The 144,179-nt window shown below is 31.7% G+C and overlaps 1 protein-coding gene and 1 non-coding gene across 5 annotated transcripts; both read right to left on the bottom strand.

Moving 5' to 3' along the window:
• Nucleotides 1–31,730: 31,730 nt before the first annotated feature.
• LOC118188290 (uncharacterized) lies at nucleotides 31,731–135,840 on the bottom strand. Of its 4 annotated transcripts, none has more exons than XM_035358704.2 (24): nucleotides 135,181–135,840; nucleotides 112,419–112,459; nucleotides 104,395–104,527; nucleotides 95,262–95,324; nucleotides 94,230–94,307; nucleotides 90,877–90,981; nucleotides 79,679–79,784; nucleotides 72,751–72,795; nucleotides 70,384–70,444; nucleotides 65,068–65,167; nucleotides 64,796–64,860; nucleotides 62,576–62,654; nucleotides 59,416–59,534; nucleotides 56,924–57,016; nucleotides 56,546–56,642; nucleotides 55,304–55,412; nucleotides 53,305–53,342; nucleotides 50,794–50,903; nucleotides 48,115–48,184; nucleotides 46,005–46,060; nucleotides 42,074–42,183; nucleotides 39,310–39,365; nucleotides 35,692–35,727; nucleotides 31,731–33,271 (listed from the first exon to the last, which is right to left on the bottom strand). In XM_035358704.2, exons 2-24 carry the CDS (start codon nucleotides 112,451–112,453, stop codon nucleotides 32,057–32,059), a joined length of 2,979 nt encoding a protein of 992 aa, XP_035214595.1. In that variant the 5' UTR covers nucleotides 112,454–112,459; nucleotides 135,181–135,840; the 3' UTR covers nucleotides 31,731–32,056. The 4 variants fall into 4 exon arrangements, with proteins under 4 accessions (XP_035214595.1, XP_085674967.1, XP_035214593.1 ...); XM_085818841.1 differs by having other exon boundaries at nucleotides 135,197–135,840; XM_035358702.2 differs by lacking the exon at nucleotides 135,181–135,840 and adding an exon at nucleotides 128,218–128,240.
• TRNAT-UGU (transfer RNA threonine (anticodon UGU)) lies at nucleotides 133,920–134,011 on the bottom strand. Its single transcript is given in 2 exon segments — nucleotides 133,920–133,955; nucleotides 133,974–134,011. It is a non-coding gene; the product is annotated as a tRNA-Thr (tRNA).
• Nucleotides 135,841–144,179: the final 8,339 nt, after the last annotated feature.

Genomic DNA, 144,179 nt, shown 5'->3' with positions numbered 1-144,179 from the left:
TTTGCCCCGCAACTGTAATGAGAATGTTTCCTTATTTTACTGTGATGAATTTACTAATAATTATTAACCCTCATTTTAAAACTATACAGCGAAAAGAAACTTATAATGTTGAATTATACGATAGTATTAAAAGATGGATTAAACGATACTAATCATCTTAAAATTATGCTCACTTTCAAAATTTAGTGTGCCTAAATTAGTAGTTTAGTCTTTAGTACATTTAATTAAAAATAAGGTTTCCGTTAAGTGGTATTAAGAATTGAAGAAAAAAATTAAGACGTAGAATAATTCAGTTGTTAGTCATTGGATGAAAGTTTTGTGATTGAAAAATCACGTTTCTCTGCTCAGCCAAAGTTCTTTGGTTCAGCCAAACAGCTGCTGGTATTAAATATTGTTGCAAAGGTAAGGCGAAACTTGCAAGGCTGAAATCATTGCTTGAAAACTGAGAAGATGAACTCGAAATATTGTGATTATTTTCTGGGTTATTTCCCGTAATTTGACGCTCAGGTGAAAGAATTGTCTCATTTCGACATTTTCCATGTTTTTGTAATTGTAAGAATGTCTGGTTTTCTCTTCTTTCCCTGGCTCGGCGATTTTGGAACCAGATTTTCACCTGTGGGGAGAAAGGATTTGCATCAAATAATAATACATTATAAATGTGAACTTCTGAAATTAACATTTGGAAAGTTTTCCATTCATTATCGTTACCCAAAGTTCTGACATCATTTTACATTATATAGTAGCGATAGTTTGTTAAAACTGATTGAGAGCAACCGCATAAATGGTACGGTTAGAGACCAGGCGGTATAGTGGTTAGGGAAACCTACTGCGGTACAAAAGGACCCAGCTTCGAATCCCAGACAAGCCATGGATATTTGTAAATATATAGGGAAGAGGGTGGGAGACCTTTGGACCCATCCCCCCCAGGGTCCATCAAAATTGGGGGCGAAATTGGGTAAAGTTATTATAATTATTTCTGCACTCATCATCATCGAACCTGATAAATAAAGCGTCTGCCACCAGGTTCCACTAAAGTGGACTCGAGCAAGAGCCCTGTGGGCAGCCCTTCCAAACTTTTTTTATTTGAACACCCTTGTCCGTGGTGGCTTGTACCTATCGTTCACTTAAAATAACTGTAAGAAAATTCAAATATAATCATTGGATCGTTGACAATAAAGGAAGATATTGTTAGCTATAAGCCTGTTATAGGAGGTACAGGTCAAGGACTACATAAAGGTATACTTGATTTTCTGAGAGATAATAATGTAGACTTACAGATGCAGAGGCCAGGCCTACGATAATGGTTTAGATATGAAAAGGAAAAGTGAAGGGTTTCAGACGCTGAACATGAAAGTAAATTTAGGATGTTTTATATGCCATAACTGCAGTTAGTGGTTAGTGAGAGTGCATCAAGTTCCATACACTTCTTTCTCTCTCTCTCTCTATTTTTTTTTTTTTAATATATATATATATATATATATATAATTTACAGCTCATCTATTCTTTCTTTTCTGCATCTCCTGAGCGGTGACATTCACTAGAACACATTTAACTGCCTCACTACAAAATCTATATGCGAGATCAGATTAAAGTGCAGAATAGAATGTGTCAAAACCATTAAAAAGGAAACTAAGGAAATTCGAGAAGCTTCTTTATTCACTTTCAGAAATGGCTGAGTCTGATCTTGCAGTGCTATGTGAATCCGAGATCCTTGTTACACAAATAGAAGGTTATGGTTCTCTGTTGATGATAGATGTCTGGTGCGATGTCTTAGGCACGGTAAATGTTGTCAAAAAAACTCTGCAGAATACCTCTGTTGAATTATTTGCTGCAGATTCGCTAATGAGTAGTGCCACTGATTGCTTAAATGATTCTCGTGCAAATGGATAAATACTAGTGTCAGCAAAAGAACTGATTACAGTATTAGATTCAGAGTCTATTTTCAGAAGTAAAAGAATAAGAAAAAGGAAGAGCCTATTTGAATATGAATGCATTGATGAGATCCCAAATGCAAATGATCCAGAAAAAAGATTTTAAAGTCATCTGTTCAACATAATACTGAACAGAGCTATTAATTCTCTGTCAGAGTGATTTGAACACTTACAAAATTTCAATAACATAAGGGGATCTTTTAATAACTGTAAAGATCTGCTGCATAAAGTTAAACTCGGATATTACCATGTCAAAGTATGGAGAATAAGTTAAGGTACTAAGAAAATTAATATTAATGGATTTGATCTTTTGACTGAATTAGGTATGACCAAAGAATTATTTTCTGAAGGTGTAAAGCTTTCAATAGTAGCTTCTACGTTCATATAAAGTACTAAGTTACAAGATGTCATACTAAATCTGTGGGTTTTATTAAAAATAATTCAGACACTAGCTATTACTGTGACCGCTGGCAGATGGAGCATTAGTAAACTAAAGTTTGTACAGCCATACTTAGGGTCATCCGTATCTCAAGATAGAGTGCACTCTTTGGCAATTTTGCCTACAGAAAATTATATTACAAATGTAGAAAGTGTCATGAAAAGATTTGCTGATATAAAGGCTATAAATGTTTTAGGTAGGCTAATGTTTTTATACTGTGTTGTGTACTATAAATACTGGTTGAGAAAAAAATTTAATTATATATTTAAAGAGAACCTCATTTATATGTTTTTGGTTTTATTTCTTATGAAAATTTTTATAGTTATAAAAGTTCAACTTCCCGGAGCGCCAGCAACATTAGACCTGGACCTACTTGCTTGTAAACTCAAAGTAATAAACAAATTCAGGGCTTTTTACCATGATTATAGTTTGATAATGCAATATTTTTTACTATTTGAATCTACTTAAACCTAAATGGGCTCCGATAATCTATTTTTCTTTAAATCGCATGTACTAAATTGTGAACTTCTGGCAATAATAATAATAATAATAATAATAATAATAATAATAATAATTAAAAAGGTCCAGTACCACTTACAATTGTATGTAATTGTCGAACTTTCCGTATCAATATTTGCAAATGATTAATTTGTTTAGCATTTTTCAAAACAAGGGATAATTGTTAGCCTTAAGAAGAATCACAATTTTTATATTTAGATGTCATGCACTTGCAAAATAGACTTTAAAATCGGGTTCAAAGACTCAAGAAGCAGAAACGAGTCTGAAATAAAAAAAAGCTAAGTAGAATGAAATAGCTGAATACAAGAGATATTCATCATGAAAAGTATTTATAAGAGACACAAACAATAACCAAGTACTAGAACAAGAATAATATAAAGAATTTGAAAAAGCTCTTTCACACCACTTGTGTTGTACTTCCAGCTTTTAACAGAGAATTCGCGGATGTTTGAGCAAATACTTTTCAAACAAACAACCGTTTTGATAATCGATGCTCAGATTGTAAAATGTTTCCTTAGTATGCTTTGTCTTCCTAGATGTAATTGGAAATCACGTTCAGTTAGCAATCGGAAGGTCCGTAGTTCGAATCCGGCTAAAGGGATTACTCATTTTGCATGTATCCTACTTCAGTAAATCTAATAACTCTATAAGACAGCTTATTTTTTGCTATATTCATTAACGCAGCTCAGCTGTGATTTTTTTCGCATAAAACTGACTATACCTATGCTGTTACTTCTCTTATTATTCATAATGAAAACAGACACCCCAAAACAATTCTCTTAAATTATTTAATGTTTAAAACTTTTTATATAATTAATGTTAAATATTACTTAATTTTTAAATAATAATTATTTAGATTTAACATTAATTAAATACTTCTTTTAAAATTAAATGTTTAGTATAATGTTAGTTAAATTCTTTAAATAATAAAAAATTATTTAAAAAATTAAATAGTTCTAAAAGATGTAATCGTTTCACAGTAGCAGCGATATTAATGATGTTCATGCATTATGGTGTGAAATGTGCGTCATAAAAGTCAGTATTAAATAACAGCTGCCTAGCCAATTTTATTTACCATACCTTTAAAAATGAAAACGTAGGGAGTAATTATATGAGCTATTAAGTGGAAAATAATTCCTATCTCCATGTTTTCCTTTCTTATCTTTTAAATTCTGGTCAGGACTTATTTAGCCTCTATTGAAACATTTTATCTGATTTCATTCTTCATTTATTTATTCTAAGATTTACATTTTCGTCAATCTTCCTATTTTGTGGCATTACAATGCATCCGCAATAAAATTAACTTTTTTCACCAAGCCCATCGTTTATGCTTCACAAAGATTTCTCGCAATATAGCCAATAAAAAGATATTTCCCGCTTCGCTTCGCTTGGAGTAATTGGTTTAAATGCATGTCTCGCGCACGATTGGATGTATTGTAGAGCAATTTAATGCTTCACCGGTGCTGCCATCTGGGGAGCACAAATAGAAGCACCGGAACAAAGGGTAATTTTCTTACAATGCTTCCCGGGTCAGTGTTGGCCAACAAGAAAGAGGAAGAGAGAGCAACAACAAAAGAGAATCAACAAAGGTAAAGAAGTTTAAAAAAAAAAGGGGAAAAAAATAGATATGTGGTTTTAAATTTGTATCAAACTTTTCAACCTACAATAAATAATGACTATATTAATAACCGAAAAATTAGTATGAAGCTATATTAACAAATGATCAGAACTGCATTAAAACACACTGTGTTCGCTCGGTATAGCATTCTTTCATCAGTGCCCAATGTCTCTTTTCATTTTGTTTCTATCAAGGAAAGATAATTAAAAGCAACTATAAGATGCTCTGAAATATGGGCCTGTGGGCTTATAGACTTAGGCAGTAATAAGGCCCTCCTTCTCTAATGAACAACGAAAATGAAATGATTAAAATTATTAATATATTAATGTAAAATTTTATTCATAAATAGCATAAGTACTATAGACTAGAATTTACCTTTCACATCAAATGCGAGGGGGGGAGATGAAACTGACTTTTCTCTTAAATAATCTTTAAATAACCAAAGCTATACTTAACTCTCAGTTAAGTTTTTGCTTCAACTTTTGTAAACTTTTCATATTTTCATAATTATTACATTTTTCTTCTTTAAGTTCAACAATTCGGCTTGCTTTGAAACCTTTTAAAATATCATATTTGTTTTCTTTCCTGAGTGGCTGGTATAGGTACAAAAACACATCATCCTGTCATTAAAAAAAATAAATAAAAGTAATAACAGCTTATGAAATTCAAATACACTTTTCTACAAAAGCATCGTAGCACCAAGAAGGACTTTTGCGATCGTGACGAAATTTGGTATGCAAAAACATCCTGATCGAACAAGCAAATGTTCAAAGTTTCAAAGCAAATGATCAGGAATTGCGATCATAGCGCGCATTTCTAGTGCGCAATTCGCAAAGTATGAAACCAGTAACAGAGGCGGAAAACTTATCTTTTTTTGTTGCTGCCATTGTAATTCCGTAAAGAAGCAATTAAAGATGCCATTACGACGATATCAAAGACCTTACAGACAACTAAACGACTGAGGGTGGTCGCATTGTAGGGTTGCGTAAAGCTGGGGGGTCATACCGAGCAATAGGCCGCCACCTGCAGCATACAGACACTGCTGTGCAAAGATGTTGGCAGCAATAGTTGCTACAAGGAAATTGCCGGCGGCTCTGGAAGGCCAAAGATCACAAATGCGAGGCAAAATAGGATGATTGTTCGCCAGACCCGAATCGTCCCAACGGTATCATTGTCGACTATTCAACTCACTACAGCCACGTCTATACCTCTCGTGGTACCGTCCACCGTGTCACGGCGCTTGTCTGAGGCGGGGTTACGCTCACAGAGGCCTTTGGCCCCACAACATCGGCGGAGTCATCTGGAGTGGTGTCGCAGCCGATCATCATATCTGCCATCAGAGTGGCATAGTATAGTGTTCAGAGATAATTCCCGCTTCTCTCTTGAAGCAGATGACCACCGCGTTCTTTTCTGGAGAGGACGAGGCCAGCGGTCCCAGCCAGCTTTTGTTTTACAAAGGCATACAGCCATAACCCCTGGTATGATGGTGTGGAGCGCTATTTCTTATGACAGCAGGTCATCTTTAGTCATCCTCCGTACGTCTTTAACAACTCAACGATATGTTGATACCATCCTGAGGACGGTTGCATTACCCTTCGTGACACATTATCCTAGGGCCATTTTCCAACAAGATAATGCCAGGTCACATACCGCTCGCATATCTCTGGACTGTCTCCGTGTGGTTGATACTCTTCCTTGGCCAGCAAGGTAACCAGACCTTTCACCAATCGAGCATGTCTGGGGCATAGTAGGGTGCCAGGTTCGGGCATCACAAAATATCTCAGATCTGAAGCGACAACTGATGAATGCCTGTCAGAATGTGTCGCAGGATGATATTAGGTACCTCTACCACTCCTTGACTCGACGAATTCAAGCATGCATTGCCGCCACGGGTGGTGGTTCGACCAACTACTAATTTGAACACATATTGGGTGATTGTGAGCTGTGAACAGATACTATGACCTTGATTTTTTAATCACTTTATTATCTGTGTATGAGCTATACACATATTCAATTTTATCAGAAACAACCACTTCCTTCATGGTGCTTCGATTTTTTTTTTTTTTTTTTTTTTTTTTTTTTTTTTTTTTTTTTTTGCAAAAGAGTGCAGTTAAAATCATTTTTATAAATTAAAAGTATGCTGTAAGTAGCAATAATGCAGTGCTGTAATGGCAATTTCATGTGAATAATTTCATCTCCTCCCCACAAATTTATAAATTGTTCTAATTCTTAAAAACGTGGAAATGGGCAGGAAAAAATGCAAAATCGAATTTAAAATTAGAATAATTGATAAAGTATATTATTTTGAAATCTTTACTTTTTTAAAGCACTACAGCGAATTGACTTGAGAAATTTATACATCGTTGACAAATATGACATTTATGACATGTATCCATGAGAAATTTATACATCTTTGACAAATATGAAATATCTAAGTACTTAGAAGAGTATATCAAGTGAGACACTGAAATATGTAAGTTCTTTAACAGAACATCAAATATGGGCTGAAGTTCTTGAAATCTGTAAAAAGCTATATAATAATAATATCTGATTACGTTCCTGGCGAGAATATTTAAATTCATTTTACAAAATTATCACAGAAATCATATCATAAAAAATTATATTTAACTTTTTCATAAAAATCATACCTAACTTTATCTTTTTTAATTCCAAAGCTTTCTCTGAGCAGTAATGCTTAAAATGCAAATTCATGTAACTACTACTACTAAATGAATAGAAATTCAAGATAATTTACTTTTACGCAGTTAATAAAATTTAGTTCTACCAAATACATTTATGCCATTTTTATACCATGAAGAAATGAAATTTCTCTCTTTACCTTTTTAGATTTTATATTAAAATGCTTACTATAGTCATTTTAGTATAATAAACAAAAAGTTAGAGAAAGAAAAAAAAAAGGAGAGAGTTTTTTTTATTCTTTTAAATTGAAATTTTAACGGCGAAATGCTGAACTCTATCACAATATGAAAAAAACTAACACAGTTTTATTTTATTTCCTACCCTATAAATGTCTAGAAGTTTTCGCATGACAGCGAATTGCTTCAGACTTAGCAAATCTAATTTTTAAATTTAATGAACATCAGCTTTTTGCAGGAAGAGCTACAGCGGACATTCCCGCCCTCAGAACCAAGTGAAATAAAATACACGAAAATTATATATTTTACTTCAGTCGGATTAATTCAGATCTCATTTTCATGAGCATATCACACAGCAAAAAAATTTCAATGAAAAAATTTTGTTTCAGTAGCTAGCTCCCACTTTATGCTCTTAGAGTTATAGTAGGAAGAAAATACTTAAATAACCAGTCTTTAATCAAAAAAAGAATTTCAGCAAATACATTTGCTGATATGATACTTGCACTGTTAATATTTCAGAATATATGAAAAAGATTATTTTAGAAGCTATAAACCGATTACCATTCTTATTCGTTGAGCAGAAACGGTCTTTTTTATTCCAAAGGGGCTTTGCCCCTGAAGGACTATTGTTTTCGTTTTGCGATTTTGCGTTGAATCACTATAAATGTCTGTTTCACTTTTCAAACTGTTGCCACCAAGTGTTAGAGTCCTGCATTATGTTTGAAGAAATTAAATAATGAAAAATCTGCATAAATGTATTTATATTTCTCACATTGTGATAAACAACGGTACATTCAATCGCATTGTGATAATAGAATAGAATATAAGGTCTTGATGAACAGTCGTAGTGGAATAAAGACTACAATTTAAGAGTTGTGTCCCCTTAAAAAGGGAATATTATGGATGCTGGACTGTAAATTTTTAAAAGAGATTCTTTGAAACCATGAAATAAATAAAGTAAGGTTTCAAAATTGTTTCACAAAATCATATTCCCCAGGACGAAACAAACAAATACGAAAAGGCTTAACAAGTGTGTACAAAACAACCAATTCTGCCTCACTGACAGGCTGCTACAGCTTTAATGGAAGTCCTAAGTTACTTTAGCATCAGTGTACTCTCAGAATGAGATTTTGATAGCTATAACGTTCTATAAAAGAAATACCTCAGTATCTTTAAATTATACTATTAAACTCTGTTGTTATTGAGCCAGAAAGTTTAATAATTTCATTTAAACAGGAACTAAAAAGACTATGCTTGTTTACAAACACTAGTACACATTTTAAAATTAATGAATTGAAAATATTTTATGGGGCAGAGAAATGCATTAATATATAATTCAAAATCAGCAAAACTGAAATTTAGATTGGCTTTGGTAAAACTTTATGCACTTCGATAGAAACTATCATGAAGTCCATCCAAGTAGTAAACTTTTAAGCCTAGTTTAAACCGAAAGTTTTTTTTCCTGAATTGCCGAAAGTTTACTGCGAAGAGTAAACTTTCGGTAGATTTCATCACGCACAGTACTTTTATCTCTTAAAAAAAGTGGGACTATGTAAGCTTACCTCAAATGCATAAATATTTTCTCCGAAATAGCGCAAATCTAACGTCGAATTTTGAATAATATTGAATTTAATTATTTATTTCATTTATTATTCCCTCTTCTTCAAAGAATAAAAATTTTTCCACTGGTTTCTGCACGCATAATATTTTTATGGACTGAGAAAAAGAGGATAACATGCAAGCTCGCCTGAAATGGATAGAAGTTTTATATAAAAAAACGCTAATCTAATTTGAATTTATTCTAATATTGAAATAATGTTTCATTAGTTATTCTCTTTCGCCCTCTAAAATAGAGAGTAAGTAATTGTGATTTGCTAGCTATTGCAGAAAACTCACATATAATATTTGTTACATGATAACACTAATAGTTGTTTTCTATTTGAAAGTTGATTTTTGCACTAAAATTCAAGAAAACCTGCTCTTTGAAGTATAGATATGTTTTGAAATTTATTTTATATTGAATTTTAAGTCTGAGGCTTAAGATTAAATGACGCCGTCGATCAACAGTGAGTTCTCACAGAGAGATAAATAAATAAGTAAATTAAACATATTTCAGTATCAGTATTATCTGTATGACAAAATATTCACGTTAAATAATCAATACACTAGCTACTGAAATATTTGCGCTGTAATATTTTGCAAATTTACATTTAATATTAATAATAAAAATAAATTCAAAATTTTATTTGAAAATTATTTGAAATTTATTTAAATTTATGTTAGTATTTTAATGTTGAGAATTTTAATTGTAAAGATATGGAAGGTATGGCCTCTTCCTACCTCTCCTTTGGACTTTCAAAGAATTTTGGATTATAATTAAGTAATAACTGCGAAAACCTTTTCTTACTTTTGCTTTACATAGTAAAAAGAATACGATTTTTTTCTCATATTGCTAAGAAATATATAATAGTTATTTGAATTTCTTAAAATAGCTAAGGATTCTCAATCCTTAAGAATGGCTTGAATAAACAAACTAAGAAATAACCATATAAATAGTTATGAATTAAACATTTTATAAAAAGTAATTAATTCTGTTAAAAATGTTTATTGTACGTGAATTTATTTTGAAGCTTTCTGTATAAAAGTGATTATTTTCGAATCCTTCTATTTGCCATTTGATCACAAAATGGGGCATTAACTATTATTAATAATCTACTATTTATTATAATAAGTTCTTATAAAAAATTCTTTCTTGTAATTTAAAAACAAAGAAAAATAAAAAAAGGGATTTTATATAAGTAGCGTCCAAGAAGAAATTATTAATAAAAATTACCCTTGCTTCTGCTATGTCCAAAATCCTTGACAATGATCTGACCTCTTCCTGATTGAGATACTTAGTCTGGCAAAATTTTGCTTCTAATACGGAAACTTGATAGCTCGGGAAAGGAATTCTTGGATTTTTCGAAGTATATTTCTTCCTTGCTTCGTTTTTACCTTTCAGAAATCAAAAACATATATATATATATATATACTTGACAACTTGATATTCATTTGTTATATAAGTCTAGTGTTAACTCAAGGATATCCTGTAAAGGTTTGACAAGGACAATTTCAGGAATTTCTTGATAATTTCCATTTGTTTTGGATTTCCTAAAATAATACCTAACCCAATAGTGGCCAAGCGTTAAAATCATTGAACAACAGTTGCTGGTTCTGAGTTCAAATTCAGCGAACTATAGATTGGCTATATAACTACATGTTTTCAAGTTTTACCCCATAGGTACTTGGATATGAGCCGTTTCAATAAAAACCATCTATGAAGGCATTTCTGTCCTAACACCAATAGCCCTCGTAGGAGTTAAAACGATCCAAATGTTAAAAAGAAATTTCGAAAACAATAAGGCTAGGTTAAATTAATTGAGTAAGATAAAGCAGGTAAAGGTCGAGAGCTGTCCGTCCATCGATAGGGATGCCTTCTTATAGAAGCTTTTAAGGGAAACTGGATTATATCCATATGTTACACAGGAGGAAAATAACAAAAATTCCTATGCTGCCAATCCTTTCGCTGAGAACCCGAGCTGAGTCTGGGTCAAACTGCCAGTATTCAGCGACTTTACCACTCGGCCACTAATGGTCCCCAAACTAATGAAACAACTGAAATTTCAAAAGTGAAGAACATTGATAAATTCCTTACAGCATTATAGAGCATAATTTAAATTTGTTGTTCTGTACCAGGGATGGCCAACCTGAAGCACTCCGCGTGTGGCACTGCGGAGTTTTAACAGTGGCATGCGAAGAATTATTGAAAAATTAAAATATTTGAAAAAATAATGATATCATGTTAAACTTTAGTTGGAATAATAAAGGGTTATTTCACCCTTCTCACTTCTTGTTTTCTATCTCACGAACTCAAGCGATTATTCGCTTACTAGTTCTTAGGATTCTTCACTTTTAACTGCAACTTAGAAATACACAGTGGAGAAACCTACAAGTATAACATACTTTACCTATATTATAAACTATTACTTTTATTCTGAAACCATCTTATACTGTTTTCTAAAACTAGTATAACATCGTTTTACAACCAAATGGTTGGCAAATTTATAATAATTAAATTATTTGTGTAATTCTATCTTAGATATATTAATTAAGTTAAACCTGTTAATGAAATGAAAACCTTAAATAATGTTCAAACTATCAAAATTAAGAAAAATACATTTCAAGAAATATGTTAAAATACATAGAAAAGTACATTCCATGAGATATGTTAAAATGTATAGAAAAGTCTCTGGTTTGATTCCCGGCAAGGGCGTTGCTTATCTTTCATGCTTTCAAAAAAATCCTAATGTCTCTAGAGTATAACTGATGAAAATAATAATTCAAGCAATGGTGCACATTTTAGTCAAAATAAGACAAAGAATTTTATCTAAATAACTTCAAGGTTGTATATAGATGCTATTTGCAAAAATAAAATCTAAATCTTCATATAATCCCATAATTTAAACATAAGCAAAAACTTATAATTAGTGAACTGTCCATTATGCTTGAGTTAAAATTATCAGTAACATGGAAGAAGAAATGAAGTGAGTAAATTTTCGATTATTTGCTAATCTATGGAAACTAATAAAACATGTCTAAACCTCTTCATATTTTAGAATCGGCAATTACTAACGATTCTCATCGTATCTAAAAAAAGAGTTATTTATTATATATCAGAAGTAAAACCACTGGTTTTAGCAAAAAATCTGAAATAAAAAATCCTTTTCGTACTGTGATACCATTGTTGTGTAAATGTGTGTTTTATTCTACTCACACTTGTGCTTGGTTTTAAAGTCATATTACTCGCGGCCCAATAGCGGCCGAAGTCCCTAAGTTCGGTTCGGAAATTCGAATTCCCGTAAACGGGCTGACTGCATGAGTGTTTTCTTGGTCTTCCCCATGTGTAATATATATACAATCCAAATTCGCTTAGAAAGTCTTCCACGAAGACATCCCTTGCCTTCGGCAGATAGTCCTCAAGTGCTTTTCCGTAATTAAATAAACCAAACCAAACCATATTAATCACAATCTCAAGTAACATGATAGCGCAATATGAATCAAGCACATAAGGATTGCCATTGTATTGTGATGCGTAACTTTATATTAATCCCCAACCACATTACATTAATAAAATAAATTAATTAATTAATACGTTAAATTACATTAATAGCCGTATTCTCACGGTAGCTAAAGTGTTGATGTATATTGTCTGTATACGGTGTATTTAATTATGGCAAAGCACACTAGGGCTATCTGCCTAAGGGGAGGATGCCTTCGTGGAGGACTTTCTAAGGGAAACTGGCTTGTATACACGTTACACATGGGGAAAACCACGAAAACGCCCATGCAGCCAGCCCGTTCGCGGGATTTGAACCTCGGACCGAACTACCAGTGTTCAGCGACTTTACCGCTCGGCCGCTGGTGGGCCCATATGTCTGTATATATAATTATAGTTAGGTATAAGCTATTATGATTCGCAAATTAATTTCGACTGCATTATGTAAATAAGAACACTTATTTAAACTTAAATTTCTTAGAATTTTTTCTTTAAGTTGAATATCATTTCTTTTAATTTGAAAATAACTCACCTGTATTTGGAGTTCGCCGTTTTGTACTTCTGTTGCTGATGCAGGTCCATTTTGCAGGACGATTTCTGATACAAATATCCGACATTTTCTTCTTAGCACCACAGTTGTCAGTATTATTAATATGTTTTCGCTTTAAAATTGAGTCGATAGAAAAGTCTGAATATTGGTTAAAATTCATTTTCCATTCTGACATTTTTTTAATATTTTAAATTTCGAAATGGGTAGAATAAAGAGGCATCTGCGAAAATTTCTTTGCTCTGATGTTTAACGATTAAGAAATGCTTTTGTTCAACTGAGAATGGACAGTTTCTCTTCCAAAACTATCCCGTCTGTAATGCTGCTTTCACTTTTTTAAAAGGTAATGATTTGATTTAAGAGACTACCAGGCAAAACAGAGCTGTAGTTTTTATTTTTTGATTTTACAAACTATAAGACTAGAATACACTTTGTCATTATTCTTCTTTTTGTCAAAAATAAATTCATCAAAATTTAAAAATAAAGTAGTCCATAACTACCTAGAAAAAAATTGCTGCAACTATTTAGGAAAATGATATATTTGCTTCAATAGATTCACATTAATATCCAGAATTCGAAATATGTAAAAAATATTAAAGGTTTCTTTAACAAAATTTCAGTTTTCGTTTTAGCTTACTGAAAAAGAAATTATTTATAAATTTATTTCCTTTAACTTATTCTTACGAAATTTTATTCTCAAACATTTGTAACTCAATTCATTGTACCCCTCAGGAGGTTATAGTAAAAGACAGAGTAGTCTATGAAAATATAGTGAGAAAACAGGTTGATGTAATTGTTAGAAATAATTATTACTGAAAATCTCGCAACAGCATTAACGTATAAACTTCTCAGTTTCTGATTATAATTTTTGCATTTTCTTATCAACTACACCTAAAAACAATTATTTAAATGTAATTTATACACACACACATATATATCAATTATTATACTTCATTAAATTTCTTAAACAGTTTGTTTGATGAAAACAAACTGTTAAATAACAAGTCCTTCTAAATTCAGATATAAGTAATTTTTTTTCTTATAAGTTAGTTTCTAAATGCAAAATATTTCTTTCAAATATTACAAAGATTTCAAAATTAATTAAATTAATTTTTGATTTAGGTATGACTTGTTATTTTTTTAAATAGAATATCCGAGAATATTATACCTTACATAAGATCATAACCTGAATTTTTTTCCCTCAATTTTTCATATATTATTTGATGCTTCTCTTCAAACACAGCAGTGAAGTCTTCTTCAGAAATTAAACATCATTTGAATCATTCCATTCATAAAATTTATCTTTTAGAAAATCACGACTTATTTATTTTTAGTAACACATTATTTCTTTGCACTCCGCTATAAGTTCATAATTTCTTTACATCTATCCAATCAACTTTCACTGACTGTTTCACAGGAAAACATCTTCATCACCATCAGATAGTCGTCCAGAAGTTAGCAGTTGCAAATTACAGTGTGGATGATGTCCCGTTAATTTCAAATGCCTTTTATAACAACTTCTTAATTAATATTTTAAACAATATTTTATGTTCTTGGCATGAATAAAACACATTCAATGCAAGTCCGAATGAGCGTTGAAATCTTTCACTAGCAACGAAAATTTTATGGTTATGCACTCTAAAAGCAGGTGGTTTGAAGAAGGATGTAATCTGAAACACTCATCAGACCCCTTGCAAGGGGATAGGTTCAGTGATTATGAAGACAGAATGTGACGTCACCAGTGATGGGGAGTTTGGGGTCTTCGGGGAATTTAAAGTAATGAACAGAATAATTTGCGCATGAATAGTTAAGTATCGTGCATTCTTTTTGTGAAGTATGTTGTAACTGATGTGGTATATATATAAATAATTATTGCAAATTGTGTATTATTACTTTGATAGAGGAAACGGGGATGCTAGTTCCCTAAGCACACATTTTAATTTTTTTCTCTTATAAAATTATATTAAAAAATATTATGGCTCTTCCTCATAGTATCTGATATTTCTTATCATAAATAAATAAATATATTTCAATAAATTTAAACCTTCACTCTTGTAGAGAAGGGGATCATATACCATTATGTCACCGTTCGCGATACTTCTGACTAGCCAAAAATCTAAAGAAGTTAGATATACGAATTTCATTGCTTATGTATAATTATTTAATAAATAGTGCTTAAAATAAACAGTGATCAAATCTGAGTTAAAATAAGACGCCGAATAAAGATTATTGGATGTGTTAAGGAATTAATTTTGTGGTGTAGAATTGTTATTATTTTACAGTGCTTAGTGAAAAATTAATTCTCAAATATGAACATTAAAATTTCACTATTCACTATAAATTAATATATTATATTAACTAAGCCAGGTAAAATAAAACATAACAATTCTACACAACAATTCGCAGGACTAGTTTCGAAGGTTTAAACATAGAATCTTCCTCTTCTGCTGCAGAGTATTAGATGATGAAGGAGAAGACTGCGCTTAAGCCTAACAATGAGAGAAAGGAAGTCAAGCTACTGGACCTATCTATTGATGTAAAATGAAAACAACTGTGAAATAATTTCTTTAAAGTTCATTTACGATTCAAATTTACGAATATTATGCTGATTGTCGTAGCTTTAAAATTTCCACTAAGCAGTGATTAGTTAAGAAGAATGCAATCAAACTAAATAAAATAATCAGTGAAACTTAATAAGTAATAATAATAACTTAATAATAATATTAATAAGAACTTATAGCTATTTTTATTATCATTTCATATACATAATTTTTGACATCATTCTGCTGACATAATTTATTAGAAAATAAAATTTTTCTTTCTATTTGACCTAAATAATGACCAACTTTCCTTTCCGTGAAAAATCTGATAATGAAATTATTTATATTCGAGAATTCCGTTAAAATGCATCAGTTATATTCAGTCATATTAAACTTCCATCAGTTATATTTCATATTCCATTTAAATCTAACTTAAGCATGAAGTTAAATCTATATTATTATACTAGCTTCAGTTCATGTAAGTTTTACTGTAATATAATAAAAACGAAGTAATTATGCCTTTATAATATGAAACTCCTTCTTAAGGATGCTTGATATTTTCACGATCCCTGAGCCAACAGCCAGGTCAGAAAATAGGGATTCTAATTCTCATAACCCTTTATTCTTAGAAGACTGGGATCAGATTGGGATATATTCATTTTGTGTTATTTAAAAAAATTATTTTATACAGCAAATAAACAAAGCTAATTTACTGTTTTTAAGTTAATTTAAGTAGTGTAAAGTTAATTTAAGTTCTATCAGAGGAATGAAAATCTATATCCTAAAATATTTTTTTTTCCTAATGGTGGTCCCTCAGCCGACTTAGCCACAACTAAGGCCAGAAGTGGTGGTCACTTTATTGTTGAGGAACCTAATAGAAGTGGGCCACCTTTGCCTCCTATGAAAGAGAATGGACAGTTACAACCATGCCTTCTCCGGGATTCGAATCCGGGTCCTTTGGTATCGCAGTCGTCTTCCCTAAACACTATACCGTCTGGGCGGCGTCTCTTAAAATATTTCGAGATTAAATTTCTTAACTTAAAATTATGCCATATATATTTATACTAAGAAAGCTGAATTTCCCAAATTTAACAAATTACTTCTCATGCTAGAGCAGAAGGATTGAAATGAATATATTTTGCTAGATTTTGCGATAAAGAGTAACTTTCAAACTTTACTAATTGATTTATGAATATTTTTTCTTCAGGGATAAAAAATACTTTGTAATCAATGTATTGAAACCGATCCTTCTTCTTCAGAGCTTCTTCCCCCCTTTTTTTTGTTGTTGTTGTTGTTATAAATAAATAATTGCGTATAGTTTAATATTAGTCACATGTTAAATAGTGTTTCTCTTTAAGCATAATATAATTAAACTTGATTTTTAATCTTAATAACATAAGATCTGCTTAACAAAACTTCACATGCGTTACATAAAATAGGAATAGTGAGTAACTTTATGAACTGTGTTCGTGAGCTGATGTTTAGTTTATTTTATTCAAAGGGATAGAAGGTTTCAGGTTTAGCTGATTACGGCAAAGCACACTAGGGCTATCTGCCTAAGGGGAGGGTTGCCTTCGTAAAGAACTTTCTAGGGAAAACTGGCTCGTATACTCGTTACACATGGGAAAAACCACGAAAACGCCCATGCAGCCAGTCTGTTCACCTAGAATCGAACCCAAATCAAAATTACCACTGTTCAGCGATTTACCCCTGGTGAGCCTCAACTGACCAAAAAATAATAGCTTTGTAATTTGTAGTAATTCTCTATGATTCTAGGATTACATCATTTTTTAATTGTGTGTTTAAGGAATTTAATTTTAAGAATTTTTATTAAGGTATTTGAATTATTGCCTAACAGGCTGTTTTTAAATATATTTCGCAACTAACTTCAGTCCATATTTGTATATGTGTGTCTGTTAATTCTTTATAGGAAATGTGTACAGTTTTAAGATTTGGTTTCTATATTAGCGATATACTGCTGGGAAAATTAACAATTGAAAATATTAATATTTAATTTTGCAATGTAGCCAAAAACTAGTTTTCAAACATACATTTTTACTTTTACAAAAGTATCTGTGAAAACTTCAAAGAGCTACAACAGGCTTAAATTAACATACTTCACTTGTTGTATTGTTTAAATTAATGACTTCAGTTTAATTTTATGGAGACTTTTTTCATCGTGGTTTTTGCTCCTTTGTAAACTAGTAATCTATTCCTCAATTTGGAATTACTCAATTAGGTCTTTAGGACAGTATCATACTGTTGATTAATGTTTTAGACTTTCACCATTTGATCATCTTAATTACAACAAAAGAGAAGGAGCATACATTAATTTCCAATTATTCATATGCAGATTATCTGTTTTGAAAATTATTCTTACATCGTCTCCTAAAAGAATTCATTCGGAAGATGAAAAACTTGTGATTTCCTGAAAAAAATTCTCGATTTTGGTGCAATGAATTTAACTGCAGAGACGTAGAATGAAATTAAATGTCATGATACGAAATGCTGAAAAACGAATTCTTGTTATCATATGAATAAAACAGAAGCTTCTGTCGGTAAACAGACAATAACATCAAGTCTTGTTCAAATTTACTTCTGATCATAAAGAGTTTGAAATTATAAGTGAAGGGAACACAGAAGTACGCATGTAGAAAGCTGGAACGATGAAAACTGAATGATGTCCAAGGCTTTGTTGATGCTATTATTCAAGAGGTACAGAAGAGCCAGTAATAAGATAATAACATCTAGCTTCATCTGATCTTCAAGAGATTGAAATTATAAGTGAAGGAAACACAGAGGTATGCATAAAGTAAGCAGAATATTGTTGATGCAAGATTTTATCAAACCAAGACATTGTTGATGCAATGATTGAAAAGAAGCTGGTAAAACTGCGAAAAAAGGCTTATGAAGATAGTCAAATAATGAGAACGGCCATGGTAGACACTGGAATTAGTAGAGAGAATGCTAGACAGATACATAACAGAATAAAAAGAACTTAAATTTAAGATATCATAGTTGTATACTATTTTGCCTGATCTGGGAAATTATCAAGAATGGATATCAAAAAAGGAAAGTAACATACTTCTCTTAAAAGAAAGTCTAAATTATGTTTGAGTTTTTCTATTGTTTTGATTGAAACATACGTTATATGTACTTCATTTAAAACTCCCGCAGAATTCATTTTTTACGGAAAGCTGGGCGTTCATACGGAATACGAAGAATTCACTTTTTACGGAATAATTTTGGCCATCCGTGTGCTCCAGTTATCCTTGCGCATTCTTTAATTAATTAACACGGACAACCAGAAATTGAAAATATTCATATATAATTCCTTATTCCTCTTAAAGGCATTTCGATGGCAAACTAATCTAACTTTATACCTTGGACGATGCCACTGAAGCTACATCTGGCCATCATATTCGCTGATTGGATTTGCCACTTTATCCACATCAACGATTCTAATTATAATTTCATAAATACATGGAGTTAGTTTTCCGCAGTTCTTCTGTTGTTGCTGTGACTTATCTCACTTGTATGACAGTAACATTCGAATAAGCCCACGAAATTAATTCATCGTGGCAAAGATAGTGCAAGATTGCGCCTTTCGTTGACAAGAGCCTTGAGGACCGTATGGGTGACAATACCACTTTGCTCAATTCCGCCCCCAATTTTGATGAGCAGTATCCCGGGGTGACGGATCTGAGGTCTCCCACCCCTCTTCCCCTACCATCGGCCTCTCCAGAGAACTTTCGGCTGACCGTCTATTTAGAGTGCCCCTATGCTGCACAGACATTACACATTTACAAGCATAAAGGCCTTCTTCGGAATTCGAGCCCACGCCCTTCGTTACGGCAGTCTGCGTCGCTAACCACTGTCCCGATTGGGCGGCACGATTCTTCTTCCGCAACTTCTTCCTTAAGGTGAAATCAATGGACTGATATTCTAGATAACACTCTGTTACTCCTTATCTTTATGCTGAGATTCTATAAGAATCTACTACATTAACTTTTTTAAGATTAGGATCAAATAATGAAAAGCAGCCGGGACGAAGTAGGTAGCCAAGAGGAACAAGATATGTACACTGTGATGCATAGTCAAATATTGTCGATTCTATCTATCAGAGTTTCGAAGCTAAAGTCGGTTTACATGATACATTAAGTTAGGGATGGTCAAAGTTGACCTTAGTAGGAGACACACATTACAATCCAGATATATTTAAAAGCCCAAACTAGATTTTCCAAGAGCCGCAACTAGATACGTATAATTAACGTAGTTATTTATATAAATAATTTTTGCTCCTTCTGCCCTGCATTCAGGAAATTGTGTTCTTACAGTATAAAAATTTTAATATTTGGTATTATGTACTGCGCATTCTTTTCCTGACGTCTTGTTTATTTAATCGAATACGGCACGGCTGACGTGGGCTACAAATTTCAAAATTTTCACACTAATGAAATCACTGTAGTGTTGTTAATTTTTGCTGGTTTTGAAGCTCCTTATTCCCTTTGTTTGTGTAAATATGAATCAGCTTTCCTTAAAAAGTTCTCCACAGAAACATCCCTCCTGTTGGAAAGATAGGTCTCGCATGTTTTACGATCATGAGATAAGCCAAACATTTGTACCGCCCACTTATCCTCTGTACTCAACCTAGCCTCACGAGTTTTCAATGTTCACAGTGAAAATAATAATCTCAATCAGGAAAGCTACGATTTTTAAAACTGATACTTTAGCTATTTGTTTTAGATTTTGTAGTAAGATTTTTAACAACAGCATCGGATATTTTGAAATTGTTAATAATTTAGAAAGAAATATTTAGTTTTAAGTCAAAATGAGCAGTTTCATGTATTACTATGTAGCGACGGACTGGAGACGGGAAAAATGTGTAATTCCCTGACCAGAACTCAAACTTGGACCTCTCGAATACATGCCGATGTGTTACCATTACACCACGAAGGCATGCTAGAAGGAGGGAGAAAATACCTTATATACTTTATTTACTTATATACTTATACCCTCTTTTAAAGGACGACTGAAGATTAGGGAGACAAGTCGCCAAATTCTGGTGGTGGCAAATTATCTTCCTCCACCTTTCAGTTCGGGCGCCACATGGAAAGTCATTAGATTATTTTGAAACAGGAAATGTGAAAATGAGCAATGCCCTTGCCAAGACTCGATCTCGAATAAGCGCTGAGAGTGCTACCGTTACAGCACGAAGGCATGCTAGGAGGAGGGAGAAAGTACCTTATAACTATTTCTTCAAATAGTTATACCGAAGAGCTATTGGTTTAATTTGAGCTTGGGACGAATTATACAAAAATGCAATATATATATATATATATATGATTTTTAAATTCAAATTTTATTACTTATTCAAATTTTAAGTGAGCCTGCTTTTCTAAATATGTTTCTGAATATGTTGAATGAATTATGAATTGGACATCAAAATTTATATTAAAACATCTTTTCTTTCTCTTATTATCACATAATGTTTTAATTCCTTGTTCTACTCGTATGTTATTCCGTATGTAGTTAGTCGCCTAGCTTGTAGGATCACAGTCAGTCTTAATAACCCAAGAAAAATCAGTCTTCTCACTCCACATTCAGTCTAATGCAGACAATATTGTTAATAATACTCTAGAAAAAAATATTTTAAAAATTTCAATGAAAGTCTGCTAAAAAATGGCTGATGTCATGAGGTTCATCCAGTATCATTATCGAAGAAAATGTTCCATACAAGGATATGCAAATCATATGTGACGTATTTTTACTATTATATGCGTTGAAATACGTCATTTTACAGTGACAATCTCCGAAAGTGATCAAGTTTCTAGTATATAGGGCACTACCCAAATGCCTAACTTCGCTGTCAAACTAAAGTAATATATGTATGTGGGTTCTTTAGTTTCGAAATCACAATTCATACTCAAACAACACACATTTAATAAAACATTAATACATCTATAAGATCGTTCATCTATTAATACAGCATCTATAACACCGTTTATCTATTAATACTATATCTGTATCATCTTACATCTCCTCTCATAAAACAAAGTGGCGAGAGTTCTATTAATTTCAGTTGTGCAGTCAACAGCTAAAATTCAGACAGCGCGCGAGGAAAAATATTAAGCTATGGATTTAAAATCCCACATTCGGCCTTCCTGCTATGCGTCGACCTCGACGACATTATTCTACTCTTAACATCATAAATCATTGGTCATCTTACATCATCGTCGTCTTCAGTAAAAGAACCATCATCAAGAATAAGCCTAAACCTGAAAAGAAATACCAAGGGAGAGGGGAAGATTGTGTGTGCTAAGGACAGTATTGAAAGGAAACATCCTAATTGTCCTTCATCTTTTCAACTATAACATCGTCAACAGTCCCTTCTATTTTTCAGAAAATTTCATCTAAATCGAAAAATATCTTCAATCTTTAAAATTTTCGAAAACTTCATTTCATCTTAAAAATAACAGTAACTGAAATAAAAGCTATTATTAGGTGAAAAATCATAGTTCGGTTATCAGTCGTATCACCTCCAGGTTTAAATGTCATAATCAGTATTATTTTATACATCTTCTTCTGCTTGGGTCCATTGTTTTACGTATTCAGCGCATGTAGTTGTTTCTGTGGGTCCTTCATGATCTCCTCCTTTTACAACATAATAGGAGTCATTATTCTTTATTTTGACAATCTTAGACGAGCCTAAATACTTTGATTTTAACTTAAGGTTTGGTCCTAATTGCGTTCTTTTGATTGCTACTAAATCATCAATTTTATAACATTTTGGAGAACGTCTTCGAAGGTTATATGCTTTCTTATTTTCTTCCTGTACCTTAAATATTTGTTTCTTCGCATCTTTTCGGAGCTCTTCTCGGTAAGTTTCAAAACTGTTATCAATTTCTGCGTCAATTATTTCTTTAATGTTTTCTTTTCCAGAATTATAATCAGTATCTGCTTGAAAATTAGAAGTATTCTGTTTGCTTACTCCAGATATAAAATTAACAGCTAATATTGCTTTAGAAAATCTTGTTTTTGGGACTGAAGGTTCTTCACGGGAGGATTTATGCCTCTTATATGGCCTTGTCTTAGGTTTAGTTGATTCGTAAGTTGAAGTTCCCTTAGATGATGTTGGAAAACCAGCAGCATCTCACAGGTCTCCGTAATATTCCCAATCATCGGCATTAAGAATTTCTTGTAGCTGACGAAATTTTTCATCAGTGATACATATTTTTCTTTTCAATTCTGCTTGTTTAACAAATAATCTCTTCTCCATAATTTTTCTCGTGCGATCCTTTTCAAAAGGTAGCTTTTCTTGCATTTTCAGGTTAACATGTTGAACTTCTTTTTCTTTCTCAGACAGGATTTTATCTTTGATTCTCATGTGAAATTTTGCAGCTTGTACTTCATTCTTTGCTTCTGATAGTTGTTTCTGTAATATTTCTACAGTCTCTTCTGATATGGAAACTTTTCTTTCCAAAGATCTAACGTTGTTCAGGAGCATCCAAATCCATTTGTAAAATAGCTTTTTCCTGCTTAAGTTGCTCTTTACCTATAATTGGTAAACGTCTGGGTCTCAAAGAAATAAGTTGGTCATGTTTTAAAGTACTAAGCATTTCAATATTAGTAGACTTTCCTTTGGCTTGTCTTCCTTTAAGATTTTCAGATATACCAGGATCTAGTTCTTCAGCTAGAAGTTTCTCTTGCTGTTTACTCTTTCTTACTGTTGATATTTCTATTTCACCAGCATTATATTCAATTAGTTTCTCAGATTCTGAATTCTTTCTTTTTCTAGAACTCTTTGGCTTTGAAGTGGGTTTTTTGGAATCATTAATTTTTCTATTACTCTCTTTGATTTCCTGAACTTTCCTAGGTGGATTTTTTTCTTCTTCCTTTAGAAATCGAATTCTTCTGTTCCTCTACATTTTTCAATTTTCCTTTTCCATGTTTAGCAGCAATTTTTTCTTTCCGAGACTCCTCTTCCTTTAATTCATCTTCAACTACATCTGTTTCTTTTGCATGGTTCTCAGTTTTATTAGCAATATATCTTTGAATTAAGTGTTTAACTTCCGACCTATATGCTTTTTTAATATCCGAACAATTATCTAATCTATTTTCTTGATCAACACTTATATACATTAAATTCGATTCATTTTCGTCTTCCTTTTCATTTTCTGCTACTTTCATAGATATGCCGTTCTTGTTTATAATAATTTCCATTTGCGAAAGCAATTCATTTCCAATAACAGCATTTTCTTTCATTGTTCCTTGAGGCACAATATAAATATTTGATTTAATTTCGCAGTCATCAATTCGTATGGAACCTTTAAAATAACCAATAGGTTTTACTTTATTACTACCAAAGCCTACCAGAATCAAATCGGAAGAATTAATACTAGATGAACCAATTACTTTATAAATATTTTCCGATACTATATTTATATCACTTCCTGTATCAATCAGAGCTTTTACTTCTACATTATCTATCGATACAGCTTTATGCATATCATTTAACTGCTTCTTTACAAATATATGATTCACTCTGGCAAGTTCTTTCATATGTGTCTTATTTTTTATACATTCTGTGGCTACGTGACCAAATAAATTACAACGAAAGCATTTTTTTCCCTTGCTCTTATTTTTGCAGAAATTCTCCGCGTGACCAAGATCTCCGCAGTTATAGCAACGAATATTTGTTTTTATTTTAGTTTCAAAATGGTCGCTTCTGGTTTTAGAATTAGGCTTAACGGATTTGTTCTGATCATTATCTAATTTAATTTTTTCATATATCTTAAGTTTTTCCTGAAATTCTGCCAAAGTTTTACAACCATAAATAATAGCTTTATTAAATGTAGAATCATTTATACCATTAATAACATATTCCATTAAAGCGGCGTTTTCAATATTACCTATAGAACACATATTTTTAATTACCAAAAAAAAAATTCATACAGCGATTCTTTTTCCTGCATTTTACGTTTTGATAATAATTCATGTAACTGAGCAGAGTTATACTGAACACCATATTCATTTACTAATAAAACCTTAACTGCATTCCACGAATTAATTTTCGTTTCACTTTCAATAAATAATTTTGCTTTGCCAGTTAAAGATGTTTTGGCGAATATCAGTTTCTGTAAATCAATTAGTTTTAACAAATTAGATACATCCTCAAAGTTTTCAATGAATTTGTCAACCGAATTATACGGATTACCATCAAATTTAGAAATCAAGCTTTCAATATCATTAAAATTTATACACGCATTTGAAAACTGTGAAAACGGAAATTGAACTGACGACTTACTAATATTTTGTTTTACCTCATGATCTTCATAAATAACAGCAAAAGAACAGTCGTTGAAAATTCGAGCAGTTGATACATCGATTTCACTATTAACAGAAGTATTCCTTCTTTCATCCAATATTGCTTCATATTCCTCTATTTGTTGTTTGTAATTTAATCCTGATTCTGACACCAATTTTGTGGGTTCTTTAGTTTCGAAATCACAATCCATACTTAAACAAACACATTTAATAAAACATTAATACATCTATAAGATCGTTCATCTATTAATACAGCATCTATAACACCGTTTATCTATTAATACAAGATCTATATCATCTTACATCTATTAACACAGCATCTATAACACCGTTTATTTATTAATACAAGATCTATATCAACTTACATCTATTAATACGACAACTATCATATATAATCTTACATCTATTAATACTATATCTATATCATCTTACATCTCCTCTCATAAAACAAAGTGGCGAGAGTTCTATCAATTTCACTCGTGCAGTCAACAGCTAAAATTTAGACAGCGCGCGAGGAAAAATATTAAGCTATGGATTTAAAATCCCACATACATGAGACATCCTCATACATGAGACAAATCGATAAGTTGCATTTCCAATTCTAGCTACAGCAACAAAAACTACTTCAAGTCAAATTAAATTCAAATACTTCTGAATTAATAATTTTATCTTTCTTCTGCATGAATATCGGTACTGATAAATGTAATAGTTCCCTCTAAAAAGATCATTCCGTAACGCGACCGAAAACATTTAACGTACCTTGTGACGACCATCGAAACGCCGTAATTTCGCATCAATTTAACGTTTATTTCACAAATTAAGAAACATAACTAAAAAAACTATTTAAGAAAAAAAAACAGATTTTTGTATCTGAAACAAGAATTTTGACTATTTTCGTGGGGCATTTCCAGCCATAAGAACAAATGAGCGAGCATTTTGAATTAATTTCATAAAATTTTATTTTAAATAATCAGTTATGTTATTATTTTTAGCTTTTCTGTATTTCTGCTTTCGTCATCTTCTAAAAGAATTTAAATTAATTTAAAATATAAATATACTTTTAGGTTCAAAGTTTATCAAAGAGCAACCGGCAGTATAAGCTATTCGTTTCTCTATTTTAGATCTCTTTTTGTGGTTGTTTAGATATCTGTCTTTTTGTCAGGTCGCAGCACAAGGCCTGTCCATGGAAAGAGGATACCTCAGTATAGCCTCTGTAACATTATAAATAAATTTCGTATTAGATGAAAACATATCGTATGTTTTCGATAATAACTCATTCCGCCAGTTTTTATCGTAGGTCAAGAAAGTCACATAATGAAGAGAAGCAGGAGAGTATGAAAGAACTTGGATTTTAGCTATTAATAGAAGAAAATACTATCAGAGTTAGTAGGCTTTCAAGGCGGGTAGGAGAAGACATTCTCGAAACCATACAGTATGTAAGGAGTAGCCGAAAACGGGGAAATGTTAGGAAGAAATTTTGTAGAATAACTTACTACTAAAGGAGTTAATAATTGTGAAAACTAATGTAGAACTATATGGATGGCGCCGGAACGTCTCCAGACGTTACTCATTATTAGCATTATCATTAATTTCCTTAAGCATTTGCAAGAAAATATGGAACTTATCTATATTATACTGTTACAAGTTTTAAGTGATGGTATATATTTGTTAAGAATGGCAGTTATAACATCAAATTCATCTTCACTAATTGCTGAGTGAATGATGTTCGTAAGTTTAAACACCTTATTCGCTTATTCGGAAATACCTGTATTACTTTTAGCACTAGCTGCTTGTAAAATGTTATTGGTTTTACTTTTTACTATTTTTCTCGTGTAAGTTAAAGAAGTGCTTCATTAAGCAGCAATGGCCGAGCTTGCACTGGTAGTTTAATACTTTTAGGAGCTTGGGGGTTTTAGCAAAATTACTTTTGAGATTTATGCATTTTTTGGTTGGTTTATATGCGGGAAATTTATGGTGACCCTGGTACGAAGCACGGTAATATTCCTTTCAATTTTTGCTACTTGTAGCTTGCAGAAATGTTTTGCTTGTCTAATTCCTTGAGAGCAGTCAACGAGAGTCAAAGTTTAGGCTAGGTTTACGAATAATCTATCCTGGCGACCTTAAACTGGCGGCCCGAGGGTCTTATGCAGATCCCAGTGCAACTTCACATGACTTGAAAATGTGTTTCCCATAAATTAATTAAAATATAATGACAGTAGTTTGAAGAAAAAGTTTAGTATATTAATGACTTGGAGTCTAATTTCAGATTATTTTCATTACCATTGAAATTGAAAGTGAGTAACGTTCCAGAAAATCTACAAATAGGGCTTACACTTAAATAGGCTTGTGATAAAAATTTTATTTAAAATTTGAAGATACACATCTGATTGACTTTTATTCGTACGTTTATTACGAACCTTCAGTTACGAATTTTTGCTCTAACGATAATCGCTGTGTTTGGGACTACATTCAGATGTGAACAGTTTTTAAAGAAAGCCAGGTGTTGTAACTGAAAGTAGTTGTAAGAAATAAAGAAATATGTAACTACTTACTAATAAGTACTTTTTCTGTATACGTTGAAGAAACTTTAATAAATGAAGGGAAAAAAATCTGAAAGCTCTCAGATTTTATATTAAGCCCAAAGGGGTCTTTTTTAACGTTTTGTGTGTTACCTTTATTTATTAAATATCATGTTCTTCACACTTTAACCATACAACTCAATTCAACAGCAGTATCATAAAATAATTTAAAAAGAACATATCTTTAGAATTTCAGACACATAGTCTCTCGCGCTGCCGATAAAAATGTTTTTATTTTTTTCCCCCGTACAGTGCTGCCATTTCTCGCTTTGAAGTCGCTAGTTTTTTAATAAAAAATTTTTTCAAGTTTTAAAATATGAAACAAATAATAAAACAAATTCCAAATTTCAAATTAGGTCTTCCATATGCCCATATTCGTGTGGAGGACTACGATATTCAAAATTTGATGTTTCTAGGTACTGTTGTTTTTTCACAGTGCGAGAAACATACATACAGTCATGCAAAATCTTCATTCTTTAATTTATTAAGAATGAAGATTTTGCAATTTATTAAGAATGACTATTTAAATGTAATGCAGGGTTTTAATATTTGGTGGCAACAATTTGAAAAGGTAAACGCCGGTTACAGTGAACCAACGAAAAATGCCAGAACGAAATAATTAGCCCTTCTGGGCAAATTGAATCTTCGGACTAAAATTAGTTTGTCGTTATTTATTCTCAGCCTTTGTTGCACTTAGAAAGGTCTCGTAATTTGCTTGATTTTAGTTTAATAAGTTATTTATTAGTTAATTCAACATATTAGAATTATTTGAAATAAATGTCAGTCAGGAAGTTTAATATTCAGCTGTCAGTACTTTTCAAATACAAAGCGTAATTAACAAACGTTTCTGCAGGTACTAACCTTTAGAGTTCAAACAGAAACTGAATTGGAATTTTTTCCTTTGCATTATTATTATTATTACGGTTTATGTATATTTATTCATTAAAATTTGAAATTTAGTCACAAAAACTAATTCTGTTTAAAAAAATAAAAAAATTATTATTAAATTATGCATTTTGCATGCACAATCTAACAATAACTTTTTTATTTTTAATAATGCGTGAAGTTTTTTATTATTTAACAACGCATGCAGTTTGATACCCCTGTTGTATACTACATTCAACTTAAACTGTATAACATTTGATTTTTCTTAAATATCATAAACTGGAATCAGACACTAGTTAGACTGACATCGAATTATCGCTAAGTCTAAAAGTTAACGATAGAGTCCTAAGAAGGTTTTAAAACAAACCTTTTCATTAAGTAAGTACTTGAACATAAATGCACGTATCGTGCTTACAACTCAGCCACCCACTTCTGGTGAGGTAACTTTGATTGTTGTTTAACAGTGAAATGTAAAATTTAAATTAAAGAAAGCTAGTAGCGAAGGCTACACAAATGCATTTAACGCGAATTTGGTTCATAAACCTTACCAGTGTAGATATTCAATTACTATAATGAAGGGCTGAAGATTAAAACAAATCTTATCTGAGCTAGCAGGAACCTAGTAACATGGTTTCAAGAGGCAAAACACATTCTTAATTAAACTCTCGAAACCTTTCTTTAAATATTCTCTCTTTCTACTTCATTCCCTTTCTGGTAGGGAAACGGAAACGAAGAACATAAAATAAGTGAAAAATAATAGTAATACCCTGCAACTGGCTGCGTTGAAAGCTATTATTTCTACCCCGCACGTTAGCGGAGTTTTTTTCTTTTTGTGAAACTGCCAGAGTGATTTGTTAGTAAACACTTTTATTAAAACTTTTACCTTGGTTTTCTCCCTTCTAGCTAGAAGTCAGATGCGATGGAAACCGTCCAATAATTTCCTACGTTTACTAAGATTTATACTGTAATTAACTTTTCATAGCTTACTTTACAATTCACAGGCATTTGATGGGAAACATATATAAGTATACAATTTTTTTAATATTCCTGTATAGTTTAATACTTTTTTTATCTTTTTTTAGGGGGGGGTAACGATTTAAATTTTTACATTTTTCAAGAATGTTTTTAATCAAGGTAAGTTTAGAGAAGAGATATATATATCAAGAATCAACACAGATGAACACTAAAAGTGGAAGACTCAGTTCTCTCCTGGGAAAAAAAGTATAACACTCAGAACCACTACTAAGACATATCCAGCGATTCGGATGTTTCCTGAAATTCCTACAGTCGCATTCTGTCTGATGAATGTTTATATTAGACATCAATAAAACTAATCGGTCTAAAATTTTTACGTAGTTAAATTACTTAACGAATTTTAAAATTTAGATTACAAAAATACGAAAAGTGAAAAATGCGCGAAGGTTCAAGTTTTCGAATATTGAATCTTTTTTAAGATTTGTGGAATTAGAAGGAATAAAAAATGATGCTGTAAATATAAAATCAGCATCATATACAACAACATATAAATATTAACTTTTCTTTTGTTTTATGTTGTCAAAATCTTAATGCTGTAATCTTAAATTCAAATTGACCGCGGGGAACATACAAGATCTGAAAAAAAATCTGACGGGCCAGAATGTTTTTAACAAAATTTTAAAAATTATTATTGACAAAATAAAAAAATTATTTTAAATAAATTTTAAATTTTACTTAAGAAGTATTTTTCAAAACATGCATAAGCAATAGTAAATATATTGCAAAAGAAAAAGTTCAAATTTATAGTTATTTTCTATCTGAAATCTCAAGTTTGGTACAGAAAGACATTTTTGTTGGCTACACTTTGTAATTCAAATGCATTCCCAGCTATATATAAAATTTTTAGACTGCCATTTATTAAAAATAATTCTAATATGTTTAATTAATCATTAAATAACGTGTTTAATTTAAATTCTGAAAATTTTCTTAACATTTGAGAGAAAGTTTAACAGGTAGAACAAAACTTGAGAATAAATAATAACAACATAGTCTCTTTCTCTTATTTATTAAATTTTTCTTCGATGTAATATAAAAATACATATGTTTGTAAATAATTATAAACTTCTTTTATTTATTACTGCAGCTTGACACATGATGGCGTTTCGATTTTGATGAAGTTTGTCAGCTTGAAAAGAAATTGCTAGAAATTATCTTCATCACGAATTGTAGATGCTCTTCGGTCAATGTTTTTTTTTTTTTTTTTTTTTGGATTAATTTTCAAATTTGAAAAATAGCTATTTGCATATAAATGTATTCCCGAACAAAGAAATCATTCTTAGTGCAAAAAATTAGTAATTGAACTTATTGATTTTTTAACAAGTAGGAATAAAAGTTAAAATCTGTATTTTTAAATCAAAAGTTTATATTACACTTTATATTAAATGTGAGAAATCTACGAGCTTATATTCAACATAAAGGTTAGATTTGAAATCTTATGGTTATTATCTTATGGTAATCAAATTATGAATGATCTTAATATTCTGCATTCTTATCCTAACATGCAAAGTACGTAGGGCGTTTCAAATCTTTTAGCACTTCCTTCTTCATATATGTAGTATTTTGCTGCAGTTTGTAAAAAAAGCTGCTAGTAAATTCGCTAATAACTTTTGAAAATTTCAGAAATAAATAATAAACTTTTTTTTTCTGAAAATCTAACACTTACTTCTGCATTATTTCGCTTCTAATTGACAGGACTTTTGGAACTCTCCGCAAATTGTGTGTCATATAACTTCATGAATTTTTGATGAGATGCACCAAAGTGTTAAAAATAAAGATGCAAAATTATTTGTAGGAATGATTTATAATATGCATAACCAACAGCTATAATTATAGAAATTTTGGTAGTAGCTATATAAAAATCTTCATTTAAAATAAAATATGGATATTTAAAAAATAAACGTATAGACCTGTGACAAAGTGCAAATGTGGAGCATGAAATTGAAAAGAAAAATTCTCAAGTTAATAGCTCTTAATTTATGTTTTAAATGTGCTTGTACATAAAACAGTCATGAGTCAGCTTTAAAATCAAAAGAGTTTTTAAAATGATTTAAATACTTAAAATTACTATTCATAGCACAGTTAGAATAAACTACAAATTAATATTCTGGATTCCGATGCAAAGAATTAAAATAATTCCATCCATGTGCCCAAGTGGTGTAAGAATCAGCATATCCAGCTAGTATTTCGAAAGCGTGGGGTAGATTTTTCAAGATTCATAATAACAAAACTTCACGACTTCATGCTATGAATTGAAATATTTGTCGTTTTCATCCTCGTTTTAGTTTTGATGTTTCTCACGAGAAAGTTTAGTTAAACCTTTTAAGATTACAGCATTAACGCATTATGACAGAATGAAATAAAACTAAAAATGCACAATAATAGTATTTGTACTTTTTACTTTATTTTAAGATTACTGTAATTAAAATGTCGACGTTAGACATCAGTTATATCACAACGGCAAAAACAAGTGTTCCTCTTCCTATCTGAGGCTTCATGTAACTTTCCCTTGTGTGCATTCTGGATTTACTCATCATTTACTTTTGACAACAGCATTTCATTGTGCGCTTCCTATTCCATTTCTCTTTGGGCTTTAGGGTTTAATTCTACCTTCAACAACGAATATAGCAGACACAAATTTTCCATATCCTTGTTCATTCATTGCGTTTTAGCTGGAATCTGAGTCTTCATCGTTATCTCCGTCAGATTCCCAGTTCCAGCTATTTCTTCTCGAATTAGAATCATCTGAGAAGCAGCTACTTATGGAGCCCATCTTAAGGAAGTTGATACCATCTCCTGATTCAAAAGCATTTAAAGTCATTTCATCAAGGGTAGAATAAAAGTTTTTGACTGCTAAAGAGTTTGAAGGTTTATTATTACCTTCTTGGTCTAACCCATCGAATGAAAAATTAACTGCATTTTGCCTTCTTGTAAGTTTCTGTTCCACAGAATTGTTGTTATAGACAGAATCTTGTCCTATATATTTCGCCACTGAAGACGGGTTGCCATATTTAGACATTGAAGATTCTGATGTAGGACGCTGCTGATTGCTGAAACTAGGTTCTTCAGTGATATCTTCAATGTCTTCCTCAGGTTCTTCCGGAATGGTATGAACAGAAAGATCTACTGGATCGTTTAAAAACAACTCGTCGCTAAAATTAGTTGTTAGCGATATTCGTTCAGTATTGCTGAACATAAGGCTGTGATCTATCATAGTTTCACTTGAAAAACTGTAATCCAAGGAAGGATTTATGCTCAAAACATTTTGAGAAAATATTCTCAAACTACCTTCAGACTGGTTGCCATTCGTTTCCAAACAATGTCTGTCTTCAGAAATATCTGAATTTGTGAAAGCGGGAGATTGTTTCTGCGTGTGACTTATATGGAACTTTTGCGAAAATTCGTTATCTTGAGAGGACAGAGAAGACTGTCTTTGGCAAGATTTAGAATTCTGTGCCTTCTCAAAAGACACATTGGAGATTTTAGAAGTTTTGATGAAATTGTCATCTTTGAAAACATATTTTTGAACAGATTCCAAATCGTTTTCGGTGTTAAGTGATCCAGCTTCTGAAGCTGGTCTTGTAATTTTAACATCAGGTACAATTCGCCGTTCAGAATTCATAGTCTCATTTGCAGAATTATCTGAAGTATCTCTCGTCACATTTCTTCCTTCGTCTTGAGAAAACTGCTTTACAACTTTGTTATTAGGTCGCAGATGCTTAACTGAACTAATATCTGATTCATCTGCTGGCATTTCTTCTTGAATTCTTGACGGGTTTGGGCAATGGACGGAGACAAGTAGTTGCTCTAGTTCTTGTATCCGCCTCTTTGAATCTTCTACTTCTTTCTCCTTTTCACACAATCTTGCTTGGAGAACTTCACACTTTGAAAAATATTAAAACAATTTAGTAAATTATCTCAACAGAAAATAAACTATTCAGAAATAAGAAAAGTATGCTTAGAATATGCAACTTAACAATAAAATATTGTTTGTTCTATTTTGGGGTTAATATAAGATCAGTGAATAAATTAAAGAGACACAACATTATATTAAATTCGTACATAACTCAATTTTCATGCCTAGTATTATTTCAAAATTGCTGAGTAGAAATGAAATGTCATGAGCTGATTCCATATAAGACTGAAGGGAAAACTAACAATAGACTTAAGTCCGGAATTAACATTATTTTTAACAAAAGAGAAGTTTTAGTATGTTTGAATCTTCTTTGAAAACTAGACTAGAAGATACAGTTTCGAATGGTATAGAGGAAAACAAGAAATAATTTTCATGTAGCGCAAATATATATATTGTTCTGAATTGATATGTTCTGAAATTTTAGCTTGGAATGTCGTTTCTGTGGGAACATTATCTTCCTTAAACAAAATTTGTTGATATAACTGTAGGTTCTGGTTTTCGTATAAATGCGTTGCAGCAAGATTTGCAGAATTTAGTCAGTGTATATAAAACATTTTTATCATAGGATGTCATTCATAGATAACGCCTTTAAAGGGAGTGCGTGATTTGGCATATTCAGTGGAGAAATTGGCTAATATATTGTCGAAAGACTATTGTAAAATATGTATATTATATAATTCTAAAAATAAACATTTGATATGTATACGACTAAGGTTTTTTTTAATATTTTTGGCATCTTTTTATTTAATCTCTTATTTTTTTAACTTTTAAAATTCAATCAAATATTTTGCTTGCCATCGTATCGAACTGCATTACTCTGTATATCAATAAGGCAGAATTTCTCTTAGGTTAATAATGGTAGAAAAGCAGAAGAGAAATAAATAATAATTTTAAAATAAAACAGAAAAATTTTAACATTTTTAAGCTATTTAATTTTTAGCATCATATCATAATTTCTTTAAAAATTCGTATGGTACTTAAAACTTTATAACATTACTTCTCTGAAAGTTTAACTGTAAATCCTTGAAACAGCGTATACAACTTATTGCTTAAATGTCAGGGATTAATTTCTAAAGTTAGAAGTGCCGGAGCCCTTCGGAAGACCGTTAGGAAAAAGGAACAAGAATTAATAAATAAATAAAATAACTAAAAGGAAAAAATTCTGAAAGGTTTCAGATTTTTAATTGCGTCCAAAGGGCAGTTTTTTTAACATCCTGTCTGTTACCTTTATTTATTAAATATCACGTTCTTCGCACTTAAACCATAAAATTCAGTTCAGCAATATCACAAAATAGTTTTAAACTGAGCATATCCTTTAGAATTTTTGATACAGAGTCTCCCGCGCTGGAGATAAAAATGTTTTTTCTCTACAACGTTGCCATTGCTCGCTTTGAAATTCGTGAGTTTGTTAATCAAAAATTCGTTCAAGTTTTACAAAATATGAAATCGATAATAAAACAAATTCCAAATTTCAAATTTGGGCTTCCACATGCCCATATTCGCAGTAGGATTAAGTCATTCAAAATTCGATGGCTTTATGTACCGTTATTTTATCACAATGCGAGAAATATACATACATTTATGCAGATTTTCCATTATTTAATTTCTTCAAATATAATGCAGGAGTCTAACATTTGGTGACAACAGTTTGAAAAGTGAAACGGACATTTATAGTGAACCAACGCAAAATCTCAAAACGAAGGCAGTAGTCCTTCAGGGACAAAGCTCTTTGGACTAATAAAATAAATAATAATTAAAAATTAAATAATTAATTATTAAAATAATTAAATCATTACTAAAAAATTAAATAATTAAAACTTAATAGCATGTAAAGAGATAAAATTAAATAAGCGATTTTTAATATAATTTGGTTACTAAAAATAAAATGTTTGAGATCAGGTTTCAACAGAAATTGTTTTCTAATTACATAAAACGAGTGTCGGAACCCTCTTATTTAGAGCTCCGGTGCGCTCTGGCAAAAATTATGATTTGTCCTAAAAACTAAGAAGTACCGGAACGGAGCCCACAAGTGTCTCGAAAATAAAACATCAGATAAGATACACCATAACAGATACGATAATAAATAACAAGTCAGTATCAGTTATGTAAAGATATATAGCGTCAGATGCGGTAAATTAATAAAGCACTCTAACTTTTTCTAGCTTTTATACTACTCGATATACTTTTATAGCTTTTATACAAGTCTAAAGATACTTTTAGACGTACGGCCAATCTAAAATTAGAAGTTTAAGGTAATTTTCGCATTTTTATATCGGTCATGTTAATATTAATAATTATATACATATGATGTAAATGAAAAACTCCATTTACGTCATAGTGAAGGGTAAAAAGTTTGAAATATAAAAGGATGAAAATAACTTTCTTACTCTAGCTATAAGTTGCCATACTGTTCTCCCTGGAACCTGAAAATAAAATAAAATTGATTATAATGAAAATGGCAAAACTCTCAAATATTTCATAGCAAAAGTTTACATTTTTAAGGAGTAATTAAATTACAGTTTAGTGATAGCGCATTAAGAATTAAAAAATCTAAGAAGTTTAAAGTCTTTTTTTTATGTTAACATAGATATTACGAAGATTGCTATTTATACTTCTGGCCTAATAACGAAAAAACAAATGTTTATGATCGAAATTCGTTTTATTCTTTTTCAAAATATTTCCATGAAGATCAATACACTTTTGCCATGCGTTTGAACCAATTTTTGAAGCACTTTTTTCCACTCCGATGAAGGTAACTCCAATCTATAGGTTTTGAATACATCAACCGCTTCTTCGGGTGTCGTTAATCACTGACCACGTAATTTATTTTTAATGTCCAGGAATAAAAAAATGTTATTGGGTGCCAAATCAGGACTTTGAGGCGAATGAATCATCAATTCGACGTTTTGGCCTATCAAAAATTCCTTTGCTTAAGCCGATGCGCGAAAGCTAGCATTGTCATGATGAATAACGATTCGCCTCTTCATCTGCTTTTTTTTCGAATTTCTCCTATGACTTCTGGCAAACAAACGGTCGTGTACCATTTGGAATTGACCGTCCTGCGTTGCTCTAACGCAATTGTCTCCACGTGATAGGTAATGACGAAATATTAGGCAACCATTTGCTTCGATGTGCTTCTTCCGCGAACAACTTTTGTTGGATTTGGCTTCTCTTGGAAGACCCGTACAGTCAACTGCTGTTTTGTTTCGGGCTCACGTGAATAGATCTATTATTCGTCATCTGTGTTGATGTTATACACAGCCTTTGATGCATCTTGAACGTATTTTTGCAACATTTCCTTGCACCAATTAACATGAGTCTTCTTTTGAGCGTTTGTTAGATTATGCGGTATCCAGCTCGAACAAATCTTTTTTACGGCCGATGTTCATGTAACATCTTATTGATGTATATTATACTAATGCCCAAAGATACCTCAATCTCACGGTATGCCACATGATGACTTTGCTTTATCAGTTCAGGCAGAACATCAATATTTTCTGGTTCAACATCCGATTTTGGACGACCTTTACGGAATTCATCCTGGAGCGAACGTCGACGACGATTGAATTCGTTATACCAGTTTTCTACAGTACTGTGAGATGGTACTTTGTCGCTGTATGAAGAATTAAGTTCATCGAAGCACTCTTGTCTTGATATCCATGTCGAATGTTATGAAAAATAATCGCACGAAAATGTTGAGGGATCAGTTTCATTTTTTGCCCTAGGTAAGTTCTTCAATTTACTGTTTACAAGACAAATTATGCTAAAATGGCGAAACGTTCAGAAGACGTTAAGGTTAAAAACATGAAACTTTGGATTCGAATCGTCTGCAGTCGCCTAGCAACACTTCAAAATTTCTGTCAATAAAGTCACCAATAAAATTAATTGCGACAACATACCTATATTTGCGTACATTTTTCAAAGTATTCATGATAATGTCATTTTCATTCACATTCAATATATGCTGATTACAAATATTATAAATTTCCCAAAATTAAAGAAATTTCTGGAGAAAGTATGTTCATATAACTACATATTTTGACGAAAAAAATCAGAAGTGTGAATAGACTTCTGTTTCATAATTCTTCCGTAAATAGCTGCTTTCTATTTAAATGGGTAAATCAGTTCAGTGGATAAATTTACGAATACTACATAGCGTTTGATGTTCTTTGGTAGAATAAACTGGTAACCAAACTCCTAACACAGTTGAAACGAGTTATCCTTCGCCTGAAAATAGTGACAAAGACTTAAGAAGATTACAAAATAACTTTTTTATTAAATTAGAACTTTGAACATAAATTGCACATCTGGTGCTTACAGATCAACCAGCACTTGTTCCGATGTAAATTAAAGTAACAGTTAAATTCAAATTTAAAACTTTGTAGCCAAAGGCTACACAGTTGGATTAATTTGAAGTTGCTCAAAACTTCTCACAGACGTAACAGTTTAAAATATAAACAAAATTAAATAATACAGTCTTTGTAGAGCTATCAGAAACCAAGTAACGTGGTCTTGAAAGGCAGAAACATGCTCTGACTTGGAATCCAAAACCCTCAATTTAAATATTATGAAACCTTGTTTAACCATTATAAAACCATTAAATATTATTAAACCTGATTTATATTCTTGTAGGGAAACGGAAAAAAATGACAATAAAGATTTGAATCATGATAACTGGTTAAATAACATAATGGAACGTTACAAATATTTTGAAGCATAATATTCGTACTGTTTCATAAACAGTTAATAACAAAATTAATCTGTATATGGGGCATGTATTATTGTGGAAATCACGTAGATTATTGTAAATTATAATTGTTGTATAAATAATTGATTTCCATTATTGTTATTGTATAATAATGGAAATAATTATTATTGTGTAAACCTGTCTGCCATACATGAAAAATCATGTATGGCAGAGGTGCATGATCTGAGACCTTGGAATGTTATTAGACACAGACCTTTGAATGCTTCTAGACAGCGGTACTGCACATCTGTATACAAGACTTGGAAGACCAAGCCCCCTGGTTTATATCTAAATTTGTATATCGAGATACACACAGCTCGAGACGAACTTGGCAATAACCGTATAGTCTGCCGCTCTCGAACGGACCACCGCATAAACGATCGTTCTAGTCAATATGAAAGCAGATAATTCCCCCCCCCCGATCAGTAGCTCGCCACGAACAGACACCGCGAGAGACTAGCCGTAGGAATAGGATAAACTAACTCAAATCTTTCATTCTGCATCAAGATGTACGGAGGAATGGTATTTGAGAACCTGAAACTCATGGGTCATCAACTTCTTACAAGGATTTACAAATCAACAGTTTCGACAATACAATTACAATGGTCCATGTATTAATTCGCTAATCATCATATTCTCGGCTAGGAAGCCAATATAGAGACAGAAACTTATTTAATACACTTTAAAAAAACTGAGTTAAAACTGCGAAACAAAGAAAACAGGAAATTTGGACAAATAGGTTCATAAAAAATAAGTGTTACTACATTAGCAGTATCTAGAAAGCAAGCATTTAATGAGTTAGTAATGCTTTAGAAAACACCGTCAAATAATATCAATATTAAATAAGTAAAATAATAAAACGTTTAATTATCAAAAACATATAAAAATGAAGGAAAAAATTCATGATTAGTCATGATATGAAAGAAAATGTTTGTGAATTCCGTTTTAAGGCGATATGTAGGAGTAACATGAAAAATGTAAATTACCGTTATATTTCAAAAAGGTGATGCTACTTATATTTTATCATATTTAATGATCGTTTAAAATAAACTTAAATCTTCAAGTCACGTTTTAAAGGAGAATAAACACGCTTAAACAACATTTCATTAACAATTGTGTTGTTTTCCTTACAGCATTTTTTAGAAAATTACCTGCGTTACTTATTACACGTAGTGCCACACGAAGCATTTTGAATAAATTAGCAAATTTTCAAAGAGCAATAATAAAAATTTTGCTAGGAAATAAAACATATGCTCACTTTATTGGCGTTTTTCAATTCTTCGATCATGGCTTTTATTTCTGATACATCATGACCTGCAAAAGTAAGACATATTAAATAATTCGTGGTTTAGGCCTCACACTATGAAATATAACAATTTATTAAATTTTCTAAAACTTATTTCTAATTAAACAAAAGCTACATATATATTATATCACATTAATGAAAGGAACGTATCTTCTTTGTAACAGACTTAAACGTTTTGAAAGGAGATGTGTTAAGCAGTGATTAAGACTCGTAAACAATACTACGTATACTAGAAGAAGACTTTATTTTAACAGCAGAAACTATGAAAAGACAAAATTAAACGTACAGATAACTGTTAATACAAAGATTATTGATTAATTAGAACTATATAAATACCAGCTAATATTGCTCAAATATCGAAATGCAGGTGTTTTTAAGGATTCTTAAATCCTTAAAATTTAAAATTATATCACATATCCCCACCCAATACATACACATTTCCATTTAATTTGCCTGCTTCTGAATTTAGTACGATATTTATGACAGCTTAGTTGACGTTTTAGGATGAGAATAATAGGAAACTCTAGCACCTAAAATACAATAAAAGAAATACTCTAAATGTATAATCTTAAACGAAATAGAAGATGAATTTATAAACTATATTTTCCTCTTTTCGCGTAATATGCTTTATTATTTAATATCGTTTCTTCCTTAATTCGAACTAGATGTGAAATTTATATCCTACATCAATTGCCTATTCAAGACGGAAACATTTAGTTGGGTCCTATATTACTCTAATGATTTCAAAAGGGAAATTTATCGCATTATTATAATTATAATTTTAAAAATTTAAAAAGTATGTTATTTTCATGCTTAGATCAACAAAATTAAACATATTCTAAATCAAGTGTCGGGAATCTTTTTTGGCTGCAGGTCAAAATCAGCCAAGATCCGTGTATTAAGAAGACGTTTCGCGTCAGTGGTGTTTTTAATTTCAAACAATTTTTTACTTTCCTATATGAAGTAAAGGAAATATTGCAATCGCGAAAACTTTCAGGTATTATATTTCAACGAAAATATCCATTTCAGCCTCTCTAGAAACCATTTGAAGGATGTTTTTGTGTGATATCTGTACGTACAAGCTGATTAAATGACTATTTTTGCCAAAAAGGATTGTAAATTGGATTTAAAATGCATTCAGAAGAGAATTTTTTCTTGAAGTATGTATACATCTCCCATAACTCAAGAACGAGTATTCGTGGAGCGTTGAAATTTTGTATATGGGACTGCTATAACATGTAATTGTGCACCTTCCTTTTTCGTTGCAGTCAGATGAACCAATCGCATGTATATATATATATATATATATATATACATGCGATATATATATATATATATATATACCCACTCTGTTACCCGGCTCGGTGAGCTTAGTTTTTTTTCATTCTTATATGTTTGTAAATTGTGCATTTCTTGCTTTAAAACTGATAAAATTATGTGTTTTTTATGTTACGATTAAGGTTTTTATGCCTTTAGTTAATCTGCATGCAATAGCTGTAGAATTATCAACAATTTAAAAGTTTAAGCAGCGAGTTAAGCCTAACAAACCGCCATTTGTTTACAGTCGAAACTCAGTAGAAAAGTGATGAATTAAATCAGTCTCTGCACCTTCAGTATCTTTTTGTCGAGTGGAATCAAAAATAAACTTTCAGTTTTGTGCACCGTAAAATCTGCTTTCTTGCCCGCTGACATAATTGCTCGTTTTTGCGTAGAAACTAATTTTAATAGTAAGAATTGTTTTAAATTGTTAGTATTGGGTTGTTTACTTATTTCTGTAAGCCTCGGGGCATACCTCATACAACACGAAGAGTTTCGCATTTACTTTCTAAAAAAAAATTCGGCTGTGAAGATCATACTTCAAGGAGAATGTAAAGTAATTTCTTCCTCCTTCCCATGTCCCTATGGGATGTAACTGGAAGCACGTCGCAGGCACGGTATTCGAATCCCGATGACGGCATTGTACATTTTTTCACGTCACTTGCACCAAAATAAATCTAATGGCTCTACAAATCAGGATTTCTCATACTAGTGATCATAAATATACTGTATTTACTCGCTCATTTCCCCCTTTTTTTACTAATTTTATCGTACGAAAATTAAAAGAGGAAAATTATGCTAATAATTTAATTTCCAGTGGATGCGTCTAAAGTAAATGAAAAGTATTCATGAATAACTACCGGTAATTATCACAATATTGTTTATTTAAAAGAGACCACCATTTTAATAAAAACACATACTAGTATTAACCTTACAGTATCTAATAAGATATCTTCATTTTTATTTCCCTATACGTCGAGTCACGCTCGCTCTAATTGTTGTCCACTGCTACTCCCTAAGGCTCTAATCAAAACTGCTGCTGGAAGTGTTATCTACTGCAATTTGCAGGATCATTACCATTGTAACCATTGTCCAAGTCTTTGTTAAAGTTCAGTCTGTCCTATCTCGTGCAATAATTTTCAGAACCATCAGCAGCATTAACATATCTTCGTTTTCTTATCTCAAAATTCACCAAGCAAATCAGTTAGTAAGACAAAAACAACATTACGTGGAAGAATCTATTCTAAAATTTAGGAAAGTTCGCTTTCTGAACGCCTTAAGGAAAGGTGAGATTACGTGAATATTAAAAAAATTTTCAAAACCTTGAGCTGAAAATTGAGAGGGGGAAACGCGAGTAGAAATGGTATTTACTTATTTAAATTAAATAAAAGCCGCTTACCTCTGTTTTCTTCTTTAGCTATTCCGCTATCCAGTGAAGAATAATCTTGTGAACTTCGAAGCAACGTATCCACGCTGAATGCTCTTTGGGCTTGTAAATTTGTTTTCATTCTAAAATAAAATTTAAAAAAATAATAAATAAAAAACCTGTAATCAGGAAATAGAAATTTAATCAGCTATAAGAAACAAATTTGCCTTAAAATAACCTTGCTATTAATAATTCTACCTATGCGTTACAGAACAGCTATATTAGTGTAAAAATCGAATTAATGTTACCGTGCTTGTAAACTGAAAATGCAAAGAAATAACTTACTTCTTAAAATATAAATTTGTGCCCCTTTATCTAGTAACAATTTCTGTACCGTGAGTACATCTTAATAAAAATGTTGGTGTTAAGAAAGCGGTGTGTGTAACATATTAAAATTAAATACACATTTATATAAAATGAAAGCAAGTTATAGAACCATCGCCAGAAAGTAACTAAACAGAAAGTAACTGACATCTGCCGTATGGCACCACATAGTAACTAACAGCTAGAAAGTAACTGACATACGGCCGTCTAGCCAGAGAGCAACTGATATATGGCCGTCTAGCCAGAGAGCCACTGACATCTGCCGTATGTCACCATTGCAACTTGACGCTTTCGGTCGTAACACATGTGGGGGGTTACAAGTATGAACAAGCGATAACACTCTGATTTTATAATATACATGGACTTATTTTTAACTTTCGAATCTTTCTACAGCAACGGCCAAGACGTTCAAGTGATACTGAATGACCATTTTATGCGTATTTTAATATTATATATCCTGAAAAGAAATGAATGAATTTGCATCAATTTGGAAACTAACAGTGATAATAGTTCGGCAATTTAGAAAATAAATTTAATTCCTGGAGTGATCTAAACAATGACAGTAGAGTTATAATTCAGCCCAGATAAAAAAAAGATTGTTACTAGTGAAATATTCAAATGACGAGGAAAGCGAAATAGAAAGAGAAAATGTTGGTAAGTCTGATAAAGACTGCATTTTAATAGATGACCATGAAGATGAACAATGATCTAAACGTTTTCCATTGAAAATCCACAAACTGAAATTCTAAAAATGTTCATATGCCGTTTTGTTAATTTTTTTTTTTTTGACGAAAGTTTTATTAAAAATTGTCACTCAAACAGATTTATTATACTAATAAAAATTAGAAGCAATGATTCATACAGATCATTCTCATGAAATTTGCAAAATATAGTATACGAGTGAATGGGCATTCCTTTTGAGTAGCTCTGAATAATGGTGTAATCTTTCTCACAAGTATAGAAAGCTACATGTCTAAGAATTTTACATGCGGGTTTCCATTTTTTTCTTCTGATGAATCTGATCTAAGAACAGCGCATTTTGCGAATATTTTTCTTGCGAAATAATTTCACTGATGACCTTTCACGTAAGCACCAATCCATTTTATTGACAAAATGCAACATACTAACTTTCGAGAAGGAGTAAATGTATTATATTTAATTTCTTTGATTTAATGATGTACACTTCACATTTCAGGTATTCAAAAATGGTCGAAAAGAATATTCGGCTTTATTCATAGCGAATTTAATTTTTTTTTAAAAATACTGTGATATGGGCAATAGGCATTATGCACTGTCATTTTCAGTATACCAAATTCTGTAGGTAGAAAGGTGCTCACTTCCCCCTCCAAAAAATAACTTGTTAGCTGATATCTAACACAGAGTGTGTATCAGCTAACAAGTTATTTTTTGGAGGTAAATTAACGTGTAAAATGTATTGAGCATTTTTAAATACTCGATCTGTTTTTTTTTTTTTTTTTTTTTTTTTTTTTACCATAAGTCTACATTACGATTTTCATGACAAAGGAGTTTTTCATAAAATTTCCAGGAGTATTGATTTCCATTCCTCTTCGACTACTTTCCAGAGTCTCTCAATCGTGGTGAGTTAGAAAAACCTCTTTTTAAGAGACCGGACGCACAATAGACCATATACGAAACGTCAGAGGACTTCTTAGAAATACATTGAAAAGGTGTATATGTAATATATGTTATCAGTCTCTATTGTTTTGAGGAATATAATGGTACTTTTCGAAGTATGACTTGTCGTTCTGTCTTGATGAAATTACATTCTTTGGAAGTCATTGGGATAAAGATATGGAATTTCTTCTGTAAATATCGGAAGTGAAACTCTCTTTTTATCGTAAGTCGAGTTGATAATTATATTTTTTCCGATTCCTTTTTATTTTTAATTTCCCATTGTAAGAAACTACTGCTATAATCCTAAACCCTCTTATTGAAACTTCATTTTCATTAATGGTGCCAGGTCTGTACATTTTGTTCCTTCATTTCTCATAATAAATAGACCTTTTTTGCTGCAGTCATTTAGATAAACTAATGCTTCATCAAAGGTCACAGTGTATTTCTATTTATCTCCTGTTTTCATACAGAGTTCTACAAATTGCTCCTCGTTGAGCCACGTGCTTCGGTAAAAGCTGGTGGATATTATATGTTTAACTTGTTTTAAATTGTAGATTTTGGTTTATTATTTTATTTATTGTTACTACAAATGTATTTGAAGACTTTACATTTCTGCACTGCCGGATTTTCTCTTGTTACCAACGATTTAACTTTAGAAACATTAGAAACAATACATGTTTTATAAATATTAATCTGTAGTCTTCTTTGCATGTTGAAGTAATAGCTGACGAATTTCCCTTTCCGATTAATGTTTGCTTATTTTATACTTCGAAATTTTAAGATCATGCATTTCACAACGTTTTGGAATTACGAAATAAGAATATTTCTCTTTGGAAAGAGCAAAAACATATCCTTCACTCCACAGCTTGTTTACATATGACATTTCAAAAGAAAATTAAATTTAAATGTAGTAGAGTTCATTTCTCATATCAAATAAAAAGCTATTGCCATAAATCTTTATTGTGAAAACTTTTTTAATTCTTTACCGAAATCGTTCTTAAAATGTGTCAACATCCCACCGCCTCAATAATGTGACATCACATCGTTAAGTTAACAATTAAATGCTACATATTGAGAAAATCGACTGAATGTCATAAGATAAAACATACTTTACGATTATACTAGATATTATTAAATATCATACAATCGCGGTTATGTCTTGTCTTGCTGACAGCTGTGTCTCTGTGTGTGTTATTTTTAATTGATCAATAATATAAGTTAAGAAAATTCGGTTTTAATAATGAAGTTAAAAATGAACAGAATATTACTACCCCAAAGGGACAATTTGCCGAAAAGGGCTATTAATTTTGTTTTGGCATTTTGCGTCGTCCGTTATCATGAATTTCACAACGAGGTAACAAAAGGTAATGAATTTATATATTTGCGTTTTCCTTTTCAAATTGGTGCCACCAAATATTAAAACCCTGCATTATATTTAAAGAAATTGAATAATGAAGAATCTGCAAAAATGTATGTATGTTTCTTGCATTATAAAAAAAACAACGGCACCTAGAGACATCAAATTCTTGAATAACGTAATCCTTCACTCGACTATGGGCGTGTGGAAGCCCAAATTCCCAAAAGTCTAAATTAAGAATTTGGAGTTTGTTTTATTATCGATTTCATATTTTGTAAGACTTTAATAAATTTTTGATTAATAAACTAAACGATTTCAAAACGAGCAATGGCAACACTGTACAGAAAAAAAAAAAAAAAAATTATCTCCAGCGCGCAAGACTGTCTATCCAGAAATTGTAAAGATGTGCTCTTTTTAAATATTTTCTGATACTACTGTTGGATTCAATTTTATTGTTTAAGTGTAAAGAACATGATATTTAATAAATAAAAATAACACACAAAACGTTAAAAAACGCCCCTTTTGGGCGTAATATAAAATCTTCAGATTTATTTTTAATTGAATAATTTCAAAGTAATGGAGAATTACCTTCTCTTAGCTTGTGCTTCTAAAATGGACTTAGCTTCAGGGTATTCAACTAAAGCCTAAAACATGAAATGGAATATTTTATCTTTTACCAATATAAGAAATTTTTAAAACTTTTAACAGTACATAAAGATTTCTGCAAGAACATTTTCCTAAATTAATTTCATGAATCTTAAAAGCAAAACATTTAAGTATTTCAAGAAATATTAATTATTTCCTTGAATAACGTTTTTATGAACCATAAAATTATTTTATTAAATTATCATTCTCCATTTCAAAATAGGATGGGCATTTTAGAATAAAATAATAAAAAAAATTCTCTGTCGGACAGGCATGATTTTTCAGAAGTATTCCTTGGCTTTATAAATTCCTGATAAGTGGATGGTGATTAGATTAACTGACGAAAAATTAATCAAATTAAAAACTTGTTGATCAATTAGATTTGAAGTTTGCATTCTTTCCATGATTCGCTCTTTTTTAAAAAACCAGTGCTTGAATACGTTAATTTATAAAGTCTTGTATGCTTGGCTACCATAAAATGTATTGGTTGTTTGGTGAATCATCACCAAGTCCTTAAATGCTAAAACCCAGAAGAAGGGTGTACAGAACTCGCGCTTACAAAAGCTAAAACTTTTGGCTTGATTCAAAAGGTAATGAATAACTGAAAGTAAGTTAAATACAGCCTAACGGCTTCACAGGTTAAATATTTCCAATGCTGGCTCTAACTGCAAAGTCTGCGTAAACAAACTTAATAGTAAGAATAGCTCAACGCTATAGAATTCTAATCTTTGGAGAATCAAAGCGTAGCCTTCAAGCAGGCATAATTTGAATAACGCGCACTACTCAATTTACATTGTGGTAAGAAAGTGTGAATTGAAAGTAAGAACGACAGGAAAGCTGCTTAAAGTAACTGTTAAGTAAATTAAATAAATTCTCACAAATTCTTTTAAAATACGTTTCACATAGACGGGGAGATTAAAAATTTTTAAATCGTTTACATTTCTAAGTTAATGGCGAATACAATTTTCAATCTCCAATGTGACTAAGTTTAAATGATGTAATTCCAGTGTTTCCAAAGTTTTGAGAAAAAGGTTAAAATGCAGTTCTACGTGCTTAAATTATGCTCAGTATGCTGTTACGATGACAATAATTTAAAGGTAATAATCGTCACTGAATGTAAAAGAAATTAAATAAATATCCACTTTTGCACTACATTTTATTTCTTATGTTTACTAGTGATTCCAAGAAAAATGACAAACGCATAAAGAAAGCTCGAGAAATTTTTTGAGTTCTATGCATGGACCAATAATGAAGAATAAATTTACCTTTCAGCATTTCCTACGTGATAATTAATTAAATGCATTTTATACTGCACACGCAAGCCGTTTAATTTATAAGCATATATGTAGAAATCCTGTTGAAGCAATATTGGATTGTTCTCCATGTCACAAGCACACAGTCTCCATTTGTTACAAACTAGTATAAATTCTCGTAAAGATTTCAAAAATGTATAAGCATAAAAATGGGGTATAAAAGGAAAATAAACTCATAAGTTTACTAATTATATTGTATATTTACTGATTATTGTATGTTTACTGATTATTGTACACACAGTAAGTTTATTGATTATTGTATGACTCCTTGATCTAGAAAAGAAAGAAAGAGCTGAAATATTTTCATGCAAAACAAATTCCTACTGGGGGGGGGGGAATCTTTTTCCTTGCAAGCTACATTCTGCAACACTGTAATTGTATTTCTTTGATTTTTATAATTTTTTTTAATCTCTACAGACTTTGAACTACCAAATGTTAAGCATGCGAAGGTAAAATCAGAAAAAAACGGAAAAGAAAAGTTTTGATAAACACCAAATTGCAATAAAATTAGAAAATCTGCTTTTGCATGAAAGAAAATAAACATTATGTACAAAAATTAAAACAATATTTTTTAATTTTCGTAAACTATACGATTTTTAATTACAGTTTACATGTACAGATTCAACGGACTGGTTCTGTAACTCTGAAATTCAGTTATTTAGAACAGTTTGTAACTTTTAATGTCCATAAATGTATATCCAGTTAAATCATCAAGAAAGGTTGACAATTAATATACTTACTGCCATTAAGTCTCTTCTGGAGAGGCACAGAAGCTCTGAATATCCAATAGATCTAACGTCTGCCGTCCGCCTTTTGGATAAAGCAATATTGTATGAATAACAAGGCAGTTTTCCATGATTTTTATTAATGCAATTTATGACTTTTATTTAGGATTTTTATAATTCTCTGTATCTTTTTAAAAGGAATTTGATGGTAATATTTTTCTTTGTTTATTTTCTTAGACATAGAGAGATAGGTTCGCAGTGCTCTTAATGGTATTCAACATGTGTCAAATTTTAAAATGTCAACTTGTTAAATAAAGCGAGTGAGAATTATTTGCCGCTCCTCGCAAAATATAAATACTAAATTTTTAATTAAGTTTATACCGTATTATTAATGCTGAATAGTTTCTATTGTAACACGATTAGAAGTAAGCCGGTGAATAAAAAAAAATGTTTTAATTTTCGAAATATTATTACATGAATTTCAACTACAGCAAAGCTATTTTAATAATGTTTACCTCACTAATGAATGGGTAGATAAGAATATTATAATTTTTCCTGGGTTTGAGCAAAGTTGAATCTGGTATCAAAACTAGCATTAACGAAGAGTTTCCAATATTCTCTCTCTGCGTTAACTGCAAACAAGGTTCCTTCAACAAGTACAGTATAGGATCAGCTTCCTGCATGTATATGTAATCAGAAGTCAACGATATCTGCAATTTGATTTGTATTATTATGAAAGTAACCTTTTATATTTTAGAAGCACATAATTCGTCTGAACAAATCAAGCTAACCATACGTTATGTTCGGAGGTAAATGCGTTTTCATTCCATTTATTTATTATTATTAGGTGTGTTCCTAAAACTTAACTCAATTCTTAGAATTTAATTTTGACAGTGCCTGCATTACTAATTTGGCTGGCAGCCAATTTAACACATACCATTAATGACATAGTTCAAAGCAATTTTTTCTCTTTCTGCATGGTAAATCTTATTACAAAGGTGATGCGTTTAGATGTGGGTAGGTAACATTTTAAGCGGCTGCTCAAACAATTGTAGGCACAGCCGGGCGTTGTTGACTAACGAAAGAGACAAAAGTGCTCATGTGTGTGAAGCGCATAAATGGGAAGATCTCATTTTCGATAATTCAAGTTTTTAGACTTTTTCCAAATTCACACGATGGTTTTTAAACTGAGCAGAAATAGGGTTATAAAGATCCCTAATTTTTAATGAAAGCATAAGAATTATAACTAAAGTTTGATTACAAAAACATTCTTTTCTATTTGTTTCTCTCTTGAATGTTTTTCATTTCTTACAATGATTTCGAAGTTAAAGAATATGAATTTCCCATTTTAGAAACATCTTGTAAATTCTGTTTTGTGCAGTTCTCTATATTTCCTTCATTGTATATACTTACCAAATAGTCCCATGAAATAATTTTTAGAAATAGTTACAACACATACATAATATTTTATGAAAGTTATTATTAATTAATTCATAAAACTTTATTTAGTTTTGCTTTCATAGCAACATATTAACGTGTATTTGTTCATTTTCATGCAGGTTTTAATATCATTCAAACTTCTATACGCTTCATCTTAATTTTTATGTCTACTCTTTTTGAAATATCAAATGAAAAAGCATAGCGTCTTAAAACAATTTATAGGTCCGTTAATTATATCCGTAGTCTAACGGGTAGAAAAACGTTAATTTTACGCTAGCGCGTTTTTCTACCCGGCAAATACAAAAATGCAGTCCTAAATTGCTTCTAAAGATGAGAGACCTGTATTTAAAAGTCAACAGAATTTTGCTTAATTCATTCCATGTAAGAATGCTTCTTTTGTGTGCTTATTTTTAAATAGATTTACAGTCTTTTACCTGGTAATTATTTTGATTTTCAAAATGAAGAAGAAAAACTTTACGTTGTTTATTAATCCATTAAAATGTATAATATGTGGAATTATGAATATAAGAAGAACCAAACAGATTCTTGTTTAGCGAGATCAAAAATAGTTAGCAATTATTGTCAATTATTTACGTTTATTATAAGGGTAAATACAAGATTCTGTTCCAATATGTGTTTGTTGACGATAGTGACGCTCTTATAGTGGCGCTACATTTTTATTGCATGTTTTCATTTCTTACTTGGTAAGAAATACAACCCCTATTTATTTTACATTTTTGACACTTAGAAGATAACATATATTTTTGCAGCAAAGAATTCAGAATAAGTATTTAATCATTAGAGGCACTTCATATTTCTAGCTCCTAAAAATGTATGACGTCGCATACAATATCTATGCCAATCTAAAGTGGCACTGAGTCAAAGAAATATTGGTATCTTTGCGATGAAATTAGGTACACTGCAAAACGTATAATTGCAATAGAAATTTATCCATACATGTTGCTTTTATTCTTATAGAATTAATCATGCACACAATATATGCGCGTAAAAATTACACTGAGCCACTAGTGCAAAGACGAAAAACAGTTACATCACAGGCTTAATTATTCTGCAGCATCAATTTGCATTACGAAGGAGCAGACAGAATCTTAAAGTTTAATTTTATCTAATGTTTAGTTCATTAATTTATCAAAATAATATTCAGAAAACTGGATTCCTATGTAGAATGTCTATATTCTACATAGGAATCCAGTTTTCTGAATATTACAAAAAATAAAATATTTCTGCAAGTACCTATTTTGCACGCCATCTAATCTCAGCAAACTTATTTCTCCGAAGTAATTTCCTTCAGTTAAAACGGCAACAACCATATCTTTATTGTTGGCAGGATTTGGTACGATTACCTATAAAATAATAGCAAAAAATATCGTAGAATTTTACAAATTTACACATTATTCTTAAACATTACACAAAAGGCATCATAATATAAATAACTTTATTAACTCGAATTTATTTTGTCTTTTATAAACCATAGCATGAAATATTTTTGTAAGAAAATAATTGCATTAAATTGTAATAACTTGCAGATTATATAGCTTGTTATTTACATTAAAATATTATAAATTTATTTAAACATTTCTGTTTCTTTTCTTTATTCGCTTGCTGCCCTAGAGAAATTAGCCATAGTATCCGCAGCAATAGAGGAGTGAGTGATTGGAAACTTGACACTTTCCCTTGACTTTCTTAAGCATACCCAGACCTCTCGAGATCAGAAAGTGAAATAAGTGATAATTCCCCCCCCCCTTTTAAAATTCAGTTAGTAAAGACTCGACATGAAGTTTGGTAAAATTTCTTAACTCATTTTGGTACACCTAGCTTTCCTTAATTATTTTTAAAGTCCTGTTAACAACATTTTCATTTGAACTGTTAGATGAATCATTCTATACTATTATGTTTCGACACACAGTCATAGTCATAACTATTCAATAAATATTTGCTTGATTTTAAAGATAACTGCTTATTGTTAGGCCTGTGATATTAATGCCAAAGACATAATATTCTCATATGTAATAAAACAGAGGCTGGTAAAACGCTAACTAAAACTAAGCCCTGATTAGTTATGCTTAAAAGCTAAATCTCATTAGTCATATCTACTGAAACTTTCTATTGAAGGTAAGAAAAATATGAAAATAAATAAAAGCATGCACTGAAATTCCTAAGAAAATTTATGCTAATTATCTTGAGTAATATCGCAGTAAAAATGCAATACGATTATTTTAAAGTGCATCTTCGTGTGTGAGAGACAGACTTGCAGTTGTTCGAAGAAAATCGTACGGAGCATTAACCTCATAAAAAAATAAAGTCTTCAGCGATGGAAAGTTAAAAAGTCTACGGTGCCATTAGTGAAATGTGATATAGCACGAAGCTTTTTGTGTGTGCTCAGAAGCTTAAATCAGATCCGAATATCCTATTATCTACGTCTGAAACTTAATAAACATCATTGAGAGAGAAGAATAAGTAAATCAAGACTTCATTAATGGGATTGTGCATTTCTATGTTACCTTTTCCCTTACCATCCAAGCATATATTGTACTGATGAATAAACATGCAGTAGCTAGACGTACGAAAACAAAGCGAATGAATATGTAAGTTGGTACTATGGTCAACGGTTCAATGCATTTCGCATCATTTTTTTTAAGATTTGTTGATCCTACTGTATCATGCGTAAGCTACGTTTCTCATGAGCCATTGCATTGTCTTTGTAACATATTTCAGTGCAGATAATGTTTTTCCTTTTGAGGAAGAAGAGTATATTTAATCACGTTTTCTCAGAGGGAAGGCCTAGCATACAAACTACATCTCATTATACTAGAAAAGTATTTTAACAAACATTCTAAAATATCACTTATGAGAAAAGTAAATAAAAATATCAGTCTTAACAAAAATAATAATATAAATCTTAATAACATTAAATAATATTTTTACTCTTTTAAAAAAATTAAATATTAATATCAATCTTTAAATGACTTTTATTTATAAACTGATGATAAATATGGTATCAGTGGGTATTGTGGCAGTGAAATTATAACAGAAAATAATTTTCTTACAATCTGCTGTTCAGGCGTATGATCCTTAATTTATGCAACGTTCATCAAAACTTCCTACTTAAATTAATTTAGGTACAGAAATTAATAAGGTAATCAATATCCTAAGTCCTTTGATTTAACCAATACACATTATTATTTGTTTTAGAACACAGTTTAAAGCATTTTATAAATATGCTTGTAAGTCATTTTTCTAAGTGAACTTCTGACTTTCTGACTTCTTAAATTAAATTGATTACACAGCAAATGTTTTCGAATAAACTATAGCGTTAAATAGTAAAGTTATTTTAATTTCACACTCCAAAACCATATTAAATTTGAAAACTATTAACGCACCTCCTTTTAAAGTAAAATTATCCGTAACGAGGAGAGCTTAATTGATGATTATCTTTATACAAAGTATTTTCTAAAATTAAACGAAACTCCTGTACCTAAAATCATGTCGGAAATACTCATTAAAAGCCATGATTAGGAAGCTACTAATCTGGACGATATCAGACACAAATTAGTTTGACCCTGGTATAGGAAATTATACAGTGCTAGATAGTTTAGTGTACTTAACCTCTTCTTCATTTGAAATTCTGAGATTCGGTAATTTCACTAATTACCCTTGAACTTAGAATCATATGAAGTCTATATCAATTAGCAAGCATTAAACAGTATGCAATAAGCGTTGGGAGAGAGAATAATGAAATCCTACCTCTACTTTGCCGTGGTTGATGATAAACATTTCGCGACCTAAAAGACAAAATTTGTGCATTTATTTTGAGTAACTTTAGATTGAATATATTTCATGGCAAGTATAACATTCTAAGATAATATTAAATTTATTAATATCGTAATTATTAAACATCTTATTAAATTTTATTTAATTTTTTAGTAATTTTTATTTAATTTATCTTACTACATTTGAAAATCTTGCAGCATAAAAGAAATCTCTTTAAACGGTTTTATTTTAAAATTTTTGAAAAAATACACGTATGAGATAAAGTCTTTATTTTGAAATTTATTACACAAACGAGAAATTTGTATACTTAACAGGGCTTAATTTCTAAGATTAGAAGTACCGGAGCCCTATGGAAGACTGTCAGCAAAGAGGAACAAGAGTAAATAAATAAATAAAATGACTAATAAACGCATTAATAATTTTAAAATTAAATAGTTAATTACTATCAAATTAATTAATAGCCATTTAATTAATTTTTATAACTTGTTATTTAATTAATAATTATTATATAATTAATTATAATTTAATTGATAATTATTAGATAATTAATTATTATTTATTGAAATAATTAAATATTGAAGTAATTAAATAAAACTTAAAGAAATAAATTGAAATTTAATAAGCGATTTTTAATATAATTTTATTGTTAAAATGAAATTTTCGAGATAAAATTTTTACTTCTTATTCAGGGCTTCGGTGCGTTCCGGCTAGAATTATGATTTATTACAAAAACTAAGAAGCACCGGAGCCGAGATCTGGTGGGCTCCGGCCCAATTTATGCTCTGATCGTAGAGGGGGGCGGAAGTTCTTTTATCATCACAAAAATTAAATATACTTGAAATATAGCTGATGAAAATTCCAGGGCGAAACGGAATGAGTGTATTAGTGGGTGGAAACAAAAAATGAGTGCAATCTTCGGGAGAGAGAGAACATTTTCTTTGACTGAGGCTCTCTGCTGATATAATTATAGCCATCAATCAGATATGTCAGGGGTAAAATGAGTCCTGAATCTGACTCCTCAGGATGAATTTAAAGTTGCTGGTTACGCTTTCCCCACCCCCATTAGTGGATACCGCGGGAAGACGACGTATAGGACGTGCTTGAGCAGTTTATCTCAGTATTTCACTCTTATTGTACTTGCTGTCTCTTAACGCACATTGGCATGGTAAGAAATTTAAGCGTTCCTAAATAAACTTCCCCAAATTTATTGCCCTTCTTAAATGTGAGTGAGGGGACTTTACTTGAACGTCGCATGTTCTCATGAGTTCGTATTTCTAGGGAAATAGAGTATTGCAAAGTCTGCTTATTGTTAAACTAAAACGTTAGGAATTCTAATTTTTTCCCTTTAAATTGTGGTTCAGATTTATAAAAAGAAGTACCGGAGTTCATCTTATTTAGAGCTCGGTGCGCTCCGGCTAAAATTGTAATTTATCTTAAAAATTGAGAAGTACCGGAGCCGGGCTCCAGTGGGCTCCGGTGCAATTTAAGCTATGATACTTAATGATGTATGAATTCAATCACAAAGGGAAAAACATGTAATATGGACAATACCAATACTGATTATGTAAGTAATTTTTGCCAACTTATTATTCAAAGAGCGGAAGTTGTGTAATAATTGCGCATTAATTCAATATTGAATATAAGAGAGAATCTCAATCAGATTTACGAATTCATCACGGCCAAGAGGAACGCAGGCCCTTGTGTACATTTTAAAGGTAGTACTGTGGCATTACCTAGTTCCGCCCCAATTTGAACGGAGGATACCCGGGAGATGAAATCCAAAGGTCTTGAACCCCTCGAGGGAACTTCTTGATTGACGTTATTTTAAATACCCCATGCTAAAAAGGCAATATACAAACTCCACTGGAATTTGAACCAATCCCAATAATATGGTACTCGATACCACTAACCGCCTCACTAACAAAGATGACATGGAGTGAATTAGATACATTTTAAGATACAAATCATTTACCTGTTTCTCCTACTCGGCAGACATAATCACCAGGAGAGAACACTTGAGATCGAAGTTTCAACACAAGTTCACACAGAAATCCAGTTTCACATTGCTCAAATATCTTAATCTGCAAGATATTATAAAATATATCCGTTGATAAGCTTCATTCTGCATGCAATTTATGTAATTAATTATTAAAAAATTGTGATGAAACTTTTCCATCTTAGTTCTTATTAGATACTGTGTTAGTTACATTGACATATAAATGGAAAATTTCCTTAAAGGGAAGCACGTTGCATTTATAATTTGTCTATCAGAGAAGAGAGGAATAAAAATAAATGAATTATTATAAAATTAAAATTTTATTATTTTAAAATGCTTCTTAATAAAAAATAACTTTTACAAGAATAAAAAACATAGAATTGAACTTTTTGGAGGGGAGCGAGGGACTAAAGAAATGGAAAAAATATTTGACTCTTTTTTTTTTTTTTTTTTTTTTTTTTTTTCAAATCATTTAATGGAAAAACTTAAATTTAATTTTCGCCTTATTTAACGTAGTATTGCACACAATGCCTATGCGTTTTTCACTATTGTTAAAAAAATCTCAGCATGCAAAGATGTAAAGTATATTTTTATATGTTTTATTTCCTGTTCTTATAAAATTACTGTGGAAACCATTTCTAACTTCACATTCATCTTGGGGTTTATGTGCACTATCTATAAACTGGTGGTAGGTACTTTCTGTTCATTCGTTTCAAAAGCGTATCCTTTCATTGATCTGTAAACATTTTAATTTAAATACCTATATTTAATAAGATAGATTTGTAATAAATATAGAGGATTCATTTTTAATATATAGGATATTTATATTATTAATAACATTTGTAAAAGATGTACATTTATTCAGAGATGTCAAACATCTTACATTTCGCCAAGAAAGTAAACTGTACTTAAGAATTTATCTTTTAAGGCTGTTATATCTATATATATATATATATATAGATATATATAATTTCATTTAGTTTAACAAATAAATTTTCTATAAATAATTTGTCATTTAAATGATACATACAAATCGTAATATGTTTCGACAAGGGTTCGCAAATATAAAATCCTTTGCGGTGGAAGGAGAATTTTCAAATATACTGGCTCGGTGTTTCATTGCTTATATTATTTGTCATTTATTTCTTACCGTATGATAAAGCCATAAAAATGTATTTAATTATCAATTTTTTTGTCTTGAAAAGTGAAAAATCATACTTTCTTAAGGCTATCGAGATGAACGTGCACAGCAACTTCTGCTCGTAGTCTTTCAGGCAGCATATTTAGCAATCGAGACTCATCAGTTGCTTTTGTCCTAAAAGTTAAAATAATGTAAAATTTCGTCATTCAACATACTGTAGTTAATTTAATTTCACTGTACCTAATTTCTCACTTTATCTAAAATAACATCTAAGTAAGTTGGATATGTAAGCAGGTTTGGAACACATGCAAGAATGTCCCAATTTTTTTTTTTTTTTTTTTTTTTTTTTTTTTTTTTTTTTTTTTAAGGGGGAAAAAAGGCAACATTTAGTATAAGAAGCAACTAATTTTGCTTAGTCTAAACTTACATTTGAATCAGCATTAGGACATACATACCTAGACCATGTATATTCCGCCCATTTTTTAATTTTCAATTGTAAAGAAGCAGGTACTTTCTTGTGTGTTAAATACATTTGTATATGATCCATTCTGAAAAATGAGGAAACTGTTGAAAATAGCTCTATTTTGTTTAATATAAAATAAAAGTTTTTATTTTTTACATATTTAATCATTTTTGAAAACCTTTCAGCTCATTTTAATAACTTTCTTTATTGTACCACTCAAACTTTCAGAAATAACTAACAAATTTTATGTGACACAGTATGTAAACTTTTGATCTTTCATGCTTCAAAATTATTACTTACTACGTTACATCAATTTTTAATTGTTTTACTGGGATTAAAGATATATCTAACTTGATAGTTATCCCTGTAATTAGTATTATATTTATAATTATTTACACTCTTTAAATGAAACGCATATGAAAATATTTTCAGCACTGAACTCTTCCTGTCAATGTCAATAAGGTTTCCAGAATCGAAAATCAGTGATGGTTTAGGGGCTCCGAACACCGGTAGTTGCGGAGGCCCTTAAACTCGAGGGGAGCCCATCAAGACAATTTCGCATTAGATAATTTTTTAAACTTTAATTATAAGCTATTTCTCCTGCTTTCTTAGCATGCCTTCGTGGTCTGGGGTCTGCACGCTGGGCGCGTATTCCAGAGGCCCGTGTTTCGATTTCCGGCGAAGGCGTTGATCATTTTTCATCTCTCCGGCTCGAAATAACCTAATGGCTCTACATTGGTGCCCGAACTAAAAAGGGTGGTGGATGATGAATCTCCACACCCAGGATTTGGCGACTGGGTCCTCCAAACCTCAGTCGCCCTTTAAAAGGGGGGTCATATATACCCCGCCTTCTGAGCGTGCCTTCGTAGTGTGGTGATCTGCACGATGGGCGAGTATTCCAGAGGTCCACGGTTGGATTCCCTGGGAAGTCGTTGCTCATTATTCATCTTTCCTGCTTCCTAAAAAATAACCTAATGTCTCTACATACTGAAAATCTGAGTACAAAGTTTAATAATTAATCCAACCCTGACAAAAATCATCACTATTCGAAAAATCTTTTTCACTTTATGTCTAGCAGCGCTGTAAACCATGAAGTATACTAAAGAGCCAAGAGTTTTCTTTTTTCATTACTAGCCAATGGTTCAAAGAGCGCTTATGCCAATGGTTAGAGAAATTTTAAAATTCTCGAAATATGTTGAAAACGGAATCCTTTCCCATTGTCATCAAAATATTGACGTGTATACTCTTTTAGTTTTAAACAGAAATTTTTAGAAACCAGATTTTGTCCTTAAGCATTTTTTTCTATTCAATTGTTTTTTCTCGATAATACTCACATTTCATTGCGTAATTTCCAAAATTCCTCTAATAGAAACGATGGGTTATATTCTATTATTTCTAATAAATCCAATATTCTCAGGTTAGATTGAACGCAAAGACGGATTTAGAAGCATTTTCCCATAGACAGAGTTTGCAGATGAATTAGTGTGTATCTACGAACAGTTAGTGTTAGTGTGCATCTACGAACAGTTGTTTTTGTATGTAGAATATGTTGCAATACATAAATTGAGTTTCGGACAGGAAAAGCCATATATCATAATTTATGGGACCATATATATTTGTTCATTCTTAATTTCTAGTTATGTAGTTTTTGTCTGTGTGGCATCTTTGTTCAATGTAGATCGAATCCATGATATTAATCAATATGTAAAGAGAAAATATAAGATAGATTTGCAAAAAAGCGTCATGATAGTGAATGAAATTAAATAAATATTCAAAGGAAATGCTATAGGATAGAATGATTATAAGTAAATCATTTAATGAAACGGATGTGCCCAAGCTTTTGCCAACGACAGGCGTAATCTTGTCTTCCCACGATGAATTTCGTGGCATTACTCTGATATCAGACAAGCAAGATCAGTCACAACAACACACAATATAAGTTATTCCTCTTTCCCATGTTTCTTTAACTGCTTTCGAATTATCTGTGATTTTGCGTTAAAAATGGACCCGGCATTACTCCGGTTAATCGAGAGACAATTCTATATATGTTTTTAAAGAGGAAGTTAAAATTATCCCACTTGTTAATTATTTGTAAAATTATTCCAATTTTAGACACTCATTCTTCTTGAAACTAACCTCTTAAAACGGTGAACGTGTCCCCGGCAATACCCTTATTAATCCGGAGTCAAAAGGAATAAATAGGAAATTAAAATTATCAATTTTAGGTCTGTTATTGATAAAACAGAAATACTACGAGAGGCAGATTTAACATTGCTTGAAAAAAAATTTATGAATTATTAGCAAAATTATTCCAGTTTTATACAACTATTCTTACTATGCTAAACCTAGACCTGTTGTTCTTCATTTCTCAACCATATTTATTTTATATATCTGTAAAACACTAATTGTTTTCTTAAAATAGAGAAACTTTTGTATTTAGATTTTTTATTTGCTAGGAATTTCATATAATCAAATAATACTCACCGAGCTTGAAATTCTTGGCGATTAGCATTCATACTTGATATAACATCACCAACATTTCCCATTACAGTAGCAAACACAAAAACTCCGGTTAAAAATATGACACCAGTAAAGATGTACTCCTAAGTCAAATAAGGTTAACGTTACATTCATTCTCACTCCCTAATAACAAATTAAATGCAAAATGATTTAACAAATGTAAAAGACAATTTCTTAAATTACATTACGTAAGAAATCGATGTTCTGTGTGGCTGTACTTTAAGTGCAGAAAAATAAATCCCTTCACCAGTCTTGGGGCATTATGTAATTTCACTGCATTACAGTGGTAGGATATAGAATTTAGTAATGATCGTACAGAAAAAAATGAAATTATTTGAGCAAGAAACGACTAGTTCATAAAATGTAAAACATTCAAAGACCTTTTTTTTGCTAAATTAATGCTTTTAGCTATAAATGTAAAATATTTATTAAGTAACCTTGAATAAAACTAACTACATTTAGACTTATGCTACAGAAATAGAAGTTTCTGAAAAATTGTTAGAGATTTTTTTGACTGAGATAGATAGTCCATAATCGAGAGATAAAATTCTAATTAGATTTAACATCGAAATAATGAAAGGCATAAACTAGAAATTAATGCTTTTATTTTAACATCAATGATCAGGTTACATAAAAATACACACATAATCATGAGTTCCACTGCCCTGTCGAAGAAACTGCGGAGCCCACAAAACCGATGGATTTAAAGTTATTTATCTCCTTATTTGAATACTATAAAGCCCATGAGGTTTATCTGATTAAAGAGTGGATATCTTATAAAATGTGATATAAATATAAAATGCGAAGAGTTTTGTAAATGAAACTGGCTAGAAAGTGAATACCACACGATCCACATGGGTATAGAAATGTATTTACGATTGGGGGGGGGGTTATTCCGCCACATGTCTACTACGACAATGGGGATTTGAAAGCAAAGGTTTCGACCGCAATATTTAACAATTTGGACTTACACAGTAACTCATAGGTTCACGCAAGTTTCGATGTAAAATAACAATTTCCATGAATTTTGAACAATTATTGCTTTAGTATATTATGATCCTCTCCAAGAACTATGAACTATTGCACACTTTTCTTTAAACTAATTATTTCTACCAATTCTGAATCTAAGGAGAATTTGTGAAGTCACGCAAGTAGTAATCCCTAGGATCCTCGCGTTCTACTTCAAACAATTAATTAAAAACTAGTTAACGTATCTACTGTGTTAAGATTGGAAGCCTACAAAGTTCAAGTGAGGTACTCTCTTCACTTCAAGATCCAGCCATTGTTCTTAATTAAGATTTTTAATATCTATTTTTGACATTAATAGCACTTACACAGTTCTTCTAATTTTTAATCTTTAAAGTTCAAAAGCCCCTTGTAGATATACAGTAAATTACTCTCAAAAAACAATTATTATAAAAAATTTATTGTTCTTAGCTTGGTTTGGTTTATTTAATTATGGCAAAGCACTGGTTTGGTTTCTGTGAAAGTTTCGAGGGCTATCTGCCTAAGGAAGGGTTGCCTTTGTGAAGAATGATATACACGTTACGCATAGGAAAAACCACGAAAGCGCCATGTATCCAGCCCATTTACCGGAATTTAAGCCCCCCGGACACCAGTGTTCAGCAAGTTAACCGCTCAGTAGCTGTGGGTCATTATTGCTCCTGAAATTTTTGGCTTTCCAATAAATAATATGCTAGTAAAGTAATAAACATTGAGGGTTTTCCAAGAAAAATGAAGCTCCTACTAATTAGTATTTGAAAAGCAACCCGTTAATGTCTGAAAAGAGGGCAGTTTTAAGTCCAGAAAACTTCCTATCAGGATATACTGTATTTCCTCGCGCATTCCTTCCCTTGTTTTGCTAATTTTATCATCCCAAAATCGAGAGGAGAATATTATTAATACATTTTTCGGCAACCAATGTGTAGTTTGCAAATGAAAGAAAAATTAATTCTTATCTTGGCAATTTCCAGCTCTTAGTTGTATACTAGCTCTTCAAATCTAGTCTAGCTCTGTCAAATAAGCAATGGCTTTACTGTGCTTTAAATACTTAGAATAAGAATGGGGGATTTTGTTACAAAAAATCTCAGAAGACAAATTAATTGTTGGATTAAGATTAACAGTATATATCTATATGTATATGTTTTGTATAGTTTCATGGATTCTATACGTATAGTTTCATGGATTCTATACGTATAGTTTCATGGAGAGTTCTACTCTCAAACAACGCTATAGTAATAAAAATAAGACATCAGTTTTTTTAATAGTTATTTTTGTTAATTGTTTCAGCAGAAAGATTTCTTGTTTCAGTAGTTCTTTAAACTTATCTAAATCATCTGACAAATTCAAAACAACTATTCATTTTGTGGTTAGTTTTATAAAAGAATAGTACAATAATATCTTTATATATCAATAATCACCAAGTTTTTACTATGAAGCATGAAAATAAATTTGCGATAATTCAGTGGCAAGATAATTTAGTCGTTATTATCAGAACAACGTTTCTCTTTAAAGGGCACGCTTGCATTTCCTATCTCGCATTTAAATTTTCTTTTAACAATAAATGACCTTATACACGGACTTTATTATAAACAACAGTTAAAATGTGTGCTTTGATCTTGAAGTCAGTGTTATCTTTAGAGTCTTTTAAATGTTTGTTCAACATACGATGGTACAACAGATGGTGTCAGATAGTCTTGTGTATACAAGTACTACATCTCTTAGCAGACGTTAGTAGAGACACATTATGATATGGAATTTTCTGTAATAAGCTAAAATTATATGAATTATGGATTCAGACATATAGTGAACATTTACTAACCAACCACTTATATTTCCAGACGAATTTGGTCTTGTGTATCGCTGATTATTTTATATAGTTAATGTTCAGTGCGAGTTCAACGTATTTGTTCTTGGAAAAATTGGTCATATCCAGAAATGATCAAAATGAAAAAGCTCAGCACAATTAAAACAAATGATATACATGAAGCAAATCGAATCAAAAATACTAAACGAATTATTAAAAAAAATTAAAAACCTTGGTTTTAGCTATTATATTTAACAAGGCGAAAGAACAATTGAATAGTTGCAATCATAAAACTGGTGATTGCAAATGAAATATTACCACATCAGTTTCAGGTGAATTGGTGTTACCAATAGTCGTGAGCGTCATCGCTGACCAATATAAGCATATTATGTATTTCCTGAAAAGAAAGCTATTTTACTGAAATGAATAGCAAAATCGCAAAAGTTATTACAAGATAAATTTTGATAATTACCAAAAACGTGCACTCTTTTTTCTAACAATGGGTTGATTAGCCGACAAGTATTCTGAATTAATATTTACTAATTAACTCATAATACTTAATTTTGACTAATTTTAATTAATAATTTTAAAGCATTATTTAATGGCAATGATACTGAAATTATGCACACCGATGATAAGTGTTCTAAAGAACTTTCAACTCTATTTATTAAATGTTTGACTAGAATACAAAAAAAGTTCTATATTTAATACTCTGAAAAGATCTCCTTATTTTTCTTGATAAATCGCCCGATATACATATAAGCTAAAAGATTTATGAAACACTCTTAATGTTCACATTAAAAGGGTGTAAGGTACTTTACCATTTCTTATCGCGCGTCTTGGTGGTGTAACTGGAAGCCTGCCCGGTTGGAAATTCAGAAGTCTTGAGCTAGAATCTTGGCGAGCGCATCATATATTTTATATGTTTTCCGACTTCCAAAATTCTAGATGCTTCTACAATGGTGCCCGAACTAAAAGATGATGAATGCTAGTTCGTCACCATCTGAGTTTGGCGACTAGATTCTGACCTCCGCAATTTTCTTCCTCCTCACTGCGGTGTCGTCGGAAGCACGTCTGGATGGAAATCAGGAGATCCGGATCTAGAATCCGGTGTGTGCGTTGCACGGAATTAAGCAATGGCCTTTAGGTCGAAGTTTGACGCAATGCATCAGTACTCAGGGTCTTCAACTAGACTCCAATCACTTAAGAATTTCATTTAAATGACATTTAATTTCTTGGTTTGGTTTCTGTGATTATAGGAAAGCCTCGAGGGCTATCTGCCTAAGAGGAGGGATGCCTTCGGGGAGGGCTTTCTAAGGGAAACTGATTTGTATGCACGTTACACATGGGCAAACCAGGAAAAACGCCCATGCAGCCAACCCGTTCGCGGAATTCGAACCTCGGACCGAACTACCAGTGTTCAGAGACTTTACCACTCGGCAGTAGGTGGGTCTTTCTTGTAAACTTCTTGTCTTAATTTCTTGTAAACTTCAGAGATCATAACATACCTCCACCGAAATTTGTTGTTATTGTGACTTGTCTCTCTTGTCAGACAGTAACATCAGAGCAAGTCCACGAAATTCATCGTGAAAAAGAGTGGAAGATTGTGCCTGTCGTTGGCAAGAGCCCTGAGCACTATACGGGTGACAGTACTACTTTGCTTAGTTCCGCCCCCAAGTATAATAGAGAGCACCCGTTGGGACGGGTCTGAGGGACTTTCACTCCCTCCTTCCCTACCACCTCTCGAGAAGGCTTTAGGCTCGTCAGATATTTAAAATGTCTCCATGCAGCACAGACACTATACATTTACAAACATCCATACCTTCTCCGGGATTCGAACACAGGCCCTTTAGTACGGCAGTCAGCATCGCTAAATACTATTCCGGCTGGGCGGCCCGAAATTTATTTTCAGGTCAAAGTAGTTCTGGTAATACTTTCAAGCATTTTTTATATTCAAATCAGATAGTTATATTGGTAAATAAGATATGGCTGCTGTCTCATTCTATATACACCACTTAGGTAAAAGTTGACAAGCTTAATGCTATGATAGAAAACAATTTAATATTCTGAAAAATAACTGAATAACATCTAAGTACTGAAAAATTCATTTAGGAAATCTTTTCTTATGAAGACCAAATAAGAGATCACATAGAACTTTCGCAAGACTAAGCAACAAATAAATTCAATGATTAACTTTGAATAAAATCCAGCCCTAAAGAAATTGTAAGCATATACATTTAGAAAATATTTTTTCTAGATGTATACTATGCTTGTAAACATCAATCAAATTGTATGTAAACAACATGAATTTGTATGTAAACAACATGAATTTGTATGTAAACATCAATTAAAATGTAAATACGTGAAACTTATTTCCTTTTCTGAAAGCAGAAAATGCATTAATTAAATTGACTATTACTTCCCTGATACTTATTTCAGACGAAACAAAAAGTTTCAAAATTGATTTCAGAGGAATTATAATTTCGTTCACATTATTTCGAACATTTTAAAATAAACATGAAAATATTTTAATAATACCTTGAAAATCTTTGTTGATCTGTTGCATTGGTGTACACCCAGGCATTACTTCCCAATCCTTCATACTACGATAAAAGAGAAGTAATAACCATTATAATTAACCAGCTGAAACTTAGTATACAAAACTTTCCCAATAAATCTTCAAAAATATTTTGCCATTTTAATATCATGCTATACTTAAGAATTAAGGTTGTAACATTCTGCTTATGTTTTCTCTTCTGATGGGAAATCCATCTTTTATTTTTAACAACTACACTTGAAGAAATACTTACCTCGGATAGAAGGTAATAGAGGCACGCAATCCAGTGTATAATAATTGCTAAATTTAAAAACAGTCGTAACACCCGTATGAGATGTGGATTGCTTGTAAAGCTAAAATGTAAAACAAAAAAAACATTAAAAATCTCTGGAACTTTTAGGCTTTCCTATGAATAAATTTCTGAAAAATAATATTATTTGAAATACTCAGTGTATACATTTGAAAACAAGAATAAAGTGCATAATATCTAAAAAACGTATTATTTAGATGGTGAGAGATCGTAAAACTCAATAGCGAAAATCTAATAGACATTAAATATAAAGATTTCGATTTAAGTCAGAAGTTGGCTTTTGCAAGAATTGTATGAGATACTATTGTATGTAGTTTCTGTGAAATTTCCCGACTAGTACTCATGCATTATTGCTTATGAAATCCCAATAATTTAAATTCAGTCTTGTTATTTCAACAATAACCATGGGGAAAATAATTTTTGATTGTGCAGTAGAGTTATAATTCGCTTCCGTTAACCAATATGTCTGAAAAGGCTTGATTACCTAAAAAGTCTTGATACAAATACCTATAGTATCTTAATACAATCGCTTGCCGTATCTACTACCTTCCGCCAAACTATTGGAAGGCATCGTACGCCATCAGCTATTGCTGATGTTCCACAACGACTGCCCTAAAGCATCGACATTTTTTGCTCTGCTGTACTAATAAATTCCTTGCACTTATTTTTTTTTTTTTTTTTTTTTTTTTTTTTTTTTTTTCTTCCATTTTGGCAAAGAGATCACAGCCACATGTACTTATATCCGATCAGTATGACGAATATTTCAATGTTTTCCATTGCCATCGTCGCTGGAGATCCATCGTCGCATATAACAACGCTCACTTTATGTTACCTCGTATTATCATAGAAGTTAAAACAACTCGTCACCAACAAGAACCATCGCTTTCTTCTGGTTAGTGCTGGAGGAGATGTGTCAAGTGACGAATACATTACCCTCCGTGACACTTGCGCGTTGTTCAAACGGGAGCATTGCAGCGCTAGCGATGGAAGATACTGAAATTACCGCCACATGTATTCCATATAAATCCGTGACTGTGATCTCTTTTCAAAACAAAGAACACAGCGATGGATCCATTGTAATGGAGAGGATAACTCAGATCAATTACAATACAGAGAAAGCTATCTATGCTTTGAGGCAGTTGCAGTGGAGCATCAATAGCACTGAACGCTTTGGATGGTGTATTGTGCCTTCCAGTAATTTTTCAGAAAATGGTAGACATGGCAGGCAGTTTTGAAGATTAATAGTTTGTAACTATAGTATATAAAATTTTTCAGAACTATCAGCGTGTTGCCACTATTTTATATCGAACCTTTGCATACCCGTTAAGAAGGCAGTTAACTAATCCATTAAAGTTTGCAGCTAGTTATTCCGTTAACAGTTAGAAAGCAGCTATTAATTGCGTATATTGTATTTATTGAACTATTTTTGGAAGTTTATTTTTGACTTCCACGTAACGATAAAAAATAAAATTCCTTATTTTCATTAGAAGAAAATTTTCTGGGTATTTATGTTACACATAGCTCTTCACTGCTTATTTAATGTTAATGTTAGTACTTAAATGAATATTTAATAATTTGCTTACTGATACTGAGTTATGAGATTTTCTAATATTTCTTTATGATAAACTTTCATGATCCTTCGTAGTCGTGCAGTACCATCCTTAAATTTAACAAAAAGATTTAATGCTTAGTCATATTTTATTAAAAATGAAATAAAAATATTAAAAATAAATAATCACTGTATGACTATAGTGATAATTTATTTCACATTTGTGTTTGCTGTATGACTAAAAACGAGATTTGCTCATAAGCTAAGGGGAAAAAACTGCGAATGCATTGAAAATGTATTCTTTTAAAGCAATAGGCGTTTTAAGCATTTTTCTCAGATTAATCTGAATAATGTCGCTTTCATACCATACTCAATCGATCCTGAATTTTATCAGTTAAAATGCTTTATAACATTATCATCGTCTACAATAACCCACTTGGCTGCCTTTTCTAAGAGCTTTTCGGCAACTCCAAACATTCAGTTGTGAGCGTTGTGGCAATTCTAGAAGGTATTATGAGTTATATTATTGGCGATATATGACTGTCAATCAAAATCACTAATTAAAATTTAAATTAAGCATTGAATATAAAATAGTCAAAAATCCTATTCCAAAAATGTGAGAGATTGATATTTTCTGAGTAGTTTTAGCTAAGGGAAAAACTGAAGAATAGCTATGAGGTCAGCAATGAAAAATGATTGGAGATTTATCAATTTATATTTTCTGATGTGATATTTTTCTTTAATTCGAAGGGCCCACCAGCGGCCGAGCGGTAAAGGCGCTGAACACTGGTAGTTCGGTCCGAGGTTCGAATCCCGCGAACGGGCTGGCTGCATGGGCGTTTTCGTGGTTTCCCCCATGTGTAACGTGTATACGAGCCAGTTTCCCTTAGAAAGTCCTCCACGAAGGCATCCCTCCCCTTAGGCAGATAGCCCTCGTGTGCTTTGCCATAATTAAATACACACACTCTTTAATTCGAAACTCTTTTTGACTGATAGAAATGAAACTATACTGGAAGGAATACAATGACTTCATCAAAAATTTATATTAAACGTGAATGAGAATCTTTACGAAACAGTGCGTGGTTTGTTTTCCAATAGATTGATGTAGTCTTAGGATACAATGGATTATGATGTTTCACTCTGCTTTTCAGACATCATACCTAGTCAGTTCTAAGCTACATCCATGTTGCACTAGATGGTAGCATTAATGTCACGAATAGAAAAGCCATTTTTATACAGTTGATCTAAAACGCTGAGCGCATTGTTTATATATAGTAAAAGTAAGTAGTCTTCTTTAAAACGTTTGCATAAATCAGTATCAGTTCTGCATACATTTGTAGCTGCTATTGTAAGAAACAAATCAAATAAGATAGCTTTTCCGACAATGATAATTTTAATCCTGTGACACATTTTAGTTGCCGGAAAATTTATATTCACCCTTGCGTCTGCACAGTGCTGAAGAAATGAAAAGTCCAACTCTATTTAATCTCACGCGGTAGAAGACTACCTATTTCCCAGCCGAAGTAGTATTTAATATATTTCTTCTGCTAGACATTCACTGCAGTACTTCATTCGCCAACACTACTTTTTCTCCCGATAGACATCATTCACCTTACTCCTACTCTGGACTTAATTAATTCTCTAAATATTATCTGCGCCTTCTGAAATGCTATTTACAGATTAAGCTACATATATTTATTAGTCTTGGTTAGAGCTTCGGCCCAGGAACCCATGCTTCGAGGCCTGCGGCCACCTAACAGATTCTTTGCGAGACACTTCCATTCGAGTAGAAAACAACTTTCCCTGACCTATCATTAGACTGAGGATCGTGAACGACCAGTAATAACGCAACTACTTCTGCATTGACTGCAAATGTTTCAGATTCGCTCAACCACATTACGGGATCAAGGCTACAGTTTACAGCTCTAATACTTAAGTTTTTTCAATACCTGTGATGTGTTAGGCTTTTCCCTTACCGCCTTACAAGTCTCGTGTCAGGCAAAAAAGTCTATTGTTGTGCACCCTGTTCGGTATATACCTGCAAAAGCTATTTACTTGGTAATCACGGCATATAGAGGAAGTTGGAGAGGCAAGATTGAGTGCCCTTCTCATGTGCCTATCCGTGTGTGTTTTGCCCTGATATCGTCCTGACGTAGCTATCCGCTAAGTAATCCTCGTGATTCTCTCCAGCGTGGTGCGGCGAAGTGATGCATGGAATCTTAACATGGAATGTAAAAGTCGAAGGAGAATTGAAATCTAACAGAGTGTGATGAAACGTCAAGTATACCCACAGCAGTTAACATTGTCAAATTATTCAGCTTATGCTTATGCTTTTTCTCACAAGGTATACGTTCACATGTTCATCTATTTTATTAATTTCAAGGAAAGCACCAATTAAAAACATTTTATTTCACTTACATCCCGTATGTTTCTTTAGCTAGATAACACGCATTCTACAACACAGACAATTCTCAACACTTCTAAAAACCATAAAATTAATATAAATGAATAAAACTTAAACTTTTAAAGGTTCTATAGAAGCAAGCCTATAAAAAAGCGTTCTTCATAGTCCAAGAAGTGAAACAATAGACATTCAGTATTCGTATGCTCCAAAGTTATCTAAGGTGTTCTAAATTAAAATGTTGCTGGCCGTAGACACGTATTAGTAAAAACAGATATATATGCTAAATTTTTAATCCTAATTTAAGAAAAGCACTTTTTAAATCAGGTAAACATTAAAGCAGACTGATATCAAGTTTCAACGGACAGAAATGCTAAAATTAAAAAGTTTTAGTCTCATGGAATTGAGTTTTTAAAAGATCTCTGAACTCCATTCTTTTTTCATCAGCTGAAAGTGGTTGAAATAATTATCAGATCTTATTTTGCATATTACTTACTCACCCACCCAAACAAAAAAACATCTTTAGAATCGATTAAATAAGGAACATGTTAACTAATTGTAATTTTATTCGGCGGCAGGCAGCAGAAAATTATGCATTCCCTGATATTTTTTTTATAGTTGTCATGCAACTAATCTTAGTCTCAAAGTTACCTTAATTTATTCATTTTTAAATCTAAAACTATGTGTCACCAACCACTCGAGAAACATAAGTCGTCGAATCATTTAGAAATATCTTATACATTTCTCATTTTGCATCGTTTCTGTAAATATAAATTCTCCGAATATTCCTGATGAGACAAAGTTTATCACAATAATTCAAATGCTTCACATAGCGTAGCTCATTAAATTTCAATACGGATCCCATATGTTCTATATGCAAACGTCGGACAGAAATTTTAAATCCAGAAATGTAATTACTAGCATACTCGGGTACTTAAATATATTTATTGTTCTTGATCATTTTTTTAACCAATGGCTGATTCCCAGCTGACTTCGGCTTGGCCACTACTAAGGCTAGAAATGGTGGTCACTTTATTAAGAAAGCACCTAATAGGTGGGCCACCTTTGCCTCCTATGAAAGGGTGGAAAGTTACAACCATGCCTTCTCCGGGATTCGAACACGGGCCCTTTAGTATCGCAGTCGGCTTCCCTAACCACTATACCGTCTGGGCGGCTCTTGATCAAATTTATGACCTGAAAGTTCTGATATAATTCACATATTAGTGTTTTAATATTGAATGAGTTCACATTTTTTAAGCTTAATAGAAATATATATAGCTTTAACGCATTGAGCGAAAAAAATTCTTACCTTTCTGCTAAATCATAAAACTTGTAAAGAATATGAAACTTCAACAATCTTGTCAGACGAGCTGAAAAGAATTAAAATCATTGTAATCTTTCGAATAGTTCATCTATAAAGGAAAGAAAGTCTTTTAATTAATCGAAGTAAGGCATTACAATAAATAATTCAATATAAGCCATTTGGTAAATTTAATTAATTAATCCGTTTTTCATAAATCAGATTTAACTATTTTAATCCCCAAAATTAAAAATGACTAAATGATTTATGCATTATTTTATACAAAATAACGGCTAAATAATACTCAAATGCTGATTTTACAGCAATTATGATTTTTTTATTATTTCATATTTTAATTCAGAAAAATTTCAGACATTCTTAACATGATGCATAGAACATTCTATATTATTACTAGAATAAATATATATATAAAAGCTTTCCCTTCATTAAATGAAATTTTTTATTCATTTGTTAATTCAATACATTCTATTACGCAGACGGCAACTCGATAGTAAATAAAGTAAATCGTAAAATTTCTTTATTCATTTCGCCCAGTGACACCTGCCAGTTCGTATGGGTGATAAACGTCTGATAGCGTAACATAGCGTACCAATCCAAAATTTTGCAAAACTCAGCCACAAACGAAAACGCTCTCTAGTATCTGAGTGGGTTATTTGTTTTAAATTATTTGAATCATTTATTGATTGAACAATGGACTGACTGCAGCCGACATGAAATACTTTACGACAGTCATCGCCATATCGTCGATCGCGAGCTCCTAGTAACTCGCGGATACATTTTCGGTAGATCGCGCTAACGCTCCGGTTGACTAAAATCTTGATTCCTCCATTGAGCTGACAACTGCTTGTTTCTCCTGCCCAACTGCCATTGTCAGCCTCATCTCATAGTTGATTGTATATACGCGTGAAGTTTGCATGCTATGTTTTTCGTGTGTATATTAGACATTTGGTAACTTGGATAGTTTGATTTACACATCGGTACCAAGCTAAGTCTGTTCTAAAGATGGCATATTCAAGCAAAAAGCTTTATCAACTTCATTCGGAATGGTAAACCGATTACTTTTTTACCCAGGTAAAATGTGTGTGGTTACTGCGCTATGCAAGTGTATCAGTTAGAAAAAAGTAGTGAATTCAAAAAACGCTTCCAAGATTTCAAAGAATTTCAATTTTTTGTCAAAGTGCCTTTTATAGAGATTAATGCTGAAGAGTTTTGTACTTGTGTTATGGAGAATTTTGATTTCCGAGAAAGTAATGCTGCAGTGGAGTTGGTACTGATTGATTTTCAAGATGATATATCTGTAAAATCGCTTTCTTCAGGCCCTGAAAATATTTGGCCTCTTGTTCCTTAAGAAAGATACTCAAATTTTGGTCCAGGTTTGAACGCGAAGACAATATTTAGCTCTACATATCTGTGTTAGATTCCTTTTTCCAGTATGAAATTTAAAATTAAGTACAAAAACAGACTAACTGATGAACATTTCGACAACTGCATTCGAGTGGCAGCCATTATCTACTACCCCAACACTAAAAACTTGTTGATGACAAAAAAGAGTTCCATCCTTCTGATTAAAGTTAATAAGTCTGATAAAAAGATCTGTCATTACATTTTTATTTATTAGTAACTTCACTTCAGTTTCTTTCCTATGCACAATTCAATTTCAGTTTCTTTTTGTTATATACAGTTTAATTAAAATTGATTTAATATTTACTATAAATGTAAGTTTATAGGCAATAAACACATGTAAGATTTCTGTAAAAAATTGGTACTTCTTTTGGATGGTAGGATTTAAAAATGGTATAGATGCTTCATACGTTTGGCGACCACTGCTTTAAAATATATTCCTGTTACAAATAAACTGCCGAACTACAAATAAGAAAAAAAGAAAACGGTGACCCTCCTCCCAAAAAACCGCTAATGAAGAAATTTATTTGATCAAATATCGTCAGAGAGAAAAAAGAAAATCGAAAGGGTCCTTACAGAAAATGAAAAAATTTCTAATATTTTAATGAACCACTTTTATGTAATTAAAAATAAATATAACTTACAATATACCTAATCGATAATCATAAATATTTGAAATGTTATTGTAAATACATATTTCTAATGCCATATAGTACGCATCTCAGCAGAGAGATCTTTTTTTAATTTATTTTATTTTAAGCTTATTTATTATTTTTTAATTATCTGCTTTACTCATTCGACACTTAGCATAGCCGGACAAATACATAAATAAATTAATACTTATGTAATAAATCACTTTAGCAGATTGACTAACCTAAATATTTTCACTTTATCTCTAAATAACGAAACGAAAAATTCAGGAAAAATAAAGTAATTGAACTAAATTATTCTTACCAGCACCAGCTGTGCATAAAAAATATTTACAACAGCCTACTGCGTCTGAAAAAAAAAATGAATGAATGAGAAAGACAAGTAATACTTTACTTTTTAATTTCAAAATTATCTTATATATTTTTTCGATTTATAAACACTTAATAAAATAAAACCCATTACACAATTTAGAACTTTTTTCATGTTTAGAAAATTTTAGTATTTTTATCTCTTGCAGTTTTTTTAGCTTTGCATAGAATATCGCATTTAGGAAATGATTAAAGATGAGATAAGAAAGAAATCTAAATATGCACAAATTTGCAAACAAACATCACTGTTTTACAATTTAGTATTGCATAAATGTTGTTATTTCTAAAAGAGAAAAACTTACGGAAATAAAATGCATTACGAATTGGGTCCATATAAAGGTTTTATTATTGTTGTTTTCGTTTTTAAAAAGCTTTTAAGATTTTTTAATTTGTTAACTGTAACTTCAGTAAGTTACGAGATTAGTAGCAAATAGTATTTTGAATGATAAAACAAATAAAATGCGAAGAGACAAGTCATTGTAAAATGATAAGAAATGCAATCCCTTCTTATTTCTGATGCTTCAAAAGTTCAATACGTAATAAATTCTTCAAATCTGACATAGTTGATGATATTGCGTCATGCCAGAGGGAAATAAAATGCATTCCCATAACAATAATAGCTATGAGTCATAAAGCAGAAAACAACTGGATAGTAAGAACTGACAAAATGGCGTAAATATACTAATCTTTAAGAATTTTGCCTCAATTCATTAATAAATAATATTGAATGTACAGAGTTGGCGCCAAAGTCGGTGCAGCCGCGCCGGACAGCTGAATATTTTTAATTTTGAGAAGCTTCGAGCAGAAATGGTAAAACTTTTAGAATTTAAGAGAGGCTTTGGGCACCAGAATTTAGGGGTGATAAAGAATTTAGGATTTAGAGAAAGACTGGACAGAAGAATTTACGCCCCACCAGATTGCTCCGAGCGGTAAAGTCCTGTGAATGTATCTAGCCATTATCATAGCAGCCGTGGATGATGCTAATATTTAAATTTTAGGAACATATATTGTATGGTATTTTTCCTTCCTTACGTCGTGCATTCGTGGTGTAAGTGGAAACGCTTCCGGTTACCAATCGGAAGGTTCAGAGCTCGAATTCTGGCTAGGGCATTGTTTTCTCTTTCCTTATCTCAAAAATTCTAAATAACTTTATAAATGGCGTCCAAACTAAAATGGTTGGGACGATAGGCCTTCACCAGCACGATTTGGCTATTGGGTCTCCTCCTTCCCATTCGCTTCTAAGTGGGGCAGGATGTAAGATTTTTCTCCCTCCTTATTATCTTGTTGATGTATTGGAAATTAGGTCCGGCTGGCAATCGGGAAGTTCGAATCCCAACGAAGGCATTGCACATTTATCCATCATCCATGCTCCAAATAAATCCCCAATAGTGTCTACAGTATAATGTTACAAACTGCTATATAGTTGACTGGTAGTGTAATAATTAACAAATTATAAGATAACATTTATATACATTAATTCGAAATTATTTGAAAATTTGTGTACTCCTTTTTATTTTCTATCTCTTTAATTCATTATTAGTGAACAAATATGTGTGTGTGTGTGTGTGTGTGTGATGATGGCAAAGCCTCGAGGGCTATCTGCCTAAGAGGAGGGATGCCTTCGTGGAGGACTTTTTAAGGAAAACTGGTTCGTATACACGTTACACATGGGGAAAACCACGAAAACGCCCATGCAGCCAGCCCGTTCGCGGGATTCAAACCTCGGACCGAACTACCAGTGTTCAGCAATTTTACCGCTCGGCCGCTGGTGGGCAGTGAACAAATATGAATCAACTTGTAAAGTATTTTCTCCATTTTCACCGGAAGCCTTCGTGGCGGAATTGGAAACACGACGACTAGCTGTCAAAAAGTCCGGAGTTAGAATATTGGCGGAAACAATGCACATTTCTTCTGTGTCTTGCTTTGAAAAAGTAAAAGACTTCACAGTGTGCTCGAACTAAAATATAATGCAAGATTAATTTTTAGATTAATTTCTTTCAATGTTATTCTATTTAATTTTCGGTGTTAGCTAAGATTTTTCTTTTTAAGAAATTTTCAAAAAGTTTTTACAGTATTATTATTACTAAGAATAGTTTATGTCTAAGAAAGCGCATCGTCATTTCTTGCTTTTATTCCCAATGCAATCCTTTCCAAATGTTATTACCGTCTTCTTTGTGACAAAATGCTGGGAATTTTCATTTAGTTCACTGTAGATTCCATCAGCCTTTTTCATTCTCTCTCTCTTTCTTACATTGTCTTTCATTTTCTAAAACTTACGTCTCCGGAATAAAGTTTAAGTAAAATCCAATTTAGGGAAATATAGAATTAAAAGCAGAAAGGAATCGTATTACTGTGTTATAGAAAACAATGTAATATTTCAAAGATTTTTCTGCTTCTTAGATTAGATTACCGGTGAGCATTTAGGAAGGCAGGAAATTAATTACTACTTCTTTACTCTTAAATCGCATCTCAACACAGGAGCTGCAGTGTAAAAAAAATCAAAAATTTGACTCCCCATACTAAAATGACTTCCAAGTATTACTTGTATATATTAAATATTATTGTAAAAATGTATTTTTAGACAAATAAAACTAAAAGTTATATTACATTGGAAATTTTTGTTTAGAAATCGTAACTCAAATGCTAATTATTGTAACGATACCTTATTACAAAAATATATTAGGCATTAATTTAAGGGATTACATAAAAAACTTACTCCATTCATAATGCACAACATACCTTGCATTAGTTCTATTTTTTCGTTTAATGAATGAGAATGATACTTAAAACTAAAGTCAATTTCTACGAAATAAAGAGAAATACCTAACATTATAACCATTCTCACCTTTGAGTTAATTTCGTTATTTAAGGTTGTTTCTTCATTTCCTTTAACCCTTTGTTACATCACGCTCACTCTAGTAGACAAAAGTTTAAATTTGTTTATTCTTCTGTAAATGCCTTAACAGATTCCATTCCTGTGTTTATTCATTTTATATTATTAGAACTTTCAGCTGTCGATCATATATGGCTGTATAGTATCACTAAGTAAGGCAATGCTATTTGGAAAATGGCTGCTACTTTTGTTTCTAAGTTAGTGCAATTTCTCATAGTAAACATTATATAATATTGCTTACATTTTTATACTGCCATTTCTTATTCGTAATTAGTAATTTTAGGCATTTTATTTTAAATGTCAGTTTGAGAAAATTGCGGAGTGGGTAGATAAAGATCTACCGAAAAGAGTGAATTGAAACCCAAATGTACTGCTTATCAAGCCAAAGCACCACTGGAAATGTTTATGTTTGTCAAGGAATTTCTAGAACATTTGACATTTGAATCCAATAGGTACAGGTTATAAAATCGTAGCAAAATGAATTCAATCACAATCGACGAAATGAAGGTATTTTGGGGGATCTGTATGTACATGTCAGTTGTAGATTTACCATTTAGAAGATGGTAATGTTCACTGCAAACAAGGCAGGAAATGATTTCAAAAGCAATGACCGTAAATTCGTTGGGAAGAGATTTGTATGCACGTACGTAAATGCATGCTGTTCACTGTAGTGAACAAACTGCAGCAATTATTTAAAACGAAATTTGAATAAAATTAATTTTTTTTATTATTACTAAGGTTAATTTAAGTAGAAAAAATATAAGCATTTTCGTTTAACTTCTCTAGGTTATTTGTATGCAAAAAGGGTTAATTTTACTTCTTAGATAATGGATTTTTTGTTGCTGCAGACGTTTAACCAATGTGATTTGATCTTGTCTTAGTGTATATTTAATGCTTCAACGCTACTAGAGTGCGATAAAAAAATAAATGCTTAATGTAACACCAGTATGGTGAGCAAAGTTGTCTAGCAAGTAATATAATTTATTTAGTGCCAAGCGACTAGTTTGACAAAAACCTTTCATATGCGCAACGGCTAAATAAAAACAGATGTGTGTGTGTGATTATGGCAAGGCCTTGAGGGCTATCTGCTTAAGGGGAGGGATGCCTTCGTGGAGAACTTTCTAAGGGAAACTGGCTCGTATACACGTTACACATGGGGAAAACCACGAAAACGCCCATGCAGCCAGCCCGTTCACGGGATTCGAACCTCGGACCGAACTACCAGTGTTCAGCGACTTTACCGCTCCGCCCCTGGTAGGCCCTAAATAAAAACAGAATAGAAGCGAAATAAAGATCTTTACCATGTAGAATTATAATGAATTTGCTGGCGTCTGAAAGCAAGCTCAGCCATTGTGTCTTAATCTGCTAAACTATTATTAACTATTACTATTATTATGCTAAACTAAATATTGGCATTCTTTAAAGAAAGTACTATCAAGACGATAAAGCACCTAACATAGCTTTCTTTCATTGGCCACCACTGCCCATTCTCTTCGTTTTCATGATAGGAAACATATTAAGGAGAAATTATAGATTATTTTGCGGTTTCATAAAATTAGCAGTCTTAGTTTTAGACCATGTAGGTGGTAATCATACCATAAACTTGTTTTGAGAGAATCGATGAAAGGCGCATGAGCAAATCAAAAATATAGAAATACCTAGTAAAATAATACGTAAACTGGAAAACACCTTTTTACTTGAAAATGTAATTTAGGCCTTATTATTTATATTTATTGCGTGCTAAGAAACTTGTGAAAGTTATAGGAAGAGACAACCGTTGCGTACCGATCTACATTAGCGTAGATTAAAATATTCATTAAAGAAATAGAAATAAAGTCATTGTACAGTGTTATAATTAGGAAAAGATAGCTTCAAAATAACTTCTGAATTGAACAGTAAGAGTTCAAACACTGTCAATACGAAAACAATGGGAAGACAATTCCACAAGCAAAGATAAAATGATTAAACTTTCCAACCCTTATTCCAACCTGTGACCATGAGTTACGTGCTTTTTATCTGGAGTGCCTTTTGCCAATAATGAAGTACGACAGAAAATTGACATGGCATTCTACATACCATAACATTGCGTTGCAAGGTTACATCATAATCAAAGTTTGTAGCATTTTCAATGATCAAGTCCATTCTTTGTGCCTTTTCCTGCAGAAAAAGTAGTAGTAGCTCCTGCAGTGTGCACTGTTTTCCTGTAGGAAAACACCCATTTATTACGGTTTTAAGTTCAAGCATCTTACATTGCCTAATGGATCGTATTATAATTCCATGATATTATAAGCATTCTGATACGATAACCATCCCTCATGCCTCCCCTCCATGCTCTGAAGGAAAATGTCCGAACTCATTATACATATCTGACATCTTTATAAGAACCTGGGCAACTTTTGCAGAGAAAATAGTATATCTTTCGTTATCCAATACTTTTAAGATTTATAGTTGCATATTCAGAAGAATTTCTAAACGGTTTTAAATACATAAAGCAAGAAATTAATTCTCGTACGCAATGTTTTCTTTTTTTTTTTTTTTTTTTTTTTCAATCCTTGCAGAAAGAATGAAATCATACTGGCTGATACGTTTTGAGCCCATCTTCAGTTTGCGCCAGTCTTACGAATCTGGGAATGTTAATTGCGAAAAACGAAACTTTATTTTATGAAACATCGAGTTTTCTTCTCTAAGTTTTGTATTAAATTACTTTAATTTCACTTACGTGTTCATATACACAAAGATATATATCTATACCTTTTTAATAAATCATGAGTGGAATAAATTTCAAAATGTGAAACTGTTTTTGGAAGATTCATGTACGTTTTGTACGTTTTCAGTCAATGAAATTTAACAGTTCAAACATAATAAATACCCCTATTAGGCTTAATGTTACTGCATTCACTAGCATGCTGTTAGCAATAAACTAACAGACTTTTACAATCACTATTTCTAGCTATGCACTATTGTTTTATATCTTTCCTCTTAGAACAAACAAGGAAAGACAGATTTATTCCCGCGTTTAGTTGCTTTGATACTTCATAGAAATGTCACTGTTTTTTACTAATCGATTGATCAAAGCACAAAAGATGCATTGTATGGACTCATGACTTTTCAGCTGTTTAAATTTGGCACCTTATAAATTGTTGCTCCGGAGTATTCATCAAAGTAATTACCCATGCCATTCTTACCATATTACAACACAGAACTGTTGTAGTGATGCACTGCAGGGCTTAAAACAAGGTAGGGGCATGGAACTGATTATCACTTTGATGTACTTATTATGGTAAGCGCACACATAGAGTACCCGAACCAGCAAATTTCGTACTTTTATCTATCAAATGATATTTGACTGTTTGAGAAATGACAATTTTGCATGCAAGTAAAATTTTCTTTCTTTTTAATAAAGTTGCATTTCTATAGACAGATTGAAAAAATGAGATTGCGAGATAAAGCTCTCAGTAAAAATACACTTTCTCCGAAACAATTACTTAATCTATCAGAATGATAAATTATAGATACCCATTCGTAATATTTTCTTCCATATTAAAATAATGAATTTAGTAAATGCATTATTGGAATAACGTGTAATCTAAATTTTGACCTTTTCTTTTTTTCCAACAAGTTATTTATCCTAGAGACTGCAACCAATTAAACAGAGAAGTTACAGTATGAAAACACACGCAATATAAGGCAGAAACTCAGCTTGGTAGTTATCAAAAATATATCTGTAGATAGTTTTCAGTTTCCTTGTTAAGAAAATTGAGAGAAGTCATTTGAACCTACAGGTTTAACGATTTACTGGCATATATTTCACTCGTGACACGGAGCCATTTTATTGAATTAAGGAAATCATTTATTAGCATGTCATTCGATAGGTTTTTATTTACATATCATTATTCAATAAAATCTTACATAATTATCAAATATCCGCAACTTTAAACAGTAATAAATGTAAGAAAAGAATGTTTCTTACCTGGAAGAAGAGACAGAATCATTTGACTAGGAAGTACAGAAATTACGTCTTGTACGAAATATGTTTGGCTCACGTAATATTGGCGAATTTTACAGGGGTCAAACACCTAGATTCAAATTTAAAATAATGTTGATATATATTTTGATTTTTTATGGCTTCTTTTTTTAGTAAATGAATAGAAATGAATTATGAAACACCGGAAAAAAAATTGTGATTTTAAACTTCCTAATTAAATCTTTTTGATATTTTCAGAAACAGAATAGATAAAAATACTGGGTAGTTGTTCAACAAGTTGTTTCAAACTTTTTCAATAGCTTTCAGCAAATAATTTTGACACAAAATGTTGTAAAAACGGTTTAATAATATTCCATAAGTTAGAAATGTAAATTTTTTAAGTTAATACATTATGAAGAACTAGAAATGTAAATTCTAAGTTTATATATGATGAAGAATTAGTCATAAGGCACACGACTGAAGATCTGTATTTCACGTTCCTTCATGCATGCGAAAATCTTGTGAACAAACCCGAATACAGGATTACTCATAATTCTGCGAAACATTTTAAAAATTCACAATAAATAAACTGCGCAAGCAGTGTCAAACTTCATTACGCTAAAATATACGTAAATTCATTAAGTTTTTTTTTAAACCCAAGAAAGCCTATTAGCGTAGAAATATGATTTTATGCTAAATCACCACAAATGCTCCGTTTCAGTTTTTATTCGAATCTGTTGCCTTTCGGTAAAATGTAAGATATTTGTCTTTTATTTTGAATCTGTCTGTTATGCTTAACAAATTAAGCTATTTGAAAGCAATAGATGCAGTTCTAAAGAATATTCGTTTCTTACATTTTATTGTATTGATTCATATAACAAAAAGTGCTTTCAATTTATAATCTGCCTAATTAAAAATCTCAATATTTTCATAGAATGACGTTATATATTTTTTATTATTAATTTCATATTTTTAAAACTGTAATGAATTTTTGATTAACAAACTTAACTATTTGAAAGCGGACAGCGTCAGCACTGTGCGGAATAAAACCTTTTTGTCTCAAACACGCCTGAATGTCTATCGGAAATTCTAAAGATATGCTGTTTTTAAATATATTGTTATTTTGTTAGTAAACTGAATATTGAGTGTCATAAGTGAAAATAACGTGATATTAAACAAATAAAGTTAACACACAAAATGTTAATAATGAAAAGACAAAAAACGTTTTGTAAGACGTCTTACTATGAAAACTAAATATTGATATCATAAAGTGAGAGAAGCCTGGAAAAAAATGGGAAATGTATATGCCAACACTTAACACTGCATCAGGAATTGTAAACATATGCTGCTTTTAAAACTTTTGTAATTTTGCTGTTCCACTGTATACGGCGTATGCAAGTGCGAAGAAAATGATGCTGAATAATAAAAACTAAAAAGAAAGGAAATGTGTTAACAGGAGTGAATGCAACAGTAGATTAGAAGACTGCGAGCTCAGCGAGAGCGTAAAAAACCTTAACAAGTAAAACCTTGACAAAACCCCTTAACAAAAACCTTGTAGAGACATTAGGTATTTCGGAAGCAGGCAAGATGAAAAATTAGCAAATACCTTCGCCGGGAATCAAACCACGGCCCTCTAGAATACTGGCCCAGCGTGCTAAACCACTACACCACGAAGGCGCGCTATGAAGGCGGGAAAAATACCTTATATACTCCTCCTTTTAAAAGGCGACTTTGGTTTTCAGGGGCCCAATCGCCAAATCCTGGGTGAGGAGAATCATCATCCAACATTCTTTTAGTTCGGGCGCCACTGTACAGACATTAGAATTTTTTGAAAGCAGGTGTCATGAAAAATTAGCAACGCCTTCGCCGGGAATCGAGCCGCGGACCTCTCAATTACGCGCTGAGCGTGCAGACAACTACACCAGGAAGGCGGGAGAAATACCTTATAACCATAACAAACTTTCTGGATGACCATTAAAATCTGAAACCTTTCAGATTTTTTAAGTCTTTTTTAAAAATAATTCACAAATATTTAATACGTCTACCGTTGCTGAAACGGTATACAATTATTCATCATTGAATAATTCTCATGGACACAAATCAAAGCTGAGTAATAGCATAGTTGTATGAAATTACTTATGACAACTCTTTCAACAAAATAATTTTTGGGCTCACTACGGCAGAGGCAACAGAGACCAACCCTAACTCAATTCAGATAATAACTCATTATTACAAGAAATTTTATTTGCGAGGGTATCTCAATCAAAATTTGCCATAAAGATGGATAGGACGTGCAACGTGAAGAACGATGAAGTCATGCGTTATTACGATGGGCATCCTTGTCTTCATGTTTTAATGCTATGATTTTTTATTTTGTCGTGGTCGTCGTAGAGATTTCTTATAGAGAAAGTCGATATCGTTGTGCAGCCACTCATATCCTCTCTTGTTAATCTTCACGATCTTCACAACCGTATATTTCTTTGATGGTGTTATCTCATGGTATATAAGTATAAATTCATGTTTAACTCTCTAATATTATTTTTAATCTTATTAAAGGAAGCAAGAAAGTACTATATTTTATGGTAAATGTACTAGACATTAAAGATTTGTAAAAAGGGTTAGTTCTAGAACTAAAGTGCTAAAAGTCAGTCCTCCTGGATAGCATGCTATTCTTAAGCGAAGTCGATGAAAAAACAAAACTTCTAGTAATGCTTAACTGAGCATACGAAATTGTAACGGTATGTACTAGAAAATTAATAAACCATATTTAAATCTTAAAAATCTTAATTATTATATATGGTAGACATAATATGATATATAACAAAAAGCATATGCTTTTGAAATATTAACACACTGAGCACTCTAAATTGCATTTTGTAGTATTTTAACAGCAAACAATTTTTCTCGCAAACATCTTATGCAAAATATAAATCAATTACTTTAAGCTTTTAAAATAAATTATACCTCCATGCAAAATCTTCTCAGTTCAATGCTAATAATACAAATTTACCAATGTGCGTGCAGATGATATTTATTTGAGCCTAAACGACCACTCAGAGTCTAATAGACGCATTCAGGAGACAGGTGTATTGACTTTATTGCGTCATTTGGGTCGAGCATCTTTTTGTAGGATGAGTTATCTCAAGAAATCGCGACGACCAAACAGCAAGAAAGTAAACAACAAAATTCATAAGGATAGCTAATAGATGCGTAAATCAAAAGCAAGCATGCAGCTCGCACATGAAATATGATAATGCGTTTATGCTCTAGTCTTGTAGTTGCCGAATTTTGTAAAGCATTGTTTAAGTACTCAGAGTTCTCCAAGAACTTAATACACATAGCATTAGATTCGAATTATATTTTACCTGGCGAAATAAAAATGTATCGTATTTTGTCCACGTACAGCTCAACAACAAAACATCACAGAAATTATTACACACCTCTTATCTGTGAGTTAATATTGCATCGAAGTCCTTAGAATAAATACTAGATAGAAGCTATATTATTTGTGTTTATTTACATATTTTTATATTGTACTTTTACTGAAATCATTACATTGGGGTATAATTTTCTTTTTATCTGCTAAATCTGCAATAGCCATTACAAAAAAAATTCTGCATTCTTTTTAATTCCTCTGTTAATTGTTTTACCTTTTTTGTGCTTATTATCCCTCATTTTTACGAAATATTTTGCCTTAAATGGCAACCCAAACTCAACATATTGCAACATAAAAAATTTTCATGTTTTTTCGTTCATGTGTTTTCTTAATGAAACAGTTCATGGTTTTTCTCCAACTGGGATATTTTTTAAATATTCTGCAATCATACTCCGTTATAGATAAAAATTGGGTCTAGAGGCAAGAAAAATTTACTTTGCAACTGAAACAATTTATCTGTCGTTTGCTTTATTTAAGTTAAAATTTCGCTCAACTTATTTACTCCATTCGCCTTACTATCCTCAATTAGTGTCCCAAGCTACAGATAACTATAAGCTCTCCTTTGTCCCATTCACGAGTATTCATAGCCAGTTTATTTGATTATAGCAAAGAAAGCGAGGGCTATCTGTCTATGAGTATTCGTGAGTATTCGTGGCATTGTTCTGATGGCTATAAGCCCACCAGCGGCCGAGCGGTAAAGACGCTGAACACTGGTAGTTCGGTCCGGGGTTCGAATCCCGCGAACGGGCTGGCTGCATGGGCGTTTTCGTGGTTTTCCCCATGTGTAACGTGTATACGAGCCAGTTTCCCTTAGAAAGTCCTCCACGAAAGGCATCCCTCCCCTTAGGCAGATAGCCCTAGTGTGCTTTGCCATAATTAAATACTACACCACATCTGATGGCTATATGCTTGGGCATGCGGTAAAAAAATAATAATTTTATCTATTTGGTTACTAGAACTTATATGGGTTTGGAATTGAACGAATAATTCTTCGCCCTTGAGAGAAATATTTAGCTAAATAATTTCATAATTTTTCTTTTTATTTCTTTTTTTATTATTATTTTCATTTCTTTTTAAATTTAATTGTTAAAAACATTGTTTTTTGTAGATTTTCCTTTTCTCGTTAATATTGCTTTCGTTTAAATTTACTTGGTAGTTTTTATTTTTAATACTTATCAAATTGTCTGTCTCAGCTTCTATTCTTCAATGTTTACGTTTAATTATTTTTGCTTGTTTTATATAATTCCTTGTGTTGTTTAATTTTTTAATTAACAACGCAGTTGCAATATTAACTGTAACATCATGAGGTATTTCTGCATCCTGCCTTAAATTTAAGCAATATATTTAAGCAACCTCACGATTTTAAGTTTTATTAACAGTCAAAATTCAGAGGAACACTTCTGCTTACCCTTTGATTCATGTCGCATAATATTCACTCAAAGTATTAAATCGGGCACAAGAAAGTTTAGAAGCTGGAGAAGATATACGACTCTGCGTAGCTTTAACGGATGAAGAGCTGGTTTGCTGTTCTTAATTGCTAGTCTCGATCTACTTAATATTTATCGGTGGCCACATTAACTCCTGTCGATGATCTAAAATAGCGGCTTTTCAGTAATAAATTTGTTAAGGGCAAATCAGGTGTCTTTTAGCGAGGGTTTGATTTTATGTTAGTACACTAAAAAGCAAGTCACCTGTTTCTTACCAGTTACTGTCTATAAATAATTCAAAACATAATAAAATTAATTCTCCATGTTTTCTCTTTAGTTGTAACCCACCAGTAGTTAAATAAAGTGTGTATAATTTCACTCGGTGCTTGGTTAAATTGCTTGTAATCACAACAGTAATTCAACGACATGTAGAATATTCCTTTTAACAAACTACGTTTAGAAGAATTTAGTTTTAATAACAGTTTAAATATAAGCATTACAAAAAAAATGGATTTCCTTCCTGCTTATTTACATAATTACTCAGGAACGTTGGCTTAGATTCACACATTTGTGGCGATTTTGCAAAGATTCATATATAAACAATCTTAGAACAAATATGTTCAAGCTGATAGCCCTTTTGTTGAACTATTATGTTATATCTTGATTTCCAAGATAAAAGTCCTTTTCTTAAAACATCAAGGTTGATTTTTTTTCCACTCCTTCTTCACAATCTTCCAGAATCCATCATATATTTTGGGATGCCGCTTATAAAGGGCTTGTTTTAATAGTCTAAATGCACAGTAATCTAAAGGAGACACATCAGGGAACTTGAGTTGGATGCATTTAAACGGAATAGCTTCAATTCCGGTTTCATTTCCCATTTTTTCAAAACATAGAGCAGTAGATTTAGAGATAGGGCTTGGAGCCTCATCCTGATGGAATTTAACACGGTGAATATTGTTTGGATAAAGAGATAGAATTTCTTCTTTAAAAATAGGTGTTAAAACATATTTCGGATAGTAATCCGAATAAATTTTGAGATTTTTTTCTACTTTCCTTATTTTAAGTTTTCTGTCATAAGAGAATCCAGTAATAACTATAAAACCTTTAGAAAAACTTTCCTTGTTTTCTCTAAACCCAAATATTACGTCTTTTTCTTCTCTTTTTCGGTAATAAATCGATCTTTTTCTATTGCAGTCATATCAGTTGGCAATATCATATCATAACATATCAAGCCTCATCAATTGTAATTAGATACGTATTTCCATTTTTCATCTGCCAAATAATTTTCATACAGCAATTTGCACATGATTTTACGCTAAGAAACATGTTTCGGCGTTAGGCGGTGAACATCATTTATTTTTATTTATTTTATTTCATTAGCTTTAAGTCAGATTTTATAATTTTGTTCACAGTTCCTATAAAGATATTTAAAGATTTTGCGCTAGTTTTTTCGGGTGTTGGATTTTCCTTTAAAACATGAGATGCGACTTTAGATTTAATAACAGCTGTACGTACCTTTGTTGGGTATGTATTTTTTGCCTTTTTCCCAGTCCGATGCAAACTCTGACCTTTCTTTCTTTTCATATTAATTATGTCACTGAGATCGTAATTATGTTTCTACTCTTCATAGTAGTGTAGAAATATTAAAACCTTACTTTTCACATATTTTTTAATAATTGAATATTATTTAAGTATTTCTCTTCGGACAGAGCAGAAATACAGTCTTCCATCCATTGTTTATTTTTCAGAGACATTTTAAAGAAAAGAAAAATTTTAATGCTGCATTCGATAATTAAATCTTATTCCAATTTGACTCCAGTCACGTTTATATTTTAAAATTAATATTTAAATTCAAGGAGAAAATCAAAAATCGTTACAAAAATGTTTAAACTTCTCTTACGTATATTATTGGTTTTATTTCTGTGAAAGATTGTGTTTTCCATATTTGTGCCTTTAACATTTCAGTTTGTCAAGACTATTCATAAAAAAATTAAGTTCAAAGTGCAATATCATTCATACTAAAATATTTTAATGCTATACAAAAATAAAACGTTTGAATTATTCTATCATGTTTGTTCCACGCAAATGTTTCCAAATGATTTTTTTTATCCATCTTCATTGATAGAGAAACTAGTTATGTTAGAGAATATGTTAAGTATGTTAAAAAAATCTGGGTTAAGGAACTATGCACATGTAATGTTCAATTATGGATTCTTAGAAAATTAAAAAAGAATTAAGTTCAAAGTGCAATATCATTCATACTAAAATATTTTAATGCTATACAAAAATAAAACGTTTGAATTATTCTATCATGTTTGTTCCACGCAAATGTTTCCAAATGATTTTTTTTTATCCATCTTCATTGATAGAGAAACTAGTTATGTTAGAGAATATGTTAAGTATGTTAAAAAAATCTGGGTTAAGGAACTATGCACATGTAATGTTCAATTATGGATTCTTAGAAAATTAAAAAAGAATCTTGCAAAACCTTCACAGAAAACACAGACTGTTTGCAACAATAGAAATTCCACCACCTTTACACTCTTCAAAAAAAAAAAAAAAAAAAAAAAACATTAGATTGCGAAAGCACTAATCAATATCAACTAAATCATAAATCCTATCAAACTCTTTTTTTTTTTTTTACTTTGAAGACATGATTTGTTTTTCCTTTTAATTCCTGTACCTATGTTAAAAGGAAATTCATGCTGTTTTTGCCTGTCCGTCTTACCGGAAATTCGTAAATAAGCTTCTAAGCTTGAAAAATTTTGACATGCGTATTGCTGTAATATTATACGTGAAATTTTATTTACAAATGAAATTTTATTTACAAATTCTTATACTTGAAAATTTCTGCCTCACATTCTATACAAGTAGGACATTCAAAATTAAATTCTGATTACATAGTATCTCAAAAAGAGGTACGTAATTGGATTTATTTATTTTTCTAAACAGTTATTTTATGTTTAATACCTTTATTGTCAATTCTTCCTTTCCGTTTTCCTGAAAGAATGCAAAATTTAGTTCGCGTGTATTCGAATGAGATAGAAAGAGATAGTATTTAAAGGAAGGTTTTAGATTGTTGAATCAGAGCGCGTTCCGTCTGCTGAAGGCCACGTTACTAATTAAATCTCTTCGATAGCTGTCTGTCTGTGGCGTTGTGCTATTCTTGCCATCAGTGCTTGCCACGTTGACTTAGGTTTGAGCTTACTTCCGTGTATTCATTCTGTGTAGTCTTTGGCTAACTTGCCACTTAATTTTGTTCCAATTTGAATTCATTACTTTTGAGTTGCGCCATAAACACTGGCTGGATTTGTACACACAAGACTTCCCTTCTGTTAAATTTCTGAGTTTTAATAAAAGGATCTTTTACAATTCTCTGTCTTCGCAATGAACATAGCGATAAGTCGCTTAACTTCAGCTTGAATCTCAAATTAGTTTTGGCTTCACAAGAAGGTCAGACTCTACAATATAAAATAATAGTCTCATATAATTATAATTTATTTTATAATTATTTATTAATAAATACGTATATTTATTTATTATTATTTTCTTATTACAGTATTTCCTTCCTTTTTCTCCCTCTTTTCTCTCCAGCTATATATACGTAGGTTTCAATAAATTGCAGATAGTTCAAAATTCTTACTTTTAAACTCAAAATTTGAAACTGGTCTATAAGACCAGCTGCAGTATAGCATCAAGTCCTACTTTAAAATTATGGAACTAATAATTAGCAATTAGTATTTCATAATACTTTCTGCTTCTGGCTGACTGGTGTAAAATAAAATTTCAGTCAGCGACAGACATTTAAAAGTAATCTAAGTCATTAAATACACTGCTAGCCATTATATTGCAACTCCATAATAGAATGCAAATACAAAAAAGATATTTTTTGTTCGTAAACAGTATGGCATGAAGATAAAATGATTACATTTGTAAGCAGTTTGGGCGTTTACAGAGGTGCGAAGAAACTAGTAGAAACAGCCGCCACTCTTGGCATCTAAAACGGCCCTTACGTGATTAGACATGGAGTCGAACTGGATGGCAGAAACGGGCAACTCATTCCATGCTGCTTCAAGTCTAGGTCACACTTCATCAACCGTATTAGCTGGAGAGAGGCGGCGGGCCAGTCTCTCAGCAACCTATGACCAAATGTTTTGAATGGGTGACAGATCTGGAGACCGTGAAGGCCAGGGCAGCGATCAAATATCCTGTATATCAAGGAAGTTCAGAACATGGCGTGCAACATGTGGTCTTACAATATCTTGTTGGAAAATGGCGTTTCGCAGGCCTCGAAGATAGGGCACAACCACTGGACGTAAGATGTCAGAAATGTACCGATCTGCGTTCAAATTACCGTCGATCCGAATTAGAGATGTGCGTATCATGCACCCAATAGCTGCCCAAACCTTTGCACCAAGTGCAGTGCAGGGCCTCTATCCCGATATCGAATGCAAGCAGGTGACGTGCGCTCTCCTCGGAGTCTCCAAACACGTATACAGCCATCAGAATACTGCACAAGAATGCTACACGAAGACGACGTTGGGCCACTTCTATATCCACGTCTGTCATTCGGCGCACCAGAGTCGCCGTCTCTTTCTATGCTACATTGTCAAGGGAAGCCGAAGTAATGGTCATCGTGTTGATAGTCCACGCGACTGCAAAGGCCAACTCACCGTACGAGCGGATACTAGGCGTGCTGCAGACATGCCCATTTCCTGACTAATGATCCGTGATATGGTTGTAAGGTTTTGCAGGGCTGACCTCACGATATTTCTGTCCTTTCTGGCGTTAGTCATAGGAGGGCGTTGAGATCCTGCATGTCGTTCAATATGACCCTCAGCAACCCATTGATTCCATATTCGCATGACAGTAGTTGGATGTTGACCAGTCCGACGGGCGATATCACGGAATGATAATCCACACTCTCGATAGGCAACGATCCTGCCTCTATCGCATTTCGACACTTGCTAGTAAGCATTTCTTTTTATTATTCGAGACATAACACGATAATCTGAACAAACTCCGACCTTACAAAGCGCTTTCCGAATGAGAAATCCACTATATAACTTTTCTTTTATGCAGTGCTTCAGATGTCGTTCTCCCTCCTGCGTCGTCTAAATGGGGTGAAATACTAATCATTTTCATATCCCAACCTCTTCTTCCTTTCATATGAATTTGACATTCATCAGATCATTCCTTTCTGGTGTTGCGATTTTAATGGCCAGCAGTGTAGTTTCTCAAATATCATAAAATTCGAAATTAAAAGTATTCAATATCTTTTACTTAGAACACAATGAATATTTAATAAGATTTCTTGACGCATCGGAATCATATAAAAAATTTTAATGTTATTCCACAGACCCCACTCCAGTTGTTAAAATTGTTCTTTCAAAATTCTCCAATTCGTTTGGAAATGCTTTGAAGTCGAAAATGCATATATAGCTAGGATAAATATTTAGGCTTCCTTCTTTGATCCTGTATGATATTCATTAATCTAATTGGAAAGTATTTTAAGCAAACAATATAAAAATTTTAAGGCTTTCAAAAACGAAGTGTTCATTTTATAAATAGGATTTACACTTATATAGGTTTTAGAAAAACTGAAAAAAAGAAGTCATATTTATAAAGTGCATAGTTTAATTTAACTAATTGTTAAAATTCTGAAAAACGTTGTCCTCCACCCGAATATGTGCACCTGGGAGACCGAATTTTGAATTTCGAATTTTATGTTTCCCATTTTGTGAATGTATATCTTTAATGAATTTTTGATTAACAAACTCCCCGATTTGAAAGCTAGCAGTGGCAACGCTAATAAAATATTTTTGCCTCCAGTGCACGAGATTGTCTGTCACATATTCTAAAGAGATGATGTCTTTAAATACTTTATGAATTTTCTGTGAAGTACGTAAGTGCGAAGAACGTAATATCTAATAAACAAAGGTAACACACAAAACGTTAGTAATGAAAAGTTACACTAAAAAAAAAAAAAAAAAAAGAGTTTTGCAAGCCATCTTACTAAGAAAACTCAATATTGATATGATTAACTGAGAAAAGACCGAAAAAAAATAGAAAAACATATGCCAACACCCCTAATATTTCAACGGAAATATTAAACTTATGCAGCTATGTTGTTTTTAAATTTTTTGCTGTTGAGTTGCATATGCCGTAAGTGCGAAAAAAATTGTGCTTAATAATAAAGTTAGCAGGACTGAGTGCAACAGCAGACTTCTAGACTGCAGTAGACTAGTAGCTTTTTTTTTTAATTTTATAATATATAATTAGTGAGTAACCATGGAAGTTTTCTGAAGCAAGAAAAACAAAAATAGATTAATACTTACAGGAATTCCATCCTGTAAATAGGCAGTGCGTAATTGCATTAATATATCGAGCAGATAGATCAAGTCGCTCAGCATATCGACGTAAGTTAAATAAAATGGTCCATTCTGTAAAAGAGTACAGATTTTAAAAATTATATTTTGTGTTCATTTATTTCCCCAAACTAAAATTTACAATAAAATAAATTAGCAATATATTTTCGAAGAATTATATTTTCATAAATTACACAAATTAAACTTTTTTTTTTCTTTTGGACTTAATTTTTGTTTTCCGCTTCAATTTGATATTTGTTTCATCTGTAAAGAAAATAAAAAGTAGGGAAATTAAACTGACAATTACCTTTCACAATCACTCTAGAACTGTTCAGGAGTCGTTTCATCTGCTTGCTTGGTGTTTTTTGGCTATTTAGTAATTTACTAAAAAATTTCTATTATTTTTGTGAGTGAACTGGAGCAATCAAAAACGCACCTAATAGAATAACATATAGATGACACCTTTCTGATAAGATGTATGGGTGTTTTTATTGTCCATTAGGTTTATTTTCAATTTGCTCCTTCCTTTTACTTTTGAAAAAATACTTCCCTTTTGGCAAGGTGGTGGGGTTACAGCTGGGCCAGTGATGGGTAGAGGTTCGAATCCTGTAAAAGGCATAGGTGTTTGTTATGTGTCTTTGCGGCATGAGAGCAGTTAAAATACTGAAGAGCCGAAAGTCCTCTCGAGAAGTAGTTTTACTTTTCATTTCGATTGTAAAACTTTTCGAACATTTTTATTTCATTTGTACAACTTTATAATGAATCATACATATGTTCAGGTAATTTTAATAGCATTTTTAATGGTTACTGTTCATCAGTCGAATTTGACTTTTATATTTCAAGCTTCTAAGTTAGTTGATTTGCATGTTTATATTATTAAATATATATACATATATATTCACAAATTTGCCGCCCAGACGGTTTAGTGGTTAGGGGAGCCTATTTCGGTACCCATTTTTCCCTTATAAAATTTAAGAAAGTGGATGTTGATGGTCCCAGTGAAAGCACTGTGTCCGCTCCTCAAGCTGGTTTAATGAAACTTTGATCGTCACGTGTTTACCCGAGACATAAAAGAAGATAAAATTTGAATCTAATTTTTCTGGTATGTTAAAGAAAAATTCGTCTTCAGTCATTCTTATTGCGCTAAAATTTACTGTATACTGTTCATCTATTTACCAAACTGCTTGTTATTTTTGCCATTTCATCTCTTTTTACAGAATACTTCCTTCTGAAACAGCAGAGTGAAATGGTACCATAAAACTTTCATTCAAGTTTTTGGAGACTGTGCAATATATTTTCATGGTGAATGATTACCAGTTACAATGCATATTAGTTTCGTAATATCTGCCTGACATCATTTGAGTGAGTACGAACATGGAAGCAGCAGGTAGATGCTTCAAACTGGGGAAAGATGTAGCTAAAAATTTTGATAGCAATGTACATCTCAAACATTTCGTGATTGAAGAAAACTGCTCAACTCGTAGGAATAGCTCATTGTATATATACTTGGCAGTGGTCGTGCAAGCATGTAAAAGTTACAGAAAGAGCACAACAGTAAAAGATGATCAATATGTTTCTCCTTAAGCGGAAAGAACCCAGAACGCTACATTTGCATGTAAAATATAAAAAATATGATGGCTTTGCTCTTCTTCTCATTCTACAGGCAACTTCTAATTAATTTTCCGCAATTTCAGGATCATCCCCCTAGACCAGTACTATCGAGAATATTTTGGCATGTTACGTAATCGCTGCTATTAAATGTACAGTTCGCGCCATTTTTGATCAGATTGCTTTTCTTCGCCTGCCGCTTTTCCCCGCTGTCATTCTTTGTTTGAGTAGTATGGCGGAGTAAATTTAAAGTTAATCGTATTTAGTCTAAATTACTATCGCATATACAATCTTAGAGAATCTAAAAGAATAATCCCATTTTCCCCGTATGATCTGCCATGTTAAGTGAATAAAGGTAAGGAGTTTTAAAAAATGAAATCTTTCGGTGTAATCATTTCTGCTGTAAGCCACTCAGTCATGTCCGGATTTTGATGCCAAGCTTCATCATTTCCAATGGCGATCTATAGCAAATATCACATGCATATATAACTTCACATGCTGCAAGTTCTATACGGCCGCCCGGACGGTATAGTGCTTAGAGGAGCCTACTGCGATACCGAAGGGCCCGGGTTTGAATCCCAAAGAAGGTATGGCTGTAACTGTCCGTCCCTTCATGAGAGGTAACGGTGACCCACCTATTAAACGCTTCCACAATAAAGTGGCCCCCACTTCCGGCCTAAGTAGTGACCAAGTCGTCTAAATGCTCACCAATGGGAAAAAAGTACTACAGGCACCTACATATGTGCTGGTACCTTGACCCGAAATTCTTCGTTCGATTATGTTGGATGTTATGCGCAGAAACTAGTTATATGCATTTGCTATCATTGCGATATCCATAAGCCAGATTATAACAGTATAGGAACATCTTCATAGAGCCATAAAAAATTGTCCATGCTGATGGTTCTCAGATGAATCTTGGTTCAGAGTTAATAGAAATTCTGGGCATGAAATGATATAGCCAGAAAGAAATATGTTGACGCCAATGATACATCTAGGAAATTTATCACTATGGTCGGTATGTATTGTTATGATTACTGAAAGGATTCATAACGTTTTTAACACAGAGCAATGAATTCGCGACATTAAGTACATGTACGGCAATGTTTGCCCACACAGATGGTAATATTTGCGACTTGGGAAGAATGAGAAACTAGCCTCACAACGTGGCCTGAAAATTCTATGGTCTTAAATCCCATCAAATTTGCTTAGAAACTCTCAGCAGACATGCAGCACACAGGACATTTTCGCCTCAAACTGGGCAGAAATGTAAAGTAGAAGAATGGCAAAATACACTGATATTCCTCGTAACAGTCTTAATGGCCAGCATATAAAAACCGACGAGAGCTTTAGATGCAAATCGGAAAGCTCAGATTGCATATATTGATTTTCATTTTTAATGGATATTGCATTTTCTGCGATTGATCTATGATAATAATTTTTTTCTCATTTTCCTTCGTCCGGGGACTTAATCAAGTTGATTTAATAAATAAATCATGAATCTCTACTTTTACTATTGACATGTTTCGTTTCTTGAAATTATGCTTATCATTAATTATGTCACAAAATTACGTACCTTGTTCTTTAGTATTGTAATAAGAAAAAAATGAATACAACAGTTTGGCGGTAACCATGCTACATGGAAGATACAAATCACATGGCACACTTTATTAGTTATGTATTTTGCATTATAACTAGTATATAATCTGAATTCTAACCTCTTGCCGTATTTCTGGAAATGCTATGCGAAGTGCAACCATCCATGAGTTGTAGAGAGTCGCTAATGCAACTGCTGCCTATAATGAAAAAATAATAATAATAATAATAATAACTAAAATTGAATTGAGATTGCCATCATATATTTCCTGTATTATATATTTAAATACAATTTCTTAAAATTTCAAAAAATAAAGCATTTTCTTAATACTTTAAATAGTAACATATTTGCTTATTAAATAATACACTGAATATTAGTATTTAATAATAGTGATTATTCTCACAGAATATAACAGTAATTTTTATCGAGAAAGAACGCAAAATACAAAAATAAATAAATAACTGTTTTTAATGCTAGACAGAATATCTTTTGCATATAATTTAATGGACGAAACTATGTCATGTTACACTGGGGGAGGAAAGTCACGACAAACCTATATATATCTTTTAGAAATATTCTCTAAAATTTGTTACCTATTTTAATAATCCTATTTTATATAAATGTAGGAACGGAACAAACTGAATAAGGTTATGTTAAAAACGTCACCTAAATGAGCGCTCGGACAGACGAGAGATGTACCATAGTGAGGACAGACATATGAAAATGTTTTGACGATTATTCTTTTTACTTTTCTTTTCATTCTAATGTAAATAAATAAATCCTAGTTCAGCAATAACTTGACGAGTCGTAGTAGTGATTATAGTGATGCTTGTTCATCATCAACATTTGATGATGAACAAGCATCACTTTATATTTTTGATGCTTGTTCATCATCAAAAATATAAAGAAAACATTTTGGTACATATGTCCTCCATATCCCTGCATTTATATAGCATATACGGAAATAATCAAATAACTTCATCAAAATACTGAGTGACTTGATTTTATTCTGTCAAAAATTATGGAAAATTTCTCAAGTTCTTGGTATTTAGAATGCCGTACTTTAAATGACTTATTTTAAAAAAATGCATGCCCGTCTCAAAATCCAAAATTAAGCAGTAAGGCAAATAATAATTAAGTTATAATTACTTACTGTCCAATAAAAAACAAGACTGCTGTCTGGATCAAAGATGAATCGAGGAATGGTCCGGCCATTCTGAAAAACAGACCAAAGCGAATAAATGAATAAAGGAAATATTTTTCATTTTCCCATAAAGCTTTCTTGATACATAATCAAACACTCATAAAGAGTCTTTATAAAAAAATACAATTTTGTATTAAAATAGCCTTGATCTAAATTTTATGTATCTTGATATCACACATCACCTTTAAGTACTGCTTTGATATCACACACATCACCTTTAAGTACTGCTATGACAGTACTTAAAGGTTATGTGTGATATCAAAACAGTACTTAAAGGTGATGTGTGATATTTAGAACTATAATCAAACACTACTTTTATTTATAACTATGCTACTGTTATTTTTGTTATTTATATCGCTTCTGTGACTAAGTCACACGGTAGGGTGAAATTGTACTTATCGCTGACTATGAATCTCGACTTGGACTGTTTCATAATAGTGAGTGCCATAAAGGTGCCAGCTCTAAATTTAGCTAAATTTAGCAAATCCGAGTGTCCTAGAATATTATTTTGTCTTATCTTACTATAGTATCTTAGAACAGTATTGTGACAGAGTTATGTGCACATATACTGAGTATTATTGTTGGACACAAGGCAAAAATACATAAAAACTCAAAATATCTGTATTAAAAATTGAAAGACATAGAAAAACATAAAAAACCAAATACAGTTAAAACATTTTTTTTTAAACAATTAAAATTACAGTTTCTACGCAAAAACAAGTAATTCGTCCAGCGGGCAAGAAGGCAGATTTTTCGGTGCACAAAACTGAAAGTTTACTTTGGTCCCACTCTGCAAAAAGACATTGAAGGTGGAAAAACTGAATGCACTATTCTACTGAGCTGCCTTTGAGTTTCAAATGTAAACAAATGACGGTTCTTTAGGCTTAACTCGCCACTTAGACTTTTAAATTGCTGATAATTCTACAGCTATTGCAAGGCAGAACAACTAAAGGCATAAAAACCTGAACCGAAGCATAAAAACCACATAATTCAATAACTTTTAAAGCAAAAAAATTTACCTACATATGAGAATAATTAAGCCAGGGAAAAGAGTGGGAATACATATATATATATATATATGATTGGTGCAGCTGATTGCATCGAAAACGGGAGGCTTCAGCTACATTTTATGGCAGTTCCATGTACAAAATTTCAACGTTCTACGGCTACCCGTGAGCTACGCGAGATACATACATATATACTACATACAGACGTTAAGAAAAAACTTTTTTGAATCCATTTTAAATCCATTATACAATCCTTTCTTGCCAAAACAGTCCTTTATTCTGTCCGTACGTATGTCAAGCAAAAACATCATTCAAATGGTTTCAAGAACGGTTGAAATGGATATTTTCTTTAAAATATGATAGCCGAAATTTCTCGTGATTACGATACTTCCTTTACTTCGTACAAGGAAGTAAAAAGAAGAAATTTTGGGGTACAGGGAAGACCAGATAATTAATGTTAGACCTGGTTGAAAGAAGACCAGATATGTCATCAGAGATGATTATTATGGGGAGAGGGGGAAAGATTTCTGAGTTAAGTAAATAATTTCTAAGCCTAGAAAATGGGAAACCTGATTGGCTGTAAATTACATTTACTTTGCGCTCAGATTGAGTTGACAGCTAACAAAGAAACATAAGTATAAAGATAAGCGAGTAATAATTTAAGCTGCAGAGCGGATCTCATTATTATCGAAGAGCGGCTAAACATTTCGTAGCTGAAAGGATTCTAAATAGTAATGTTTCTCAATAGATTACGGTTTAAATACGCTTTCTTTTTTAGTGCTTCGTATTAGATATATATATATGTTGTTTTACAAAACTAATTAAGCTTAGAAAAATAAAAAAGTGAACTGTTAAGTAATTTATTACGATAAAGCAGGCGAGATGCAATAAATTGTAAGCAACAATAAGTAATTGAAGTTTATATCAACCAAGAAAGATTAAATGTATTCCGACGTTTAAAATAAACTCTCCTTTTCAGTAAAATCTTTAAGAAAGCCTGGAATCATTTTACACATATATTATATTTTATTTCTTATTATCTATCTGAGTTACTATCTTTTAAGGTCAAGAGCTCTCTGTCCCGATTTTTTTCAAAGAATTTATGTTTTCTGAAAAAACATATATTAACATTATATAACATTATATTAACATATTAGGTATTTCTCCCGCCTTCGTGGTGTCCCCTAAAAACCCTAGTCGCCCTTTAAAAGGGGGAGTATATAAGGTATTTCTCACACCTTTTTGGCGTGCCTTCGTGGTGTGGTGGTTTGCACACTGGGCCGGTATTCCACAGTTCTGGGTCCGCAGTTAGATTCCCGGTGAAGGCGTTTGCTAATTTTTCATCTTGCCTGCTTTCGAAATACCTAATGTATCTACAAGGTTTTGCTTGTTAATGTTTTTTACGCTCTCGTTGAGCTCGTAGCCGCCGAAAGCTTTGTTAATTTTTCATCTTTCCTGCTTCCAAAAAATACCTAATGTTTCTGCAAACTCTTATTTATCTTTATGTATCACGAAAATTCTGAAATCATCAATGTAATACTGCTTGGAGAACCAAACATATGATCTGTGTGGGATGGTTTAATTCTTCGAGCCAATGGGCGAAAAGCATATGAGAGTGTTATGTGTAAAGCGGCACTGACGTACAGGATGTCGTTACGTTTGGCTGAGTTTGGTCTTCTAAACGATAATATACATAGTGTCTCTCTACCTGGTTTTTCTCGAGAGCGGAATAATACCATACCTTTCGCTTATTGATCAAGATGTGTTAAATATTTTTTTTTTTCTAAAATGCTGAATTAAGAAAGTTATTCCTTGCCACACCATTAAATTTGATTCTTATCCAGTTGGATCTCTTGTTAGGGATCATATAGAAATGAATACATTTACAATATATAAATTAATAATTTTGCACATCTTAAAAACAAAATCTGAAAACTTTCAGATTTTACTTTAAGCTCAAAAGCTTAAAGTTGAAATAAAGTTTTGTGTGTTACCTTTATTTATTAAATATCATGTTCTTCGCTCTTAAACCATAAAATTCATTTTAACAGCAGTGTCACTAAATATTTAAAAAGAGCATGTCTTCAGAATTTTTAATACACAGTTTCGCGCCCTGAAGATAAAAATGTTTTTTATTATTACTATTATTTCCTGTACTGTGTTGCCATTGCTCGCTTTGAAATCAGGGAGTTTGTTAATCAAAAATTTGTTAAAAATTTACAAAGTGTAAAATAAATAATAAAACAAATTCTAAATACAAAATTCGGGTGCCCATGTTTAGGTGGAAGATTATGTTGTTTAAAATTTGATGACTCTTAAGTACCGTCGCTTTTTCACAATGCGAGAAACACACATACATTATTTAATTTCTTTAAATATAATACTGAGCGACAATATTTGGTGACGACAATTTGAAAGGTGATTCAGACTTTCAAAGTGATTCAACGTAAAAGGCTGTTTTGAGACTAATATCCCTTCTGAGCTCACACCCATTTAGACTAATAAAATCTGAAAGATCACAAAATATATACAGTGTCTCACAAAAGTGATGGGACACTTGTGCTTTACGAAAGGAAACTGTAGTAAAATGAATTAAAAAAATATGTAAAAATTTTTTGTGGGTGTGTTTCATACTTAAATTTAGTAACAATAATTACATAACATACATTTTCTCAAAATATTAAAATAGTAATTTAATAAAAATACAATTGTTTAGAACGGAGCAAAAAATGGCTCACATAAGTGATGGTACACTCACTTTTCCATCAAATATTTATCCAAAAATTTTACTTCTTAAAATGTTTTAATATTTTGTTGGATTTCCTTTTACTTTTAAAACGTGATTTAATCTTCTTGGGATGTATTCGACTAATTTTTTTGTGATTTCTGGAGTGATTTTACCCCATTCTTCCTGAAGCAATGATTTTAATTGTTGTTTTGAAGAAATGGTGTGTTTGCGAATTCTTGATTCCAATTCTTGCCAAATATTCTCTATGGGATTTAAGTCTGGAGATTGTGGTGGTGTTTTTATTATTTCAGGATAGTTATACAGCAGCCAGAGTCTAACGTTCAAAGCAGTGTGCTTGGGATCATTGTCCTGGTAGAATTTAAAATCGTTATGAAGGGTCACTTTTCGTGCTGAAGATTTCAAATTTTGATTTAAAATGTCAATATACTTGTACTGATCCATTATACTGTCAATAAAAGCAAGATTGCCAACTCCAGAGGACGACATACACCCCCATACCATAACTCCTCCTCCATCATGTTTTACTGTTGGCACCAAGTTCTGTTTGCGAAATTCTTTCCTGGGTTTTCTCTACACCAAGAATCTACCGTCAGAACCAAATATATTAAATTTACTCTCATCAGCAAATATAACTTCATTCCAGTAATCAGAGTTCTTATTTATGTTGGATTTTGCGAAAGCCAGTCTGAGTTTTCTATTCTTTTCACTTACGAAGAATTTTTTCGTGGCTGCTCTACCGTGATATCCAGCGGATCGAATTACTCTTCTAATAGTCTCAGGATTAACAATTATTCCATATAATGCTTGTAAATCAGCAGCAACTTTAGGAGCACTCATTCTTCGATTTTCTTTAATATTTTGAACAATAATTCCCTTTATTCCATTGGATAGTTTTGATGGTCGACCAGGTCTTCTTTTATCCTGAATCATATGATTCTTTTTATATCGTTTAATGATATTGAAAACTGTTGAATGACTCATGTTAACTGTTTCAGCAGTTTCTCTGATAGATTTTTCACGTTCAATATGCAAATTAATAACTAATTTTCGAATTTCAGGCAAAGTTTCTTTTCGTTTAGCATTCATGGCTGCGCAGAGCTAAAAAACACAAAATTTCCAAAACAAACTGGAGAGAAAGACTGCAGACGATTTTATAAATTATTGCCAATTGCTTTTGAGTAAAAATAAAAACCCAAAAAATTTTTTCATTGTAGTACGTAGTAGTGTCTAATGGTGTCCCATCACTTATGTGAGCCATTTTTTGCTCCGTTCTAAACAATTGTATTTTTATTAAATTATTATTTTAATATTTTGAGAAAATGTATGTTATGTAATAATTGTTACTAAGTTTAAGTATGAAACACACCCACAAAAAATTTTTACATGTTTTTTTAATTTATTTTATTACAGTTTCCTTTTGTAAAGCACAAGTGTCCCATCACTTTTGTGAGACACTGTAAAAGCAGCGTATCTTTAGAATTTCCGATAGACAGGCTCGCACGCTGGAGATAAAAATGTTTTTTTCTGTATAGTATTACCATTGCTCGTTTTGAAATCGTTGAATTCATTAATCAAAAGTCCTTTAAAGTTTTACAAAATATGAAATAGATAATGAAACAAATTCCAAATTCGGGCTTCCAGGTGGCCAGGTTCGGGTGGAGGAGTGCGTTATTTAAAATTAGATGACTCTAGGTACCGTTGTTTCTTCACAATGCTAGACGCATACATATATTCATACAGATTCTTCATTCTTTGATTTCTTTGAATATAATACAGGGAGATAATCAACAATTTGAAAAGTGATTCAGCGCTTTCAGTGATTCAACGCAAAATGCCGTAATCAGAGTGATAGCCCTTTTGGGCTGAAGCTCCTTTGGGCTAAAAAAAAGGAAAAAAGAATTGCTGTAATCATTTCATGCAATTACTTCGGTCATTCGTGCTCGAGCATGAATATTATTTTGATGTATAACTAAAAAAACTACAATATTTTCCATTAACTTGACTTAGAGAGTAACCTCAATAAAAATATATTAGAACGAATTACAGAATTTTCATTATTGTCCAGCATTCGTTTTCGACATATTGAATTTGAAACAATAAAAATTAAAATCTATATGAGTAACCGAAAATTTATTGCAAGGATTCTATGGGAAATTAATAACAAAAATTGTACTTTTTAAAGATAATAACGGCAATGCACTCGAAGATTTTCTCCCTCGAAAAAGCTGCTTTGAGGAAAGTTTTCTAAATTAACTCTATCCACAGTTCGTATGAGAAAACTAGGAAAGTTCAAGGCAACCATATCATTTCACAGCTCAAATTAAAGTCGAGGATATCAGCGATTTGCTCTATATCTAAATGATTCAATTTAGATATAGATCAATTCTTTACTACAATGCAGGTAGGTTTGAAAAATTATCAATGATTTTGATAATTTTTCAAACCTACCTACATTATAGTAAAGACGTTTTGTACTTTATCCCGAATGTTCTATCCTTCAAATTTAAATTTTTCTCAGACATCATCTCCATACAAAGAAGTGAATACCCACATTTTGTATGACATCCAGTGTCTGGGTCTACGAAATTGCAGTTGTGCTTAACTTAATATATCCTGCAACATTCAAATTCTCTGTTTTGTATCCTTCCCAGAAATTAGAACACATTGTAATACCTTCTGCGACATTTTTTTTTTAATCGTGCGACAAGTAAAGTTTTAACTGAGCGATTCAGAACGACTACAAGAAAATATTCTTTTGCTTCTCTGTATAAGCCTCCCCCAAACTCGCTGTTTAGAAATAATAAGCTGTCCAAACGGTACAGTGGTTAGTGACTCTGACGGACGTACTGATGGGCAGGGTTAGAATCCTGGAGAAGGCATGGATATTCGTAAGTGTGTAATGTCTGTGTGACAAGGGGGCACTCAACATACACGGTAAGTCAAAAGTCGTCTCGAGTGGTTGGTTGTAGGGGAAGAGTCCTTCGGACCGCCTTATTATGTGTTCTGCACAGTTAGTGCTGTGTATACCTATATAAGCTTTGGTAAAATTCTGAATACCACCCACTCGTACCTGTACCTGTGCACGTCCAAATTTACCCCTTCTTCTCGTAAAAAGATTTTCGCAAACCTTTACTTTTCTGTCATTTCCACTACTTCATATCTACTTAACAAGGCATGGGCTCAAGCCTTCCGCATATAATTGTTCCAATCGACGACTATATCGTGGAAATTTTTATTCGCACATTACAGAACTCAACTGAGGTCAGTTCATGGCACTAGGACACCAAGAGTAAGTAAATTTTACAAATGTGAGGAAGTTAGACGCGATCCTTTAAACCAAGTGTGAGATTACCTTTTTTTTTCTTAGCAAGATCTAAGGCTACAAAACCATTTTGATGAATCGTAACTGGTAAAACACAGCATCATTACATGATAAATTTTTATAAAATCTTAGCCCTATGAAGAATTCCTTTATCCTGATCGAATTTCACTGCCTCCCCCTCATTTTTTGGTAACTCCCAAATCGTGATTTTTTTTTCCTATAAAAAGCTGCTTTTAGTCAAATAATCTGTATGAAGAAAGTCCTCAATCAAATTATGTTTTGCTCAGTTCTAAAAACGTTTGCAAACCATAACTCGTAAATATTTGGCTCAGTTTCACTCATAAAATCAGGATGGCTCAGCTGATCACATTATTGTTAACTTTTACCCGTTATCGCTCATTTTAGCAATGTTTTCTTGTGACGGCCGTATAACGGAAGCGTACAAATAATACATTTTATACTAAGTAATATATAGTATTTACATAATATTTGTAATTGTGTTACATTTATATTCAACTTCAGATCTCATTCTCCTTTCAGTTCTGAAATTGTTATTTTTAAAATAATATACAATACACTTTCTGCTGTTAACTTCATAACTGAACACTAACCTCTGATGCATTCAAAGGATTGTAGCACAGCTTTAGTAACTTACTGATTGAATATAAATAAAAGTAGCTTCGGTTAAGTTCCAAATCCTAACAGCAAATGTTAACCACTTATCCACAGAAAATGTTTTACCAAGCAAAGCCTTTTCTCGATCAAAATATCACTGTTTTGTAGTAAATAATTAAACTTTCAACAAGCTGTTAAAAAATCTTTAACGAATCTGCATTCTAGTTTTCGACACATACTACCTTTGAAGACAAAAATGTATGTATTGCTTCCAAAAGTCTAAATCATTACATCAAATCGCTTCTACTCATAAATGACGAAGTGGAAAATTAGTTCTCCGAACATTAATAGTACGTCTTGGGGTTTGTTATCAGTGATTAAACAGTTACAAGTATTCTTCCTGAGTACATCTGAGATGCTCTTCTTTAGAAAATGCCCCATGAAAGAATTATTAATAATGCAAAAAATACTCGAATGCTTTTTATAATAAACAATCTACCTGATCTAACTTTGAATCAATTCTTTGTTCTACACATGGGCAATTTATTAAATTTATTATAAAATTTTGTCTACTCCGATTTCGAGACACATTCGTGAAGTATTTTTAATATTTCTTCTGATTATTCACTTTAACTTTATTTCAGGCATTTTTCGTTACTAGTTCTAAATTATTGTTATTAGTTTCTCATTCCTTTTCCTTTTAAATTGGTGTGAAGTATCATGTAATATACCCAGCTAATAATGCTAATGCTTTGCAAAATATGATATCAAATAAAAGTGCCTCCATCGAAAGCGTACAAAATTTAATGAACATTCTTATAACTGAACTTCCTGTATTGTATGAACAAAGACACTTAAAAGCAACAATTTATTGATGAAATAGGTAATGTTATCATTTTTTACAAACACAGATTAAAGTATCTTCATGAGCTACTTAAATTAATTTTTTGCTTAATTAATTTTTAATTATCATTCTGAATTTGTCTCATGGTAAGCATTCAAATATTATTTTTAATTTATTTGCTGAAGTTACCTTTAACATTCCTGTATTTTTAATAAATTCTAGGCAGAAGTGAATGCAAGAATATTACGTCTTATCAAGCGCAGAGGAATATTGAGTACAATTTTTAACTTAATTTATCTTTAGAAAATAGCATCTGATCATTTAATGTCGAACAAAATATATTCAAAAAGTTAAAAATAAATTCTTACCTTAACGAATGGGCTGTTTTAAAATGGAAAGATAAGCTTCAAGTGCAGAGAAATTACTATTTGTTACCTTCTTAGCATTTAAAACTTGCTTTCTGCAATGAGCTCAAACGTTTCAGCAACTTAAGTTTATCTAGTTATAAAACAGAAATTGTTAGAAATTTCTCTAACGATATTTACCTGATCTGTACTTGGAAGAGCAGTAGAGGTCTGCCATCGAGATGACTTAGACGGACTATTCGGTTGATTATTCTGTGATGAAGAGGAACTGTTGTTATTCGCATCATTCTCGGGATTATTTGAATGCCCATTACTGTAAAGAATAAAATATTATATGCTTCTTCTATTTAAATAAAGAAGATGTCAGTATCTTTTCAGTGTCTGTGTTTTTCATAGTGTGTTTGTCTTTTGTAAAAATCTACAGTTTTATTTCGATTCTGACGAAATTTTGCACACTTGTCTTTTAAAACAAGAGGAAGATCACTATCTACATAAGATTTAGAAAACCACCCCACGCTCAGACCATTTATATTAGAACACTCATATTACAACATTGGGCTCATAACTCTCGTCTTTGGCTAACGTTCTAGCAGTGTATGCCGCTATAAGCGGGATACATACTAAGCAAGGAATTAGTACATGTTTTTTTACAAAAATTAAATATTAATATTTTTACAATGTTTCAATTTTGAATTCAGGTCACCTAAGGTTCACGTCGGCATTGTTATGTTCTCGTTAATATTTACCATTAGATGATTCCGTTTTCATTTACTCTTTAGAAAGTGTAGAACTTTTCAGAACAGCGTAGAATCTTTAAAGCAGAATATAAGTGAACTCCTTTTTACTGTTTTTGTGAGTATTCCGAAAACGGTGATGAAATCGGCCAAAAGTGAATGATGAATTTTGAAAGGCTCATTCCGAAAAACGACAGATTTGATAACGAAGCAGACATTAGTTCTTACAAAAACCGTTACAATATCCCGTATTAGTTCCACAGTTTCATTCGGGATAGACAAAGTTTTGCGCACTTCATCTTGAACCCAAATGGCAGGAAAATCCCTTTCTACCTGATAATTCGAAAGAACTATTTCCATCGCCGTAAATGAAGCCCCATCTTCGTCACTCTTCGTAAAGCCCGGGTGACATGTGGTACTTGTATATATATAAGTAAAAGTATATTATTAAAGGGTTTGTGTATATGACATTGTATATGTTAACAGCTTTATCTTAAATTTCTTTTTTTAAACTGAAATAAAGATGCTCAGGAAAAAAATAAAGCCAGAATGGGTCCTTTTTCCCTAAATCGCGTATGATGATTATGCTCTTAAAAAAACTTAGGTTGTAGTTTTATTTTTACTGTACGTTACTAAAAGGCAATTAAATCTAATTGTTTAAAAATTATATCTGAAAATCAGAGATATAATGTTTGAATATTTGCTTCAAATGCTATAGCTATTATTTCATAGCATAAGGTATTTTCTCTCTCCTTTCCGAGTGCCTTCGTGGTGTAATTAGAAGCATACTCGACGCGTATTCGAGAGGTTCAGTATTCGAGTCCCGTCGTAGACATTGCACATTTTTCACGTCTCTTCTGCTCCAAAAAATCCTATTGAAGAAGCTTTTAGACTGGAAAAACACTGAACTTTTATTTTGCATAACAGTGTTATTATTGTTAACTTTATTGTATTAAACAGGTCTTTTATTCTGACGGTTATTAATATTTATTAAACGAATTGCATTCAGTCATGTTTTCTAGAAAATATTCAAATGCGTTATATTCTTTACTTAACATTTGTTGAACTGCAAAATTATCACTTGAGCTTTCATAATAGTACCTGGCCTACTAAATGTAATCAGAATTAAATACATGGCACTCAGACTTCAATTCTTAACTCTGTTATTAGAAAGAACACAGGCAGAAAAGATCGATAGCTAAGATAAAATAATTCAGCAAGTTTGGTGTTACTAATCTTCCAGCATGAGAAAATGTATCAAATATTTATTTTAATGTAAAATATTAAAATAATTTCGTCAAATTATAAAGTTTGGGGAAATTAGGTTAGAATGGAAAAGCTCTCCGATAGCAGTTCCTTTATGGTTTCTAGAAAAGAAATTTATCATTTTGGGAAATGAAGAACCTTTCACACGAAATTAGTTTCTTTCTTTGAAAACTCACCAGTAGCTATGCTCTGAGAGTTAGATGTTCGATCTCTTTCATGATCAAACCTTCTCTTCGGGAAATGATAATTTTCTGATATTCACAAATGTTAGAAATAGTAGGCTGCAAAACTTTGAATGCGGCTTTATGATTCGTATAGCAGTTTGATTATTATTGTATTAAGGAAGCTGGTTTATATCGTAATACCCCCTCTCTTTTTCTTAAGAAAGTAGAATTATAATGCATTTTTCACTGCTGATAAGATTTAATTAGTCATCAAAAGAAAGAATTTAAAGTATTTATAGTACAGATTTCACAGTATTCTCTGCATAATCAAAGTCAACAAACCTTCACACTTCCTAAATATTTGAATATTATAATTTGTAAATGATTACGCTGATAGACCTGGCATTCATTTCTTTCAAATCCTTCTTCTGTAAAATGCCTTTAATTTGCGATTTTAGTTTAGAATTTTCTGTATTCCTTATATGCATTTCATTTAGAAGGATGAAATTAAATTACCTTTTTTACACGATTTTTCTGAAGAAATAAAATCTTTATCATTTTTAAAATATTTTAATTAAATTTCATGCATATCACATTTTGAGCTTGAGAATGATACATTTTAAAAACTGAACTATGTTAAGCAATGCCTAAGATGCTTAATTGAGTCCATCAATTCGGTATTTCGGATTTCGGAATAATTCATTGTTAACACTCGAAGCAAGAAACGGTTTCTAATAAGATAAGTAAAGAACACTGACTCTATGATTAAGCTCTTCATTTGGTTCAAAAAGTCAGTTAATAGAGAAATAACATTGCATTTTAAAATTTATTTTCGAATTGTTATAGAATTTTCCCAAAAATGGAAATAAAAGACATATTCTACATTCCTTCTTTATTATTTTCTACGGTTATCATTAGCAATGTTTTTATTTGTTTGATCTTTACTATAACTTTCCGTTAATCCTTTCTGTTTCCCTCATCAGAATGTAACTGAATTAGATAGTATTTAAACTGAAGTTTTGGGACTTTAGGCAGAACGTGTTTCTGGCCTTCGCGTACACTCTAAGTTTAATTCCTGCTAGCTCAATAGTTGTAATTTTCAGCTTTGCGTTATTTGCAGCCGACAAATTGATATTGACGCTCGGGTAGAATTATTGAGCCGGTTTCGAGGAATATTTAAATTGTGTAGTCTTTGACTACTGCTACAAATTAAACTTAAATTTTACTCTTTTTGTTTAGTTCATTCACCACGAGTTGTGATTGATACTGTTAACACAAGTAAGTGCATGTATGTTCTAATTTCTGTTTAATAAAAAAGATTATCATAACTTATAGTTACTTCAGATCTAGCTATAATTCACTTCCCATCTGATGGGCTTATTAGTTCTAGATGAAGTAAAATCTCATGATTTTGATTATTTTACATATTCTAAAATGTTCTTTATTATTATTTTATTTAGGAAACTGAAAGAATACAGTTTTAGAAGTGAATATTTAATTATAACTTCAAAAAAGGAGTGAAAAAATACTTTCGAGCTTTAATTTTCAAACTATTTGGGTTCAAAAAAGCTTTACAGGAAAATAATGGAATAGATAAACGTTATATAACAATTTTTAATATAAAATGCACCATAAATTCAGAGAGCATTTATTTAAGCATTCCCGTATTCACCAATGCTAGTAGTGCTTCTAGCATTGATAAGATTAAAAAATGCGGTTCCATAAAATGCAGTCCTATGAAACCACTTTTTTTTTTTTTTTTTTTTTTTTGTGAAGGCAAATCCATCCATTCCATACAAAGAAAACAGCAGATAACAACATTTGTCTTAATGGTTTTTCAAGCTAGATTACGTTTTCCTTTAATGAAAATTCCGAGAGATTTTGCTAGATGACATACTGATGCAATATGGCATTTAGAACTCCTATAAGATGATACTGGGGATCCAGTAACAGTGAAAATTCCCTCTTTTGAATTCTTTTTTTTTTTTAATAAAAGCATACGTTTGACATCAATAAATTTAATCTGCAAAAGACCTTCAGTTAAAATATTTAATATTCTTCAAGGAGAGGCTTCGAAAAATTTGAATTTAAAAAAAAAAAAAAAAAAAAAAAAAACGAGAAGATTCCAATTTTCGCGATTCGCGGGATTGGACAACTCTAATACTCACGAAGAAGTTGAAGTAATTCATGATCATATTCAAAGTGCTGTTTTTCAAATACATTTATATTTAAGCATAAAATTTAATTTATAATCAACATTAAATAAAAATTATTAATATACTAAAGTTAACTTAACTTTCTAATTTTATGAAAGCTCTTCTGGAGTGTTTTCAACATTAATGACACTCCACTGAAAAATTTCTTACAAAACAGGAAAATTCTTAATTATTTATGGAAATCTTTTATGTTTCTGTCTTATAGAGATTATTTTATTTCCCAATGAACATTTTTATTACAAAATCAAATTTTATTCGATTTAAACCATCGTGGAACATAAATACTTGTAAATCAGCTCCCGAATAGATATCTTATTCACCACGTTTTTCAGGGAAAATTTTGAGAAAAATTATTTAATTTGCAAAACATGCATTTATCTCCGAGTAATCAGAAAATTAAGCCAAAATCGTTTTTGGAAAGGTTAGTCATTATTGATTTCTGAATACAATAATAGAATGTTACTTTTCGTCGCCATTTTTGTTAAATGAATTTTAAATAATTTTAATAATTTAGCTAGGAACATCTGAAAAATATCTATCATATTTTTTAAAACCTGGAAGAATAAAACATTCTTTAAAAACTGTAAATTAAACTCGTCGGCACAAATAGCCCTTAGAAAGTGACTTGATATCTGCTTTCTAGACCGTCAGCTCCGGGGTGCTTGTGTATTTTAGTCTGGACAAGTGGTGAGCTTGTCGCAGGTCTCCCTGTGTTTAGCCCCCAAGCGAACTTGGTACTCCTTTTATTCACCCACTCCAGAGATGAAAGACTGAGTTAACCTTGCCCAGCCCGGGGATCGAGCCCGGGACCTGAGGTGCTGCTGTGCGACGCGCTAGCCACTGCGCCACCGGGCCTTTAAAACATTCTTTAGAGAAGTTTAAAAAAAATCTCAACAGCGATGTTGTTTTACATTATCAAAAAGAAAATATTTAAATAAATAAATTTTAAATTAGCTTAGTACATTAGGGAAATATTTAGAAAAACTTTATTTTCAATAATCGAGAAGTTTCATGCAGCATATAATCATTGTTAAAAAAATTATTCACAATGCTTCATTGAAAATGGTATAATTTCATTCAGCTAAGCCGTTAATTTATGCATTTTTCAGTATCTTATACATCGTTTCTCTACAGTACTTCTTTATTTTTCTATGCATTCTTACAAGATGGTGATAGCTCATCCATGTTGTAAAGTTTTACGGTTTGTGCAGAAAAAGTATAGGAAACAGGAAAATAAAAACAATAAAATTTCATTTTCGGCAATAAGCTTTCATTAACTGAATGCAGCTTTTCCTAATTTAATATGTTAAAATAATTTAACTACATAGGTTCTATACTGTCTTATTTGTTTATTTATTATAACCAAGAGAATATTTGTAAACTCTTAATATGAATTCTCTGGATCACAACATTTCCATATTTATAATTCGAAAAATAATAAAACATGAATGAAAGTTAATTTTAGATGTAGGAACTGTTGTAGGTAATGTAATGTAATGTAATACACGAGTGTGCTACAACCTTCCTGGCCGATAATAATCGGCTTCATGGTTAGGGCAACACACCCAACACAGACAAACAAAACTACAATTAAAAGATTTTTGTGTTTATTATAGGTAACTTATTTAACAAAATATTATAAAAGTATTTTAATCCAGATTTTCGTACATAAGGTGAGTAAAAAAGAATCCTTCTGTTATAAATGATTACATTAAACAACGTAACGGACACATATTTATTTACCTATGATAGATCAATTTAACCATCCATGTTTCTTAAGCAAAGACCAAAAGCACTGTTTAAAAGACCAAAAGCACTGCATATATGTTCTGCGTTAGATCCTTTTGTGACATGACCAGTCCAAAGACACAGATGAAAATACGTTTCTCAACTGGTCCCGAATTCACTCTACCTCATTCTTTAAGAATTTACTAAATATGCTAAAAATATTGCTTTTGTGCAGTTATTGCCATCATGCCATCTAACACTGATTATTTATTTATTTATTGCGTGCTTTGCTACTTAACAAATAACACAGAAAGGAAGGGACGCCCAATTGAAAACTTTTTAAGGCAAACTGGTTCGCATCCACATTAACTTAAAAATCACGAAAAAAATCACGAAAACACCCATGCAGCTAGACCATTCGGTAGGATTCGAAACCCGGACCAGTGTTCAACGGCTTTTACTGCTCAGCCGCTGGTGTGCATCCAACACTGATGAACATTAAATACTCATTATCCATACTATCGCGTCGATCGTATCCCATATGTTTCAGACAATTAGGATGGAAATGGCCTATAGACTGGCTATACGTTTCTTGGCAAAAAAACTCATACACAGATATAAAATACATATATATGCAATGCAATATATATACAGAAAAATTTATATGCAAAAAATAGACAAAAAATATATATATATCACATACGTAATATGTGACAAAAAACGTTTGGGCGTTTGAAGTTTAAACTGATGTGTCACAAATAAATATTTGTCAATTCAATTATTTGTTATAATAATTTGCAACAAAGATTAACTCCTTTTGACTTATCTTGTAGTTCCCCCATTTATGTTTATTTTATTGAATTATAAATTGTTAAGTCTCCTTTCCTGTTCTTGTAATTAATTTGTAATAATCCTGTAATAAATTAAATTTTTCATATTAAAATCATTGTCATGATGTGGATCATTAAGCATTATCAAATCCCATATAATATTAGTAAATGAAATCTGTTTAATGCTCTTCACGTCAAGCTTAAAAACAAAAAAATTACACGGTAGTTATCTAAATATTTGTTTAGTGTTTCGAGCTCTTTAGATTTTGGTTAAAGAGGGTTTTTTTTTTTTTTTTTTTTTAATTTCTTTGGGAAAAAAATGCTTGCTGTTAAATTTATAATAGTTGAAATAAAGGTTTCATTTTTTTTTTTTTTTTTTCTGAATTTCAATTTTGACTTTTTTGTTGCTCCTATAATCGTTTTTGATTTTATTTTTGAAAAATTATAGACTTTTATAAGCCTTGGAGTTGTGTTGAAGTTTTTGTTGCCTTTGAAAAAGTCCGAAAGGATAATGAATTGTTCAAGGATGTCTTGAAAAGGATTTCTTGACTCAGTCTCTCTTTCGAATTAGGATTGATTTCCAAAATTCAAATTTTAATATCATAATCTGGCTGAAGAGTTTTAGTTTTGCAGTTTAGTAAGTATTAACATTTCTATTATTGTTAATTTTCTGATTAAGGCTCTTGATTATTAATTCTTAAATTTAGAAAAATGTTTATTTCGCCAATGTATTTTAAATCTCAAGTATTGCATGTTATGGATCAGAGAGTCTATTCTGTATTGGCTAATAAGTTGAGAGCTATCTCATTATTAGACAGACCAATCAGTCAGAGATTTTCCAATAAATGAGATTAACGTGTTTGATACCGAGCGACTGGATAACAGCTTCAAGGATATTGTCTCAATACTGTGTATCACCAATCGCAATGGTGAAAAGGTAGGAAATACTAACCAAAAATTGCATCCCCCCGAAAAAAAAAAAAAAAAATTCGCAGTTACCGATATGAGCCTAATTTCAGATTTGGTAAGTGAAGAAGTGTTGAACTTATTAACAGACTAATGAAAAATGCAATGTGGGCTAAATGCTGCAAATATCGCAAGAATAAATTAAAATAAAATATAATAAAAATAGTAAACAATAACTTCTAATAAACCGGTAGCTATAAGCTGCTGCGATTAAGTGTTAAAATTTGATTAAGCAGTAAAAGTTATATTCATATACAGCAAGTGGAAAATAAACGAAAATCATTCAGATAAGTTATTTACCTTGTGATATGTGAAGACATTTTGCAGTTCTTCATTTAACCCTATACAAAGCAGAATAACAATAATTAGAATTTATGCTACATAAAATAAAAATTACCTGCACTTAAAACTAAAGTACTAATGATAGTCTTGCAGAAAAATTCACATGGAATTGAATCCGAATTTTAGAATTACCAATATCTTCAACGAAATCTTTCCGAAATTTTTGGCATGTAAGTTTCCTTATGTAACGTTGCTATGCCATACACTTATTACCTTTTCCATAAATATTTCCATTACACGAAACGTAAGCGTTTTAATTCATCTTTCCAAGTGGCCTTCAAAATGGTCATATATCACAGTACAGCCATCTTTACCATACTTAACATATCTTTCATCTTAACTACAGGTCTTTAATGAAAAGACAGGTTTAAGAACAGCAAATACATTTCTTAATAATTTATATCTTTATTTCAGTTTTTAATAATTTTCCTAAATGATATAACTTATAGCACACAGAAATGATATACACTGGCGAAATAAATTAAGAGAATTTGCATATTTTATAGAATTGCATGAAAAGAACTGAACTGAAGGAAAAACCACTGCTTCTAGATAAAAATGCAAATCTTGTACGGCAAATACGTAAGCGTACACGTGTGTGTAGGCCGAACCAGCAGAAAACGCTGTGGGGGAGGGCAACTGCAGCTCGCAACCCCCTCCGAGAACAATCCAGGAACTGAAAACAGCGTTGCTGAATGAGTGAAACCAATTGCCATAAGCACTGATAAACTGCCTTAATTTCCAGTATGACATCGCGCTGCGAGGCCTGTTTGGCTGTAAGAGGGGACCACACCCCCTATTAACCCATTTCTTTTGTGTCCTCTGCAACCGCTGTTTCAGACCTTCAGACTCCCATGAGTGCTACACAAAAACATGTGTGTCTATTATAACTGTTGAATGTTTATTTCGCTTGTATTATATCAACCTATGTTCACACCAAATTTTATTAAAATCTGTCCAGTAGTTCGGGAGATCGTAGATCAAAATGAAAATTCTCTTAATTTCTTACACCAGTGTATTTTCTAATAATCCAATTGATAATTTTTATGATCGTTGCACCTTATTATAATTAGGGCATCTTTTTATGACTGAGAAATTGCAGCGATAGTTTTCGCGAATTTTAGGTTTTCTGTGACATCACGAGCATCAGAAGTTTTGATAAATGCCGAATTAATCCGCAAATTGCAGATTTTTTCTATAATTATTTGGTTTTTGTTATAACTGATAGATTACTTTATATTTAAATAAGTTTTATATCACTTACGTTACGTCACGTTGCAAAAATACCTTGCAAAGTAATTCTACTTCAAAAGACGCATCAAAACAAGTTTTGAATTAGCTACAGTTTTGCTGGATTTCTGGACACGAAAAAGTGGTTTTACAAAATTATATAAAGTTATCCTCCGTTGCTTGTCAATAAATAATTCAGTGACGATTGATTCTTTTCTTGCGAGTGGACTATCTAATAAAACAAAAACTGATGTTGGACACCATATAACTTCCTTATACGGTCTATTAAATTATACACATTTTTGCAGCATTTCATTTAAACTTATTTCGTTGAATTTCATTAGAGATATATTTCTCATTCAATTAATTCAGTTCTCATTTCGTAGCAAGACCAAAATACATTAATCTCAAAGCATTCATAAGAAATTGTAAAATAAAAAAAAATCAGATACTGTTAAAAAAAAGTTTACAAAATAATTTTTAGAATTAAAATTAGCGTTTCTAGGCCGAAACAAGCTACTCAGGCAACAAGCATAAAGGCAAAATTCATGGTGCACAAAAATTAACTTCTGGCCTCACTGAACAAAAGGATACTTAAGTTGGTGCACCAACTGACTTAATCGACTATTCTACTTTTAAACGTAAACAAATGGCGACTACGTTAGGGTTAGTGCCACTTAAACAGCTTCCAAATTGTTGATAATTCTACTACTATTGCATGCAGATTAAGTAAAGGCATAAAACCCCTAACCTTAATATAAGACCAACATTATCCAATTATTTTTAAAACAGCAACTGCACAATTTACTAACATATAAAAATGAAAAACTGAGCTCACTGAGCCCGGTAACTGAGGGGTTATACATGTATATATATATATATATATATATAAGTAGTAAAATCAAAAGAGAGACCTAGTAGGTTTTTGTGTCGTCATTTTTATTTTAGCAAAGTTTTTATTCTTCGATTTAATAGGGCTTACCCTTAAAATTATGTATTTTTATGACTAATAGCTTTCAAGCTGTTTATTTTAGTTGCGCATTTGCCAGCCCAGACTATAGCAGTATAGGTTTTTCTTTCATCCGTTTCAAGTTTTTCTTGTTATCTATTTTGTTCTTTAAGTTCAATTTTAATTTAAACTTACAGGCACGTCGGGAAAAGAGGCAAAGCTATTGAGACCTAGCTAGAATAAGATAATTTAAATTAATAATTTTATCAATGACTTACCGCTTTCAGGCTCAATTGTTTCGTTTGACGAAACGTGCCTATGGTATTAGCTAAATTGGATATTTCTTACACTTTTCCCTAGATAAGTCTCTGTGAAACCTCGAATTGAGCTAACTGACCATGTATTGCAATTATTTGTGTATAATTTCTTTGTCTTTAAAATGTTTTTGATTGTTTGCGAACAAAATATGATGTTTTTCAGGTTTTAAAAATTTTTTTTAGTCTTTACAAATTTACAATTTAGTTTCTGTAGTTTATATTATTTAGTAGTTATTACAGAAGGTTTTTTTGCGTAAAATTTAACTGCTTTAATATTGTATTATTGTTCATACTTGGTGTTACTTGTTTACTTTGGAATAACAGTATCAAATGAACTTTAAAGCATTAGCAAATTTTAACTTTCTTCTTCTTTGCAAATATATAGATAGATAGATAGATAGATAGATACGTTTATTTCTGTCGATTGCAACCAAAAAGGGCGGTGCACAACTATATATTATAGCAGTCCCATATACCCATATACGTAATTTCAACGTTTCAACGTTCTGTGGCTACTCGTTTGAGTTATGCGAGATACATACATACGTACGTACGTACAGACGTCAATCGATTTTACAATCCATTTTGGAAAAAAGAATCCTTTATTCTGTCTGTATGAACAGATGTCATGCCAAAAAAAAAAAACATTCAAATGCATGCGAAAGTGGTCAAAATGTATATTTTCGTTAGAATATGACACCAGAAATTTTTCGCGATTACAATACTTCCTCTATTTTGTAAAAGAAGTAAAAAGAAAACACCTAATTTATCTTGATCAATTGGGTGGGTAATCTGTTTCTAAAAAAAGGCCCTAAATATGTTTCCGAGCTTGATTGGTTTAAAAATGTAAATTTCAATTGAAAAGTGTGTAATATGATGACTATTTAATAATGTACTAGTTAAGATAAAATAACACGCTGAACAAGTATTAATTTAGAAGTCAAACAACAAAAATCAGCATTATTTGCAAATATAACGCTTATTTTTGTTATCTGACTTCTAAATTAGTAACGTACTAGTTATTAGTGTTATTGCTTTATTCTTCGCAGATATCCCCCCTCCGAAATGTCATATATTTTCAATCAGAAAAATTTTGCAAAATCCGTGCCTCGGATGCTTCGAAAATTTTCACAAATTATCACGTGAACATCCTGCAAATTCTATACCTTTCTACGATAAAATTACTACTTTGATTATGATTAATGAAAGTTTTTCTTAGATCATCTGTAATATAGTATATCGGCATAAAACTGTGTGAAATTTTCATGTAAATTAGAAATAAAAAGACAAAACTGCCACAAATGTATGATATTTTTATAATATAGATGTCATGTCACCTGCTTAAAAATTTCTCTCCTCTGCCGATTACATATTAACATGAAAGCTACATAATGTTTAATTTTCATATCATATCTTAATTACCTTCATGAAAGCTACATGTTTTTGTTAATTCTGAAGTCGCGAATTTGATGCTGATTGTGAACGATACAGATTATGAGGCACTAGCATAACAGTACTTCGAAAAAGATGTTTCGTAATACCCAATATCACTAGAGGAAAAAATACATGGAATTTTTACCGATTGCTAAACTTCACGAATCTGTGCCCACCATGATCCATTTTACTTTCCCAGACTCTACTATTAGGCATCTAAAGGAAAGATATTATTGTAAGAAATCGAGGACATGAAAAAATTGTAATGCAAAAGGCAATGATGAAATTAGAAATGTTGCCTATTCGACTTTATTCTAAATTACCAAATTTACGCAGCGCCTCATTAACTTGCGCAAAGGAACTTAGTAACATGCGTTTAGTATCTTGTGCATCACTTATAGCACACGATCAATGTTTATTTATTTTACTAAAAACTAAGTAAAAGCTATCACTGACCAAGTAGGAAAAGCTTCTGAAAAATTGGTAATTTATCTCGGATTCAAATTCCAGGGAAATGCATGGGCACTTTAGTACTTTTTCCCATGTGCAATCTGAATACCAGCCTAATTTCTCTTAAAAAGGCCCTCCAAAATATATACCTTTAAATGACTAAGTGAAGTGAAGGAAACTAAGTAAATTTCCGGAAGTTACCGACCTTTCAGATTTTTATTTATTTTTTATTTATTTTACTTTTTTTTACACAGCAGAAATCAATAGATTCAAATTCAGATTTTATATTACGTCCAGAGCGGCGTTTTTAACGTTTTGTGTGTTACCTTATTAAATATGATGTTCTTCGCATTTAAACCACAAAATTCAATTCAACAGCAATAACACAAAATATTTAAAAGAGCATGTCTTTAGAATTTCTAATAAGACACAGTCTCGCGTGCTAGAGGGTTTTTTTTTTCCACGGTGTTGCCGTTGCTCGCTTTGAAATCTTTGAGTTTGTTAATCAAACATTCTTTAATGTTTGACAGAGTATGAAATAGATAATAAAACAAATTAAAAATTTGGGCTTCCATATACCCATTCGGATGGAGGCTACGTTATTCAAAATTTGATGTCTCTAGGTGCCTTTTCTTTTCACAGTGTGAGAAATATACATACATTCATGCGTTTTTGTTTTTCGTTTACACACACATACACGTTTCGAGAGGATTTGATCTAATGCTCGCTTTGAAATCATTAAGTTAGTTAGTCAAAAATTCGTTAAAGTTTTACAATATATGAAATAGACAATAATAATGATTCCATATTCCAAATTCAGACTTCCATGTACTTATATTCAGGTGGAGCATTATGTTATCCAAAATTTGATGGTTCTAAGTATAGGCGTGTTTTTTTTTTTATATAATGCGAGAAATATACCTACATTCATGCTAATTCTTCATTATCTAATTTCTTTAAATATAATACAGGGTGATAATATTTGGTGGCAACAATTTGAAAAGTGATACTCCACTTTTATTGATTCAACGCAAAATACCGTTTCGAGACTAATGGCCCTTCTGGGCTAAAAAGATTTTATTTTTTTACAAATCAGCATATGTGACACATTTATATGAAGTACAACTCAAATTTTCTCTTTTTATTTGGCACTAACTGAGTAAAGGGAAAAAGCATCAAAAGATACGCAGTTTTCCCCAAAGAAGTTATAAAAGTATTCATATCTGTTTATAATTAACTATATTTCACATTTCTTTGGAGGTTCTGCTCATTTGACTACTAAGAAAAGAAATATTTTTTATAGCCTAGAGTATTTTTTACAATTTATAACTAATCATATTTCCTTCTCCTGCAGTTTTTATCCATTTCGATGTATAGTTGCTGCATCCCATTTGAATTTTTCTAACATTTATCAAAAATATATCAAAATATTTTTTTTATATATAGCATCTATTGCTATATATAAAAAAAATATTTTGATCTATCTTTTATTTAGCATTTTCAGATTATTCTTGCTTTTGCCTCGTGCTTCAAATATATTACATCATCAGCTAAGTCACTTTTTAATCTTATAAATCCACTTTGTTATCTAGTATATGTTTTTCCTCTGATAAGTGATGGAAAATTCATGATAGTCAATTTTTATTCACACAAATCGATTTTGCCATCTTAAACTTCCAGTTAATTTCCAGATTAAAGAATATGTCTTGCGGATCTGCTTTGAATAAAATAAAATATCCTTAGATATCCATGTCGGGCTTTTCATATTTATAATGTGCTTTAATTTAATAAAAAAATATTCATTCTGATTTATGTATTCATATTAAAATTTAAAAACTGAACTCTAATAGGACTCTAACGCGACAACAGCTCAAAAAAAATTTTTTTGCCTGGTTGAGGTTTATATTATTAATATCTCCAGGGGAAGGGTGTTTACCAGAAGCGAAACATAGACACAAATAACTGTTCGTAATTAAAGAAACATTTACTGTTTCCTTCGCCAATGATACACCAAGAAACATATGCTTTGTTTTTTAATATTGCTAACTTGCAATTTAATGGATTTTAAGTGACTGAAATAGAATTTATATTACAAAAATTATTATTAATAATAATTTAGCTATATTTTTATATTATAAATATTATAATGATATAGTAATGTAACTAATTTAATAATTATAATATTATAAAAAAACATTATTTAAATCCCCTTTGATGGAAGATAAGATTCACTTCATAGAATTTGAAGATGCTCTTGATCGAAAACTTGATTTCGTGTCATTAATATTTCTATAATAAATGCAAAGTTTAATTTTTAGTAATCAACACAAATATTATTTGTGTTAAAATTATGCTTAGAGGAAAATTATCTCTAAACAAAATAGGTCTTGTTTTGAAAAAAAAGTCGTTTATATTTAACAAAATTTTGGATTCAAGGTAATTTTATGAATAAAATATGTAATATTTTTCCGTTATAAGAATTTTGATATTAGAGGTTTATAAAGTTTATTAAGGCGTACCAATTTTTATCATTCGTTGTATTATTATTATTATTTTTTTAAATCTTATTTTCTGTTTGTTGTTCATTATTTAATGTAATTATTTTAATTTTTTTTCCAGTTTCAAGTAAAATATCACTTATTGACAGATCAAAGTTCTCAAAACTTTGGTTGTTTCGTCTGGGATTTGCTCTTAAGAAATTAGACTGATCTTAATATGATTATTTTTATTTTTGATCTTAGACCGCCCGCTGGTGAAGTGGCTAGTGCGTCGTGCAGCTGCACCACAGGTCCGGGGTTCGATCCCCGGGTTGGACAAAGTTAATCATCCCTTTTTAAAAAGGTCGATAAAATGAGTACCAAGTTCGCTTAAGGACTGAACACCGGGGGGTCCTGCGACAAGATGACCACTTGCCCAGGGCATATGCTGATGCACTTCCGGGCCCAAAGGTCAAGAAAGCAGAATAAGGGCACTGCAGCCATGGCCCACTAGGGCTATTGCGCCACTGAGTTTAGGTTTTAGTTTATTTATGGTTTAACAGATTGTTCTTGTGTAAAAATCTCTTGCTACATTCGCATTTATATAATATATTTCTGATTATCTTAAGAATATCCTTCCACGAATATGAGCCAAATTTACTTCTTTTTCATTTTAATTTGTTTGTGTGAGCTTATTTATACGTTTACATGTGCATGTAAGTAATTTATGTATCTGATTCGAAACATACATTACAAAATTCCCAATTTCATAAATATTTCATTTAACAAATAGAATATGAAAATCAATAAATAAGCATATTAATAATAAAAATTATATTTTTTACGATATCTAACTGGTGTAATTTAAGATGCCATTCATTTATGATACATAAATATTTTCAGCATTATTTCAATTGATAAAAGAAATTTCTAATCCCATTATTGCATTAACTCGGTACAGAGTTAGATTAACTCAGCTTTAATTTAATTATAAGTGTTAATATTATCACGTGATTGTACGTTTAGCTAATTAATCATAAAGTTTAATTAATGTTTATTTACAAAGTTCTGGTATTTTAATACTTTTCTTATAACAGCAATTTTCTAAGTTGCATTAGACATTACCGAACACTGAAAAATTTGCTTTAACAGCAAAACATCTTCGATACGGTATTATTTTATTACGTTGTAGTTTTATAAAATTATTCCTGCGATTCTCTTAAAATAATCACGTTTCTCGGCTTGATAATCATATAAAATATAATTAATTAAATTTCCAAATGAGAGAAATTTATTTGTACTGAGGAGAAAGTTGCTTTAAATGATGTAATAATAAGAAGAAAATTTATTCATTTTAAAACTCTTTTATAAGAATTTCAAGAATTCTTTTGAAAATATTATAATACTTAAAGCATATGAAAAAGTAAGACTTTTATAAATAAGCAAGAAAATGTATACTTAATTTGAACATTTTATATTATAAATTTTTAACAGTTTTATAATGCATTAAATGTAGATTTAACACTATTGTATAACTGCAGATGTGTAACTTTAATTATGCAAAAAAAATGCGAATTTATATAATAGTCTTTTTTTTAAATGCGTGCTTAACTTGCAACTCTAGAATATACACTGTATTACTTATATCAACTTACCTTTTTCACTGTCGCGATGCATTTTAATGGCATGATAAAAATGTTACCAAATTTTTAAAAGTAAATTTATAAAGCAAGCATGCATTCATGAGCAATAATATCTAATTATGTTGCAAAATCCCCGCTATAAGGAATTCGGTCAAGACCACCTGTTTTCTATCTTTCGCCCAATTTAAATCCAGCTGTTCAGCTAAGATAACATCTCTTTCACTCAGTTAGATGATCTCTGCGATACCTGCCGGTAGCATCTCTGCGGTAGAAAATATTTTCGTCACGTGACCTTTCCCGCCAATAGTCGCCAAAATCAATAACATTTTCGCTTATCCTGCCGTAGCAGAAAATTCGCCAAAACACCTTACCCAAGGAAATGGGACTTTCTCGTTTTCACCTTGCTGCCTGATAACTTAGGTTTACCTGTTTAACATGAAAGATTCATTATGGAGGTTGCCACATATGACGGAAAATCAAATAATTTTCAGGATTAAGGGAATGTTCGCTCAATGAGGCGAAACCTATTACAAAAATAAATAAATAATATCGTTAAGTATAATTTTCATACCGTTTGCAAATAGCAGTTGTTAATTTTTGAAGTAACTTTGCAGAATTGTTAGGTTATTCGTGAGAATCTGTGAGTGTGTGAAAAATTATTCGAACCTCATCAAGAATTGAACCCGAAACACTTGAGCTATCCGCTAGAGACACTGATCACTGCACCACAAGGATATGTGGGAGGATGCCTTCAATTCCTTACACTTCCATGACTTACAGGGCGACTAAGAGGAAAAGAAAGGTGTCATTCGTTTAAATAAAGGCAGTGATAAAAATTATCGTCTACCACTTTTGTGCTTTCTAGAGAAATCTTTTATGGCTTTTTTGCTTTCTAGGGAAAGTCATTAACGTATTTGTGAGCAGAAACCTGTTGTTGTGACTTATCTCACTTGTCTGACAGTAACATCAGGACAAGCCCACGAAATTCATCGTGGCAAGGAAAGCAAAATTGCACCTGTTGTTGGCAATAGCCTTGAGTACCATATAGGTGACAGTACGATTATGCTCAGTTCCGTATCCTTCTTCGATGGAGAGCATCCCAGGGGTTTGTATATCTAAGGATCTCCTCCCCCCCCCTCATCCCCTACCACCAACCTCTCGAGAATACTTACGGCTCGCGGCATATTTAGAGTGCCTTATGTCGCATAGACACTATACGTTTACAAACATCCATGCTTTCTCTGGTGTTCGAACCTGGACCCTTCGGTAGGACGGTAGGACTAACCTAGTTGGACGGCAAGCAGAAACCTTCAAAACTCAACCGGAAAGCGAGCCTGAGATCTTCCGATTATTAGCTGAATGTATTGACTAAAGAGCACATAAGAAAAATAGCTTTAGTTCTTTACAGTTTATGTACTGGAACAATATAAAAGTTGAAATGTTTTGAAATCCAAAATGTCGTAACATGTAAACATTATTTCATTAAGCATCTTTTGCAAATGTCAATTAAAATGGTTCATTACTACAGCCATTCGCCAGTAGATGCAAAAAAGGGGTTCCCCCATTATAGTCGTTTATGGATTAGTTTTGTATAAATTTTCTTTTAGTAGTCTCAAAAATAAAAATCGTAAAACTAAAATGAATAACCATGACTACCTGTGTTGATAAGATCCTCCATAATAATGAATGCACATTTTTGTGCTATGAAATGCATTCACAACATCAACGACGGTTTCCTTAGTATTTCATTTTTACTCCTCGTACTTCATTTTTCGAGGACTTTTGATCGACAATGAATGTATTTTGTTTACAAATAACTGAATGCATAGTTACTCGTTGTAAATTAAAAACTCAAGAGTCGAAAACTGTGAAAGGTTTTGTAATGGAAGTGGAAGATTTTCTGATGGAAATTCCCTTTCACCAGAAGAAAGGTGATTATGAAGTTTACCCTGCTACGGTATACGGTATATAAATTCCAGACTAATAACGTAATTTTTACATCTTTATATTTATTTTTTATTTTATGGTATAAATGATAATATAAAACAATAAAAAATAAATTTAAAAATGGAAACAATAAACAAAGTATTTTCTCTACAATTTTATAGCATTTTTTTTATTTAGTAAAATTCAATTTAATACAAATAACCTATTTGAATTTCGAGAAATCCGCACGGTGTTTCTCTTCTGCAGAAAAATAAATACTCCGCTTTAGGCCGGAAATGGGCAATTTAAATAACGCAAGTACGCATCGCAAAACCACTTGTAAGGAATATGATAAAATACATAAGGAATAATTTAATATACTTATAAAAATATGTAACAGATGTAGAATATAAGCAGAATTTATACAGCAAAATAAGAGCCAGTTACAAAAAATTAAAAATTATCATCTTTTAAAAGTATATCAGAAAATACTTTTAAAAGATGCAGATTGGAATTTAAAACACTTGACAGCATTTGGTGGTTATGAAAACTTTCAAGGATTCACATTGAAGAAATCTTTATATACCAGCCTATTAAAGTATCTTTATGTACCAGTGTATTAACCACTCGGTTACTACTTTATTAATCTGCATGATTAATAAAGTAGTAACCGAGTGGTTAATACATTGGTGAAATAAATTAAGAGAATTTGCATATTTTATCGAATTGCATGAAAAGAACTGAAGGAAAAACCACTCCTTCTAGTTAAAAATGCAAATCTTGTGCGGCAAATGCGTAAGCGTACATATATGTGTAAGCGGAGCCAGCAGAAAAGAAAAGGCTTTATAAGCATGTGGAGGGTAAAACGAATTGCGTTCGCGTGCACACTTCGGCGAATTTCTTGGTGTTATCTTGCAGCAATCGGTTAAATTCACATCGGAACAGTAAAAAATGAGTAATCAGCACCGTTTAGATGATGGAATGAGGTGGGGAGGCTAGAGGCAGGCCAATCGCAAGTCCAGATATGCAGAGAGTTTAATTTAACGCCCAGCGTCGTGTGTAACCTATGGAAACAGTTCCAGTATACTGGATTCATCGAGAGAAAGCCTGAGCAAGGTCGTCCAAGAGCCACGACGGCCAGGGAAGATCACTATTTGTCGATTTTAGTGAGGCGTAACAGAGGGGCTACAGCTTCTCAGCTGTCTCGCCACCTGTATGCAGCCACAAGAACCAGTGTAACAAGGGTGACTGTTTCCAAAAGACAATGAGAGAGGGTTGTTTGCCAGAAGACCAGCTGTTTGCGTCCCGCTCACGTCTACGGACAGGAGAGTCCGATTAGCATGATTCGAGTACGGAGCAATGGGCGACCGTTCTGTTCACCGACGAGTCCCGTTTTAGCCTAAACACCGATTCTCGCCGTACTTTTATGTGGAGATAGTCAGAGACCCGCTACATCCAATGTCCACGAAATCAACAATTATGGCAGTGGTGGTGTAATGGTATGGGCAGGCATATGTTGGATGGTCGCACAGATCTCCACGTCTTTGACAGAAGTTCAATGACTAATGTGAGGTATAGAGATCAGGTCTTGGAGTCCTATGTTCGCCTTTTCCGGAAAAAAACAGTTCTAAGAGAGGATTAGATTATTTGAATGTGGTAAAGGCAAAACGGCTTCTTTCTGTCTAAGCAAAGATATGCCTTCGTGGAGGTCTTTTTAGGTGAAACTGGCACGTTGCAAATGCGAAAAACCACGAAAACCAGCCAATCTGCCACCTCGCTCACTTGGATTAGACACGAAATTGAACTACTAGCATTCAGCTATCTTAACCCTTTAGTCACTCATACGGAAAGGGAGATGACTAATTCAGATTATAAGGATTCGTTTATTCAGTGTTAGCTCTGTTTATAATTTCGGTTAGCAATTATTTTGGTTAAACACAGTTTTACTGTATTTCAAGGATCTAGAAAATTAACGAATATTCTAGGAATGCCTTTGCATTTCTGCTATCTTGATTATTAATCCTGCATTAAGTTTTTAAACCGCCGATTTATAAATTTGAAGATATACCATCAAATAAGAAATTTGGAGAGAAAAATTAGCTCTTAATTAGCTAAAACTTTAAAATTTCCTTTTAATTTAAATGTTTTAAAAACAGCCTTGCCCCTATTTGGTTTTAAAACTATAGGAAATTTTGCTACTCTGAATCAAGTATTCACTTAATTTTTAAGGTAGACCTCGTGTACTTTTGCATACGATAGGCATCAGACCCGGTGTTGGCTCACCGAACGCCAGAATTACGGAGCAGCGAAATTTATAGAATAGAGGAGAGGCACTGCGCAGCAAAATTTAGAGGCGGCGAAACTTTTAAAATTTAGAACAGCAGAATTTAGGGCTCTTAGACATTGCACAAAGAAACAAAAAGCCTAGCGTCAGCTCTGCTTGTACATCATTTTAAAGTAAACGATGAATAGAGTTTTTCCGGTTATGATAAAAAAAATAATTGAATTGTTGCCAATTAGGTTTTTTTTATTAACAAGAATTTTTAAAAGCTTAACTGTGTTGTCACTGGAAAATGAATCTGAAGCCTTCACAATGGTACGTGCTAAACACTATGCGACAGAGACATATGGTAAGAACGCCTTTAAAATCCTTTTTATAACTGGTTCCACAGAAGAGACATTTTTAAAAGGTTAAGTACTCTTGAAAAATTAACAGATGAAAAATCTCGGATGCATGCATTAAATTATTTTTTTTAGTTAAAACAGGCATTAAGTTAATTAATTTTTAAAAATCAATTAACATAATTTGATAAATTTAGAGTAAAACACTTTAACGTCTCGGTTAAAGACCGAGACGTTAAAGTGTAAAGAACTAAAACTCAAACAAAACAAAAACAAAAATAAAAAAGAATTATCCCCAAGTCTTTAGTACAACAGAAAAAGTCAGAGAAAAGAGTGTAAAGAACTCTTTATTCAATCAAATATAGTTGCACAGAATGGCCCCACTTGGGCTTACACATAACTAGCAGTTCTGGCTTGACTCAAACTGGATAACGTTTAACTTGAAATAAAATGTAATAAATTTCACCTTAATAGCTCATAAGATAATTTAACGCGCAGGAAGGCTCTGAATTGTAGAAACCGTCGGAAACAGACCTAATGGCTAGAAACACTCAACGCCCCAGAATAAAATTGCTAGCAACGTGGCCTTCAAGCAGGCATAACACTCTCTAAAAACACCTTCCAAAAACTTCCCTTAAATAGCACTTCCTTCTACCTCAATTTCAATACATGCGTGCTAACTTATAGCATTCTGGCAGGAAAGCGTGAGTGAAAACCAGACTGAAAGAAAAGTTGCTTTAATTGTAAAGGAAATTTGCTTTAACTATTTATATGTATGTTAGTCAAACTAAATAAATCTCACAAGTTAAATTATTAACTTTAACTAAAGAACTTCTTTATAGTAAAACTGTATGAATTCGACTCACAGATAATCATGATATTCAAAAAGTATAATTAATTGCTTTATCTTTTGTTTATAGACCGAATGCATATTTATTGTAGAACATATGAGAGAACTTTATGTTTTTCTTTGCCTCAATATGTTTCAACAAATATTATACATTTACAGAGTTATACACAAATGTTAAATTTAAAATGTTGGGTTATATTACATTATTTGAATATAGCAAAGCACAAGAAGGCTGTCTTTCTAACCAGGAGTGCTGGAGATATGACACTTGCGCACAAGTGGCATTTGTGCACACCAAGCCAGCAAGAACGTGAAATTTTCTGTAATAGTTATGGACAACAAGTGACAGTTCCGCACAACTTGTCAAAAACAAACACTCAGGTTTATGATTTATTAATATGATCTTTCTTACAATGTGCCCATTCCTGATCTGACAGTCTTTCTGACAGCTTCTTGCGTGATATTAGCTTTTTCCCGAGTTATTTTATAATATTTATGTAAATAATTTCGCCCTTATTGAAGGATCTAAAGGCAAACCATATATGTAACCTATATCTACCACTAGTATCAGTAATTTCGTCTTTATGCAAGTTCTAAAGTGAAAAAGTGAAAATATATTAAAAGCAAAACTGAAGGATAAAAACGGCGATTTTGACAACGCAAAATGAAGTAATTTTGAAAGTCACAGAACATAATTACTAAGTCTGTCGTGACCGAAGCAGGAGTTAAAATTCAGTTGTGAAATGTATGTAAACAAGCAAGAGAAGAAAATCAGTCGATACCAAATTATATGTATTATGATTATATCATGCATTTATATGTATATTATGATTATATTATTCCTTTATAATTATAATATTAAAATATACAATTACATATATTTACAAACTTTATTTACGAGTGTATTTTTATATTATTTTGCTACGAAAATGTATACATTGACAGGATTTAAAGATAATTATATTTTTAAGTTAAGATTTCTCGTAACTATAATTTTCTTGTTTGGGTGCACGATTTCTCCGAAACCACTGATCAGAATTTAAAAAAAAAAAAAAAAAAAAAAAACTTGAACTGCATAAACTTAAAGTGAGTTTAAAATCAGCAACTACTGTATCTCTCGCTTACTTTTTTGTTAATAAATTACTTAAATTATATTTAAAAAATTCTGGATTTTGGAATTGCAAAAGTAAAAAGCTAAAAGATTTTTAATAGAAAATATAATTCTGTTATTTTGCCCATAGGTAATTTTAATTCAACATTATATTTGAATTTCAAAAAAAAATGAGCTAAAAATATTAATCTGTTTACATAATGCTCCGCGCAGTAGATGATATGATAATATTGTGAGGATGACAAAAAAGTCATTTTATTTGAAATATTTTAGTATTTGGAATGCAAAATAAAAATTGAAACTGTATTATTAAGGATATTGAAATAAGTATACAAAATTTTACGCTCATAAACAATTTATGAAGACTTTCAACTTTAAAATGTGTATGCATTTTAGAGATATTTTGATTCCTTGAGGTACTTATCATTCTTTGCACGCACGTTAACATATGCATAATATACTGACTCCTTAAAATATTTATCATTTTTATACGTTCTGTATCATACTTCATGGTGCACATGTTCGAATGTAGGGCAATATGTGTTGAAAATTTGGTCGAATTGAATGCCGCCGTTTTTCCAGGAATAAACAAACATACATATACGCGTACGAACATACATACATACATACAAAATCCTTCATTATTTAATAATTAACGACAGCATTTAAAGAATAGTTCAGATTACACAAGAGGTTTGTATTACGAATTAAAAAGGAAATTAAAACTAAAGAAAAAAATAAAACAAACCATGCTCATCATTTGCACTTCAGATGTTTTATGTTGTAATAATTTTCGTAAACTGCCATGAAACAATTTAAAATTGCAACTTATTTCTTGAATTCCTTGAATAGATCAAACAAAATAATTGTCAGTAAAAGTCAATAAAAATTTAATCTAAGTCATATCAGCGATAACATCCCTAAGTTGTATGAAATGAAAATTGCAAAAATTCGGAATTAAATATCTAAACATTATAAGAAATCAGAAATCAAATAACACATATCAGATGAACTCTGATGACTGTATTAAAAAAAAATCTCATCTAATCTTCGATTCGAAACAAAACAACGATCTACCTCGAGGGTCGAAAATCTGCCAGTGCTGTGAGCTGTTGCCATTGTGTACACCATAAAAAAATTTAGTTGATATTTCACAGTTATGAATGTAACAAACTGATATCCAAACAACAGACGTACTCCTTGATAATTTTTCCTTTTAAATTGTTTTTAACAATACATTTAAATTTATAAATTTGATAAACATTTACGCTGGTAGTGCACGTGAAGAAACAAGTTTCTAATAAGGTGTATTTCATTCTCTTAGGAAAAACGATTGGTATTCGTAATCGTTTATATGTCGTCTTTGAACATGTTTGCCTACTTTCGTTTTATTTCTACCATGGAAATAAAACAAAACACCAAATGAATTTTCAGAAAATTTCGCAGAATTTTTTCGTTTTACTGTCACAATTTCTCTACTTTAGAATTCTCCCTTTTCTGCAATTTTTCTAGATATTTAAAATTTTACTTTAGCCTGAAGAAACTATTATCTAAATAAATTAAAATAATATTTCGATTTTTTTAAAGCTGATATTCGTTTTGCATTTTATTGCAAAACAAAAATTTCTAATTTTTATAAAGTTGATTCAAAATGCATTAACACCTTTTTTAAAAGGTAGTAAAATATATCTGAGAATATTATAAATTTTTTCTTTCTGTTACACTTCGGATTCAGTTAATATTCCTTATGCTGGGTGAGTGAGGGCATTTCATATCGTCATCGACTATATACATGAAAACAGACAAAACAAATTAAAAATGATTGTAAATATGTCAGAGTTTGTTTTTATCATCCACAAATTACAAGTTTATTTTTTTTTAAATTAGAATAAGCATATTTCCTCTATCTACATGAATCATTGTTACCAGCATGTTGGAAATTGCCGTAATGAGTATGGTCACTTCCTTTTACGTCCTCAGTAGAAGCACAGATTCATTAACAATGACTTTCCTGAATTTTTGAATAGTCACTTCACGTTTAGAAAAGACATCTTTAGAGAATTCCTACCAGAAAGAATTCTAGTACACTCAGCATTAAATTCGGGTGACCTAATAGGTCAAGGGATGTCGCTGAACAAAAAGATAGTACAGCAAGTATTTTGATAAAAGCAATAAAGCAAACTGAACTTAAATTTTTAACAAAGCATTTGTTTGAACATTCAAGCTATTAGAATCAAATGTGCCATATTTTTTCAAGCTATTTGAATTAAATGCATATCTATCTTGTCTACTTTTTTAGAAGAATTTGCTTGTAGCTTTCAGATTTGATATTTGTTCATCTCGCTTGAAGACATTAAGAAGTTTACACAAAATTTGTGATCTCTTTGATTATTTGAGTATTTGCGTTTTGGATTTAACTTTTAGAAAACAATTTTCTGTGTATGGCTATGCAAGACTATGCCAAGGATTTACCAGGTTCATACATTCTAGGAAATTCTTCACAGCTAACCTGTAATGACCACAGCTTCATCCTTTAATGATCATATGGACACGATAAGATTATAATTTTTAATTTTTTAATTTTTAAATATACTTTTTTAATTTTGGGAAATTTTTGGAACGAAGCTCTGGTGTTAGATTCTAATCTTAATTTTTCGGATTGCAATATTTTTAGTATAGTTTTTTACAAATTGGCTCAATTCATCTATGCAGTTTCGAAATACCCCTAATTTTTTTATCAATCGTTTACAGTTGGGAAAAATATCGAGAGTTAAATATTACAATCTAGAACACTTTTGCTCTTTATTCTTTGTTAAAGTTCAAGACAATAGAGCGCACCACACGAATCCGTTTGTTGTTTCGCTTAAGAAAAACTGAACAATCGGCAAATTATTTACAACATTCAGGCTATTTTTCGCTACTGACGTTTATAGCTTAGTCCTTATAGTGTCTTTGTTTAAACTCTTGGCACAAAATGGTAATAAAATCACTCAGAAGTGCAGAGAACATAAAGTACATGAAATGTTTCATATTCATTTCACAAGATTTTCCTCAAAACTGAGCGCTAATTTTACGACAGCTGCATATTATGGCTCAAAGACTCTAACAGACTGATATAATTATCATAAATCTTCTAACAGATTAGGCTAAAGATCTTTTCTTGAGTAGAAAAAATAAAGCTCTACATGTAAAAATACGAAATGGAAACGAAAGTTTGAAGACAAAATGATACAAAATGTTTAGATTGTTTATGAATAATAATTTAACAATATATTTATTAAATTATATTTCTCTCATTACTTATAATTAAATATTATTTTAATACAAATGATTTAATTCAGAGAAATTGGCATGTGTGTGCTATTTGGAAAATATTACAAAATATCGGGAAAAGATATAACGATAACTTTTCCATATTATATTTCTCTAGAACATTGATTACCAGTATTCTTGAGTTTTTGATAAATATAAATAACACAAATATATCAAATAAGCACGCTGAAGAACTAAATGCTAGATCAGTTATTCATAACTATTGAAATTGGAGTAACTTGAGCAAACTATTAAAGATTAAATAACAAATTATTTCTCAGCTCCTGTGAAATGAAACATTTTTCATTTTCTCAGTTGAGGAAGAAGTTTCTATTTAACCTTTGAAAGTACAGTCCTGATTTTTGCTCATATAAATTTGCTTATGTGCATTTGCCTGGCTTGCATTATTTTATGCAATACGAACATTACATATATTACCACGTGTTTTTGTCTTTCATTCATGCCACTTTTCATTCATGTCTCTAATCTAATATTCATTCTACGTTTTCTTCAACAAAGATTTCAACAATTCTTTGTATCCATTTTTAATATTCAATTCAAGCTGCTATTCAAATACGGGGTAGAAAAGCAAATTCGAAGATATCAGCTGCCAGAAACTTACGACTCATTTTATGAAATAATGAATGACAGTATTATTAATAAAGCAATATAATATAAAAAGCATAATTTGTGTATCAAAATTAAATATCGTTAAATTTATTTCCTCTATGATAATTTTGTGAAAATTTTTAATATAATAAATCCAGCCAACAAATAACTTCAAGATAAATTATTTATATTAAACTTGTTTTTTTAATTCGAGATATTTATCAAAAAATGTTGTTCAGATTTTCAGACCTCTGTCGCATCTTTCTGCATTATTTTAATTCTCAAGTTTTGAATTATGAATGCAACATGCGCAATAACACCTTAACATCTTCTTGAAAAACAAATTTAAAAATTCTGCCTACAAAATGGAAATTATATAATAAATTGATGAAGCAACTTTCAGTATGAAACGTTAACATAATGAGTAGAGATATAAATTTTAAATCATTAAGCAATAATCGTGATAAGACTACACACAGAAACTTAGGAATTAAATTTCAGTCACTTAAAGAAGAGCATTAAACGATGTTGAAGCTCCCATAGAGGCTTATTTGAATTACAAAGCAATTATATTACCCACTAATCATACACATTTACATCGCTTTCCAAGCATTTAATATTCTTTAAGAGCCTTTGATACAGTTATCTATGAACAGGAACCGAAGATCCGCTTGTCCTAAAAATTTTCAAAGGCAATTAAACGATTCGTATTTAATTACCCGCTTGCATCAACATTGAGAGAGTAAACCTGCGTCGTTCTTCCGCAAAAACTGAAGACTGCGTTAAAGATTCAATAACATGTGTTTCTAGAAATGTAGGTTAAGGGACTTCTGTTTTTAACCATCCAAATAATGCTCGGACAGTTTAAACCTTTGTATGCAATACAGAACAATATTAGTCTAATAGCATACAGGAATACATATATCCTGGACCACTGTATGCGCATTTTTCTTCAGAATCTTCGGGCCTGCTGCGCACAGTTTAGTTCGCGGTATCATCATACTCTCATTTCCGAGTTTTACATTTTAAGCTTAGTTGTTGTCGCTAGTCCTATCAAAAAACTAGTCTAAGTGCAACACAGCCAAACGATGTCATTTTACCCTACGGGCGCAACAAAAGTAAAGGTCTTTAACTGAGTTGAGTAAAGCTCTTTTAAAGCTCTTCAACTGAGTGTTTTCCTGATGAGGATAAGGAAAAGAGGATAGTTGAAGAAAATATAAGAGGATAGTTGAAGAAAATATAAGAGGATAGTTGAAGAAAATATATCTCTTTCTCAGACGACTAGATATTTGCTGTTTCAGATACATGCATTTATAGCACAGAAATTTCCTTTTATTTCTTTCTGAACATAGAAAATTTGAAGTATCTTCCAAGATGTATTAAATTAGAGTCTCAATACCTATATATGCATCCCAAGGCTATATCAATACAGATTACTATATTTTTTATAACAAGAGATATCTGTTACTATATAGAAATATAGTAATCTATATTGATATGAAAGAAGCCAAACTAAAAGTTCTACAGTAACAATAAATCTTGTATCATCAAACTTGTATCATCATATCATGCTCATATTTGCTTAATGAAATAGACATAATCCTACTCCACCCCAGACTGATAGCAAAATTTCTCCTCTTTAATGTATACGAACGTTATGAGAATCACTTAACTACAAGTTGCTTTTTGAAATAATTACACCAAAAAAAATATTGTGACTAATAGGCCATTTTGTTAACCTTCAGAAATGTACATAAAGATTAGATTATTTCATACTGCCTTTGCAAACTGTTTGCAAAAATGGTGCCTTTCTATAGAAATAAGATTTTTCCTATGTATTGAATAGATGAATCTCTCTAAATCCATTTAATTAGAAATTATCTTTTTCAAGATTTCAGTTTTTTTACAAAAGACGAAACTTTCTCGTTATAAGAACACTACAGGCTCTCATTTGTTAAAAACATGTGTAATAATGGCATAAGAAAATTCCTTATATTTACTTCTTTAAACAATTCCGAAAAAACATTTCGTGTAAAAATCATAAGCAAAGTTTTTAGCACTGTATACATAACATAAACCTGAAATGACTCATAAAAGAAGACGAGAGTTTTTAATCTTTGATATATTAGTTATATGCTTCAACAATATAAAAATACCGTACATTAACAATCGAAATGGTAGAACAAAAATTAATGCAAATATTTCCGTTTAACTCTGTAATTAGAAAAAGGAAAAGAAATAAACCTCCCTTGAATAAATCATCGCATAAAAGATATTTCAATTAAATTCTGTTTAAAAAAAAATTCATTGCCAAGATGGCATACAAGAATTAAATAAGAAGTCAACATTTATAAAATTCGAAGCTAAGTTTATTCTAAAATATGGATATTTTAGAATTAGGAATCACATTTTTCTGTAATAAAAGAAGGTAAAGAAACTAAGAAAGAAACATATGACAAATGCAAAAATAAAAATGTAAAATTTGATTTTTGTCGCTTATTCATAGATCACCATAGAGTAAAATGACAATTCCCCAGGGGAGGATCGAACTCACAACCTCGGCATATCTCGCTCGTACTGTCTTACAAGTACCGCGCGCTAACCAGTTGCGCCACTGGGGATACACCCTTCACATCGTACTAAAGAATGTAAATGGAGTTTCCACTCATATGCTTTACCTGTTAACCTAGTAAAATACAAACGAAATTGATAGCTCCATAATAAAACTACAGAAAGGGCATGAATTCTTGGTCACTTATGTTATGTCGAAAAAAAAATAACATATTTTTCATTTAACCTTTATCTCTTTAACACTGACTGCTTGGTGCCGCGACAAAAAAAAAAAAAAAAAAACTAAAACTAACTACTCTAAACTTTGTACTTACATAAACAAAACTTTTAAATCTAAAAGACATCAAGGAAATACATCCTCCCCGGTGTTTTGGTAGAATCACGATTAATTATGCACATCCACAACAAAATCTTTAACAGGCTATCTCTCACTAAATTAAAACTAATTTACATCTCCAACCTGAAAACACATAAAATTCAATACTAAATCTAGAGATAGCGTTCAACCTTTAACATTTCAAATACCACACAGAACTCTTCAAAACACCGGGGAAAGATACAAATTCACAATTAAGAAATCTACTCTTCCAATCAAAATAAATTCAGCAAACCGATCGTATAGTCACCAACACTAAAATTAATTTTTCTACTACCGCAATATAATTACCCAGGTTCGGTTGAAAAACCATGTTTCCGTTAGGATCACATGGGTGACCTTCAGTAGACCACAATTAATACACACAAAAAAAAACATACAATATTAAAGATAATAAACACATTTATTGAAAATTCCCACACATTATAACTTAAGATAGCTGGCCAGACTACCCCTACAAAATCTTTTAAAGTTCCTCATAGTTTTTTTCTTTTCATAGCAATCTCAATTTAAACATTATTTCATTAACTCAAAAATCATAGGGAAACACGTCACAGTTCTTAATCATTTTAAGCAGGAACTCAAGAATATTAAACTCATTTTAAAAAACTAATTTAGAATAAAACATATTGAACATAGCACTTAAACATTAAAACAAAGATTCACTTCCTCCAATTAGTTCAATTGACTTCTGACTATTAAACATTAAATAAAAAATTACTTTCTCAGCTAGAAATTGTTAAAAATATTCAATTTTTATCTACTTAACATGTCAACTCTTGCTTTAGTATTAAACATTTCCAAATTTAAAAAGATTATGTATCAAAATAAAAAGTCACTCACGAAATCGGCGTACCACCTTTTAGAGAATCAGGGAGCTGCCCAAATCCATTGATCCAATTTCAAAACACCGAAACAATAACTACTAAATCTTCATCGTTGTTTTCCGGAACCGGAGCCTTTTCATAGTTCATAGTTTTCAATTTGACTCAGGGAGCTGCCCCGATCTAAATTACAAATCCCGAAACAATAACATCCAAATCTTCATCGTTGTTTTCCGGAACCGGAGCCTTTTCATAGTTCCAGTTTAAAGTTTTCAAATTCCTCCGTTAAGCAGCACTTTCACTCAATCATCTTCCCGTTTTCGAAGTTCCACTGAAGATAAGAGAAAGAGGTCGAAACTGGAGACAAAAGACTCAGGCGATGACGACTTTCCATATTTCCACCTTTTCTAAAGCAAAATAGATACTCCAGCACGAACGAGCAGTTCAGACTGTTCCACAAATGGGAAAAAGAGATCTCAGCGACGAAATTGAAAATAATAGGCCGCAAGAATTGCCGCCGTCACCCTCCGTACCCAGAAATCTCGGAGATAAAAACTTAACTGTATACCGCGGTCGACCACGGCAGAACCGCCGCGTTTTCCTCCGCACCATCTCAGCACCTCACTGATCGCGGCCGGCCCCGTAGGGGCCGCCGTCAAAGTAGCAAACCCCTAAGGCTCCAAAAAAAAACCTCTTCAAAGTCTTCTCTACAAATCGCTATTTTTTCAAGTCCAAAAAAAAAGATTCCCTCCTTCCATGCAACGGCTTAAGAAACCTCGGTTTACCCACACCAAGAAACGCCTCAAAATTACTATTGGTTCAAACAACACTAAAATTAAAAAATTTAGCCAATCTTACGAAAACTAGGACTCCCTTTCGCCAATTAAAAGAAAGGTCATAAATCGCCACTGAAATTCTCAGAAATTCAGAACTTTCTACAAGAAGACAGACCCTTTCTTTCCCACGCAACAGAAGAATGTTTCCAACCTATAACTCTCTCAAAATATCGCTGCCCCTTAGAACTATTCTCCTCTGGACGAGAAAAACACGTGTTTTCAACCCCCGCGAAAAAAGGGGAAAAATGCAGCTGGACAGTGACCTCTAACCTCCAAAGACGCCTACGCGTGAGAAACGGAAATACAACCGCGCCCTTTTAACTGTAACACATATTCAGCCAAACTTAAGGGAGTTTTGCCGTAAAGTTTAACAATATTAAATATTAAACATTAATTTAAAATAAGCTCAATACAAATTCATTAAACACAAAAAATAATATAATAACTAAGAATACATTATGCACAGTAAAATAATACGAACTAATTATATACAACAAAAATACATAAGAATTTTCCTTAACAATTCTCCCACGGAAAATACATAAGAATTTTCCATAACACTTATCACTGGCGTTCCTATAGAGGACGGCATGTTTTATATGAAGGATTAGTCATTCCGATCTTCAGGATAAAAAAAAAGCTTAGGTTAGGTTAATCGATTAAGGCAAAGCAACTTGAGGGCTATTTGCCTATGCCTCTGTGGAGGGCTTTCTAAGGGAAACTGGTTCGTATCTACCTTACACGTTAGGAAAACCACGACAGCTTCAAATCAGGGCCATCAATGCATGGGTGCATGTTTGTCTTAGGAGCCCCAGCACAATTATTTGCCCGAAGCCAGTAATGTTGCTAAGGCAACACTGCTTCAGGAAGTATTTTCACGCAAGGTGCATAAAAGAAAACATGTCTTCTACAGACTTTGGTTTCTACCAGCTCACTCCTGCAGCTGAAGAGGATTCTAATAACCTTCGAAACAGACCTACTGATTTATGCAACTTACTCTGGCTCACATGATAACATTCTTTATTCTAGATATTCTCATCAAGCCTCGGTAGCACAGTAGTCGGTCTACTGGGCTACCAAGGCTACCGTAGCAACGCGTCAGTCTCATAATTTCGCCGAAAGACTTATCTGAAGGTCGTGTGCTCGATCCTCACCCGGAGCAAAATGTCTTTTATATACGCTGAAGACTGCTTGCACTTAAACTTTTATGTTTTACTCGGGAAAAAAATTTGGTAAATCTTTTTTCATTGTTTGCGATATTTTTTATACTTTCATTTTCTTCCAACAAATTTTTCGAGAGTAAATATTTTCTAAACATTTTAACTTTATTTAACAAAATTGTTTTCAGTTTGAATTTTCCAAAAAAAGGGGGGAAAAAAAGAAAGAAGAGAAAAAAAGGAGAAAAGTGTTCTATTTTTTACTTCAAAAGTTAACATACACAAAATGTAGTTTTCTTTAATAAGATATATACATCTGTTCTATTCTTCCGGTAAGGGGTACTAATCGTACTTTATTTAATTTTCATTTATATGAAATCATGAAAAGACACCTGAATATAAATATAAACCAGTTTGAGTAAATTTATCCGACACTGTTGTCTACTCCCACTTGCAAATTGAATATGTTATTTTTATGTTTTATAACATGTCTTAAGTCTTGCTTTTTTTATACTGCACTTATTGCTTAAAAAACATCTATTTAAAAAAAATATTCCTGACTTTAAAAATATATTGAATGATTTTCCTGTATTTTTCCCTTATATTTATTTTTTTTCTGATTTTCCCCATATTATATGATATAGCTTTATATCAATAAAAAATTAATTATTAATTTTTAATAATTTTTTGTAATCAGTGAGATCTTGATTATGCCATTCAGTTGCCAATATATATTCGGCTATAGACCCCTTTGTTCATCATCGATTCCTTTAAAATTTCATCGGCTCCCAAGGGGTCTGTACCGACCCGTGTAAAACCCTGGTTTATCCATATATACTTTGTTCTTCATTTAATTCTTAACCTCACAAATGGTATTCAACGTGTTATTCTAATATTTCAAATGTTATTTCTGAGAGAACTTAATATTAAATTTTAGAAGCATATTTCGCTAGGTTCTTCCTACAAATTTCATTCAAAAACTAATCTTGCTCTCTCTTGTAATTCGAAACAATTTAGAATATTTTAGATCTAAGTACAAAGCAAAAATGCTATTAGATGTTAAAAATTATGTATTGTCTTCCAGTAATATGGTACTGCTGGAATACCATCATTGTTACCTTCATTGACATTCATCTTCTTCGATTGCCGTGACAAAGAATTGGCTTCAAATAATTTCTTTTCCGCGTAACATAAATTAGGACTTGCAGCAAATCAGACAAGAAAAGTTTGAAGCTAAATATGGAAAGTGTTCGGTACATTGAGCTTGTAGAGGAAAAAATTCGCAAAGTATTTGCGATCAAACTAAGATCTCTGAACATAAGAACGTATGCATTTCACTACAATTAATGCTTTTCACTATGAGTCTCAATTCTTGGTTCAGGCCTTCACATTTTCTTATTTATTTTGACTCTGAATATTCGGCAATCATTTCTGACGAGTCTCCCTCGAATACCATTGAATCATTCCAACCCTTCATCTCTTGATCTGAATATTTTCCCTCCTTCTGAGCTCCTTTTCTGTTCGACAAATGATCCCGTGTCTTTAATACTACAGAGCAATTCAATGAAGAATCTTTCATTCCTGATTAAGCATCTCAGGCCTTACCCTGCATATCTGCACTTTTAGTTGTACAGTTCAGCAAAAATTCCAGAGCTAACATAAAATTCTCATTAAGGCCTCTTCAGCTTACGTCTCATTTTGTCTTTCAAAATAGCCAAGAAAATGCACATATCTTGTTCTTTTCTTTAATATATTATTATTAGAGGCGGGAGGAATCTTAAATTTGTTTGAATCCAGATCCTTAAAAATTCTTCAGTCTTTCGAATCTCTCGAGCAAACAAGCATATTAAGAACAAAAATCTGCTGTGTACACCACATAACTTCCTTATACAGACTAATATACACAATTTTTGCTGCACCTCATTTTAAACTTATTTCCTGGAAATTCATTAGAAATCTATTTCTCATTTAATCAATTCATTTCACACTTCGTGACTAGGCAAAAACACATAAACGCTCAAAATATCTTCTTTAAAAATTGTAAAATACAAAAAAAAATTAAAAATTAAAAAACCAAACACAGTTTGAAAACAATTTTTGCAATTAAAATTAGTTTGTACACAAAAATAACCAATTCGACCAACGGACAGGTAGACAAAATATTCGGTCCACAAATTGGAAATTAACTTTTGGTCTCACTAGAAAAAAAGGCACTAACTGACTTAATTCAATATTGTACTAAAAGTTTCAAATGTAAACAAATGATGGCCTCGTTAGACCTAGCGCCGCTTAAATTTTAAAATTGTTGATAATTCTACAACTACTACATGCATTTTAACTAAAGGCACAAAAACCTTAACATAAGGACAACATAATTCAATCACTTTTAAGCGAAAATGCATAATTTGCCAACCTATAAGAATAAAAACACAAAGCTTCCAGAGCCGGGTATGAGAGTGGGTGTGTGTATATATATATATACGCTTGGTGAGGTTGATTGCAACAAAAAAGAGAGGTGCACAACTACATGGTTTAGCACTATATACAAATTTCAAAGTTCTACGGCTAATCGCTTTTGAGTTATGCCAGATAAATACTTACGTAGGTATGTACAGACGTCATGAAAAAATCCCTTCTGAATCCATTTTAAATGTATTTTTCAATCCGTTTTGGAAACCCTAGTCTGTTATTCTCTCCGTACGTGCAAATGTCACATGAAAAAATCGTTTAAACAAATTCGAGAGTATTCAAAATGCCTATTTTCACTGAAATATGATACCCGAAATTTTTCGCAATTATAATACTTCTTTTACGTTCTACAAGGAAGTAAAATAAGAAGAAAAAAGCTTAAACTTTTAACACTAAGAATTTTTACTTTTATTACTAAATTTTTTTGAATATTTAAATTTTACTTTTAACTAAATCAAAACTTGAAATGTCCGTTTAATGAAAAAGAAAGTTAAGAACACCTGTTTTCAAACTATACTTATATTTATTATTTAAGAAGACATAGAGTCAAACTCACTTTTCGTTAAGACGAACTTTCTTCCCGACTTTTAATATATACTCTCAGAATTCCAATAAACGCAAATAAACGCAACATTACAATAAAAACAATAAGATATATTTTAGACTTTAGCTCTACAAAACAAACTTACCACAAATTTACTTCCACTTCATACGAAATATGTATCATTCACAATTTCTGTCCTAGTACCTGGTTCAGTTAATTACAAGAACTAACCAGCTAGGATAAAACACCAAAAACGGAATTCACCAGCTCAAAACAAATTTAACATGAATTTACTTCCATTTCTTACGGAATATATACCGTTCACAATTTCTATACTAGCACATCTGGCTCAATTAATTTCAAGAACTAACTAGCCAATATGAAACCGAAAAAGAGTAACTCGTCTGATGGGCGAATTACTGCTTCAGCCAGGTACAACACTAACAGTTGCTTTAAAGTCTCCTGCAAGGCCAGTCTTTATCCTCCTGATTTAGATTCTTATTCCTGTATAAAAATTATTTTATTTGTCTAGTCTGATAGAAGCAGACGAAACATTAGGAGTATAAGGCTGATTTATAATGGAATTAAAATGCGTTCATTAAAATAAACCTTGCAGAGCTACTACAGAAATTTAGCATAGGAAGTACATAACTAAAATTCTTAAATCTCATATTTCATTTTTCCAATATAATTTCATAAAAAATATTTCAGTTGCTTTATATTTTGCTAGAACCTTTCTTAATCAAAAACGTGTACAAGGGGAAGGGATTATTTAAAAAATTATTGCATTTAACTACTAAATGGGAAATGAAGAATCCAACATCCAAACATTATTCATTTCAAGAATTCACAGACCCACTTAACACTTTCAGGATAATCATAAAAAGAAATTATAGAGATTTTTTGCTAAGAAAACTAGTATTCTTAACTCCTTCTGAATCCAGTCCACTTAGTTTTTTTTATCAATTATTATGCTTTATGTGCCGAAAAATCTTTCTGATATTATTGTTGATAGTAAAATAATTAAGAACTTTTTTAAGAGTTTCGTCAGATTTTATGTTCTTTTTAATAAATGTTTATGTTGACCATCAATGAAATAGATCTTTATGATCTTTCCAAAGTTCCTTCAGTGGTTTTATAAATTAGAGTTTGAATGATGAAAAAAACGTTAAGACTGAAGTTTTTGAATTTCAAATCATTGAGGAATCAAGTGTTACATTTCAAATTATTATTGTACCATTCCTTTCAAGAAAGTTGGCAAGCTTAAAAACAGGAACAACTTAAAAGTTTAATAAACTTTTAAACATATTAGTTGAAGAGTCAGCAACGTTCTAGCATATTTCTCACAAGCTAAATGAAAACCTTACACGTAAATTCGAATTTCAAAAATGCTATTATGTTTGCCGTTATAAAGTCCATTAAAAAATATAATTTCAATAATCATTTGACCGTTACAATTCAACTTTAATGGTGTCAAAATTTCGTAAAAGTATGTATTGAAAGTAAGGAACGAATAATAAAATAACGTATAAAACTTGAATGATTATCAGCAAAAAAAGCTTAAAATTTTCCATAACTTTATTTATAATAAAATAACAGAAATAGCTTTACAGATGAAACTGCCCAAATAAATTTCTTTGTTCAGACAGAAACCTAATTTCTGAGCCCCCATGACCAGCATCAATGTAATTATTCAGGAACAATTTGTTTCATTGCTGCTACGCAAACCCTTTCCATGACCCAGATCATCATTTAAAGACTTTTAACATTAGGTTGACCGATTATTTTCCACTGGAAAATGGCGCGATTAAACATTGATGCCAATAAATTTAATAGCGATTTTAACTGAAGTAAATTTAAATTTTAATTCTGAAAAAAATTGGAGGAATACTATTTTTTACTTGGATGGTTAAATTAACTTTGGAATTGGCTTAAATTATTATTTAACTTTTAAATAATTGGTAAAACATATAAGAAGACTACATATTTTATTTACATTGAGCAAATAGTTGTTTTATTCATAATGTAAGAACAGTAATCGAAAATTTATTTTAGCTAGTTTTTTGGGGGGGAGGATCTGGATTTTCCTTTTTAAGTACTTTGATCGAGATTAATAAAATAATTTAAAGCAAGAAGTTACAATCCCAGGATGCCATAGTAATCAAGCACAAGAACTTATTAGCTTAAATATGCAAAGAACAATTATTAGTATAACACTCGCTAAAAGTTAAAATTGCTATTAACAATGTATACTTTAAATCAGTTAATCAAATTTTTTCACTGAATAGCCCCTCCCCCCCCCAATTTAAGACAAGACTTAAATTACAATAAATTGAAAAAAAAAAAAAAATAAATAACAATAACATCTATGAACCTTTTTTCAAGCTCATAAAGTATTCCACCCAAAATCACTTGCAAATTTAATCATGCTTTCCTCTTATTACAATGTGTACTTATAGTAAATAAACTTCTGCTATTTGCTTTCTGGTATAACAACTTTAATGGTCAGCAGTGTGCATTAATGCTTAACATTTTATCAGCTATAATCTTGCATTCTAAAAGATATTGCCCAACAACACTTCTTAAGGGGCCCACAGAAAAGGACGCAAGCGGAAAACGTCGTGCAAAACATCGTGGGAGAAAAGAAAAAAAGGAATAAAAGACCGCGGTTTTAAAACATCGTTTGTTGAAAATAAAATGGTTGAAAAACATCGCAGCTTTAAAACATCGTCGTAAAAAATATCGTGATAAAAAAATAAAGCTCCTACAAATCATCGCATGACGATAACATCGCAAATGTGTTATATTAATTAAATATTTGTTAATTAATAAAATAGAAATTATTAATTAATCCAAAATATTAAATATAGAGTTAAAAACAGTCCTAATTCTTACTTGCACTTTTTTTTTAAACCACATTTTTATGACGATGTTTTAAAACGGCAATTTTTTCAACCTCTTTATTTTCGACGACGATGTTTTATACCACGATGCGTTTTTATGCTAGCAAAGAAAAAGATATGCTCCAGAAATCTATTTCACTAGCTACACACAGGGTAAGGCGACGCATGGAAACCTGAAAGTGCGACTTCGTCACTGCGTTAGACAGATGCGTTAGAACTGAGATGCTTTCTCCTTGCTTTCTATTCTCTCCCGATGTTTTGCGGTATGTTTTCGCGTTTTCTCCGCGACATTTTCGTCCGCGATGTTTTTCCATGATTTCTCCTGTAACCACTTTTTAAAGATTAGCTTCACAATATATGCCTTAATTGTAACTGGAATGTGCAATCCATGCTCGAGCGAAAACAGTGAACTCTAAAGAGCGGGAGCCATCTAATAAAATACTAACTTCATAATTTCTAATGCAATGAGATACTAAAATCTTCAATCACCAGGCAACCATCTTCTTTCTTTGAAGGCCTAGAAAAAAAAAATATTTAGGTAAAGCACATAGTGTGATTTCTCCCAAAACTACTCCAGAGAGACAAATGAAAAATCTAAGGCAAAGAAAGCGAAACCACTTTTATAAAAAGATTTTCAAATGACTACCATCAAAATATTTAGCAAATCAACGAAATGTAACAGACATTTTTTCTCCTCACCAAATGCAGAAAACTTATGATCAAAAGCTTTTAGGCAGAGGGACAGATAATTTGAAGAGAATATGAATGATTTTCATTTGATTGAAAGTTGAAGAAGAATTACTGCTTCATCGCAAAATACAAAATAATGCTCGAAAATATGCATAATGCAATAGAACAGAATTATTATGTTGCGTATTACGATAAAACTTTTTATATAGTTTGCTTAATCTAGTTGAGGTAGTGATGTTCGTGTGTGATATCTTGTGATCAACGTAAAAGAAAATTTCCGTTGAAGTGCAATAAAATTCCAAATGTAAATATTCAGCATAATTTTTAATGTCCAGTAGCTTTACAAGGTTTTAATCCCTTCATAACAGGTAATGATAGAAAAATTGCTTATTCATATATTTTTACAGCAATATATATAT

Source organism: Stegodyphus dumicola, chromosome 6 (genome assembly GCF_044657685.1).
Source record: "Stegodyphus dumicola isolate Sdum_Otavi_A_Nest chromosome 6, ASM4465768v1".
NCBI classification, from domain to species: Eukaryota; Metazoa; Arthropoda; class Arachnida; order Araneae; family Eresidae; genus Stegodyphus; species Stegodyphus dumicola.
Note: the sequence above shows the minus strand (reverse complement) of the source record. Positions and strands in the feature narration are given on the sequence as shown.

Excerpts from the sequence above, each read along its gene's own strand:
- LOC118188290 (XM_035358704.2), bottom strand. The coding sequence starts at position 112,453 with ATGAAGAACTGCAAAATGTCTTCACATATCACAAG. Across the intron at positions 104,528-112,418 it reads ATGTCTTCACATATCACAAG|TAATGGGCATTCAAATAATC; the intron begins GTAAATAACTTA and ends TATTCTTTACAG. Across the intron at positions 57,017-59,415 it reads CGCCAAGAATTTCAAGCTCG|AATGGATCATATACAAATGT; the intron begins GTGAGTATTATT and ends CTCATTTTTCAG.